The sequence below is a fragment of the Eutrema salsugineum genome, unplaced genomic scaffold (genome assembly GCF_000478725.1).
Source record: "Eutrema salsugineum unplaced genomic scaffold, Eutsalg1_0 scaffold_11, whole genome shotgun sequence".
NCBI classification, from domain to species: domain Eukaryota; kingdom Viridiplantae; phylum Streptophyta; class Magnoliopsida; order Brassicales; family Brassicaceae; genus Eutrema; species Eutrema salsugineum.
This window is the reverse complement of record NW_006256901.1, coordinates 1,383,702-1,520,149: the sequence shown is the minus strand read 5'-3', so window position 1 is coordinate 1,520,149 and position 136,448 is coordinate 1,383,702. Positions and strand designations below refer to the sequence as shown.

The 136,448-nt window shown below is 36.1% G+C and overlaps 18 protein-coding genes, 3 long non-coding RNA genes and 4 pseudogenes across 22 annotated transcripts; 16 read left to right on the top strand and 9 right to left on the bottom strand.

Annotated features, from left to right (window-relative positions):
- Positions 1-9,961: 9,961 nt before the first annotated feature.
- Positions 9,962-12,321, top strand: LOC18026256 (pentatricopeptide repeat-containing protein At2g17670). 2 transcript variants are annotated; one of them, XM_006409205.2, is made up of 2 exons: positions 9,962-11,436; positions 11,782-12,321. In XM_006409205.2, the coding sequence occupies exon 1, from the start codon at positions 10,045-10,047 to the stop codon at positions 11,431-11,433; it is 1,389 nt and encodes a 462-aa protein (XP_006409268.1). In that variant the 5' UTR covers positions 9,962-10,044; the 3' UTR covers positions 11,434-11,436; positions 11,782-12,321. The 2 variants fall into 2 exon arrangements, with proteins under 2 accessions (XP_006409268.1, XP_024016151.1); XM_024160383.1 differs by having other exon boundaries at positions 9,962-11,447.
- A 5,315-nt stretch (positions 12,322-17,636) lies between these two features.
- LOC18026255 lies at positions 17,637-18,521 on the top strand. Its single transcript, XM_006409204.1, has one exon. It carries the CDS (start codon positions 17,637-17,639, stop codon positions 18,519-18,521), a length of 885 nt encoding a protein of 294 aa, XP_006409267.1.
- Positions 18,522-18,729: 208 nt separating this feature from the next.
- On the bottom strand, positions 18,730-19,389 carry LOC18026254. The gene has a single exon (XM_006409203.2). It carries the CDS (start codon positions 19,387-19,389, stop codon positions 18,730-18,732), a length of 660 nt encoding a protein of 219 aa, XP_006409266.2.
- A 4,707-nt stretch (positions 19,390-24,096) lies between these two features.
- LOC18026253 (F-box protein At2g17690) lies at positions 24,097-25,269 on the top strand. Its single transcript, XM_006409202.1, has one exon. It carries the CDS (start codon positions 24,097-24,099, stop codon positions 25,267-25,269), a length of 1,173 nt encoding a protein of 390 aa, XP_006409265.1.
- A 3,334-nt stretch (positions 25,270-28,603) lies between these two features.
- On the top strand, positions 28,604-29,440 carry LOC112089926. Its single transcript, XM_024160793.1, has one exon. It carries the CDS (start codon positions 28,604-28,606, stop codon positions 29,438-29,440), a length of 837 nt encoding a protein of 278 aa, XP_024016561.1.
- A 5,666-nt stretch (positions 29,441-35,106) lies between these two features.
- LOC112089925 lies at positions 35,107-37,642 on the bottom strand. Its single transcript, XM_024160792.1, has 3 exons — positions 36,812-37,642; positions 35,906-36,373; positions 35,107-35,835 (listed from the first exon to the last, which is right to left on the bottom strand). Exons 1-3 carry the CDS (start codon positions 37,640-37,642, stop codon positions 35,107-35,109), a joined length of 2,028 nt encoding a protein of 675 aa, XP_024016560.1.
- A 1,855-nt stretch (positions 37,643-39,497) lies between these two features.
- LOC112089924 (F-box protein At2g17690-like) lies at positions 39,498-40,227 on the top strand. Its single transcript, XM_024160791.1, has 2 exons — positions 39,498-39,512; positions 39,829-40,227. The coding sequence occupies exons 1-2, from the start codon at positions 39,498-39,500 to the stop codon at positions 40,225-40,227; spliced, it is 414 nt and encodes a 137-aa protein (XP_024016559.1).
- Positions 40,228-42,039: 1,812 nt separating this feature from the next.
- On the top strand, positions 42,040-42,618 carry LOC112089923. The gene has a single exon (XM_024160790.1). The coding sequence runs from the start codon at positions 42,040-42,042 to the stop codon at positions 42,616-42,618; it is 579 nt and encodes a 192-aa protein (XP_024016558.1).
- Positions 42,619-62,529: 19,911 nt separating this feature from the next.
- LOC112089922 lies at positions 62,530-63,078 on the bottom strand. The gene has a single exon (XM_024160789.1). The coding sequence runs from the start codon at positions 63,076-63,078 to the stop codon at positions 62,530-62,532; it is 549 nt and encodes a 182-aa protein (XP_024016557.1).
- A 737-nt stretch (positions 63,079-63,815) lies between these two features.
- LOC18026251 lies at positions 63,816-64,857 on the top strand (annotated as a pseudogene).
- A 2,417-nt stretch (positions 64,858-67,274) lies between these two features.
- Positions 67,275-68,861, top strand: LOC18026250 (F-box protein At2g17690). Its single transcript, XM_006409199.2, has one exon. It carries the CDS (start codon positions 67,369-67,371, stop codon positions 68,650-68,652), a length of 1,284 nt encoding a protein of 427 aa, XP_006409262.1. The 5' UTR covers positions 67,275-67,368; the 3' UTR covers positions 68,653-68,861.
- Positions 68,862-69,423: 562 nt separating this feature from the next.
- Positions 69,424-70,613, bottom strand: LOC18026249 (UPF0548 protein At2g17695). Its single transcript, XM_006409198.2, has 3 exons — positions 70,375-70,613; positions 70,087-70,263; positions 69,424-70,007 (listed from the first exon to the last, which is right to left on the bottom strand). Exons 1-3 carry the CDS (start codon positions 70,431-70,433, stop codon positions 69,623-69,625), a joined length of 621 nt encoding a protein of 206 aa, XP_006409261.1. The 5' UTR covers positions 70,434-70,613; the 3' UTR covers positions 69,424-69,622.
- A 204-nt stretch (positions 70,614-70,817) lies between these two features.
- On the bottom strand, positions 70,818-75,094 carry LOC18026205 (serine/threonine-protein kinase STY8). Its single transcript, XM_006409197.2, has 16 exons — positions 74,715-75,094; positions 74,208-74,322; positions 74,039-74,106; positions 73,838-73,948; positions 73,641-73,695; positions 73,412-73,522; positions 73,225-73,275; positions 72,885-73,057; positions 72,688-72,795; positions 72,311-72,384; positions 72,050-72,225; positions 71,828-71,923; positions 71,565-71,645; positions 71,423-71,476; positions 71,208-71,342; positions 70,818-71,122 (listed from the first exon to the last, which is right to left on the bottom strand). The coding sequence occupies exons 1-16, from the start codon at positions 74,915-74,917 to the stop codon at positions 71,048-71,050; spliced, it is 1,686 nt and encodes a 561-aa protein (XP_006409260.2). The 5' UTR covers positions 74,918-75,094; the 3' UTR covers positions 70,818-71,047.
- A 1,595-nt stretch (positions 75,095-76,689) lies between these two features.
- LOC18026204 (serine/arginine-rich splicing factor SR45a) lies at positions 76,690-78,909 on the bottom strand. Its single transcript, XM_006409196.2, has 8 exons — positions 78,838-78,909; positions 78,713-78,732; positions 78,170-78,310; positions 78,046-78,069; positions 77,868-77,967; positions 77,639-77,788; positions 77,128-77,197; positions 76,690-77,049 (listed from the first exon to the last, which is right to left on the bottom strand). Exons 1-8 carry the CDS (start codon positions 78,838-78,840, stop codon positions 76,850-76,852), a joined length of 708 nt encoding a protein of 235 aa, XP_006409259.1. The 5' UTR covers positions 78,841-78,909; the 3' UTR covers positions 76,690-76,849.
- Positions 78,910-79,392: 483 nt separating this feature from the next.
- LOC18026203 (peptide methionine sulfoxide reductase MsrB) lies at positions 79,393-80,606 on the top strand. The gene has a single exon (XM_024160729.1). The coding sequence runs from the start codon at positions 79,788-79,790 to the stop codon at positions 80,169-80,171; it is 384 nt and encodes a 127-aa protein (XP_024016497.1). The 5' UTR covers positions 79,393-79,787; the 3' UTR covers positions 80,172-80,606.
- Positions 80,607-80,778: 172 nt separating this feature from the next.
- On the top strand, positions 80,779-81,917 carry LOC18026202. Its single transcript, XM_024160728.1, has 3 exons — positions 80,779-81,158; positions 81,322-81,401; positions 81,513-81,917. Exons 1-3 carry the CDS (start codon positions 80,916-80,918, stop codon positions 81,661-81,663), a joined length of 474 nt encoding a protein of 157 aa, XP_024016496.1. The 5' UTR covers positions 80,779-80,915; the 3' UTR covers positions 81,664-81,917.
- Positions 81,918-82,889: 972 nt separating this feature from the next.
- Positions 82,890-85,411, top strand: LOC18026201 (prolyl 4-hydroxylase 5). The gene is made up of 8 exons (XM_006409191.2): positions 82,890-83,256; positions 83,353-83,437; positions 84,037-84,134; positions 84,224-84,321; positions 84,471-84,600; positions 84,697-84,884; positions 84,983-85,082; positions 85,183-85,411. The coding sequence occupies exons 1-7, from the start codon at positions 83,057-83,059 to the stop codon at positions 85,054-85,056; spliced, it is 873 nt and encodes a 290-aa protein (XP_006409254.1). The 5' UTR covers positions 82,890-83,056; the 3' UTR covers positions 85,057-85,082; positions 85,183-85,411.
- A 9,182-nt stretch (positions 85,412-94,593) lies between these two features.
- LOC18026200 (NEP1-interacting protein 2) lies at positions 94,594-96,336 on the top strand. The gene is made up of 5 exons (XM_006409190.2): positions 94,594-95,046; positions 95,245-95,423; positions 95,518-95,601; positions 95,682-95,834; positions 95,938-96,336. The coding sequence occupies exons 1-5, from the start codon at positions 94,890-94,892 to the stop codon at positions 96,058-96,060; spliced, it is 696 nt and encodes a 231-aa protein (XP_006409253.1). The 5' UTR covers positions 94,594-94,889; the 3' UTR covers positions 96,061-96,336.
- A 2,576-nt stretch (positions 96,337-98,912) lies between these two features.
- Positions 98,913-102,255, top strand: LOC18026199 (annotated as a pseudogene).
- A 1,196-nt stretch (positions 102,256-103,451) lies between these two features.
- LOC18026198 (root meristem growth factor 2) lies at positions 103,452-105,311 on the top strand. Its single transcript, XM_006409188.2, has 4 exons — positions 103,452-103,527; positions 103,790-103,812; positions 104,898-104,906; positions 105,102-105,311. Exons 1-4 carry the CDS (start codon positions 103,452-103,454, stop codon positions 105,309-105,311), a joined length of 318 nt encoding a protein of 105 aa, XP_006409251.2.
- Positions 105,312-105,735: 424 nt separating this feature from the next.
- Positions 105,736-127,819, bottom strand: LOC112089889 (annotated as a pseudogene).
- On the bottom strand, positions 106,847-108,505 carry LOC112089890. Its single transcript, XR_002901303.1, has 5 exons — positions 108,441-108,505; positions 108,226-108,352; positions 107,864-108,151; positions 107,567-107,779; positions 106,847-107,152 (listed from the first exon to the last, which is right to left on the bottom strand). It is a non-coding gene; the product is annotated as an uncharacterized LOC112089890 (long non-coding RNA).
- Positions 112,899-113,458, bottom strand: LOC112089891. The gene is made up of 3 exons (XR_002901304.1): positions 113,419-113,458; positions 113,156-113,246; positions 112,899-112,974 (listed from the first exon to the last, which is right to left on the bottom strand). It is a non-coding gene; the product is annotated as an uncharacterized LOC112089891 (long non-coding RNA).
- LOC112090129 lies at positions 124,403-124,503 on the top strand (annotated as a pseudogene).
- An 809-nt stretch (positions 127,820-128,628) lies between the features above and the next one.
- On the top strand, positions 128,629-129,265 carry LOC112089977. The gene is made up of 3 exons (XR_002901337.1): positions 128,629-128,816; positions 128,891-128,961; positions 129,052-129,265. It is a non-coding gene; the product is annotated as an uncharacterized LOC112089977 (long non-coding RNA).
- Positions 129,266-136,448: the final 7,183 nt, after the last annotated feature.

Below are 136,448 nucleotides of genomic sequence, written 5' to 3'. Positions count from 1 at the left end.
TTCAAAAAAATAAAAAGAACAAAAATGTTGAAAATCAGAAAGGAGAACAAAAACGAAACTACAAACTATGATATACAAAAATTAATAATGAGTCTATTAAAAAATAAAAAGACAAATATGATGAATTAACTGTTTAAAAAATAAAATTATGTGCAACACGTAAATTATAAATAAATCTAGAAGTTAATAGAAATATATATATATATATATATACACATAGAAATATTAATAGAAGTTAATAAAACAATAATTAAGAGAAATTTGTTGTTATATAAAAACACTAATAATGATAACTAACAGAAAACAATGTGTTTTTTTATAAAATAATATATAAAATATATAAAAACACAAATATAAAATAAAATCCATGCGAAGCGCGGACTCAACCCTAGTTGCAATAATTGAAGAAGCTCAGCATTATTTAAGAGTGGCGAAGGTCGGCATTATAAAGATACAGGTTGGATTTTTTTTTTATTAAAAAAAAAGGAGAAGGTACGGCACTAAGAAAGAAGAAGAAGATCTGGTTTTGAGAAGAAGGTCGATTTAGTTAAAGGAAGAAGAAGGTCGATATTATTAAATAAAAAGACTGAAATTATTTTAAAGAAAGAAGGAAGGAATATAGGAGGAGAAGGATGATGAGTAAGTGCAGCATAATTAAAAGGTGTCGGTGGAGTTTAATGGGTTTAATGGGTTTAGTGAGAATTAATTCAGCCCAACTTTAGAAATAAAAAAGAAAGGGGAAAAGAGATATTGTCAAAAGTGGTTGCGGCATAATTAAGGAGATGTGAAGAAATAAAAAAGGAGGATGGTCGCCCAAATTAAACCGAACTCAACTAAAGTTTGGTTCACATAGTTGAGTTGACCGAACTTAATTATAGGAGCAGGTTTTTGCGGAGAATAAGGGAGAAAATATATATAAAAAAAAAAGACGAACTAAAAAAAAAGTAGAGAGAGAAAATTCTAGAGAGAAGGTAGAGCTTTATACCTTAAGTGATGGAGAAGAAACGAAGAAATGAGAGTGAAGAAGAGTATTTATAAAGGATTGAGGTTCGTTAGAAAGCCTGTACTAGTTGAAGTCTATACAAGAAAGCGATCTAAAGATGGAAATTACGCCAAAAGTTTTTTCCCACCAAGTTATCTCCGGTCTCAATCCGAACTGAGCTAAAAAGTCCATGAATTTCGCCAAACTCATAAATATCAAGGAAGAAAAATGTTAAATCCCATATCGAGAAGGAAAAGGAAAGTTTTTCTCGAACCGCCTTAGAATTCGTATAAATAGGGGAGGACTTCATTCATTCGAGGCATCCGCAAATCAAGAGCAGAGAGAGACCTTCGAAGAACTTTGAGATCGTCAATTTTATTTCAAGTTCTCCTTTTGCTAACGAGGTCGTCGAAACTACGACGACCTTAATTTAAGTTGTATTTTTCTGAACTATCTTCTAATAAAACGAGACTTTTGATTCAAATATTACTGTTTTACCCCTTAGTGTGATATTATATATCAACAACCTTGAGGACAAAGTAGGGCTTTTTGGGGCAAGTAATGGGTTTTCAACGAAGGTTCACGTCATGTTTTTTGTTAAAAAAAAATTACGAACTTTTTGAAACAGATTTTCGGATTATGTGTATCTGTTTTATTCGATGGGTTGCCAATTTAAAAAGAGAAGATAAACAACACCAAAGGAAGAATGAAATAAAAACATTTATGCAACACAAGCTATCCTTTGTAGTGAGGATAAAATCAAGAAAATACGCTACTACATACACTCGTTACTGTCATAAATTGATATTCTGAACTGATTTGGGTTGTCGTGACTATCTCCTCAGATATAGCAATCTATCAAAAATGTATTCCTCAACAGATTGACAAAATGCCCGACAGATATTCAAGAACCAAATATTGGTCTGAAATTTTCCTCGGAAAACGTAGTCACTTTTTTCTGACGAATCTCCAAATGAAAATTGCTGGAAAACGTTTGATAGATTCACTTATTCCCACCAAAAATATTTTCAACAGATTTCCAAATGATATAAATATTTTTATTAAAAAAATTTGATAACAAAATGATACATATTTATATAAAAAAAAACAAAAAAATACATAAGAAACTATCTCAATTTAATAAAATAAGTATAATTTTCACTTATTCTTTTATGTTTAAGAAATGGGATAAAATTTCAAAAGATTTTTGGTTTTTTATCCATTCAAAAAATGGTATAAAGGGAATAACTTAAAATTGTTTATTTAAATTCTTATTCATTCTGACATGTTAGTTTAGAAATTAGAATCTAATGGATGTATTTTCACCATCATCACAACACCTATATGATGTCATAAACAAATGGTTTGGTGACCGAAAAAGTTTTTCCGAGACACATTACCCAAAAATTCCCAAAAATGTTTCAGATCTACTTTTTACAAATTAAAACCCTTTCTTTTTACCTAAAATAACTAACTCCTCCCTGAAGTCCCCAAAGCTTCACCAGAAACCACCATGCCTCCTCATGCTTTCCCCACCAGAATGCTCTTACCCTCTTTGACGAGTACTCCCTTGGTTACTGGCTCTTTGTTCACTCCCATCCAGACCTCTTTCAACCTTCTAGCTCTGTGCTAAGCTGGGTTTCTTTAAGTCCAACACCTCTTATCTCACGGCAAGCTACTTCCATAATCTCTTCCTCTGAACTCTAGCTTAATGCTAAGCCTGGTTTATTCTACAAGACAAAGCTCAGACCTACCAATGTGGATTTCTACTTCCGTCTCGACCATTTTGCTCTTACCACATGACCCTCTCAGCTCGTTTTTGACCAAGACTAAAGATTCTCCCTGTTGGGAAGAAATTCCAAACCGAGCTCATATCTTCCCGTCCAAGGTTGCATCACCGTTCGACCGCCACGAATGGAAAATCATCTGTCACTACTCTCTAAAGAACCTTGCTTCCAGAAAGATCAAGATTGGTGTTATTTCTCATCTAGCTCTGTGCTAAGTGTTAACTGAACTTTGTCTCTTAAAAGTCTTACTTCTCTTCGACGTTAACATACCTTCTGGACCGGTTTTCAAAAAAGGAGAAGTCAAAGGAAGAACAGCTACCTGGAAGAAGATGAAGATGATATCATTGATTTCCTCATGTTGATAACTTTCACCTTATCGCCAGATTCAACAGAAGTTTGGTCGGAAGAATGTTCAACCAAGATATCAGGAGTACCAATGCTTTGATAGCCTTCATGCCTAGGCCAAATATCTGGGATGTTGAAGGCAGGGTTCATGGCATAGATCTGGGGAACTCCAGATTTCAGTTTGACTTTGATTCTGAAGCAGATCTGCAGAAGGTACTCAACAAAAGGCCTTGCCATTTTAACAAATGGTCTTTTTCTCTCGAGCGCTGGATCCCTCATGTAGGAGAAACTTTCCCGAGCAACATGATCTTCTGGGTCAGAATTTCGGGTGTCCCAACACACTTTTGAATGGAGGAGACTTTAGGGCTATCGGTAAAAGATTGGGAGAGGTGAAGGCTGTAGATGCTAGAGCAGCTCGGGTACAAGTCTCGATCATGCTGATGAACCTCTAAAGTTCACTGCCAGATCTAGACTAAATTCTGGGGAAGTAGTAAAGGTGGAAATGAAGTATGAGAGGCTTAACAGATGGTGTCTCACCTGCAAATATATTTCCCATGATGAGAGAACCTGCCCCCTCCTTACTGAAGATCAAAGAAGAAAGAAGATGCTTGAAAGGGAAGCTGAGAGAAATCAGGCACAAGCTTTTCGTGATGACCAAATCAGAGATCATGACATCCTCCACCTTCATAGACAAGCTGGACAGATATCGATACCTGTTTGAGAAAGAGCTCCTGTCTTTCAGCCGATTGAAGAGATCCGCAAAGCTCCATCATCGTCTATGGATGAAAGAACATAGGTGTAGAGAGAGAGAAGGGATACTTGTGGTCCTAATACTATAAGAGCTAATGGAAGAAGGAAAGAAAGTGTTTGGAACCGCATTGAGAAACCCAGGATTACCAATCTGAAGCCCCGTAGATATGAGCGTCGATACGATCCAGATGAGGAGCTAAATTCCCGTTTCAAAGATCCTCTTTCTCAAACTGAAAATGTCTCAGAAAAGAAGATACGAGGAGTCGTTTGTGGCAAGCAAAAGAAAGGGCGAAAAGGATAAGGAGAAAGACCCCATACCTCTCAAGGACTCATGCAGTGACAAACCGGTTGCAAAGCTCCCTGCTAAATCAAATCAATCATTCGATTCGCAAAACAGGGTACTTCATCACCCTAGCATCTTCGAAGCAGACTATTCAAACTTAATCTCCTCAGCAAATCTTCTAATCTGAATCGTGGACTAAATACTGAGATTTGAGAGTCTTCAGAAGCGGGTAGCTCAGCAAAAAAGTCCATTTCCTTTGATCTTGTCATCCCAGGAGAAAATGTACCTGATTTAACTTTGACCCAGAACCAAAGTCAAATCGCTAGCTACATCCCATCCCAACCTCTTTCGACTAAAAGCTGGTATGAGCAAACTCTAGAAGAAGAAGAGAATGACACATCAGATCCAATGGAAGAAGATCGCTCCCTTCCTATCGTAACTTGAACTCTGCCTGAGGCTTTCGATGTCGTGGAGACTGAATTCCACAGGAATCTCCAAATCACTGAAGATAAGCTTATGAAAGAAGAAACTCAAGCAGATCCCGATTTTGTGGTGTCATCGAATACTGTCGAAAAAAATAATAGAGGATGATGAATGGATGGATGATGCTGACTTATACGATGATGGAGAATTGGAAGAATTATTGAAGTGTGATGATCTGCTCGGAGATGATCAAGGGCAAGAGGTAAAAGAGGTGGTGGATTCGGGCTTGGGACTGCATGATCAAAATGACTCCTCGAAACAAAGAGCCTCATGGTGGAGAAGCCCCCCGAAGTCGGATTTCATCCAGAAACCAAGCGTGGTTGACGCAAAAGTTGGTCTTTGGGAAGATACACAAGATCCCAAAGTCGCCGGCTAATATTGGTGTGTCGCTGAAAAAAGGAGCTTTGCCATGGGCCGGATCTCTCCAAAAAATTAGGGTAAAGGAAAGGCATCTAACTCAGGCCCAAACCCATCTGATGAAAAAAATGAGAGGCCCAAAGGTGAAAAGCCTCCAAAGGGCCAAAAGCCAAAAGGCCCATCTTCTTCTGGTTTGGGTGGAACCCAGAAACCAGCGAACCACCCCAAATGAATGTGATTGGTTGGAACTGTCAAGGCGTGGGAGCCGACCTGACGAAGGATTACCTTGAAGAACTCCTTCATTGTTTTTTTGCCTCGTTTTTTATTTTTATCGGAAACTAAGAACAATCGGATACTTATGCAAGATATGCAAATGTATTTTGGCTATGACCATGTCTGTACCGTTGAACCGAGAGGTCGAAGCGGCGGTTCAGGTCTTTTTTAATATGGATGAACCTACAGTCTCTATTATCTATTCTGATGAGCATTTGATTGATGCTGAAACAAGTCTAGACAGACATAAAAAATTTATGACTTTCGTCTATGGTATTCCGGTCGTAAAAAACCAAGATAAGGTTTGGGAACACCTGACAAGGATGAGATTAACCAGAAAAGAAGCCTGGTTTATGATAGAAGACTTTAATAAAATAACCGGAAATCACGAGAAGCGAGGGGGCCAGAGGAGGTCTGAACTTTCTTTTATTCTATTCCAGACTATGATAGATAATTGTAGAATGCTTGATTTTCCATACAAGGGTAATTCTTTCTCTTGGGTGGGAAGAAGACGGTCAGGTAAAGTAAAATGCTGCCTAGATATAGTCCTTGGAAATGAAGAATGGCTATCTAAATTTTCCCACACTTCTGTGGAATACATGAAACTTTGGGGATCAGATCATCGTCCCGTCCTAACTATGATAAAGATGGACAACAAAAAAAGGAAATTTTTTTTTCGATTGATAAAAAATGGATCGGAAAGCCAGGTTTTAAAGAGAAAGTCGTTGCTGGGAGGGGCACTTTTGATGAAATCTCACGTTGAGAATTTCATCAAAAAATAGTTCAATGTCGGAAAAACATCTCTGTTTGGAAGAAATCTCTTCCGACTAACTCTAAAAAGATGATTAAAGAATTAAAGAATCAAATGGACATAGCCCAAGATGACGACAATACCACGCTAGAAGAGACAGAAGAGATCAGGAGGAAGCTCTATGCCACACTTCGAGAAGAAGAAATTTTTTGGCAATAGATAAGTCGAGAAAAATGGCATAAATACAGGGATAAAAATACAATATTCTTCCATGGCCTCACTAATCAAAGGAGAGCCCAAAACTGCACTGTCTCCCTTACAGATAGTAACAGACACTTGGTAGAAAATCCAAAAGGAATTGAAAGGGTGGCCTCACAGTACTTTCAAGATCTCTTCTCCTCGTCTCAACCCTCAGCCCCGGAAGATTCACTCCGGTTCATTACCCGAGAAAGTCTCAGATAACTCAAACCAACTTCTTCTGAAGGATCTATCGGGGAGAAGTAGGAGAAGCTTTGTTCGATATTAATCCGGACAAAGCCCCAGGCCTGATATAATGACGAGTTAATTCTATCAAAAATTTTGGCCCTATATCCACCAAGACACAGTAAAACTGGTGAAAGACATCTTTGTATCGGGATCTTTTGAACCTAGATTAAATAAGACTTATATTTTTCTAATCCCAAAAAAAAAAGCAAAACCTAGAGCAATGGCGGAATTTCAGTCGATCAGCCTGTGTAACGTGAGTTACCTGATCATCTCCAAACTGTTGTGTAAACGTCTCAAAAAGACTTTACCAAACCTGATTTCTGAAACTCAGTCGGCCTTCATGGCTACGTGTCTTATTACAGATAACATTTTGTTGACACAAGAAAATTTTCATAACCTCCGCACCAACTCCGTTTGTAGAGAAAATTTCATGGCCATCAAGACAGACATGAGTAAAGCATATGATCGGGTAGAATGTAGTTTCCTTGAATCCCTTATGATCAAGCTAGGATTCTTTGAGAGATGGGTCAGACCCTTGATGTTCTGCATTTCCTCGGTCTCATACCAAGTCCTTATAAATGGCAAACCGAAGGGAAAAATCATTACATCGAGAGGATTGCGGCAAGGAGATCCGCTCTCTACCTTTTTTTTTTTTTGTGCACTGAGGCTCTTATCTCACTACTCAATGGAGCAGAGGAGGAAAAATGTATTTCTGGGCTGAAAGTAGCTCAAGCGAGTCCACCGGTTTCACACCTTCTTTTTGCTGATGATAGTCTCTTCTTCTGTAGAGCAGATATCCAACAGGGAGCCGAGGTTTTCAAGATTATTACTACATATGGATCAGCCTTGGGAAAACAACTTAACCTGGGCAAATCATCCATTATGTTTGGGAATATAGTGGACCCGTATTTAAAACAAGGTATCAAGAATGCCGTCGGAATATCATCGGAGGGCGGCATGGGTATGTATCTGGGTCTTCCAGAACAAATTTGTGGATCAAAGAAAAAAGTATTCTCTTACGTCCATGACCGCTTGAGTAACTGAGTCAATAATTGGTCTGCAAGACTTCTTGCCAAAGGTGGAAAAGAAATTCAAATAAAATAGGTTGCACAGGCCGTTCCTATGTATGTCATGTCATGCTTTTTATTACTCCAAGGAGTGACTGACAAACTGCAGAGTGCCATTGCCAATTTTTTGTGGAGCTCAAAGCAGAACAGCAGCATGATACATTGGATTGCCTGCGATAAAATTTGCATTCCCCAGGATATGGGAGGACTTGGATTTAGAGATTTAAAAGACTTTAGCTTAGCCCTTCTAGCTAAGCAGCTATGCAGACTTATTCAGTACCCCTCATCTCTCTTGGCTCGGATTCAGAGATGCAGATATTATCGACAATCTGATCCTTTAGAGGACCGGAACGTCTATTCATCATTTTATGGGTGGCGAAGTATTATGGCCGCAAAACCACTCCTAAAGATGGACTTGAGGAAGACGATTGGATTGGCTCTTAACACGAGAGTTTGGAGCGAACCGTGGATTCTGGATCTTAATGCTCGGCCACCAAGAGCCGCCCCGCAGATCAGATTCCGGGATCCGGGATTATTGGTATACTCTTTCATCCGGCAAGATAAGAAACAATGGGACGCTCACCTACTTAGAGAACTTTTCCAACCTGAGGATGTCTATCTCATCCTTGGTGTTGAGACCCAGTCGTACTCGTACCTTAGATGGATATGCATAGAATCATTCCAAATCGGGATTTTATTCGGTTAAATCGGGATATGATCTGATTAGAAGGACAAAGCTACAATGGAAAGCTAGAGCGATGAGGGAACCGAGTATCACGGTCCTTCAAAGACATGTTTTGGAAAGTCCGTACACCTGAAAAGATGAAACACTTTATGTGGCAATCTTTATCAAGGTGCGTTGCTGCATGCCAGAACCTCACCTACCGACATATGGGCTCTAACAAATGTTGTCCTTGCTGTGGGGATTCTAAGGAGTCTATAAACCATCTACTGTTTTTATGTCCCCCGGCCTTACAACACTGGGCGTTATCGGACTTTCCGTCTCTTCCGGGTTTCTTCCCGAGAAGCCTCTCGGCTCTTCACGCCAAGATAGATTGCTTCCTATGGGCTATGTCATGCATGAGAGAATGACAGATGATTTCGGTGCATTTTCAGACCGATTTGTTTGGACCTTGTGAGCATGTCTGAATCTCCAAAAGATTGGCCGTCTTTTATGACAGAGTTGGAATCCTTCCGTATCCTTCGCGAGAACTTCTTAGAGTTCACTTTATCTTATATTCAGAGAAGTCTAAATGTTCGGACAGATAATTTTGCAAAATGAACTTAAATAAAAGGAGTTATTTTTTTTTAAATTGAACATACCGAATCGGTTAAGGATGGTCACATACTACTTTTATGATGGATTAAATGTGATTATAATAAATTTAAAAAAAATTAATGTATTTATGATCGATGTCCAGTTGCAGCCATTTTGTTTTGAAACGGGTTTGATATTGTAGATAACTAGGAGAGAATGCGCGGATCTTGTTTTAATTTATATTTTAAATAAATACATTTTTAGAATTTGTTTTGAATTATATTTTTACCATCATTTTTCGTTTAAAATATTTATATTTTCTTCGATTTCTTCTAGATGATACACTATTTGTAATCTCTTTGACATGAGTTGTGCCAAATAATCCGATTTTTCTCCTACGGTAATAAGAGACTAAAGATCTACTATTTAAATTCATGTATAAAAACGTCATATCTCATAGAAAAATATCATTTTGAGTTTTTTTGGTTATATATATTTTATTGATTCCATTTTTATTTTTTTTTTTAAAAAACTTTGTATGACATTTTGATGTATCTACTCTTTGTTTTTACTATTACTTTTTAATAATTTTTATTTTTATAATAGTTTATTGAATATTTAGTCTTATAATTTTATTAGTAAGAGTTTTATATAGGATTATTTAAAACTTTTTAACTTATTCAGTCTCATTATTTTTTTTCCTTTACATTAAAATTTAATTATATTTTTAGTTTGAAAATGTAGTTTAAATCACTTGGAAAAAGGAAATAGAATGGTGGATTTAAAAAATCCTGTATTATATAATATTTTTAAGTTTTAATATATTTAAAATAAATTTAAATTTTATTTATTTAAATAATTTTGTTCATATACATATTAATATTTATTAATGTGTTTTAATGGTTTTTTTTAAATGTGATTAATAAATATTTTTCTTTAAATGTAATTAATTATTTATTTCATTAAAATTTTTAATGGACAAGTGGCGCTCTCTCATAATAAGCAGCTGGAGAAAATTGGCCAAGTTTTATATATAAAAAGATATTTTTGAGTCGATATATTGTTCAAAGGCCCAATAGGCCCAATGCTCACATACGCAGTGGAGCGCGAGTGTGACTGTGTGAGCGCGACTACGATTCTCGCCTTCTCTCTCCCATTTGATACCGAGACGCAAAACCTCTGCTAAAACCCTAAAACATTCCGGCGATCGGCGAAGAGAAAAATGGGGAAAATTCCGTCGTCGTTTCGCTCTATGACGTCAACGCATTTGGTAAAGAAACCCACTTCATGTCCTTTAGCGCCGCCGCGGGATCCTCGCAACCGAATCGCCAGGAGAGAATCCGTCAAAATCTCCCATCATACTGATCAAGTCTCTCGCGAGCCCTTGAGGAATCCTTTCAAGACCCCCGATCTATCTGATGCCAAATCCCTCTTTAATTCGATCGCCGCCACTTCGAGAATCCCTCTCGATCTCAAGTTTCACAACTCCGTTCTCCAATCCTACGCCTCGATCGCCGCCGTCGACGATACGGTGAAATTGTTTCTACACATCCTGAAATCTCAGCCTGGTTTCTCGCCGGAGCATTCTACTTTCCACATATTGCTCTCACACGCTTGCAGAGCTCCTGATTCGTCTCTTTCGAATGTTCATCTAGTTCTAAACCTCATGGTGAACAATGGTGTTGCGCCTAATCAGGTAACAACCGATATCGCTGTCCGGTCTCTTTGCGAATCGGGTCGGATCAGTGAAGCCATGGATTTGATCAAGGAGCTCTCGAAGAATCACTCGCCTCCAGATACATATACTTATAACTTTCTTCTTAAGCATTTGTGCAAGTGCGGATCTTTGGATGTTGTTTATGAATTCATCGATGAGATGAAGGAGACTTTTGAGGTGAAGCCAGACCTTGTTAGCTACACTATCTTGATTGATAATGTCTGCAATTCCAAGAATCTGAGGGAAGCAATGAGATTAGTTAGTGCCTTAGGTGATGCTGGGTTTAAGCCTGATTGCTTCCTCTATAACACCATTATGAAAGGTTTTTGCACACTGAGCAAAGGGAGTGAGGCGATTATTGTCTATAAGAAGATGAAGGAAGAAGGTGTTGAGCCGGATCGTATTACTTACAACACTTTGATATTTGGATTGTCGAAATCCGGGAGAGTTGAGGAAGCTAGGAAGTATTTGCAAACCATGGTTGAAGCGGGTTATGAGCCAGATGCTGTCACTTACACGTCGCTGATGAATGGAATGTGTAGAAAAGGCGCAAGTTTAGGTGCGTTGAGTTTGTTGGAAGAGATGGAAGCAAGAGGGTGTGCTCCAAATGCTTGCACTTATAATACTTTGCTTTATGGATTGTGCAAGGCAAGGTTGATGGACAAAGGGATTGAGTTATATGGGTTGATGAAATCTAACGGCGTAAAGCTTGAGAGTTCTGCTTATGCCACGCTCGTGAGGGGTCTGGTAAGAAGTGGAAAGGTCGCCGAGGCTTATGAAGTTTTTGATTATGCAGTTGATAGCAAGAGTTTGACAGATGTCTCTGCATACACTACACTTGAAGCTACCTTGAAATGGCTGAAAAAGGCGAAGGAACAAGGATTGGCTGTCTAAGCGGTATTCTCTAGGTTGAAACTTGTCGAGTTTCATCTTTTCGCAAGTCCTGTCTCTTTTTGAAGTTTGCATTGCTCCAAAGGGACGAATTTTATACGTTATGTGAAAATGAACAGTTAATCCTTATTAAACCAGCAGATATTTTTTGACACTAGGTGGTTTAACTTTGTTGGTAATATTCATGTGACATGAGATATCTAAAAGGGTTCCTTTACTAGAAGTATTGATTACATTCAGCGAAATATCTTGCTGTTGTTTTTTGCCTTTAGTGTCATGTACTCTGTTCTGACGAGCTATTGTGAATGCCATGATTGGTTATTGATCTTGCCTGCGATTGTTGCTTGACAGATCAAGCAAATAATATTTGCTTTGACAGTTAGGCACACCGGTACGAGATAATCAGCCAGAGTATCAGAAGAGATCTGTTCGAGTGAGGGATTGAGTTATATGTGTTGATGAAATCGGGCGGTGTAAAGCTTGAGACTGCTGCTTATGCCACGCTTGTGAAGGCTCTGGTTAGAAGTGGAAAGGTCGTGGAGGCTTATGAAGTTTTTGATTATGCAGTTAATAGCAAGAGTTTGAGAGATGCTTCTGCTTATTGTACACTTGAAACCACCTTGAAATGGCTGAAAAAAAATCGGAAGACTGTCTAAGTGAGATTTGCTAGCTTGAGCTTTATCGAAGAATATCCTGTGTTCTTTGGAATTGCTCAAAGGAATGAATTTGATGCTGAACAGTTAATCCTTAAGGGAACAAGCATTCATCAATCATTAGTGACAATAGTTTTTTTAACTATATATGTTGGTAATATTTTTGTGAGCTGACATCTCTAAAGTGTGTGATTCTTGCCTTTAGTGTCATGTAAACTGTTTCTTGTAAGCAATTTTGAATGCCATGATTGGTTTTAGATCTTGCATTGAGAGATCAAGCAAATTATATTTGCTTTGACAATTTACTCCCACCGGTTAGCGGTAAATCAAACATATTATCTGAATAAAGATTGTCTAATAGTTTCTTTTATGTTCTGTTTTAACACTGAGCAGCCAAGTGCAGAGTATTGTCAATTTTTCAGTTGAGTTACAAACCAAATCATTGAGGAGACAATAAAACAGAGGACAACGTTGGTAAGAAGATTTACAAAAAAGAAGACAAGTGGTCAAACATTCTGATATTAATCTTTTTTTTTTTGTTTTTCTGACTAAACTTTCAATCATTTGGTGAATCTTTCATTTGTAATTGTCTCCCTCTTCTGTCATGTTTCATTATATATTGTATATTGCTGCAACATTTGTTTCCTTGTCTTCCCTACTAAACAATAGAACGCTACGGAAAAATAGACACATGAGGAAGAAATATACGTAGCACGAGGTCCACGAATACAAGATTCTTTTACTCTTATTGTAAACGCCTAGATTTTTGAATCTACAATAGCCTATAGCTTTTTATTGGACTAGATCATTCATTATATCTCTTAGTATATCTCTACGAGCTGTCATGTTTTGTTCTAATACTTCAAACAGATCTTTTTATGCCAGCGATGAAGAAGAGACAACACTGGAGACAATATTAAGAAAAATAAAGGAGCTTGACGTTGCCGGATTCGTGACCACAGAGAGATAACTTATTAAACACATTGGTGCAAATATCCTCATCATTTTGAAGAAATTTAACATCATGTGTTATCCCACATCAAAAATGTAAACTGACCAATACTAATATAAAGAACATGGGTTCATTTGTAATATGTTTGAATTGAAAGTTCGCGAAACTTCACGATATTAGTGCCATAGTTTATAGTAAATCCAAATTATTACCAATTCCAACAAAAAATAATGATTCGAGATGAACAAGGTAAAAGTGTAATTATCTCAAGAAAATATATTAAGATTTTAAAACAGGAGTATGGAGAAAAACTATGAGTCTCTTCATTACTATTAACACTTGTTTTAAAATTAAAATCCTAGAATTCCTCCTATTATCTCATGCATTAGAAGGATTAACATAAGGATACTGAAAGTAAACGAGCAGAAAGTTGATAACTTCCTAAATTTCTATGATGCAATTTAATCTTCATTCCTATGTACAAGATTTAGCATAATGTGCGTATCGGTCGATATGATATCATATTGGTAATTTTTTTCTTTAATTAAAACTGGTAATTATAAAAATCTTCCATTTGTGTACGATAATGATCCTCGTGATAAGCACAGCTCAACAAAACCCTTTGTTGGTTCGGTCCTAAGATAACTAATTGGCTAGTCCGGGTACGTTTAGACCCCAAAATAAACTTATGTAATGCCATTGCCAACGTCCACTCGTCCCACCTACATATTATTCTATTAAATGTGGAGAAAATGGTAGGAGAAGAAAAACAAAGCGGGAGATTATTCTTCTTTTTGATTAATGTTTAAACATCTCTGTCTTTGGTTCAACCTCCTTAATGTTATAAAACACTTATCCATCATATATTACTCTGTTTAATGCAACTTTATCTCCAAAGCCGCCCACATTATATGATTAAATAATTCTAAAATAATTTAATCTGCATGACTTAGCTTCTGTAATTTTTGGTCTTTGTATATCCAGCTTCTGGCAGCATATACTCGTATAAGAGTACCAAATAAGTTACTTTAATTAGATAATGCACAAAGTTTATGTACTTTTGCTATATTACCGTGAGAATTGTTTTACTGATGAAAAATAGTTTTGGAAATATGTTTTTTCATAGGTAACAAACTGATCTTCAACAAGAAATTAATATTTAACTTCAAAGATATCATTAACAAAAATAAAATTTTGAGGCTATTGATTTGTAAATCATTTTCTCTTCTATTCCAAATTGTTTACTTTAGGGAACATACCTGACATGGTGCTACATGCAAGAAATACTCTTAGGAAATAATGTTTTGGATATCTATACCTTATACAATGTACGTAACATTGAAATTTCTTTGGATGCATCATGCATGCAATAATTGGTGACTGCGTATATTCCAGAAACTATTATAAGGTTTTTATATAATTTTACACACATGCCCATCCAAAGGTCTTTTTTTTATGCTAAAAAGATTAGGCTGATTAACAAGCTTCCAGAGGTTTTTTTCTTTCTTATATCAGATTATAAAATCCAAAAGGAATGTATTCTCTGTTCTTATTCTAGCACATACTCTTTCTAAGCCAAACAAATGAATGGAACCATAAGGCTGATCTACAAGCCTCTACGAGTCATAATCTTTCTAGCAAGTTTAATATGTGTGTAAAAAAATCTTGATATATATTTTGTAATTAAATTATGTAGACTTACAACTTGAAGTCGAATAGGTTAATCAAGATTGTCCAAAAAGATAAATCAAGATTTTCGACGGTGCAAAATCACAAAGTATGCCACTGTTTTGTTGCCGGGGTAGTTGACTTGTTTCGGCACTAGAAAACTCAAGATATAGCACAAAATTTTTGGTTTTGAGATTTGGAGTCAAACTTTTTATTGTAGTTTTATATAAGTTTTAAAATATATTAATCAAAAGTTAGTTAATCTGTTGCAACTAAAGCCAAATTTGACAGAATTAGTTTGATGATTCTTTAATTGACAAAATAAATTAATAGATATTTTATTATTAAAAGCATACCATTTTTTTAGCCAATTTGATATCAATTCACTTTACTATTATACCAATTAATTTCTTAATTAAAAGCCTCGAAGTCCTGCTATTTTTTATTTTTTTGGAATTCTCATGCATTAGAAAGATTAGCATGGGGATACTGTCATACTGAACGCAAACGAGCAGACAATTGATAACTTCCTAGATTACTATATTCTACAATTTAATCTCCATTGTTATGCAAAAGCTTTAGCATAGTGTGCGTATCGGTCGATTATGTTGGTAATATTAATTTTCTTGTTAGTTAAACTTGGTGATTGTAATATTGCATTTGTGTACGATACTGACCCACGTGATAAGCACACCTTAACAAAACCCTTGTTAAGGTACGTTTAGACCCTAAACCCTTCATTTTTCAATGATATTTACATTCTAGCAAGTAGCAACAACACAAACTCTTGTTTGGTACGTTTAGACCCAAAAATAAAAAAATAAACGAGCTTTAATTTTATTTTAGAAACTCTTTATTTAGTTGTTTATGTTAGGGTTGTCCTTTATGTTATGCCATTACCAACGTCCACTCTTCCCAACTACATATTATTTTAATTACTGTGGAGAAAATGGTTGGAGAAGAAAAATAAAATGGGAGACTATTCCTCTATTTGATAAATATTAACACACCTGTCTTTGGTTAATGCCAAAAAAATACTTATCCATCATATATGACTCTGCTGAATTTGTAACTTCACCTCCTCCAAAGATGATTCCAACTCTACCCTCAAAGGCCTGCACAAATCATGTGATTTAATAATTCTACAATAATTTAATCTGCATGACTTCAGTAATTTTTGGTCTTTGTATATTTTCAGCCGTCGGCAGCTTATCTCAGAATACAAGATTACCAAATATGTTACTTAAACTAAAAATGCACTTAGTTCTACTGATGAAAAGTAGTTATGGAAGTATGAGATAACAAATTGATCACCAACAAGAAAATAAACAAATGTTTAACCTAGCTCAAAGGCAATGTTGACAAAAATAAAACTTCAAAGCAATCATTGATTCGTAAATGAATTTCTATTCTCTTCCAAATTAGAATTGTTTAGTTGTTCAGCACTTTTAGTTTCGAAACTACTTTAGGGAACGCACCTAACATCGCACCACAAGAAATACTCTTAGGAAAAAAAGTTTTTGGAGATCTATGCCTTGGAAAATGTTACGTAACATAATTGGAATTTCTTTGGATGCATGCAATAATTGGTGACTGCGTATAAGATTGTGCGACCTACAAAAGTGACGCTCATAAATGACAATATAATTAAATCTTTTATAACAATTGACCTAAGACATGACCATAAACAAAGAAAAATTAGTTCTTTAAAAACAAAAACTTCTGATCGGATAATTTGTAGAAACTAGGAAAAAATTGAACATCGGTTATTTGAAAACCTTTGAAAAGAACTAATTTTCTTAAATTTTGCTAATTTTTACATTAGTCAAACTCGAAACAACGAAACTTTATTATCTTAGTTTATCGAATATTAGTTTATGAGATTTTATTGTAGTTATATATGAATCAAAAATCATTAGGTGCAGGTGCACCTCCCCTTTTGTTAACTACAAAAATATTACAAAAGACGAAAACAAAATTTTTGACATTTTTCCACCTATTTTTTTGATATTTTCGTCTTCCATAAATTTACATTTGCAAACCATTCTGCATTAGTATATCATTATGTAATTGTAGTACCATTTTTCTATTCCTTTGATCTATGACTATTATTAATCACACTGATAACATCATCTTTTTATTTTGTTGAAATGTAAAATTTATTAACAATAAATGAAAATTATCTACAGAAATTGCTCAAGACCATGAACCGGTTTGGCCAAAAATCAGATCACAAAGCAAGAAAATGAAACATCATCATCATTTCTACGGATACAGTAAGGTGATTTCTAATTATTTATATCGATACTTTGCTGGAGCTTGTGAGTTGTGCCAAACCCAGCACATGAAACAAAAATATATATACACGTTGCGGTGTTTATTTTTTTCTTTCAATACAAAGAAATCATCAGCAAAAGATTCGACTTTCGAGTCTATTCCACGTGTCATAACCTAAGATGTTTGAGGCCAATCAAATTAAAATACTTTATATTACTTTATGTTAAACTAAAGGAGAACGTAACAGGTAAACCTAGGGAGAATGACGGGGTATAATATGGTTGAGGAAGATCTGCATTTCTTCACCTACCCAGACAATTTATAGACCGTTGATATTATTTTAATTCACAAAAATAGACTAGACCATTAATTATGTGGCATAACCGGAAGCACAACAAACGATGACTCATCAACTCTGTGGCCAAACTATTACGCATAATTTGACAATAGAATTTATGTAAACAAACATGACAACTCATCACACTTTTGGCCATAATTAAAATAAGAAAAAGATTCTTATTATTGTTGAAGTTTCGTTGGTCGACGTAACACATATACGGTAAAAACTCCCTATGATATAAATAGAGCTCGTTGAATAAAATCAGTATAGATAAACAAAGCTCAACGGAAAAAAATAAAAACAAAACAAAACAAATATGGCGATGATGATCATCAAGAATCATGTAAGATCGATAAGTTTACCTTCAAGATCTCATCCTAGCACAGCAGCGATCGAGGAATCGCTCGACAAGCTTCTTATCACTATGAACACGAAGACGATGGCGTCATCATCTGAATCGGTTTACTCCGGTTTAAAAGGGCTGGAGGATCTGTACGACTGTACGGAGGATTTATTGAAGATGGGTCCGACACAAAGTGTGTTATCGTTTAATGACGAGAGAAAGAAGATTCAGAGAGAGTTTATGGAGGAAATGCTTGATGGTTCATTGAGGCTAATGGATATATGCAACGTCTCGAGAGATCTTATTGTTGAGACTCATGAGCACGTACTTGTTCTTCAGTCTCGTGCTAGGAGAAGGAAAGATGTCGATTACTCGGGCTATGTGGGTTTTAGGAAGAACATGAGGAAAGAAGTGAAGAAGCTTCTTGGATCATTGAAGAACATTAATGTAGGGTTAGCGATGAGAGAACGTGATCATGATCAAGACGGGGATGTTCAATTTTTAGCCGTGATTCACACTATGAGACGTGTCGTTTCGATGACCGTTTCGGTCTTGAAGTCTTTCTTGGAGTTCTTGTCGGGACGACAAAACGGGAAGGACATAAGGAGCAAGTTGGCTATGGTACTCATCATGAACAAGAAGTTTCATGATCACGATTTGATCGTCAAGAATGAGTTAAAGAGTGTAGATTCAGCGATTTCTGGAGATTCTTGCTCTCAAGAAGATCTTCATAAAAAGCTTGAGGACCTCGAGGTATTGATTGGAAGGTTTGATCAAAGTCTAGAAGGATTGTTTCGAGGGTTGATCAGAACACGGGCCTCGCTTCTCAACATAATATCTCAACAGATGTATATGTAATATTGTAATCTTCATAGGCATTTTATTTTAGAGGATTTGTCGGAGGGATACATAATATTATACTAATATAAAATTTGGTAAACATTAGTTTAGGGTTTTGGCTTAATCCTCCTTTTCATCCTCTTCATCTTCATCTTCTGGTGGTGACATGTTGAGATCAAACTTTGGAATAGATTCCGATCCAGCTTCCTCTTCTTTTTCCATCGGATCAACATTCAAATATCCCTAATCCCCCGATGCCAAAACCAAGCGCCCCACCAGCTGAAGAAACAGAAGCAGAAACGACCACACCAAATCCTTCCTCAGTCGAATTGAATGTGGGCGAAGGAAGGAAGCTTTGATAACCATGGTCCTTGTGCGCCGCCCTTAAGTGGCCAAAGACAGCCTTCCAAGAAATAAAGTCTCTCCGACATATGTTACATTTAGGAGGACCTTGAGGCGGTGCATGCAATTGAGAAGTTCCTTTCTTCTTTGCTTTCTTAGCTGGCTCCTCTTCTCCTGCCGAACCGATGGCTGTAGAACCGGAGGCTCCAGCCGCATCATCCAATTCATCCATCCTAGAACGACGACCTAACTTTGTGTTTTTGGTATTTTCGCCAATCGCATCGACCGTTTGCTCCATCTCTCCCTTTGAAACATTGACCTTTTGCTCCATCTCTCCCTTTGAAACATCGACTTCTTCGGCGGCTGCCATAACCAACTCAGCCGCAACGACGACATTGTGGAGGCCTGCTTCCTCCATATTAAGGCGTTCACTAACATTCAGTGCGGGAAGGGCGCATAAGATTTCACCAATTTCTCCTTCTTCAACGCACCAAAGATAGCCATTGTCGTCAGATCTTTCATTGATCTCTTCCTCGGTAACCATTTTTGTTTTCTCAGAATTACTCATATTTTTTTCCTTGTTGAGAGTAATCTAAAATACTTTTATTATATAGAAAAAAATCGATGTCATTTCATTGATTGACCAAGTGTCAAATGTTCTGCATTGATTTTTAAAAAATACCTTATAATAAGATTCTTCCCATAAATCTCCTTTTGAATAGATATTACTTTATGAATTACTGCTCTATTCAACGTTTTATTTGGTTTCTTTAAAAGGTTAAGACCAACAAACACATCGATTCGTAGCAATAAGAATGAATGGTGAACCATATATGTCTATACGAATTATTAGAAAGAAACTACTTGCTATACATTCAAAAGCCATGTCTGTACGAAGTCAAAACATAAACCGATAAACACAAACCCGAGTGTTTTTGTAACATCCCTATCCCAGACTTCCTAAGAAAACCGGAGAAATCAGGCATGTTAGGTTGGCCATCTAACCGCATTCGGTCAGACGCCTGATTTGGTCCAGATAGTGAGCCTCAGGTCTGCCAGGATCGAAAACGCCCAGGTAACAATCAACAACATAGACTTAAACTGATCTTTCACCTACACCTGATAAGACAAGGGAAGAGGAGAGGTGAGTAATGGGGATTACTCAGTGAGAACCAGACCAGCCTCCCTTCTCACTCATTTATTTCCAACCACCATGTCAAGAATAAATTCAACAAGCAACACACAAGCATCCTAGCGATGCACAAACAACTAGCAAGCAATTGTGATGTCTCCAACCTTGCCAAGTCACACAGACAGGCACTGCCAGGTCACATAGATAGGCTCTACATCGCCAGGTCACAAAGACATGCACCAGGTCACACAGACAGGTTCAACATTGCCAGGTCACACAGACAGACTTCCAGTCATATAGACTCCGGAAGGATCGGCGTACCTTCCCCCACCGTTGAACTACCGCTTTGGTCACACAGACAGCAATAGCCCAGCAAACAAGTCCATACCTCGGCACATCACCACCGAGATAAACACCTGATCTAGCTACACTACCAATCACTAACCACACATCAGGGTGAACAATCAAATATGCTGGTTCTTCCTCTAATGAGATCCTATATCATTTCATTAGATTTACACATGGATATAGCTAGATGCACAAGGAAACATCCTATGCTCATCAGATCTAGACCTCACACACTAGAAGAAGACAAATGAATAAAAGGAAGACCCTAGATCTAATCCTCACCTTAGCAACAAAGCAGATCTGGACATCTGACACGGACACAGCGATATCTCCTGGCACAGATCTTTGATTCAGATGAACTCGGTCTTCTGGGGGTAGAAGGAATCATCAAAGAGTAAGACCGAAAAGGAGAAAACACTTTATTACGTCAACACTAGTTCCTCCCCATTAGCCACGCCAACTAAAAGAAAAATAAAACAAACCTCTACGAATCTAGAAAATATACGAGAGTGAATGAGTGAGAGTTATCATTGAAAGTTGAAACTGATCAATACTAGTACTAGTAACGTGCCTTCCTAGTATCTTGAAATAATTTTTGACAGAAATACTAGGTTAACATTTCTCTGATACCTTGTCAAGAAACCTAGTTTGGTGTAAAGATCTTTTTATTCATTCTGTTAAGTTTTGTTTTATATACACAATAGATAACCTAATTACAAAGCTGTAAAATGCAAGTTACATAAGTAGTTAACTATTTACATATTTAGGCCACATCTCTCTTAACAGTTGATTGTCCTTGCTTGAGTACGTCCTCATCTCCAGCTTGCTTGTTTTCATACTACAATATATATATATATATATATATATATATATATTTATCAACTTCACATTTTGTTCTGAGAATCTCATGTCGTAAGGGGTTTTACTCGGACCACACTACGAAGTTTACCTAGCTCATTCATTATATGTTGAAGCATTTCTATGATTTCCTTAAAGACTGATCTTTTTTTAGGGTTTTAATGTCATCATGCATCTCTCTAGAAGTACCTGATTTACCGTGAGGTGTAAGAATACACGTAACTAGACGTGTGAGTGTGTTGAGTTTCCTAACTTTGATCTATTCCTCTCGTTTACCCATCTCTGCACTATGTGGGCTATTCGAGAAGCAAAATTTTGATGGAGGATAACTATTAATTGGGACTTGATGACATCATAGCATGGAAAGAGAAAAGAATGAGCCAAAACCTTACATTGCAAAGTGACATTACAAAATTTCATGTAATTATATTTGTAACAAGACATTATTTAGTTTTGAATGAAATTATTTTATAAATACATTTTTTCTCTCTTTCAAGAGTTCGAGAAGGAAGAATGTACTTCTAAGAAATTTAAATTCGAAAATAAATAATGTCATTTGTTAAAATTTTGTAAGTTAACACCATAAATCTATCAAAAAATATAATATATACATATTGTTTTTTTAAAAAAAAAAACTTATAGTTAAAGAAATCATTACTGTCACATAGACTGTCATAAGAAAATCATTAAAAAGTGTCTACATTGTGGCTTTGGTCCTCATCATGAACAAGAAGTTTCATGATCACAATTTGATCGTCAAGAATGAGTTAAAAAGTGTAGATTCAGCGATTTTTGGAGATTCTTGCTCTCAGGAGGATCTTCATAAGAAGGTTGAGGACCTCGAGGTATGAATTGGAAGGTTTGATAAAAGTCTAGAAGGATCTTCATAGGCATTTTATTTTAAAGGTTTGCCGGAGGGATACATATTATACATATATAAAATTTTGTAAACACTAGTTTTTTTTCTTTCTACAGCTGTAAACACTAGTTTAATTGATTATATATAGACATATTTTATCAAAGATATAACAATTTGCGGTCACATGTTTTGGTATCATTTGGTGATGATATTATGCATTTGAATCACCGAGTGTGTCAAACAAAATTCACCGAATGTGTCCAGTGAAAGTAATTTTCCCGAATACAAAAATGATTTACTTACATTTTCTAGTAATGTATATCTTCGTAAGTCAACAATTATCAAAAACTAAATTGTTCTTGGTTCTTATTCTATTACAATACTGGATCCAGAAACCAGTATTTGCTTCTGCTTTTGGATGCAATACTGTTAGTTTAGAAAATTCCATTTTAATATTTGTGTTTGGATCTTATATGGATGCAAAATTATTCGTATAACAAAAAAAACTTGATATATTTTATACAAAACTATGATATTGTGTTTATGTAGACTTACAACTTCAACTGGAAATAGAAAAATCAAAATTTGCGATGAAATTGCAGAATCATATATTAATTATGTTACATAATACTTCAAGTGAACAGGAATCCACACAGAAGAAAACAAATTCGAGCTCTTAGCAACCTAAATCAATGAATTTGACACTTCACAAATTGTATCATTATAAGTTTTGTTTTAGTATATTGATTAGAAAGAGAAAATTATTGTGTGTACTAATAAAGAATAATGTAAAACTTTTACTAATTTTTGTAATTTATGTAAAATATGTGAAAATAACATTATTTGTAAAACAAAAGAAGCAAAGTTAAGGATAAAATTTATCACAAACTTAATTAATAACAATAATTATATTACATACAAAAATATATAATAAAATTAACCAACAAAATAATGGTAATTTGGTAGTGGATAAACAATATTACAAAATCTATGGATAATCCTAAAAATATTATGAGTTTTGGGACTACCATACTAGTACATAATATTATTATTTTTTAAAAAAATTTTAAAAAAGATTTTTTATAGACGGTTTTTTGGGTACATAAGGATATGATTTTTCTTTTTAATCCCAACAACATTTCTACAAAAATTTATATGGCCGGAAAGGAAAAAATAATAATAAAAAAGAATTAGAAGAGAAAAGAATAGAATTGTATTCAATTAATTAAAATAATATCATTATTATGTAGTATTTAATTTTGTAGTCTTCTGTTCACATTAATAGCACATAATTCCTCTAAAATATTTTTTTTAAATAGTATAGCTAATATGGCAAAATCAGAACTTTTTTTTTTCAAAAGTAATGTAGTGAGAGACTGAAAGAGTGTTTACATAAAATCTTTTTATTTGGTCAAAGTTTACATAAAATCTAAAATACTTATATTATATGGAAATAAATCGATGTCATTTCATTGATTTAAATATTTTGTTAAAATAGTATAACCAATATGGAAAAATAATAACTTTTTTTTCAAAATTAGTGTAGTGAGAAACTGAGAAAGTGTTTATATAAAATCTTTTTATTTGGTCAAAGTTTACATAAAATCTAAAATACTTTTACTATATGGAAAAAAATCGATGTCATTTCATTGATTAAAATATTTTATTAAAATAGTATATCCAATATGGCAAAATCATAATTTTTTTTTTCAAAAGTAGTGTAGTGAGAGACTGAGAGAGTGTTTACATAAAATCTTTTTATTTGGTCAAAGTTTACATAAAATCTAAAATATTTTTAATATATAGAAAAAAATCGATGTCATTTCATTGATTTTATTAAGTGTCAAATACTCTGCATTGATTTTAAATAAATAACCTATAATTCTTCCCATAAATCTTCTTTTGAATAGATATTATCTTATCAATTGCTGCTTTATTCAACGTTTTATTTAGTTGCTCTAAAAAGTCAAGACAAACATATACATCGACTCATAGCTATAAAGAATGATAGCGTTTTGCTTTTGAAAAATTTTGAAACAAAGAGAATGAACAAAATGATTGATTGGTCTATGTTACCGAAGGAGCTACTCTTGATGATTGCCATCCGTTTGTATTCTGTCCTCGAGCTCCTCCACTTCCGTAGCACCTGTACATCTTGGCGCTCCTCCATTTCTGTTGCTGATGACAATCCTTTCCCAAGCCGCCCTCTCATCCACCTCAACCCCCTCATCGCAACTGTGGTTATTAAACCACCTAGAAAGAAACAACTCTACGGCCTCAACTACAGGGAGTTTCTATCACACACCTCCTTTTTCCGAGTCTCCTCCTCAAACCAGGGGTGGCTGATCAAATGCGACACAGCGGGGCTCACTTATGGGACATTTCGTTGTCTTCTCAACCCTCTTTCGCGCCTCCCCTTGCATCATTGGTGCCAAAATATCGACCTTACCAAATTCAAAGTTCTTGAGATTCAACCAGCCTATACTGTTCAAAACTGGCTAAAGAAGAACCAAGATTTTGGGTTCAAAAGATTGGTCCTTACGGGAAAACATCCACTTCTCGGAGTCTGCTGCGACGGGAAGATCAGGTACTGGAACGGAGTAATTTGGACCAGAATCAAAGACCAAGTGGCTCTATTCTGCGACATTATAGTCCAGAGAGGGCTAGCCTACGCCTTGGATTCCAATGGGATTGTTTGGTGGATTAGTTCATCTCTCGACATCTACAGGTATGGACCTTCACTCGATGAAAACATCACTGATGACTCTTGTAGAGACTTAACCTTAGTGGAGTGTTGTGAAGAGTTTTACATTGTGGATCGTCTCCTTGAAGATAATCTTCAGAAAATAAAAGTTAGGTCAGTGAATCGTCAAAGTTATCCTCCAAGTTACAAAGTGATACACGATGATGTTGGGATCACGAGATGCGAGTTATCAGAAAGAAACTATTATACCAAAATGGTTGGTTTCAAGGTTTACAAGGTGGATGAAGAATTGGAGAAATGGGTACAAGTTAAGTCTTTGGGAGACAATGCGCTTGTGATGGCTACTGATACTTGTTTCTCGGTTTTGACTCATGAATTCAACGGATGTCTGCCCAACTCTATTTACTTCTCTGATGAGGACGAATATGAGATTAATGTGTTCAAGCTAGACGATGGTAGTATTATGACAATGTCGGGATATTCACAGGATTGTTTCCAAATGTTTGTTCCTAGCTTTCATTGAATCTTGTTTAGTGTCAAAGCTATTTTCTTTATATTAAGAATACCTATCATTATCTAATAAAACCGTACCTTTCATCTTCTTTTTTGGTATATCAAACAAAAAAATGCAACATGTCTATTTGTTGGTATCGTGTTGAGGCATTAAGATGTTTTAGGCACTGCATCAGATGAATGATGAGCCATGTCTGTACGAATTATTAGAAAGAAACTACTTGCTATATATCCCAAAGCCAAGTCTGTACAAAGTCAAAACATAAAACGATAAACACAAACCCAAGTGTTTTGGTAACCGAGGATTGATTTGATTTTGGGATGATTAAAGATAAATGGTTCAAGCAGTTATGTATTGTATATTTGTATGATGAAGCAGACAAAAGAAGTCATTATAGTATTTCAGTATTTGAGTTGGGCTAATACATGCCTGAACACGATCTTGGTCTTGGTCTAGCTCAAGCAGGATGTGCATGCATGTAACAGACATTAATTAATGGAAAATATGTAACATCCAAAACAATTAATATGTGCTCATAAAATGTAGTACTATTTCTTGACTTGATTAAGATCAAAATGATTTAGTCAAATGAATGCGCAACTCTTTTAAACTTCATTTTCGTAAAAAAAAATGTGTGTGTGTGTGGTGGGGGGGGGGGGGGGTTCTAATGTAGAAAGGAATCGTCAAAAAATGTGACTAAAAGGAGAAAATACTCTCTTAGGTTAAAATTACGCCCTCCCCCATTAGCCACGCCAACTAAAAGAAAAATAAAACAAACAGCTGTACAAGTCTAGAATATGTAAGAGTCTGAATGAGTGAGAGTTATCAATTATCATCATTGAAAGTTGAAACTGATCAGAACTAGTAACATGGCTTTCTTAGTGCTTGAAAGAAATTTCAACAGAGGCCTTCTTAGTGCTTGAAAGAAATTTCAACAGAAACTAGATTAACATTTCTCTGATACCATGTCAAGAAATCTAGTTTGGTGTAGAGACTTTTATTATTCATTAAATGTTAAAGCTTTGCTTCATATACACAATATATGACCTAATTACAAAGATTTAAATTGCAAATACATAAGTAATGAACTAATTACATAATTTGGCCACTTCTCTCTTAATAATTGCTTGTCCTTAATTAATTGCCTGAGTACGTCCTCATCTCCAGCTTGCTTGTTTTCATACTACAATATATCTATATAAATATATATATATATATATATATATTATAATCTCCAACTTCACATTTGTTGTGAGAATCTCGTGTCGTAAGGGGTTTTTACTCGCACCACACTACGAAGTTTACCTAGCTCATTCATTATCTGTGGAAGCATTTCTTTCCTCAAATATTGATCATTGTTTAGGGTTTTGATGCCATCATGCATCTCTCTAGAAGTACCGGATTTACCGTGAGGTGTAAGAATACACGTAATTAGACGTGTGAGTGTGTTGACTTTTCCAGCCCTGATTTAACGCTCTCTCGTTTATCCATCTCTTCACTATGTGGCTATTCGAGAAGCCAAATTTTGATAGAGGATAACTTCTAGTTGGGACTTGTTGACATCATAGCATAGAGAGAGAAAGGATAAGCCAAAACCTGACATTGCTAATAAGTGACAATACAAAACCTGAAACTATATCTATAACGTGAAATTATTTAGTTTCGAATATAATTTTCTTATAAATACATTATTTCTCTCTTTCAAGAATTTCAAGAAGGAAAAATGTACTAAGAAATTTAAATTCGATTTCGTATTGAGCTAATGTCGTATTGAGCCGATTTCGAAATGAAAATTTCATGTTACATCCTTTTAAAATAAAAAATAAACGTGCAAATAACTTAGTTACTATTCAAAATTAGAAAATCGAGAATAGCCATAGAGATATTGTGCATTTATCATAAATACATGTTTGAGTCGGTTTCACCCCAAACGGATAAAACCATCTCAAAATGACTAAGTATAGAAGAAAACTAATTTGGCCGAGCTGTCCACCAAATATGGGCCGAGCTGTCCCACAAAACAAGTGGGCCGAGCCGCGCTCACCAAGACGAGTGGACCGAGCCGCGCACAAGAGGAATGGACCGAGCTGTGAACGGGCCGAGTCGTAAGGAGGAAGTAAATGGGCCGAGCTGTGCAAGATAGCGAAGGGACCGAGCTGTGCGAGAAAGCAAATGGGCCGCGAGCCGCATAAGAAGGGGAATGAGCCGAGCCGATTTTGGGCCGAACCAAGGCTTTGAAAGACAGAAGCCCATAAGAAAGCCCTAAGCGAAGTATTATGACGGTGGCCGCACGAAACGATAAGGAAATGTTCCGAAAATCTCTTCCGAGATTCTCGGCTAAGCGGTTCAAGAAATTAGTATAAATAGGATATCTCTGCGATTCATTAAGTAATTTTTTGCAACCCTAAGCAATAAAGACTAAACACTTTCACGGCAATAAAAACCTTCTTTCGATCTTACTGTTCTTGCGATAAACCCTAGATGTTTCCGATCCCTTAAGTTTTCCTTAGCAAATTTTTGGTTGTGCGAGTTTTGGCTCACACAATTTGGCGCCGTCTCAGGGGACTCGAAACTTTCTTACTCTAAATTGACGAGACTTTAAGATCCGAAGAACATGGCGAGCAACACCCTCGACGATAACAACAACAACAACGATAACGGCGCGGAGAAGGACACTCCAGCATCAGGCAAAACGACGGCGACGACCGAAACCCAAGAGGAGATGCGAAACATGATGGCTGCGTTGAAGAAGAAGATCGATGAGCAGGACAAAAGAAACGAGGCGATTACAGAGAGGCTCGACGCGATGGCGGCCGAGCAACGACACCCAACTTGGAGAGCCGGAATCTCCGACCCAATAGGTGGAATCCGCAGACGCTTCGATTTCTCAACACCTGCAGAGGCCTCGGGAAGCGGCGCAAGAAATCCCTTGGCTCCGCCAATGTTTCGTCCTCTCGGCAAACAGACTCCCGCGGCAACCCGAGTCAACATGACCGAGCCGCCCCCACTCCGTCGGAACTCAAGGCGACGAGCCGGCGAAGAGGAGAATGACGCGATCGACCTGGACGCCCAACAGAACGATGGAACCACGAACTCGCAACAAAACGGCTCGGCTCGGCGAATAAGCCAAGAAGAGCTCGCCTCGGCACTAAACGGCGTCCGGACTGACGAAATCACCGACCAGGCTTGCGGCGACAACCCAATTGAGGAAGAAGAAAACCTCCAATGGATCGAGCAGGCGGAACGCAAATATGAGCCGAGGAGAGAGGAGCGGGAGCGACTCCCCGAATCGAAGGGAATGACTCACGCACAAACCCTCGAAATCAAAGAGCTGCGAGTATCAATGGCTCGGACAGTAGCCGAGATACGGGCCATGAAGTCTCAAGTGCATAACGCGACGAGTGCATCGCCCGAGATCGATCGGATGCTTGAAAAAACCCAGAGAACACCATTCACGGCGAGAATCACAGAGGCTAGGATTCCCGAGCCGGGGAAGGTGAGAATCCCATTTTACGAAGGAACGACCGATCCGAAAGCGCACATCACAGTGTTCCGGATAGCAATGGGACGAGCTTTCACGAAAAACACTGCCAAACTGACCGAGCGGGAAGTAGATGCCGGTTATTGTTTACTCTTCATGGAACATCTCAAGGGAGCCGCGCTCGAGTGGTTTTCAAGGCAGGAGCGTAATTCAATCGGCAGTTTCCAACAGCTCTCTGCTTTGTTCCTTAAACAATACTCGATGTTTATGGACAGAGGAACTTCTGATGCCGACTTGTGGACGCTATCCCAAGGACCGAATGAACCGCTTCGGAATTACATGGCAAGGTTCAAGGCGGTCGTATCCAAAATAGAAGGAATAAGCGACAAGGCTGCACTCGAAGCTCTGAAACGATCTTTAGGGTACAAATCCGAATTTCAACGGGAAATGGAACTCAACACACCACAAACGATTCAAGATACCTTGCATCGGTCATCAGACTTCGTCGTAAACGAGGAAGAGATGAAGAATCTGGACGAGCAGTACGAAGCAACGAAAGCAGCAATCCGAAGCTCGATTTTGGCGCGCCCTTCGAAGAAAGGCAATCCATCAAACAACGCAACAACGCAGAGCTCGGACGAACCTAGAAGCGGAGGTGCCCACAACTACCAAGTAGGCACTGGACGCGGAAGAGGATAGCCGCGCAACAAACACCTGGGTAAGAAAGCCCACCAACTATGACGAAAAGGCATTCTGCGAGTATCATCAGACCTACGGGCATTCAACGGCACAATGCCGAACCCTAGGAGCAAAACTCGCAGCTAAGATGGCGGCGGGAGAGCTCCAGAACGCGGTTAACCTCAAAGACCTCGTCTCTAATGAACCAAAAGAAGGAGCCGAGCTGAGTGGCGCGGCAGAACCCGCAAATCCTCCCCAACGAGGCGTTAACTCCAAACGCGACAGGAGAGGCGAACCCGAAGAGCGACCTGAGCCGAGGCAAAGGATCAACATGATCAAGGGTGGATCTCAATATTACCAAGACATGGTGTCCTCCATCAAAGCTTACCAGCGGCGAGCCGAAGCTAAGGAAAATTGGACAGAACCGACCGATCTCCCGAACACAGTGATCTCCTTCGCCGAGGAGGAAACAGCAGGAATCGATAGACCACACAATGATCCACTGGTGATCGAATTGACGATCAGGGATCACGATGTACCGAGGGTGCTCATCGATACTGGGAGCTCGGTAAACGTCATTTTCAGGGAAACGCTCAGAAGGATGGGAATCGATCTCTCCGAGGTGACGGCAATCCCCAAACCCCTAACCGGATTTTCAGGAGAAACAACGATGACCATGGGAACAATTAGGCTCCCTGTGGTAGCTGGCAGAGTCACTAAGATCGTCGAATTCTGCGTCACCGATCACCCAGTAATCTACAATGTATTATGGGAACTCCATGGATCAACGGGATGAGGGCGGTCTCTTCCACCTATCATCTCTGCCTCAAATTCCCGACTCCAGCAGGCATCAAAACGATCTGGGGAAATCAGAAGGAGTCGCGAATATGCTGCTTAGCGGAGCACAAGCTGAGGAATCCTGTCACCGACGCACGAGCAGACATAGATCGCAAAAAGATGAAGACAGACCGAGAGCCTGCGAACGACCTCTCGAAACTCTTATAGCAATTACAGATCGCGGAGAGCCGCCAAAACGCGCGCCGAGCCGGTATGTGATGCAGTGGACTCGGTGTACATAGACGAAGCGCGTCCAGAACGATGCGTTGAAATCGGAGCAAAACTAGAAGAACCTCTGAGAAGCAAACTTCTTTCTCTCCTCAAAGAGAACATCAACATTTTTGCCTGGACAGCAGAAGATATGTCGGGATAAGCATCAACATGACCTGTCACGAGCTGAATGTGGATCCAACCTTCAAACCAATCAAGCAGAAAAGAAGGAAGCTCATACCCGAACGAGCTAAAGCAGTTAACGACGAAGTGGAGAGATTGCTCAAAGTAGGATCAATCGCTGAGGCCAAATATCTAGACTGGCTCGCGAATCCAGTGGTTGTAAAGAAGAAGAACGGCAAGTGGCGGATCTGTGTAGATTTCACTGATCTCAACAAGGTGTGCCCAAAAGACAGTTTTTCCGTGTCGCACATCGACCGGCTCGTCGAAGCCACTGCGGGAAATAGGCTGTTAACATTTATGGACGCGTTCTCTGGCTACAACCAAATCCTGATGCATCCCAATGATCGGGAAAAAACGGCATTCATAACTGATCGCGGGATATACTGCTACAAAGTCATGCCGTTCGGGCTCAAGAACGCAGAACCAACATATCAACGGCTCGTCAATAAAATGTTCGCGGCTCAGCTCGGAAAAACCATGGAGGTATACATCGATGATATGTTAGTCAAATCACTCGAAGAGAAAGAACATATCACGCATCTACGAGAATGCTTCGAGCAGTTGAACGAACACAACATGAAGCTAAACCCGGCAAAGTGTAGGTTCGCGGTTACTTCAAGAGAGTTTCTCGGCTATCTGGTAACTCACCGAGGCATTGAAGCGAATCCCAAGCAGATCAAAGCATTGATCGAGATGACCTCACCAAGGACGAAGCGAGAAGTGCAAAAGCTTACAGGAAGGGTCGCAGCGCTAAACAGATTTATTTCCTGTTCCACCGACAAGTGCCTGCCTTTCTACGACACTCTTCGGGAAAATAAGAAATTCGAGTGGGACGAGCGATGCGAAGCAGCTTTCCATGAATTGAAGAGTTATCTGGCGAGCCCGCCGATCTTGGCAAAACCAGTTGAAGGAAAGCCTCTCTTCCTCTAGATCGCCGTATCTGCTACAACTGCGAGTGGGGTGCTTATCAGAGAAGAAAGGTCCAAGCAAAAACTCATCTTCTACGTTAGCCAGACACTGACCGACGCCGAGGCCCGCTACCCCCAGATCGAGAAAGTCGCCCTAGCCGTCGTAGTTTCGGTTCGCAAACTGCGTCCATATTTTAAATCACATTCGATTGTTGTGCTCGTTACACTTCTGCTGCGCTCGATCCTACACAGCCCGAGCCAATCCGGTCGGCTCGCCAAGTGGGTCATAGAGCTGAGCGAGTACAACATAGAGTATCGGAACAGGTCGTCTGCAAAGTCACATGTGCTTGCAGATTTTCTCATCGAACTCCCAGCCGATGCAACGAACGAGCCGATCCCAGACGAAGTATGGATGCTGCACGTCGACGGCTCGTCATCTAAACACGGCTCAGAAATAGGAATCCGCCTCACCTCTCCCACAAGAGAGATATTGGAGCAGTCTTTTTGCCTAAACATCCACGCCTCGAACAATGAAGGAGAATACGAAGCACTGATAAGAATCTTTAGCGATTCACAGCTCGTAGCATGTCAATTCAACGGAGAATACAAGGCGAAGGATGGACGAATGGGAGCTTACCTCAAGGTGGTCCGAGAGTTGGAGCTGAAGTTCGACAAGTTCGAGCTCACTTGAATACGCCGAGGAGAAAACACCTCGGCTGACGCCTTGGCAGCACTTGCTTCGACCTCAGACCCGGATTTCCGACGGACGATTGCAGTTGAATTCATCGAACGTCCTAGCATCGAAGAGGTAGAAGGAGTTCGATGATAAATCCTCTTGAACAAGAACCAGAGAACGACGAAGCCATCGCTATGAACGAAGACGCCTCACCAGCCGAGCTGGAGTACGGCTGCGACAAAGAATGGCTCGGAGCCATCCGAGTATATATCGCCGATGGAGAAGTGCCAACCGACAAGTGGGAAGCCCTTAAATTAAAAGCTCAGGCCGCGCGGTATGTCCTCGTCGACGGCGAGGTGTTTAAATGGAGATTTTCAGGATCTCTCATGACATGCGTCGAAAGACCGGAGGCAAGAAAGATCATGCACGGAGTGCACAGCGGCGCGTGCGGAAACCATTCTAGCGGAAGGTCGCTCGCGATCAAGATAAAACGGCACGGTTACTTCTGGCCTATGATGGTTAAGGACTGCGAGAAATTTACGGCGAAGTGCGAGAAGTGTCAACGGCACGCTCCAACAATTCAGCTGCTGTCATCAATTTCGTCACCTTATCCTTTCATGAGATGTTCGATGGACATAGTCGGACCTCTACATCGATCGAAGCAGAAGCGCTTTCTGCTCGTCCTCACGGATTATTTTTCCAAGTGGGTCGAGGCCGATTCCTACGCAAGCATAAAGGATGTCCAAGTCAAACACTTCGTCTGGAAAAATATCATCTGCAGACACGGGGTCTCCTACGAGATAGTCACCGATAACGGATCCCAGTTCATCTTGACGCGCTTTGAAGCTTTCTGCGAGAAATGGAAAATCCGTTTGAGCAAATCTACGCCAAGGTACCCTCAAGGGAACGGACAAGCCAAAGCAGCCAACAAGACAATCCTAGACGGCCTAAAGAAGAGGCTCGACGCAAAGAAAGGACGATGGGCAGACGAATTCGAAGGAGTCCTTTGGTCGCATCGAACAACTCCACGCCGAGCCACCGGAAAAACTCTATTCGCTCTAGTCTATGGAGAGGAATGCGTAATTCCCCCCGAGGTGGATTTCCCAGGTATTTGACGAAGACTCCTCCCAGGACAGGAGGGCTTGAACCACTTGATGATTCTGGATGAGCTCGATCTAGTCAACGAAAGGCGCGACCAGGATTTAATCCGAATCCAGAACTATCAACAAGCAACGGCGAGATACTACAACAAAAATGTTCGTAGTCAAAGATTCAAAGAAGGAGAGCTCGTCCTTCGAAAGGTTTTCCAAAACACTGCCGAGAAGAATGCAGGAAAGCTCGGAGCAAACTGGGAAGGTCCTTACAAGATTACAAAAGTAGTTCGCCCAGGAGTCTACGAACTCGCGACGGTAGCTGACGAAGCGATTCCAAGATCATGGAATCAATGCACCTGAAGAAATATTATCACTAAGGCTACAACACGGTCAACATGAACTACAGGACGGCTTGATCCCTGCAAAGGGTACGTAGGCAGCCCGTCCTCGGACGGGTTCAGCTGTCCCCCCTTCTAAAAGGGGGGGGGAGTGGGTACGTATACACATACCTTCATTTAACTCTACAATTTTAGCTCGTCTACCATCTCTAGGAACATTTCCACTTTGGCCAATTTTCAGTTCATTTTAAATCATCTACTTATTTCATGTTCACCTCGGAATTCTAGTTCGTTCATTGTCGCTTCGGCTAGTTTCTCATTCTTTTTAAATTAGCAACTTATTTCATGTTTGCCTCGGATTTTTAATTCGTTCACTCATCATTTCGGCGAAATATCATATCACTTCGACAAGTTATCATGACTTGATCGCCTCGGACCTTTACTTGTCCTTAGTTTCAGTCCGGCAAACTAAGTCTCCAAACGCCTCGTCTCGTTGCTGGCCACAACGGGACAACAAATACAAATTTCTCTAAACGGACTTTTACCACTTTTCCTAGGACGAGGGTGCAAGTTACATCCTTTACGGATAAAAATCAAGCGCACTATACAAATTTCAGACCAAAAACGTATCGGTCGCCACAGTTTACTATCGCACACGAGATTATAAGTCGAGACTACATCGCTTTCTCTAAAACCAAAGTGAACTCTAAAAACCCGCAAAACGTACTCACCTTCTCGGGAATGCCGGTCTATAGTCATATTCCAAAGAGAATAAAATATCCTCTTGAACTTTTGCCTCGTCGACGAGAAAACACATAACTTACTTGAAAAATACTTCGGCGTTAGTCGGAAAATTCTTTCTCAAAACAATATAAAACAGCTCACTGAGGACCTCTCTCAGTGGTAGAATGGACAAATCCCATTAAGAGTCCCGAAATCACCTTTGGTTAATAAAAATGAAACGCCTCGTCGTTTACGCGGCTCGGCATCATATAACGAAAACGTCTCATCGTTAAACACGGCTCGGCGTTTCCAATGAAAGATGCCTCGACTTTATCGCTTAACACACCTCAGTGTCAACTAAAATGGAGACGCTCCACAAATCAACTCCCAGCTCGGGATCTAGACTTAAACAGAATTCTTAGCCCGGTCTTATATCGATCTATCGAAAACAGTTCGGCCAGGAAAACAGTCGAGATCATTCTCGACACAGCTCGATAAGCCAATCAACGACAACTCTTTCCAAACAAACAGTTTTCGTAAAAAATTTCATAGGTCGTCAAGGATAAACATATCAAATCCAAAAACGGCTAAGGAAAAGAGAATATAACCAAAAGCAAAATCAACAGTAAAGTGGATAAAGCCATCCAGGCATCGGTTACACAAGAAGTTCGAGAAACGGATAACATATGAGACGAAAGATAGGGGAAAACAGAGAGGATCAAGCCGCGGACTTTGTTTCATGCTCGGCAAGGAGGTTCGAGAGGGCTGGCGTACCTGCATTCGATCCGGTCGGATCTACGACGCCCAAGTTAGCCGCTGTCCCTTCGAGCGGCTCGTTACCAAGGCTGGTGTCTACCGAGTCCGGCGGTACGGGCGAGAAGACCAGCTCACCTCGAATCTCGGAGGCAATGTGCTCATACGCCTCGTCGTCGGCGTACTCGGTCTCCCAGCTCTTTAGCTTCGCCTCTTCATCATCGAGCGTTGGGGCGTCCGGTTTCTTCAGGTCGGCAATCATCGCAAGGTTGCCCTTGATTTGCCCCAGCTTGTTCTCGTCGGTTTTGGCCTTCTCGAGCTTGGCCAAACCTTCCTCTACCTTGGCGATGCGCTCCAGAAACTTAGCCGTCAGCTCTCGCCTCACTTCCTTTTTCGCACGCTTGACCTTGGCGTTAAACAAGGCATCCTTGGCCTCGATACGCCTTTTGAGCAACGCCACCTCGGTGCTTTTGGCTCTCCTAGCCTCCTCGAGGCGAATGACCAAGGCAGAGACCTTGTCAACATCGGCGCGGAGAACTATCTTCTCCTTTTCCAGCCTCGACAGCCTGGTCATCGCCTTGTCCAGCTTCTCCTTCGCCGCCGCGGTCTCGTTCCGACCCTCGTCCAAGCAACGCACAACCTTAGACAGGTCCGCCTCGTATTCAGCCATCAGCTCGTTGATGGCTGCTACAAACTGCAAGGAATAATGCGCGTTAAACACTTGGTGAGAATTCGATAAAATAAGGAGAGCAAACAGAATATACCTTGGTACCGCGCTGTGCCATCGCGCCGTACGACATCGGTCTCCTCAGCTTCTCAGGAGGAGGAAGACACTTGTTCGCATTATTAACACATGCAAACATTATTGCCGAGGCGTCAGGGTCATCGACAACCAGTTTGCGTGTAGCGGGATCACCGGGAGCCTGCTTGCGCTTCTTCTTGGACGGCTCGTCCTTTTGGACAGCAACACCCTTCCCCTTATCAGCAGCCGAACGTTTTCGGCTAGAATCAGGCTTCTGTACAACCAAAGTCGGGGGCCTCGATGACTTCGGAAGAGCCAGAATAGCTGAGTTTGGAGGAGTTTTACTCCGCGCCGCAGAGTCATCTTTGGGCGCCTCAGGAATAATCTCGCCTGGTTCCACCTCGGGCGCTGTTTCATTCCCGGCCGCCTCGGCAACGTTTGTCTCCGCGGCTCGGATCGTGCCTTCACCTTCATGGCTCGGCGGATCGTTCTGAGGGACAGCCTTGGCCTCTGTTCAAGCCGCCTCGGCGGCTCGTCTCGCAGCTTCCTCTTCTTCACGCCTTTTCTTGTTTCTAAGGGTAATGATCACCATTTTTTCCCTTGTGTCTAGCAAAGAATTTGAAGAAGAAGAGCTAACAGAAACTCCGGCAAGAATGGCTCGTGCTCTTTCCACTCTCTCGAATGAAAAATGCTTCCTCCAATTAACTCTCCGAGCCGAAAGAGAATCTCAAACAACAAAGAGGTCGTCGGGAATCGGGGGAACAATGTTCCGAACTGCAAAAACAACACGGGAACAATCAGCTCGGTAAGGAAAGTATATACAATAAATAGTTCCGAGCCGAGGCAAAGCTTCAGATCGGCTACCAAGTGGTCCCCAAGCGGTTTTTGTTTTGTGAACGTAGTCCTCGGCAACTGACGCCTCGTTTACCAAGACGTAGAAAAAGTGCTCGGTCCATAACTGATCTTTGCTTGGAAAACCGCCTATAATCCGGCGATTGGACTTGTTGGAAATATAGAATCTATCTCCCTTCAGAGCTTTCCTGATTTCCAGCAAGTTTAGCAGGTGATTCAGTTCAATATCAAGCCCGCATTCAAAGCTTCGAACCAAAATACCAATCATGTGCCGCAGACCCCTCGGCATGATCTGCCCGATTGAGATCCCATGTTTCCAGAGGTATTCAAGGATAACTCCGGGGATCGGGAACCAGAGAAAGCAAAGCTCGAAGAACGCCTCGTATAGAGTGAAGTGATTCTCAAGAGGTTTGTCGGCTCGATCATTCTTCTCTGAGACGACAAATTCCACCGCCTCGGATATCCTGAAACGATATCTCAACGCCTCAAATGAGTCAGGGGAGGAGAGCGTAGAGCCGGGCGGGTCAGGTTTTTGTCTTTTCACTCGTTTCCCTCGCCCAGATGTAGAGGCACCTCGGGACGCCATGAGACGTTCTAATGCACGCTTCGCCTCGAACAAATCAAAGGGAAATGCTTCATCCTCGGCTTTCACTGCGGCATGATTAACCTCTTCGTCGAGAGCGGGATCCTGAGGGCGGCTCGTCGAAACCGACAGCTCGTCATCTGGAGAGCGAGCGCCTGACGGATCGGAGCGATTTGACGCCTCGTCACCTTCAGATTCACGGTTGGAAGGGCTCGGCAAGATATGTGCCTCGGAAGATCCTGTAACACCTCCCACCTCAGCATCTACACGGCTCGGTTCGTAGTTAAAAAGTGAATCCAATGAGTCGTCGGAACGGTTCGACATGATTTACAGCTTATACGGGAATTACAATATTACGCGGCGGACTTCCGTCGGAAAAAGATCTGGAGCGGCGAGACCTCGGAACCCTAGCCGGAAAATAAATAAACTAGAGAGAGAAAGAAGATAGAAGGGATAGCTACCTTTTAGTGAAAACGAGTGGATCTGAAGATTATGAGAAGGAATGGAGGAGCTCACCTATTTATAGGATAACCGAAGCGCGTGAAATCCGCGTGGACCTCGGGATGACGCAAAAGTGTTCAAAAAGGGGCGCGTGAGATCCGCGGCGAATGCATAACTTTTCGGCGCGTCCGCCAACACTCAAGATGTCTTGGAAAGAACTAACAGTCACTCTGTCCAGGTAAACCGAGCCCACGACACAGCTATGGTTATCCGAGAATGTCTCAAACTGCGTGAACCGAGCCGTGCTTTGTCGATACGGCTCGACGATTTCATAAGAACATCTCGTCGTTATCATTGGCACGAAACGGCTCGGTAACTTTCTCTGAAAACGCCTCGTCGTTATCTTGAAACACGGCTTGGCATTACTGACGTAAAACGCCTCGCCGTTATCATTAACACGAAACGGCTCGGTAACTTTCTTTGAAAACGCCTCGTCATTAACAAAACGACTCGACATTATCTTTTTCTTGAAACGCCTCGTCGTTAACAAAACGGCTCGGCATTATCTTTATCTTGAAACGCCTCGTCCTTAACAAAACGGCTCGACATTATCTTTTTCTTGAAACGCCTCGTCGATAAACATAGCTCGACATTTTCCCTCAAACAGCCTCGCCAGCTCGCTATTATGCCTCGTCGAAGAACGGCTCGATACTTTTATTCCCAAAACGCCTCACCTGGGATCGTTTCGCAACGGCCTAATTCGATGGTTTATCCCATGTCCAGGAGCAAGGAACCTCGTCACTCTCGTCTCCGAAACTGACGAGCTGGGGGGCTAACTTTTGGGCTCAGTTTCACCTCAAGCGGATAAAACCATCTCAAAATTATTAAGTATAGAAGAAAACCAATTTGGCCGAGCTGCCCACCAAATATGGGCCGAGCTGTCCCACAAAACAAGTGGGCCGAGCCGCGCTCACCAAGACGAGTGGACCGAGCCGCGCACGAGAGGAATGGGCCGAGCTGTGAACGGGCCGAGTCGTAAGGAGGAAGTAAATGGGCCGAGCTGTGCAAGATAGCGAAGGGACCGAGCTGTGCGAGAAAGCAAATGGGCCGAGCAGCATAAGAAGGGGAATGAGCCGAGCCGATTTTGGGCCGAACCAAGGCTTTGAAAGACGGAAGCCCATAAGAAAGCCCTAAGCGAAGTATTATGACGGTGGCCGCACGAAGCGATAAGGAAATGTTCCGAAAATCTCTCCTGAGATTCTCAGCTAAGCGGTTCAAGAAATTAGTATAAATAGGATATCTCTGCGATTCATTATGTAACTTTTTGCAATCCTAAGCAATAAAGACTAAACACTTTCACGGCAATAAAAACCTTCTTTCGATCTTACTGTTCTTGCGATAAACCCTAGAAGTTTTCGATCCCTTAAGTTTTCCTTAGCAAATTTTTGGTTGTGCGAGTTTTGGCTCACACAATACATTCTTACTTCTATTCTCTCCAACTCGCCTATCTAAGATCATGCATATTCTTTTTTTTTTTGGTCAGAGATTATGCATGTTCTTAAGTTTCTCTCTATAGATCCTAAAAGGCTAATCTGGATTGATTTGGGGTAGGTGGTGGGTTTTTGTCCTTAAATCGTCTAGGTTGTGGTTCGATTTCGATTTCCATGAGAGAAGTAATCAAAGTTGTTCATCTAATCTAAATTAAAGTTATTTCAGTTTTGTCTCTTTCTCTGAAATTATGGATCTGAGATTGGTAAAAAGATTGTTGATGATGGAGATCTAGATGAGTTACGTCAAAGAAATGTTAATTTGAAAGTTAACAATCAACAATTTCATTATCTATTAAATAAATATATAGATATATATATATTTAAATATTAATATGATCCAACAAAATATTTTAACATATCAAAATCTGTTATTATTGGTTATTGAACCAAAAATAGCAATTTAGAGGTGTCAAAAAATGCAAAAACTTTTTTTTATAGAATGCAAAAACTTATCACGCTAACAAAGTATGTAGTTTAATAATAAATTATATAATTGTATAACTTATATGTTAACGAAAGAAGAATGATAAGAGAGAAATTATATATGGGGATCGTCTCCTTGAAGAGAAACCACGAGAGAGATTCAACTTGGATGGTCATGTTCCTCCTGTTGGTTGTTTTGCCTATGTGTTACATGACAACGTTGAGAACGTGATATGTCACCCATCAGATCTCGAATCCCCGGATTTGAACAGTCCCATAACGGTCGGTTTCAAGGTTTACGGGATACATGAGGAATTGGGGAAATGGGTAGAGGTTAACTCAGTGGGAGACAATGCGTTTCTGGTGGCTACAGACTATGGTTTCTCCGTTTTGGCTAATGAGTTCTACGGTTGCTTGGGAAATTCTATATACTTCACCAATAAAGAATGTGAGATTCAGGTGTTCAAGCTAGTGATGGTAGTATCACAAGAATAACGACACCTGAGCAGAGTTGTTTCCAAATGTTTCTTCCTAGCTTTCCCGGCCCTGGATCGTGTTCAACAAGTATTCATCTTTAGAATATGTATAATGAATTAAGATTATAACTACATTCAGTGCCTATGCATGTGTGGGTTTTGTTTTTGATTTGCATATGTTATGCGGTTATTAAACCTTTGCATTATTCATCTTTAATTAATGTTTGATGGTTCGTTGAGGCTAATGGATATATGCAACGTCTCGAGAGATCTTATTGTTGAGACTCATGAGCACGTTTTTGTTCTTCAGTCTCATTTTAGGAGAAGGAAAGAGTAATTGGGCTATGTGGGGTTTAAAAGAACATGAGGAAAGAAGTGAAGAAGCTTCTTGTGGATCCTTGAAGAACGTTAATGTAGGGTTAGCGATGAGAGGTCTTGATCGTGATTATGTTGGAATCCAATATTAATAAACATTTGAACTTGTAATATTAAGTTTGTGTGTGAATAAGAAATGAAGTTTAATAAACAAATGTGCCTTATAAATTCATTTGAGATTTGGGTTTGAACCTATGGAAATGAAATGTTCCTATTGGCTATAACTAAAAGTGGAAGTTTAGTGGAAGTGTATTTGTCTCACATTGCTCAGCAAGGAGAAAAATCTCTTGTATATATATGACCTTCTCACAATAAGGGTCAACAGCATGTGGAAGTAAAATGGCATTATGCAAAAACACCTATGCGCGCCGCCGTCGCCGGTGCCGGTGTCGGGCTCGTTGCTCGTTGCATTTTTTAGTTAGCTCTTAGGACTCTTGAGCTCTTGGGCTCTTGGGCTCTATATAGCTGGGTGTTGGTCGTGTGCTTCTTAGTTCCTGCGAAATTGGAAATAAAAGATTGCGTCCAGATAATAACGGAAGATTTTCAAATCTTTTTACTTGCAGGAAAAGGAGAATATCTTGCGAATATTCCTTTTCGCCAAAGCATATTCCTTGCGGATCAAGCTGAACCTTCTAATATAAATAGACGTCCTCTTCTCTCATTCTACATCATCGAATTCTCGAATACACCAAACACACATCAAATAATTCTTTCCAGCAAATCCTTCACGTCTTAATATCGTAAGTGTCTCGAGAGCTATAGCGTAGTATAATTTTCAGTTTACAGATTCTATTACGGGTGTTGCGTAATAGTCTCATCACAGTTGTATCCTGGGATTCAAAAATTGCACCATATGGTCACACATTACCGGCGATTTATTGAGTTAAGGAAAGAGATCATATCTCGACTCCGTGTTTTCGTCTGTTTTCAATCGGTTTTCTAACTCTCGTTTTAATCTCTTACCTTAACATATCGTTTATAATATTGTTATATTCTATTCGTGATTTCAATCGGATTTTTCGCGATCCTACAATCATAACTCAATAAATCCGCTTTCTGCTTATCGCTTGAATCGGATTAAATATTGCGAAACAGTTTTTATAAACGGTTTTGGAAAAAATGAGTTTTTAAAAATTGATCTACAAAGTGTCTGCGAAAGTTTCTTAGCTATTTCGTAGAACTTTTGATCTATTAAAGACGAATCTTCTTAAACGGTTTATGCAGCAGTCATAGACAGGTCCGCAAAACGTGTTAGGGTTTAAGAACGTCTTCAAAAGACGATTCTGGGAACACCTATTTTCGAGTTCTAAGAATACCTATTGGTAATATCTGTGGAAACTCAAAGCGAATCTTTTTCGGAAAAACGTTGTTCATAGCGACTAAAACGTTTTAATCGCTGATCTGAATCTTGGTTCTCAATACTAACTTTGGTTATTTTCTGTGAACAGATTCAACTATGACTAACGGTGATGTCAACATGACTACCAATAGAAGCTCGGGTGAAGTCAGGATGCCAGCGTCGGTAACCGCGGGACTTCAGCCCGACAAGTTCGATGGTTCGAACTTCAAGCAATGGCAAGAAAGGATGCACTTCTTTCTGTCGTCAATGCAGCTGAGCAAGTACCTCACAGAGGATCCCCCAAAGGTGCCAGAAGGAAACAAAGATGCTACGATTCTGGCTACTGTTGAAGCGTGGAAACACTTAGACTTCCTATGCAAAGGGCACATCAAAAATCGCCTGGTGGACCAGCTGTTCGATGTGTACAGCGAGGTTAAAACTTCCAAAGAACTTTGGGATGCTTTGGAAAAGAAGTACAAGTCGTACAACGTCGGCTCTGGAAAATTCGCTACAGCAAAACTCCTCAAGTTTCAGATGGTGGATTCTCGTCCCATCATGCCACAAGTGCACGAGCTGGAACTAATCATTCAAGAGATTAGGACTGAAGAAATGAAGCTATGTGAGACATTCACGGTGAACTGCTTCATTGAGAAGTTACCTCCAAGTTGGGCAGACTTCCAGAACTATCTTGCTTAAAAGCAAAAGGCCCTGTCTCTGGCAAATCTGATCTTCAGATTGCAGAATGAGTCACTAAAACGTGACAGAGTTGGAAAAAAAAGATGGTCAGATCATGACCCATGATGCAAACGTGGCTGAGTACAGGAAAAAGGGCAAAGGCAAACCATCCAACAAAGTTGTGCCTAACAAGTTTCCTCCACGAAACAACACTAGCTTCAAGAAGCAAGGTCAAGCACCCATGAAGAACAAGTTCAATGGGAAGTGCAACTACTGCAACAACATAAATCTTCAGAGTGTCGCCGAAAGGCTAAGTCTGAGAACAACCAAGCTCACTTGACTGAAGCAGACCTGTGTGCAATGGTTACCGAGGCTAACTTGGTGGAAGAGAACCCCAAGGCGTGGTGGTATGACACAAGTGCTACCACACACATCTGTATTGACAGAGAGATGTTCAGTACCTATCAGAGGTGCAAGACTGATGATCAACTGAAGATGGGAAACATCTCCCAATCCAAGATTGAAGGTATTGGAAAAGTTATGTTGAAGATGACTTCAGGCATGGAGGTTACTCTCAACAACGTGAAGCATGTTCCAGACATGAGGAAGAACCTGATCTCTAGTACTCTAATGAGAAAGCATGGTTTTGCAACCAACTTTGAGTCTGATCAGCTAATACTTAGGAAGAATGGTGTTTTCATAGGAAAAGGTTATGTTAAGTCAGGATTGATCAAAATGTCTGTAATGACAATCCTGAATAAAAACAAAGTTGTACTTGATTCCAAAGATTTAATTAATAAGAATCCAGTTGCTTATGTGGTTGAGTCTTCTAATATTTGGCATGAACGTTTAGGACATGTTAATTATAAGTCAATTCAAAGACTGATGAATTTGAACATGATTCCAAAATGAAAAATTAGCAAAGACAAATGTGAAATTTGTGTCCAAGCAAAGCTCACAAAAACACCATCACCTCATGTTGAAAGAACTACCGAACCTCTTGGACAAATCCACACTGTTCTGTGCGATTTAAAATATCTACCATCAAGAGGTGGTAAAAAGTATTTTGTGACTTTCATTGATGATTGTACAAGGTACAGCTACGTGTACCTGCTGCGTAGTAAAGATGAAATCTTGGACAAATTTAAAGAGTACAAACTCGAAGTTGAAAAGCAACTGGTAAAGACCATCAAAATGGTCAGAAGTGATAGGGTGGAGAATATGATGGACCTTTCAATGAGTTTTGCCAGATAAACGGATTTATCCATCAAACTACAGCCCCCTATTCACCTGAATCCAACGGAGTTGCGGAAACAAAGAACCGAACTCTGAAGGAGATAATGAATGCAATGTTGCAGGAATCTGGGACACCCAAGAATCTGTGGGGGGGGGGGGGAAGCACTGCTCACCACAAATTATATCCTCAACAAAATACTTCATAAGGTAACTGGCAAAACACCGTATGAACTTTGGAAAGGTAATGTACCTTCGTACAAATACCTGAAACTGTGGGGGTGCTTAGCAAAAGTCACAGTGCCACCTCCAAAGAAGGTCACGATTGGACCTAAGACTGTGGACTGCATCTTCATCGGATATGCTCACAATAGTAGTGCTTATCGATTTCTGGTATATAAGTCAGATGTATCAGATGTCCAAGTGAATACTATCATGGAATCAAGGAATGCTTCTTTCTTTGAACACATATTTCCATATAGTGATAAGCAAACTACTAAACGCGCTCGTGAAGAAAGAGATGCCACTACTTTTGTAAATGAGATGGTATGCCACTACTTTTGTAAATGAGATGGAAGTAGAACAGGTTGAAGATGAACCTAGACGAAGCAAAAGAGCTCGTACGGAAAAATATTTTGGTGAAGATTTCATGATGGTTTTTCTTGTCGAGAATGAACCGAGATCTTACACAGAAGCCATGTCTACACCAGAAGCACCTTATTGGAAGGATGCTGTCAATAGTGAGATGAGTTCTATAATGCAGAATCATACCTATGAGATAACTGACTTACCTCAAGGGTTCAAAGCACTAGGGTGTAAATGGATCTTCAAGACCAAGTTGAAAGCTGATGGTTCTATAGATAAGTACAAGGCACGCCTTGTGGTGAAGGATTCAGACAAAAAGAAGGTCAGATTTCTTTGACACCTATTCTCCAGTTACGAGAATAACTTCGATCAGAATATTGATTGGTGTAGCAGCCTTGCGAGGCTTGGAAATCCATCAGATGGATGTTAAAACTGCCTTTCTAAATGGAGATTTAGAAGAAGAGATATACATGAGACAACCCGAAGGGTTCGAGGTTAAGGTTCAAGAACACAAAGTGTGTAGACTCGTGAAAATCATTGTATGGACTGAAACAAGCTCCAAAACAATGGCACGAAAAGTTTGACAATGTGATGATGTCAAATGGTTTCAGCATTAATGAATGTGATAAATGCATCTACTATAAATGTACTCCAAACGGATACATCTTACTATGTCTGTATGTGGATGACATGTTGATTATTGGCAGTAACAAAGATATCATTCAACAAACCAAGAACATGCTCAATGGAAAATTTGACATGAAAGACATGGGAAATGCGGATGTCATTCTTGGAATTAAGATCATTTGGACTTCAGATAGAATTACTCTGTCTCGATATCACTATGCTGAAAAGATCCTAGAGAGGTTTAAGACCTACTCGAATGGAACCGAAAAAACTCCAATGGATATGCAAGCTCACCTAACCAAAAACACAGGTGAACCAGTATCACAGGTGGAGTATGCACGGGTAATTGGAAGTCTGATGTACTTGACCAATTGTACAAGACCCGATCTAGCGCATGCGGTAAACGTGTCAAGTCGCTACACAAGTAATCCAGGTCATACTCATTGGAAAGCAATAACTAGAGTGTTGAACTATTTGCGATACACTAAGAGTTATGGGCTGCACTTTGGTAAAGAACCAGCAGTGTTAGAAGGGTACAGTGATGCCAATTGGATTTCAGATTCTAGAAATTTCAAATCTACAAGTGGACATGTCTTTACACTCGCTGGAGCAGCAGTATCCTGGAAATCTTCCAAACAGACACTCCTGGCCCGATAAACCATAGAGTCAGAGTTCATAGCTTTAGACAAAGCAGCCGAAGAAGCAGAGTGGCTTCAGAACTTCCTGGATGACATCCCGATGTGGGAAAAACCAGTGCCAGCATTACGTGTACACTATGATAGTCAATTGGCTATTTTTGGGCACTGAATAATCTGTATAATGGCAAGTCTCGTCACATACGAAGACGACATAAGACCATTAGGCATCTGATCTCAAGTGGTGTACTCACAGTTGATTACATCAAGTCAGCGGAAAATTTAGCAGATCAGTTCACCAAAAGCTTGCCGCGAGATCAAATTATTAAATCATCTAAGGGAATGGGCTTAATGCCTATCACAATAGAGGATGTTTGATGGAAACCTCACCTACGCGATTGGAGATCCCAAGAGGTTGGTTCAAAGGGACAACTAAATCAAGCATAATCTGAGAAAAGCACTGAAAAATGCTCAATTTCCATGATGATAAACAGTGCTTCCTGTAATTATGTAAGGTTAAGTTTTATGGCTTTTAATGAGATAAGACCATAGCCTTCATATACATGTATATAGAGTATAACAGGATACTTTCTGTGTATGTGACAGGTACTTGGCAATCACCTAATGAGTGTGAAATAAGGCCGTTTCTACGAGAACGAAGACAAGGCTATACTCTCCAATTTCACTCATGATAAACCAGGCACGTTCAAGGCCACAATTAACATAATAGAGAACTGAATGCTACGAGAAGATGAAGCTGAGTTGTATCTGTTGATTTGATTTACACCAAAATCTGGGCGGTTCAAGACATCATGTTCACTTCCTGGAGAGTAAATCCGGCAGATATTAACAATGAGTGGTTCAAGGCTGAAAAACGTTACTTCCTCAGACACAGTTAGTTTTCGCTTATACTCTCGAAAAGTCTGTCTGTCGAGTTTGTAGTCTAGTTTGAGTCTAGTCTGCATAGTCAATCGAGTCTGCATATGTATAGAGTCATTTCTATTCATGTGGGGGATTGTTGGAAGCCAATATTAATAAGCATTTGGACTTGTAATATTGAGTTTGTGTGTGAATAAGAAATGAAGTTTAATAAGCAAATAAGCCTTATAAATTCATTTGAGATTTGGGTTTGAGCCTATGGAAATGAAATGTTCCTATTGGCTATAACTAAAAGTGGAAGTTTAGTAGAAGTGTATTTGTCCCACATTGCTCACCAAGGAGAAAAATCTCTTGTATATATACGCGCGCCGCCGCCGCTGTCGCCGGTGCCGGTGCCGGGCTCGGGCTCGGGCTCGTTGCTCGTTGATCATATCTCGACTCCGTGTTTTCGTCTGTTTTCAATCGGTTTTCTAACTCTCGTTTTAATCTCTTACCTTAACATATCGTTTATAATATTGCTATTTTTTATTCGTGATTTCAATCGGATTTTTCGCGGTCCTACAGATTAAGACGGCGATGTTCATTTGGCCGTGATTCACGCTATGAGACGTGTTTTTTCAATGACCATTTCGATCGTGAAGTCGTTCTTGGAGTTCTTGTCGGGAAGATAAAACGGGAACGAAATTAGGAGCAAGTTAGCTTTGGTCCTCATCATGAACAGAAGTTTCATGATCACAATTTGATCGTCAAAAGTGTGTTAAAGAGTGTAGATTCAGTGATTTCTGGAGATTCTTGCTCTCAAGAGAATCTTCATAAGAAGCTTGAGGACCTCGAGTATGGATTGAAAGGTTTGATAAAAGTCTAGAAGGATTGTTTGGAGGGTTGATCAGAACACGGGCCTCGCTTCTCAACATAATCTCTCAACAGATGTATATGTAATATTGTAATCTTCATGGCATTTTATTTTATAGGATTTGCCGGAGGGATACATAATATTATACAAATATAAAATTTTGTAACACTAGATTTTTTCGTTCTATAAATGTAAACATTAGTTTAACTGATTATATATAAACATATTTTAGACCACCTCCAATGGTAAAATTTTAAAAGGAGATTACTAAAATTAAAATATTAATATTTAATTATAATTTAATTACTTGATTTAATTTTTGTCTTAGTTAAAAAGAATAAACCAATCAATAGTTGACATGTGTAGAGCTTTATGAGAGAGGAGTTCTAATATAAGAGTTTTTAGAACCTTTCTGATGATCTCTCTTATTTTTTCATTCTTTTTATTTAATTTATAGTTAAGAGCTTCTTTTTAAACCTTCCATTGGAGGTGTTCTTATCAAAGATATACAAATCTTGCGATCACATGGTTTTTGGTATCATTTAGTGATGATATTATGCATTTGAATCACCGAATATGACAAACAAAAATCACCAAATGTTTCCAGTGTTTTTCCGAATACAAAAGTGTTTTAGTTACTCACATTTTCTAGTAATGTTTGTATATTTCCGTACGTATGTCGACAATTATTGAAAACTAAATGGCTCTTGGTATTTATTTTATTTTAATATTGGATCCATAAACCAGTATTTGTTCTTCTTTTGGATGCAATACTGTCAATGTTGTTTGTTTAACCAATTTAAGTTAATATTTGTGTTTGAATACGCAAAATTATTAATATATAAAATAAATTTTGATATATTATATACAAAATTGTGATATTGTGTTTATATAGACCTGCAACTTCAAATGGAAATAGAGAAATCAAAATTTGCGATAGAATTGCAGAATCATGTATTAATTATGTTACATAGTACTCCACTTTTTTTTATACAAGTGAACGGGTATCCATACAGAGGAAAAACATTTCAAGCTGCAACTTAAATCAATGAATTTGATGCTCTGCAAATAGTATCAGGTTAAGTTTTTTTCTTTCTTTCACAAAAGGTATTATTTTGTATTTTCAATACAAAAAAATTCAACAAAAAATATAATTTTAACTTTGCCGTAATAGTACATTGATTAGAATAGAAAGAGAAATTTGTTGTGTAAATTAATAAATAATTAGATTCTACCCTATGCATCCACACGAGTATTTTTGGTTTTATCAAATTTCATAATAGAATTTGTGTTTTTTGTATAAATATAATTATTTTTTTAGATATTATTCTTCTAATTTCTTTCTGTAGATTTATTTTTTTTTAACTTCAGATTTAATTTTTATAGTATTAAAGATGACCGCAATTATAATTTTAATCTAAAAAGAATTGTGATTATAAAAATATAATTCTAACAGTCGTTCATATTAATCTGAAAAGAAACTGTGATTATAAAACTTAATTCTAATACGTCCGTTCATATTACCGTATAATGTATATGTTTATTAAAAGTTTGATATAACATGTTTTTTGGCATAGAATGTATTATATAGATTTCATAAATTTTAATCCATAATGAGAACATGCGATAATTTTTAATTATTTTTATGTTCTCTATTTTATATAAAAAATATATTTTGGTATACTTGTATGATTCAAAAATTAATGAGTTTAGTAACCCAAATTTTTTGACCAGTTTTTTATATGTATGTTTAGTTCTATATTTTATTAAAAAAATGTTCTTAATACCTAAATTATTCATTAGATTCATACCCATCATTTAATTATTAATTTGCGAATAAAGCATGATCGTAAATATTTTATATGATCAACATAAATATCATCTTATTTACATCATTATAAATATTTTATATTTCAAATATGACTATTATATTTTATATGTGAGTTAATTTTTTTTTTCAAAAAAGATTTGTATTCTTAAGACAGTTTTTTAATAGTTTAGATATTATTTAAATTAGAATATTTAAATTAAATCTAAATTAAGATAATTTGTAAAGATAATAAATAATTTTTGTAATTTTTGGTAGATAATCTAATCTATATTTAAGGAAATCCAAAATAAACTAAATTTATATTTGAATTTCAGATTTAAATTTTATATATAAAATAAAATAATTATTTTATTAATATTTGATTGAATTAACTTGTTTGGCAACATAAATTGTATCTATCCTGAAAAAAGGATAGACTTAAATGTACTTTTTCTGTTTGGACACAAAAAGTATTTCTCTTTTAATAGAATATACTAGATTCTAACCATGTGCTCGTGCACGGATTTTTTTTTTAATCAAATTTTGTAATATTACTAGTTTTGTGTTTAGATATAATTTTTTGTTGATTTAGTTTTTCTAAAATCAAAAATTTTATTATCATGATTTAATAGTATAGATTTGTATATTAGTAAAATAAGAGTATGAGTTACTTAAGTATATATCACTGTAATATTAATTGTAGACTTTGTAATTATGTAGAATCTATTATATTAAAATATAAACACTTTTAGTGTCTGTATCTAAACAGTTTAAATTATTTTTGAAATTTTTGTTGAGTAACAGTTTTAATATTAATCCAGTTTGGTATAATCTTAATTAAAAATGCATTTTATTTTATATTAATATTTAATTATAAAAAAATATATTATTTTAGATAAATAAAGATTTCCTTAAATATAGGTTACATTCAATTTATAATTCAAAACTATTCAAAAATTTGTAATTAAATTTAATTCTGAAAAATTATATAATAACTTAGGAGAGGAAGAAGAAGAAAGAAAAAATGAAAAATGAGCTGTTAAAAAAAAATGATGTTTTGATGTCGAGAAGAGAGAAGGAAACAAATGTGAGAAAGACTTTTTTATTTTTCTTTCGCTTCACCCTTTTACAATTTTGGAAAAATCAATTATTTGTTTATTAAAATAACAAAAAGGATAAAAAACGTGTAAAAGTATAAGAAAGTGGTATGTTGTAAAAAATGATATATTCTGTAATTAAAACTCAAAAAGTGATATGGAGTGTAATCAACTCATATTTTAAGCATCTAGTTTATATTTTCTAACTTTTTTAGAAAGTCAATTTAATTTAACAATTAATTTATTTTATCTTTGTTGATTTATTTTTGTTTTTGTTAACTTATTTTTTGCCTTTGTTGATTTATTTTTTTTGTTTTCGTTGACTTATTTTGTCTTCTTGGATTTCTTTTTTCTTCGTTAATTTATTTTTTATTCACTAATTTATTTTGTCTTCGTTGAATGATTTTATCCTCCTTGACTTATTTTGTTTTTTTGACTTATTTTGTATTCTTTGATTTATTTTATCTTCGCTGATTTATTTTATCTTCGTTAACTTGTTTTATTTGTTTTATTTATTTTGTCTTCGTTGATTTATTTTTTTTCATTGATTTATTTTGTCTTCGTTGACTTATTTTGTCTTTGATAACTTATTTTTTCTTTATTGGTTTATTTTATTTTTGTTGATCTATTTAGTTTCTTCATTGACGTATTTTGTTTTTGTTGATTTATTTTTATTTTTGTTGACATATTTTGTCTTAGTTGACTTATTTTTAACATTATTGAGTTATTTTGTCTTCATTGACTTATTTTGTCTTCCTTGATTTATTTTGTTGTGGTTAAATTAAACTCTGAAAAAGTCATCAAAATATAAGCTAAGTGCTTTAAAAAATAACCAATCAAAAGCATAAATAACGTGATTTTTCAGTTTCCTCAAAAATATAAGCTTAGATTTTCTTAAATATAATTTAGATTTAATTTAAAATTAAGATTTAATTTAAAATTTTGAATTTATAATATTTTCATTACAGCACATATGATAAACAAATATGTTATTGTATTTTTTATTTATAATCAATAAGTCTAAAATTTTACATATTCAAAATTTATATTATTTAGTAATATGATGGGGTGGGTCAGAATTATATTTTTATAATTTTGGTCTTATGCGGGTTATTTTGTCAAAATATGCAAGATAATAAGTTAATTTAAGGCAACTAAAAAGACAGGTTTTAACTCATTTTAACACTCATATATATATACCATAAGAAACGGAAGTAGATCATATAAAAAACAGAAATAAAATAAAAATAAAATTATGAACATAAAAGAAACATAAATAAAATAAAATTATAAATATATATACAGATTATTTAGTATAATGGACGGTTAAACCAGCCACTTAAACATAAATTTAAATATAAACATAAATGTAAACTGTAATATAATCAAGAGAAAATATTTTTATTACATAAAAGTAAAGACGGTTAAACCAGCCATAGTACAAGTTTGGAAAAAACTTACTTATTGGAGATCGTAACAATGTAGAAGATTACAGGACCTAGAGAATATGGTAGAGAAAGAGAATGAAAGAGAGGGATGAGAAATGGATAATGAAAACTTGGGGATTGATAACACCGTATTTTGACCACTTTTATGGATCGTTTTGAAATACTTTTTCTATGTTTTTAATTGCTTTCAAGTACTTTTATTACGTTTTTCTAGTATTTGTAGTTTCAAGACTCTTTTCAGGTAACTTAGGGAAAAGCTTAACAAAATGGATAGAAAACCAGATTTCAGCTCAGAGTCAAACCGTCAGAAGTTCACCCCTGATTGAAGGCCTTCTCACCGTCTGATCCAGCTCAAATTTGGAGATCTTAAAGATGGAAGTATCAGCTTTCCAGCACACTTTACAGCTTGGCAATCCAACGGTTCAATCAAAAGATACGTGAAGAGCAAGATGTCCCGTAAACCAGCCGGCGAGCGTTTCCACCCGCGGCCAACAGACCAATCCCCGCGGTCACAACCGCCGCGGCCGCGGCCAGCCACTCATTTCCCGCGGTCGCACTCATCCCGACCGCGGCCAGCCAACTCCAAGCCCGAAGGCCTATTTCTGAAGCCTGTATCATTTTCCCAGCCTCAATTCCGGAACCCTAGACACCAGAGAGTATTGGAGACTATAAATACATGTCATTTAGGTCGTTTTTAAGAGAGAAGAAGAGAGACGAAATACTTTACAGAAATTTTATTTTAAGCTTTGTTTTTAGGTTTTAGGGAGAGAGAGATTTGTCTCTTGAACCCTTGTTCTTTCTTTTTCAATTTCAGTTTCTATTCTACTTTTTAATACTATGTTTTTGATTTCGTTCATTATGTCTGAGTAGTTTTACTGTTGGGATTAAGGGATTTTCGATGGGGATATATATGTTCGATGAGGATTCCATGAGCTTTTGAGCCGAATCTTAGAACTTTTTCTTCTGAATTCGTTTTTACTGCATGAGAGTAGCGTCATGAACTACAATCTGATCCAGATGCTTGGTGACACGAAAGTATTCATCCGGTGTCAGATCTAGTTTGGGAGAGCAAAACAAACATAGGAGTGGAAACCTACCTATGGGCGATTTGTGAATTCTGACGAGTCTTAAACATAATGCATCTCTTCTTTTCCAAGGCCAGAGTGGAAACCTACAGGTCAGGGTTGAGAGAGATAGTTGTCTATATCACGACAGTGGCGTATTCATACGTCCGTGACTCCAGTTCGAAAAGTTTAAGCTAAGATCTTATCAAATTTACTCTCTAGCAATGTTTTGAATTGTTCGTACCCCTGAGAAAACTTCCCTGAAGCCCAGCACTTTCTTCCTTATAGATTCACACCGTTTTTATTTCAAGCTTTAGTTCCATATTCTCATTCCTTTTTAATCGATTTTCATTTAAGCAATTAGATTAGTCGTTTTTCTCGTTTTTACCTGTTTTCGTTAAGTTTAGTTATTAGGTCATTTAATTCCCATATTTTCTCCTTAAGATTCGTTTTTACATTTTAAACACATTACCAAAACCCTCACAAAACATTCCTGGTTCTAGACTTCCTTACTTTATATTTCTTTCGAAGGCTTTTGCAGAAAAGATCCTTCTTCCCTGTGGATTCGATCCCTAAGTATTACAATCGATCAGCTGTGCACTTGCGGCTATTGATTTCATTTAGGGTAAAACTTGACAACCCTCAACACACAACACCACCATCAGGGATTACAACTAAACACACACTCCTTTATATAGGAGTTTTACAAGAGTTCAAATGATAAAAATAATAATAAAACATAAAATAGTGGTAGAGAATGGATAAATCCACTCACAAAAGCTTATCTCCAATTTGCAAAAGATTGTCTCCAATTTCAAAGTGGTGTCACGTCTGCGGAAATCAACACCGAGAAATGCGGTCTTCAATGTGCGGTGTTGTCGTATTTCGTCATTGTGGATCGTATCAAAATATTCGTCTTTATGATATCTTCGTAACAATGATTTTTTCGAGATTTGTACTTTGATGGCGAGAAATCATACTCCACTGTTTCCAAAAATTTCTTCATCAACATCCGGGATATTAGATTCTGATCCGCTTCCCGAAGTTTATGAAATAGAGTCTGAGATTGAAGGCATGAATTGTAAGGAGATTGCCTTAATTTCTTCTTCAGATTTAGCAGCTGCTAGCATCGATAACATTTTGGATTTTTGTGCCAAGAAAGAGGTTGTTTCCGGTGTTTGGTTTTTATTTGGTGCTTGGATAAGGGCGATGGAGGAGTTGGAATTTTGGATTTTTATCCATTCTAGAATGTTGGACGGATAAAGTTTTGAGGGAATTTTAAATTTATCCCACCATTTTACCCTGAACTTTCTCCTAATGATTGGAATCGGATCAGGGGAAAACTCGAGAGTCTAAGAAAGCCCAAGGAAAATGAAATTTAGAGTGAAAAAAGGGCTAATGGGGGAAATTTCTTTTCATTTTCTGATGGAATGAAGTTTGTTTTGAAGATTTGAAAAGACTTTTGAATGTTAGGCTTGAAAATTTCGGTAACAGAACCAAAATAGTTCCACCATGGAATGAACCAATAAAGAGATTTGGATAAATCACAAGTGGTATCAAAAAAGATTAACCATGTGTGTTTACGTTTTGGAGATTGGATTAAAAAGGAATTGTACCAAGCCTGACAATAGTCCCAGTAGTTGAAAGAGACATTGAAACAAGAGAGATCTTTTAGATTTTTTGGAAAATTTAGATTTTCATTAAGATCGTATTCTCAATCGCTTGGAGCAATGACCTTATGAATTTTAAAAGTGGAATAAGCAGGATCAGTGTGGTTTTCATTGAGATAAAAATGTTTAAAGGACACTGATTCTGTTATTTCCAAAATTGTTTGAAAGAATAACACAGTTTTATCTGTATTATGAGGTTTGAAAAATCTGTTTTTCCCAAAATATTTTTCGACTGTTGAAAATGGGTCGTTGCTGACCAAAAATCCTTTTTCAATATTTATAATGGTTTGGTAAATAGTTTTTTCAAAAATTTCAGAAGGTGAGTTTTGTGGAAACTCCTTCAGAATAATTTGTGAATTATTCGAAGGTTTTGAAATCATTTTAGAGGTCAGGTTTTCATGTGAAATTATTTTTGAAGGGACCTCAGAGGATTTTAAAACATTTTTCGAAGAGGGGGTTTTAGAAGAATCACCCTTCTCCTGTTTGGAAAAACTTAGCTCGAAGGCTTTTTGTAACTGTAGAATTTGATCTATGATTTTCTCTAGAGTTTAAAGAGAATCAGAATGTTCTTCTTTTTTCACATTCTTTTTTGTAATGGAGATCCAGGGTTCTGTTTTTATCTGTGGAGATGTGTTTGGGGGTAAGGTTTTTTCTGGGATTGGTTCCAGGGATATGCTTTTTCCTTTATCAATCTTCCTCGGATGCATCGTACATGTTTTGAAGAAATTCCCTTGTCAAGAAATCTGGAACAGAGTTTGAATCTCCTTTAATATATTCTATATCAAAATCAAAAATACTTAAAATTGCTTGCCATCGTGCAAAAATTTGTTTTGAGGCAAGGTTTTTAACATCTTTTTGTAAAACATCTTTAGCGCTTTTGCAATCGATACGTAATTAAAAAAATTTATTCAAGAGATCACTTTGAAATTTTTGTATACATAGTACTATACTTAAAATCTCTTTTTTAATAGTAGAATAGTTTCTTTGGGTATCATTCCAATGCGAAGATGTAAATTGTATTATACTTTCTCGACCATCTATGTTCTTTTGTTTAAGAATACCACCATATCCTACATCTGATGCATCTGTTTCTACAATCTTTTCTAAATCTGGATCCGCTATATGCAGACAAGGGATTTCAAGAACCTGCTTTTTAATTTTTTGTACTAGTGCAGTATGCTCTTTTGTCCAAGGAACTGGGTTTTTTTTTAGACGACTATGTAATGGTTTTGCTATCCTATTAATGTTAGAACAGAAATCTAATACATAATTAAGACTACCAAGGAACCTTTGTAACTGGGTTTTATCTAAAATTTTATCTGGAAATTTGTTTGCAAATTCTAAAGATCTTTCTATCGGGGTTATCATACCTTGCGATATGTAATGCCCTAGAAATCGTTTGGAATAAAGACATTTTTGTTTTTGAAACAACAAGACCATTTTTTCTTGCAACATAATAAAATGTCTTCAAATGTTTAAAATGTTCATCAAGAGAATTTGAAAATATTAAAATATCATCAATGTAAACAATACAAAATTTTGAATATTCAGAAAATATGTCACTCATGATTCTTTGAAATTCCGAAGGTGCATTTTTTAAACCAAATGGCATTACATTCCACTGGTATTGACCAAAAGGAACCGTAAATGTTGTTTTATAGCGATCTGTTTCAGAGATTTGAATTTTCCAAAATCCTGATTTAAGATCAAATTTTGAAAATATGTGGGCAGAATAAAGCTTTTGAAGTAAATCTTTTTTATTTGGTATTGGATATCTAATCCATTTTAATGCGGTATTTAAAGGTTTGTAATTTATTACTAACCTAGGAGTGCCTCTCTCAATTTCAGAATTTTTATTCACATAAAAAGCAGCACATGACCAAGGAGATCTTGATTTTGAAATTAAGCCTTTGTTTAAAAGATCAGAAATTTCTTTTCTACAATGTTTTTCTAATTCAGAGTTCATTTGTATAGGACGAGCCTTAGTGGGAATTTCTTTTTCATTGAAATTTCCCTCGTATGGCAAATCAACAATGTGTTGTTTGCGATTCCAAAAGGCTGTAGGTAATTCTGAACAAATTTCCTTTTCGAAAAGTTTTTCAAGATTTAAAATTTTGTCTTTTACTTCTTTCGTATCCAAAGCCTTCTTTGTTTTTTGTAGTAAAAATTCAGATTTTAAATTTTCCAAATGGAATGTTTTACTATATATTAAAGAATTTAAGAAATTCTCTTGTATTAAGCAAGCTTTTATTAAATTTAGACTTCGCTTTTAGGTGATTCAAGAAATTGGAAAGACAGTTTTTTGTTTTGGGTTTTAAAAGAAATTGAATCATCCATAACTTTGTATGGTGTGATTAAATTTATGAAGGGAGTTCCTAATATAACATTCTGATATATATCATCTGTTAAGACGAATGCAGTCTTGATGAATATATTATCTTTTAAAACTGAAACTTCTGCTTTAGATGTTATGCGGAGTTTGGAATTATTAGCAGCAGATAATTTTTCTCGTGTTTATAGATCAAAACATTTTGGGACAAGCCCAGACTTGATGCAATTAAGATCAGCGCCTGTATCAAACAGAGCGATCGTATCAATTTTGTAATTTTCAGAAAAAACAAGTGTGATTTTTATTTTATATTTTCGGGAAGTGATTTCTCTTAAAACACAGAGGAAATCTTTAGGGGCAGAGTCTAGAGACTGTATTTGTTCTTTGAGACTGATATCATCTTCTATGTTATCTAGGTTATCATTGTCTTGTTCATCAGAACTAGAATCATGATTCCCTTTGATAGAAGATATAATTGAGTGAAAATACTCAGAATCCTTTTTTGTTTTTCTCTAAGAGTTTTGAGATCATTTTTTACCTCTTTTATTTCCATCCTAAGATCTTGAATTGTTGTTTTAGAACTATCTTTCTTTCTTTTGTTAAGGATTGTGGTTAGATCATACTATGATTTTGAAGATGTTGGATTATGAGGCTTTGATGTGTTTTCAGAGATTTTTATTTCTTTTTCGTTAAGGGAAGAAAGGATTGTTTCTAAAAATTTTTGTTTGGTCTGAGGATTTGAAATGGAATTCAAGATTTCAATCTGAAATTCTTGATCTTTTGTAAGTACATTTATTTTATTTTCATCGGATTCAGAGCCGGATGATGAGTTTTTTAGCATCAACTTGTAGGGCTTTTTCAGAAGATAATGATGAATCAGAACCATTACTCGATGATGATAAATGATCTAGCAAGAGATTTGATATTTTACTCGAAAGTTCTTCTCCAAGGCCGAGTTCTTGGATTTTTCTGTTAAAACGGCAGAATTTTGAAGTGTGACCTTTTTTATTACATTTGAAGCAAGTGAGATTTTTGTAGAATGGCTTAGAGTTTGTTATTTCTTTTGGAGTAAATCTCTTACGAGGTTTTTGCCAGGAATTTTCGTGAGATTTATGATTTCTATAGGTTTTAGAGTATTTTCTAGGCTTATTTTTAGAGTAGTAAGAATTACTGCAATCTTCTATGCAGGACTTACTATTTTTGCTGGGATCAATTTCGAATTGTCTACAAAATGAGCCTAATTCTACTTTTGTTCTTTTGAGTTCCCATTTAAGATGTTTCTAGAGTTTTAGATCTTGACAGATCTTGAGACCTTCTTGTTGAACAATACTGATCAATTCTCCATAAGTGAAATCATCATAATCAATTATTTGAGTTCCTGTGGAATCTCTAATTTTATTTCTAACTTTTTCTCCTAGAAGGGTTGGAAGTCCTGCGAGGAATTTTCTTTCCAAAAAGGTTGGTTTGAATCTTGGCGGAGTAGAACCCTAATAAGGAAAGTGTTTTTGTACCATTGGAAATCACTAAGCCTTTTGCATTTAAGGTTTGAAAGGAGTTCAGCGTTCTTATCCTTAAGTACTGAGGGATCTCCTATAAAATGCAAGGTTATGACTATAACTATGGTGGCTACAGCATCTTGTTGGGGATTTCCAAAATTATCTAGTATGGGCACGTTATCCTCATCCGTTTTGACGGCATCTAGAATTTATGAGCGTTGCTGATTGTTTAGGTAGTTATCCCACCATCCTTTAAGCTGGCCTGAAAATCCAGCAGTTAGGAGCTCAGCTACGGTTCTATCTTCATTTCCTACTTGAGTTCTATAGGCGTTTGCGGCCATAGTCATCTTTTGGAGGAAATTTAAGATATTGTACTCAGATATTCCATCGATATTCCAGTCATAAACTGAAGATGAATTGAACCTAGATTGTTCTATTGTCTGGATTTGACCTAAGTCAGGGGCAGAGATTATTTGATGATCTTGATGGTTTTCTCGACCAAGACGGTTAATCTCAGGGGTTGAATTTTGCTCAGAGGTTTCACTAGAATAGGATTCATTTGCTAGAGTATTTATCTGGGCTTTAGAAGTAGGAGTATCGGGAATATCAGATTCCTGAGGCGTGCTATTTTCTCCTATGTCTATCTTACTTAGTTGGCTTTGAAGAGCACGAATGAATTCTTTATTCGTCTCTTGGTAGATTTTGACACTAGAGCTTGAAATTTGGAAAGGTTTGAATATGGGTTTTTTTTTGTTTTCTTTTCAGAGGTAGAATCTATTGAAGTGATATGTTGATTTTGAATCGATTTTTCGATTCTATCAAGCTGTTTGCCTATCGTTCCAAGATTCGTATTTGAAAAATTATTTTGGACAATGATATTTTTGATATTAGTCTTATCATCATCTTGGGGACGTTTAAAAGGAATCGCTTCAATTGGTGTTCCCAATAATTCAAGCTTGATTCCCTCTTGAGGGGGTGATTGGAATGGATAATTTTTCCATTGGCAAGGGTTTCCCATTCAGGGGTTTTATTGCGAGTGGTGATAGGATTCGCAGTTTTAGAAAAAGGAAAATTGATACTATTTTTGAATGCATAGTATTCAAACCAATTGAAAAATAAAATTTGTACTTTATGTTTATAGAGATATTTGTAAAACTCTTCTGGATTAAATTTCTATTCTTTAAAAAGTTTTTGAAAAACCAAAGTCTTTTTTGGGTGTTATTTTTAGAGTAGAATTCATCACGTAAAAACTCTTTATCGATTTGAAAATCTTTTTCTAAAACATTTAACTCATTTATCATATTATCTGTAACCGCTGAGAAAGTAGGACTTGTTGGCTCCGATTTTGGAGAAAAGTCATTATGTTGAAAACTACTTTCTGCTTTGTAAACAGGTTTTGGGATTTGTGTTCGAAAATCAACATTTCTTAAAACAGAATTTGGAATATCAGAAGTTGAAAACCGTGGTTGGAATTTTGGACAATTTTCCATTCTGGAAAAATCTTGTGCTAATTGTGAAACTCTTCCTAGATCAATAGTTTCTGGAAGAGAAGAAGATTCACATGTGTAATCATCTATCGTTTTATGATGATTTCGTATGAAAGAAAGTTTTACCTTTCCATCATGAAATTGTTCAATATGTTTTAAACGTGTATTTGGCTCTAAAGATTCATTAGGTATTGTAGGTTTTGGTTGGACAACTCCTTCAAGAACCCATTCATCAGGAAGATTTATTTCTTTCCATTGAATAGATTTTGGAATTACGGAGTTGGATCTCGAAAGATCTGTTTGTAGTAAGAGGGTTTCACCCTTTTTACTCGAAATTTTTACTTTTGAAGAGAAAGCACTCATCATGGCTTTATAATGAACTCTAAAAATTATAGCAATTGGAATAGATCCTGCGATCATTTCATAATTGTGAGTTTTAACTTGTAAAACTAGAGATTTTAAGATATTTTTATCTTTTAAAGATACTGTAAAATTTGGATAACAATCAAATGAAACTGGACCAGTACACAAACTTGATTCAATAGAGCTTAATAATGAATCTTCAAATATTTTAAATCTTGTATCTCGTAAAATAGCTAAAATAGAAGTGTTTAATCCTTCTTTTGAAAGTGGTTTAATTCCAACTTGAACTAAACTAATATGTATATATTTAAAACCGTTTTCTCTATGTCTTTTTAGAGCTTTTTCAGAAAACAAATGGATTGTTTCAAAAGATTTTGTAAGTTGTATATCTCGTTCTTCAGTTTTAATTGAGTAATCAGTTCTTAGAAAATTTAATTTTGAGATTTGATAAATTTGTTCTTTATGAACTTTTGGAATTTCCCAATTATCAATTGAACCTTGGAAATCATCTATAGTTGTTTCATGACTAATGATGATGCCTTTTGAGTTTCTAAGAGACTTACTATCAGACCTAGAAGAAGACGTAGACTCGGACCTGTTTGATGTTGATCTTTTAAATAAACTCATTTTTAGTATATTAAGAAAAATGTTTTATGACTACTTACAATCCTGTCTAGTAACAAATGGGACTTACAACCATTTCTTAAACTGGCTAAAACACTGAGGAGACTTAAAGTTTTTTCCCAAAAACTAACAATTATATTTAATAAAAGATCACAAAAAACTTAGACTTAAGACTTATATATATATATATATATATATATATATATGTGTGTGTGTGTGAATTTATTGTGTGGTAATTTAAATTCGCATAGTAACACAATTTACAATTAATTTTACATTGATATATACTTAAAAAACTTATAATCTTATTTTATTAATATATAACATATGGTAATGTCATGTATGTACTATAAAAATATGATAATAAAATTACTGATTTTATAAAAATTAAATCTACAAACAAATTATATCCAAACACAAAATATTTATATTACAAAATTGGATTAAAACAAAATTCTCGTGCGAGTGCATGAGTGAAAAAATGTTTTACAACCACAGTCTTTTCCATATTAATATAATGGTTGGATTAGAATTATGTTTTTATAATCGTAGTCATAATAATACTTAAAAATAAATCTAAACAACAATTATATCTAAATACAAAAATAAATTGTTGTTACTTATTAGAAAAAATATATCTATAAAGAAAACACAAACTATAATACATAATTTGATTAATAGAAAAAATCTCGTGTGAATACACAAAGTAAAATCTAGTTTAGATTAGAATACAAACAATCTATATACATATTAGTGTTAAAATGGGCTAACCAGTCCATTTAATTACTTCATATCATTTTCATATCTTAAATGTTTTGACAAACGTAAATAACCCACATAGGACTACAATTATAAAAATATTTAAATTTTTGGAATAAAATATAAATACAAAATAAAATAAAAATAAAATAGTAAAATATACTTTTAATTAATATTACACTAAACTGGGTAAATGCTAAATTTATTTCCAAAAATATTTTTTTTTTAATAAATATTGAGTGTTTGGAAACAAAAACTAAAAGTGATTTTTTCAATAGTAGAGATACTACGGATGAAGAAAAAAACGCAGCACCCAAAGAAAAAAGATCAGAGAGTTTTTATCAAGGAGAATCAAAAATATAAATTCAAAAAATTAATTTGGTCTATATTCATTTACTTTTTAATATAAACAAAAATCTCTGAAAATCTTTGTTGAGATATTTTATCCTAAATTTGGAATTATATTTATGTATATATTTATTTTTGTAAAAACAAAATGGGATAATGTTTAAACTACTTCCAAACAGAATTTTAAAAAATATTTAGGAGTGTTTGGAAGCAAGCACTAAAAATGCTTCTGTTTTAATAGAATAGATAATGTAGAACTTTTATAATTTTTTATAATATATATAAAATATGAGAAAATAACATTATTTTTGAAACAAAAGAAGCATAGTTAAGATAACGGTAATGGTAGTGGGTAAACAATTACGATATCCAGATAATTTTTTAAAAATATTAGGATTTTTGGGAACTACCCTATCAGTACATAGTATAATTAGTTTTTAAGAATTTTTTAGAGACTGTTTTTAGGTACATAGGGTAGAGTTTTTTTACGCACAACAACATTTTTATAAACATATATGATTGTAAAGGATAAAATGATAAAATGATAAGAAGAGAGAACTGGAAGAGAAAAAGTATATAATTGTTGTCAACTAATTAAAATAATATCATTATTATGCATTTAATTTTATAGTCTTCTGTTCACATTCATAGCATTTAATCCTTCTTCATCTTCATCTTCCGGTGGTGACATGTTGAGATCAAACTTTAGAATAGATCTCGATCCAGCTTCCTCTTCTTTTTCCATTGGATCAACATTCAAATCAATCACCAATCCCCAATTCTTCTTTGCTTTCTTCACCGGCCCTTCTTCTCTTGCCGAACCGATGGCTGTAGAACCAGAGGCTCCAGCCGCGTCATCCAATTCATCCATCCTGGGCCGACGATCTAGCTTTGTGTTTTTGGTATTTTCGCCAATCGCATCAACTGTTTGCTCCATCTTTCCCTTTGAAACAACGGCTTCTTCGGAGGCAGCAATAACCAACTCAGCCGCAACGACGGCATTGTGGAGGCCTGCTTCCTCCATATTAAGACGTTCACTAACATTCAGTGCGGGAAGTGCGCAAACGAGTTCACCAATTTTTCCTTCTTCAACGTTCGAAAGATAGCCACTGTTGTCAGAACTTCCATTGATCTCTTCCTCGGTAGCTATTTTTGTTTTCTCGTGATTACTCATATTTTTTGCTTTGTTGAGAGTAATCTAAAATACTTTTATTATATGGAAAAAAATCGATGTTATTTCATTGCTTTTACCAAGTGCTAAATGCTCTGTATTGATTTTTTTAAAATGTCCTATAATAAAATTTTTCTCAATAATTTTTTTTAAATAGATATTTACCTTATGAATTCCTTTTCTATTCAAAGTTTTATTTGGTTTCTCTAAAAGGTTAAGACCAACAAACACATCGATTCGTAGCAATAAGAATGATAGCGTTTTGCTTCTTTCTTTTTTACGGAAATTTTATACTTTATTAACTTGAAATCATAAGGTCTGAATACAAAACATTAGTTAGCCAAGGAGGCGAATAAATACAATCAGAATACAATGGAATATGTGAAGGACATTTCTTAGCTAACAAATGAGCTGCTTCATTGGAATGTCTTTTGACATAAGCTAAAGAGTGATGACGAAATGAACGCGCCATAGATTAATGTCTTCAATCAAATTCATCTCTTTTGGTTTGCAAAATATAAACCAGGACCTTGCTGTCTCCTTCAAAACACATTGAGTCCAGACCAAGATGTATTGTCTCCTGATAGTGTTTTGCTTCTTATGTGTGAATAAAATGATTGATTGGTCTATGTTACCGAAGGAGCTACTCTTGATGATTGTCCTCTGTTTGTATTCTATCCTCGAACTCCTCCATTTCTGTAGCACATGTACATCTTGGCGCTCCTCGATTTCTGTTGGTGATGAGTGATGACAATCCTTTCCCAAGCCGCCCTATCATCCACCTAAACCCCCTCGTCGTAACTTTGGTTATTAGACCACCTAGAAAGAAACAACTCTACGGCCTCAACTGCAGGAAATTTCTATCACACACCTCCTTTTTCCAAGTCTCCTCCTCAAACAAGGGGTGGCTGATCAAATGCAACACAGCGGGACTCACTTATGGGACATTTCGTTGTCTTCTCAACCCTCTTTAGCGCCTCTCCTTGCGTCAGTGGTGTGAAAATATTGACCTTACCAAATTCAAAGTTCTTGAGATTCAACTAGCCTATACTGTTCAAAACTGGCTAAAGAAGAAACAAACTTTTGGGTTCAAAAGATTGGTTCTAACGACTTCTTGGAGTCTGCTGTGACGAGAAGATCAGGTACTGGAACGCAGTAATCTGGACCAGAATCAAAGACCAAGTTGCTCGATTCTGCGACATTATAGTCCAAAGAGGGCTAGCCTACGCCTTGGATTCGAATGGGATTGTTTGGTGGATTAGTTCATCTCTCGACATCTACAGGTATGGACCTTCACTCGATGAAAACATCACTGATGACTCTTGTAGAGACTTAACCTTAGTGGAGTGTTGTGAAGAGTTTTACATTGTGGATCGTCTCCTTGAAGATAATCTTCAGAAAATAAAAGTTAGGTCAGTGAATCGTCAAAGTTATCCTCCAAGTTACAAAGTGATACACGATGATGTTGGGATCACGAGATGCGAGTTATCAGAAAGAAACTATTATACCAAAATGGTTGGTTTCAAGGTTTACAAGGTGGATGAAGAATTGGAGAAATGGGTACAAGTTAAGTCTTTGGGAGACAATGCGCTTGTGATGGCTACTGATACTTGTTTCTCGGTTTTGACTCATGAATTCAACGGATGTCTGCCCAACTCTATTTACTTCTCTGATGAGGACGAATATGAGATTAATGTGTTCAAGCTAGACGATGGTAGTATTATGACAATGTCGGGATATTCACAGGATTGTTTCCAAATGTTTGTTCCTAGCTTTCATTGAATCTTGTTTAGTGTCAAAGCTATTTTCTTTATATTAAGAATACCTATCATTATCTAATAAAACCGTACCTTTCATCTTCTTTTTTGGTATATCAAACAAAAAATATATATGCAACATGCATGTCTATTTATTACTTGCTATATATCCCATGTCTGTACGAAGTCAAAACATAAACTGATAAACACAAACCCAATGTTTTGGTAGTCAAGAATTGAGGATTGATTTGATTTTGAGATGGTTAAAGATAAATGGTTCGGGAAGTTATGTATTGTATGATGAAGCACAAAGAAGAATTCATTACAGTATTTCGATATTTGAGTTGGGCTAATACGTGCCTGAATACGAGTTTGGTCTTGGTCTAGCTCAAGCAGGATGTGCATGTGACAAACATTAATTAATGGAAAATATGTAACATCACAAAAATTAATGTGTGCTCATAAAAAGTATTATTAAGATTAAAATGATTTAGATCAAATGAATACACAACTCTTTTAAACTTCATTTTTCGTAAAAGAAAAAAATGTGAGGGTTTTCTAATGTAGAAGGAATCGTCAATGAGTAAGACTAAAAGGAGAAAACACTCTCTTACGTCAACACTAGTTCCTCCCCATTAGCCACGCCAACTAAAAGAAAAATAAAACAAATCTCTACGAATCTAGAAAATGTAACAGAGTGAATGAGTGAGAGTTATCATTGAAAGTTGAAACTGATCAGAACTAGTAACGTGGCTTGAAAGAAACTTCAACAGAATTACTAGGTTAACATTTCTCTGATACCTTGTCAAGAAACTTAGTTTGGTGTAAAGATTTTTTTATTCATTAAATGTTAAGCTTTGTTTTATATACACAATAGATGACCTAATTACAAAGATGTAAATTGCAAGTTACATAAGTAGTTAACTAATTACATAATTAGGCCACATATCTCTTAATTGTTGATTGTCCTTGCCTGAGTACATCCTCATCTCCAACTTGCTTGTTTTCATACTACAATATATATATTTATTAACTTCACATTTTGTTCTGAGAATCTCGTGTCGTAAGGGGTTTTTACTCGGACCACACTCCGAAGTTTACCTAGCTCATTCATTATATGTTGAAGCATTTCTATTATTTCCTCAAAGACTGATCTTTGTTTAGGGTTTAATTTCATCATGCATCTCTCTAGAAGTACCTGATTTACCGTGAGGTGTAAGAATACACGTAACTAGACGTGTGATTGTGTTGAGTTTCCCAACTTTGATCTAATCCTCTCTCGTTTATACATTTCTTCACTATGTGGGCTATTCGAGAAGCCAAATTTTGATGGAGAATAACTATTAGTTGGGACTTGTTGACATCATAGCTTGGAAAGAGAAAAGAATGAGCCAAAACCTAACATTGCAAAGTGACATTACAAAACCTGCATGTAATTATATTTGTAACAAGACATTATTTAGTTTTGAGTTAAATTATTTTATAAATACATTTTTTCTCTCTTTCCAGAATTTCAAGAAGGAAGAATGTAGTTCTAGGAAATTTCAATTTGAAAATAAATAATGTCATGATGTTACATCTTTTGTTAAAATTGTGTAACTAACACCATAAATCTATCAAAAATAATACATAGATATTGTTTTTTAAAAAAACTTAAATTTAAAAATCATAACTGTCACATACAAAATTCATTAAAAATAAATGCTGTCGCAAAAAAATTATTAAAAAGTGTGGACATTTTGAATCAAAAAAAATGGAAACAAATCTTTTTTTAGGAAACAATTATTTTTTATTTTAGAAATAAATTTTTTAAGACCATCTGCAAGATCTCTCACATAGTTTTTTACAATTAAAATAAATAATAATAATAATAAAACTATTTTGATCACAAATTTTTTAGAATCAGTTTTCGAATGAGAGACTCTCGAAAAATTCTTAAGAACTCTTTCTATGAGACATATGTCTCTTCATGAGTGGTGAATATTTTATTTATATAACTTGAATTTTCTATGATTTATAAAGTCAAATAAATTATTTATATATAAATTTTTTATAAATTTTAAAATAAAATTATTTATTCAAAAAGTTTTATTATGCATATGTTTAAATTATATATTAAAATATTATTTAATAAACACTTGTTAAAATTAAAAAATAATAAATTATTAGTGTTTTGGTTTAAAAAAATTAATATGAAATATTAGGAAAACGATTTTGAAATTTAGACAGATAAAAAATTATAAAAATTATATATAATTATTAGTAATTAGTATTATATAGATGAGAGACTCATTGAGTTTCTCACCAATAGAGGTAAAAAATTAACAGAAACTTTTTAAACTAAATTTTTTAAAAAGTAATAATATTATATTGATGAGAGACTAGTCTTTTACCAATGCAGACTAAATTTTTTGTTGAACTAGTGAAGTAGGCAAAGCATGCATTTGTGTCAGCATTAAATTGTATCCTCATCAACTTCTTTCTTTCAATTCAATGCCTTTGGAAGTGTAAACGTTAGGATCGAGAGAGAGCAGAGATGGTTGACTGGTCTCAGTTACCGGAGAGACTCCTCTTCATGATCGCCGTCCGATTGTGCTCCGTCGTGGACCTCTTCCGTTTTCGCAGCATCTGCAGATCTTGGCGCTCCTCCGTTTCTGGCAACGAAGATCCTTTTCCGAGACGCCCTCTCATCGAGCTTGACCCACTCGTCGCCAAATTTTCTATCGACCAAGCCGGAAACGAACAGATCTCCGGTCTCGATCGCGGCGCGTTCCTCTCACGCGCCGCCTTCTTCCGCGTAGCTCTGTCCTCATCGTCGTCATCGTCGAGCAAGAGCTGGTTGATTAAATCCGACACGGACCTCAGATCGGGGAGACTCCGTCTCCTAAACCCTCTTTCGCGCAAACTGCTTCCTCGTAACTTCCATAGCCTCGATCTGTTGCAGTTCACCGTCTCGGAGATACAAGAATCCTACGCGATCGGAGACTTTCGAACTAGGAAAACATTTCCAGGCTTCAAAAGAGTGGTTCTTGTCTCTGTCCCAGGAGGAGATCCTCGGATTGTCGGAATCGGCTTGGATGGGAAAATAAGGTACTGGAACGGAGAAATCTGGACCAGAGTCGTAGTCGGTGGTGGTGATGATGAAATGGGTAAATTCTACGACATTACAGTTCACAAAGGGCTAACTTACGCCTTGGATTCCAAAGGGGTTGTTTGGAGGATCAGCTCATCTCTTAGCTTCTTAAAGTTTGGACCTTTACTCGACGAAAGCATCATCACTAATAATAGCTGTTGCAGAGACAAGAGCTTTGTGGAATGTTGCGGAGAGCTTTACATAGTGGATCGTCTCCTGGAAGAGAAACCACGAGAGAGATTCAACTTGGATGGTCATGTTCCTCACGTTCGTTGTTTTGCCTATGTGTTACACGACGATGTTGAGAACGTGATATGTCACCGATCAGATCTCGAATCCACAGATTTGAACAGCCCCAAAACGGTCGGTTTTAAGGTTTACAAGATGGATGAGGAATTGGGGAAATGGGTAGAGGTTAATTCTTTGGGAGACAATGCGTTTCTGGTGGCTACTGACTGTGGTTTCTCGGTTTTGGCTAATGAGTTCTATGGTTGCTTGGAAAATTCTATATACTTCACCGATAAGGAATGTGAGATTCTGGTCTTCAAGCTAGATGATGGTAGTATCACAAGAATAACGACACCTGAGCAGAGTTGTTTCCAAGTGTTTCTTCCTAGCTTTCCCGGCCATGGATCGTGTTCAGCAAGTATCCATCTTTATAACATGGATAGTGCATTAGGAATTTAAGATAACTACATGCAGTGGCTATGCATGTGTGGGTTTTGTTTTGTGCATTTGCATATGTTATGCGGTTATTAGAACTTTGCATTATGCAGCTTTAGTTAATGGAGTTTTGTTATTAGACCTTTGCAGCTCTTAGGTTAAAATGCATTTTCTTTATTAATAAAAGAAACAGTATGTGACTACTTGGTATGTCAGTGTTGTGATTCTTGGTCCTACACAATCTTCTCTATATGGTTTACAAATTGGTTTTCAATGAAGATAAGGTGCAATATTTCATGAGTTTAGTCGACAACAAACTATATTGTCTCATTTGGAATAGATTCTCACAAATGCTAACATTTGCAGCTTGCAAGCGATCTATTTACCGCAACCGTTTACATTATAGGAAAAGAATTCAAGAATTTAATAGATCATGTTTTTAAGAAAAAGGTTAGATAAATACCAAAATTGAATAACTAATGTTTTCTGCAAAGAAAGAATCACTAAACTCTTGGTTGAGATTGTTGTGAGGGTGGTTTGAGTAAGAGAGTCACTCATTAACCTAGCTCTATAATGCATCTGGTAATCTCTCATTTTGGTAATGGCAATAAAGACAGATTCCATTCATTAATCTACATTTTCAAGGACTAGAAGACTATCCTGTAACCTAAGCTCAAAATTGATTCAGGAGACAATGCTTTTGTGATGGCTAGCGATGGCTGTTTCTCGGTTCTAGTATCTACTTTGCCGACAGGGAACATGAGATTTAGGTATTCAAGGTAGATAATGGTAGTATCACAAGAAACACGAGAGTTGAGCAGAGTTGTTTACAAATGTTTCTTCCTAGCTTTCTCTGAATCTTGTTTATCTCAAAGCTACATACTTTAAGAGTACAATTCATCTGAATAAAAAGCTTACATTTCATCTTCATTTTGTTCGGTATAGACAAATCGAATACAACAGAAGATGCAACCATGTTTTACTGTAAATGTCTTCATGATGAATCATTGAGATGTTTCGAGACTGCATCAGAGGAATGATGAGCAAAGTGCTTCTGCCTTAGCTTCACGTAAGGATATCCAAGGAAGGACAAGAAATGAGCAGGCTTTGACAAGGAAGTTATCTCATACCATACTTTACCATCACCATCAAGCTCTATCGAGAACCTTTCTTCTCCAGCTAGTAAATGTCCCTGAAGAGTCCCGCTCCCGAAACCGAAATGTGCAGGGCCTTTTCTAGATTTCCGGCTTTCATCGACATAAACCACTTGCAGAGGAAGCATCACCCATGGAAGAACTTCTTTCACACAGATGCAGAACTTCTTACCGGTTTCAACAGGAGTTGTGGGATCAACAAATGCCCAATTCATACCAAAATGCCTGCAATTTTTCGTTAATTTGAACAATTAGAAACAAGAACCGATTCATTGTCATGGTGTTGAATTCAGCAAAACATTACTTCCAATTCTGGAGAGCTTTTTTCCCCTTCTCGAAACTCTCTTTACCAGAACCCACTAAAACCCGAGAATGATTGATCAAGAATCCATCTTTATCGACTTCTGAATCCTCCTTTAGCTTAGCTATTGACCTAGACGAAGCTCCTTGGTACTTGTTGACATAATTGAACGTTCCTGCTCTGAATTTTACAAATCACACACACCATTCATACACTCAAGAGAGAGTTTTCTACTGCAAGGTTTATCTTTTTTTTTGTTTGTTGTTGCAAATTTATGATTTTGATTCTTACTTGTTGATCACTTGTTGCTGTTGCTCCGTAGATGGACGGCCCCAGCTCAAGAACACCATCTCTTCCACAAGGAATGATACAGACCCACAATCACCAGAAACTAAAAGAGCGAGAACCAGTTGTTTTTGAAGGTAGTAAATTAAAAGGCCATACTTTGAGATATTGAAAATTCGAAATTGGGAGTGATAAGAGACGTGAAGAGAGAAGAAACTGTATGCTTCACAAATCTGAGTCGTGTGTTATCGAAGCTCTGAGTTTTTCGGTTTCATCGTTTGTATGCATAGCGAACGGCACGGTGTTCGACAATGAATATCTCAAACGACGAGAAAGCTGTAAAGCCAAGTGTTTTTTTTTTTTTTTTTTCATTTCTATAATGATCATCAAAGCTTTATCCCTTGTTCTTGTGAAAATTCCAAGATTCGAAAGTATGTAACATCCAAAAAACAATGCTGCTCTCATAGAAATACGCAAACTTTCTTTTTCATAAAAGGAAAAAGTGTGGAGGGATTCTATGTCGAAAAGAATCATCAAAGAGTAGGACTAAAAACGAGAAAAAAAATACTCCCTAAGGTCAAAACTAAGGTCCTCCACACCAAAATGACAAAAACTGTACATGTCTAGAAAATGTAAGGAGAATGCGATTGAGTGAGTTTATCGTTGAAGATGATCAGAACTAGTAACGAGGCTTTCTGAAGGCTTGAAAGAAACTAACACACTGTTTGTCCTCGCTCGGGTCTTCTTCTGGAACCTGCTTGTTTTCACCACATCTTGCTCTGAGAAAATCTCGCCTCGTGTAAGGGGTTTTTACTCGGATCACATTACACGACGTTTACCTCATTCATTATCTGTTCAAGCATTTCTATGATTTCCTCAAAGATTGGTCTTTGATTTGGGTCTTGCTGCCAGCATCTCTCCAGAAGTCCCTTAACTTTTGGGTGCGTCTTCTTTGGAATTTTCGGTCGAAGCCCCTGGAGAAAAGGAAATTCAGCTTACTTAGCCTCTTTAGGAAGAGAAAAACTTTGAATGCAAAGTTCATTAAAATACATACCTTCTGCACAACACCAACAGCCGCTTGTAGTGGAGTCAAGAAAGCATAAGGGATCTGTTTTCATTTACAAAATGCACGCTACACATCAGTATATTTGATTAGCGTGAAAGATCCCGAGAAAGAATTGTAAGCAGATTCTTACATCACCAGTCAATAGTTCCCATAGTACTATCGCATAACTGAACACATCTGCTTTGTGACTGTAAGGCTTGTGCTCAATGACCTGGGTTTCGGAAGTATATTGTCAAAGTAAGAAAGTGCGAGATTAAACAAAGGAGAGAGCCAGGACACCACCATCGACTGATGCAGTAAGTTGCGTAGATACGAAAAGGTTTTTTTTCACACCAAACACGTAAAGCCAGATATCCATCGGTAAAGCAAGTCAGACCAAACACGTAAATATACCTCTGGAGCCATCCATCGGTAAGTCCCTGTTTCAGCTGTCATGACCCCTGATTCAATCTGCACTCTTGCAACTCCGAAATCAGCAACCTTGACAAGCTGCGCAAAATTACACCTTAGAGAGTCTGTTGCTTCCAGTAGAAATAAAACAAGTTCGCAGAGATAGAATGTAAAGACATGTTTGTTGACTAAACTAAGAGTAGTCAGAGAGAGAACAAAACGTACTCCATGTTCATCCATAAGAAGATTTGCAGTCTTAAGGTCCCTGTGAATGATATTGTTTTGATGCAGATAGCACATTCCTTTTGCAACATCAAGTGCAACTCTAAGCAAAGTTTGAAGTTTGAAAGCGCATTTCTGTTTGTGAAGAAAATCGTAAATGCTCCCCCGAGCCATAAACTCTGACACGAAGATACAACTCATTAACTCAAATGACGTGTTTTTTTTTTTTTTTACGACTCAAATTTGTATCTACTGAGAGCTTACCAGTAACAATACAGAGGGTTGGAGATTTTGTGCATGCACCCAAAAATTGAACGATGTTTTTATGTCGGACTTTCCTACAGACAGTAATAATATCAGTCACAAACTGACACTGACAATAATGAAGCCTGCATGATGGTTACTTTATACAGCATATGAAGGTTTTAAAAAAAAATCAAAAATCACTACAACTTGCAAAACGTATGAAAAGGACTATCAAAATTCAAGCCTGCCCTGAATATAAAAGTAAGTGGAAAAAGGGGGTCACTCAGGCATGTTTTCTGTACATAAACTATGACTTGGATTTTGGAAGGGAATATCAACGTCAGTTACTATGGGAATATGTATTCAACAGGATGATGAGAAATAATTGCACCGACCTCATGATAAAAACTTCTTGAGAAAATTCTCTAAGCATCTCTGTGTTTACACGCTCAGGCTTGAGAAATTTGATAGCTACTTCCTGACTGCAATAAGTGCCTTTATGCCTGCACAGCCAACAAAAACAAATTATTATAACTTTCAAACAAAAAAACTTGCAGCTATTTAAAACAAGCTTACAGAACAATAAACTCACAGATCCCCATATGAACCAGATGCCACTTTCTTTTCAATTTTCAGCTGTTTCACGTCAAGTTCCCACTCGTCGGTTCCATCCGTGGGTATTTCAATGCAGGCGGGTATCAGCTCGTTGCTTGATTTGTCATGCTCAAAGAAAGCAATAGATCTTTGTCTTGAACCAGGTTGATCCTGTATAACATAGCCAAATATAGACGGGCAGATGTCAAACGTTGGAAGGAAAATATTGCAACAACAAATAGGTATGCCATTTTCTAAAGATGTATTATTGCAGCCTCCATATTCAGTTTGAGAACCAACGCATCTCTCATCTCATGAACATAAGATATGGAAACTACCTTAAGCTTCAGTATCTCCTTGCCCAATGCATCTTTTAGATCATCTGTTTCCTATAAATTCAAAGTGCACAAATTTTCTCAACTAGTTTAGTGATAACAAGAGATAAAAGTTATAGGTACTCAAGATCTCGCTAAGGCATTCACTAAGCAACAAAGAGCAGGATGCTTCAAAAAGCTAAGATTATACCTCCTGGGACCAACCATCAACAACAAAAACATCCAAAGAAAAACCATCCGCAGTAGAGAAAGCATGAGCCTCTTGAATATTCAATCCAAGCTCACTAAGCAGGGAAGTAAGCTGAAACAGAAAAACAATTTCTCAAACTAACTCTCACGAAAACAATGGAAGAAAACCCTCTGCAATCCGCATGAAAGTCTGTAACGAAGCAGCGAAACTGTGGCAAAGTATTACCAACCTGACTAAGGAGTTTAGGCTTATCAATGGTTGAAAATGTGATCTCGTGCATCGGTCTGCAAAATAGGCAACAAACCCAACAAAAGTTTTATAATCAAGCAAGAGCCTACAATTACGTTCTAAAAAGTATACGCAAAGTCGCAAACATGATGAACATAAACATAATTCAGAGAAACACAGCTTAAGAAGAAACCTCACCGAGTAGTCAATGTTGCATTAATAGCACTATCAACATCTTCAACAATTTTATTTCCCTGAGTAATAGCCTCAAAATTTGGAGATGAACCAAAAGTTGGAGGTGCAAGAATCCTTTAAACAAGAAGAAAGCGAAAAATTCAAAAGAAACTACAATGATGAAAAATGGTTTAAGGTCGATCTCAGTTTGACAGAAGTCCTTACCCCTGCCCTGAGCTCTGAGCATCTTCTTCCAACGCAGGGTCAGAGTCAGCAGAAATTCTGGGAGAAACCTGCAAGAAAGAGTGCAAGAGAAACCAATTAACACACCAAAGCAAAAGAAACCTAGAAACTTTGTGTATCACTACCTAAACGCTAGAATTGCTTTTACTACCTGAACACTACGAACTTCAAATACAGGCCTAGTTGCAGGATCTTCCGCTAATTTGAGCAATCTCTGATGCGTGAGAACATCTTCTGCCCTCTCAACTTTAACATCGAGAGCATATCTGGAAAATAACAGTAACATGCAACGAAATACCAAAACAATGAAGTGGGAGAGAAAGATACTAACAAACCAAAGAAACTCCATTCAGTTGATAGTTTTTGGGTCAAGACACGTGTTAAGAAGCGGAAAAGATTATCAGTTTTTTTCGTCAACAACATACTCATTTCAAAATTAGTCAAAGAGAGAAAGAGAAAAAGATCAGTCGCTTTCGATGAACATATACAAAACCTTAGAAAGAAATTGAATACTCTTAAGCAAAAACAAACAGAAGATAAAAAGAGGTTTGCAAGATTCTGGAAGATACTACGCCCGAAAACAAAACCCTTATCCTAAAATCCAAAGATAGACGAAAACCCTAGCCGAATCAATGTACAAGAACATTTGATTACCGACCGAGCAGGAAGACGATTGAAATGTTGCCAGAGTTGATCCTCGAAATCAGGAAGAGTAGCTTCTTCGTAATTCGATTCTTGGAGTCGCTGTAAAATCTCACTGTAGACATCAAGTTTCATCCGGTAATGCCTAGGGTTTTCTAGGGACGGCGTAGCGACGACGGCTCTGCTGCCGCAACTCTCCGACTCGTCTGTGATCACCATGGATACCGAATTGGGAAACGAAAAACCTCTCAAAATCCGATACGCGATCTAGAAAATTGATGCGAGCTATTAAGAATGAGAAAGATTTGAGAGAGAGAAAATCTTCAGAGATTCTTATAAACGCGAAACAGAAAAGGATTAGAGAGATTAAAGAGAGAAATCGAGAGAGAAAAAGAGGGATCCTTGGGCTTAGAGTGAGGAGAGAAACGTTACGGTGTGTTACACGTCGGGAACAGCCACGTCATTATGTAGGGACCACTTTTGTGTGGGTCACAATACGCCCACTTATTTTCGTTTTTTTTTTTTCCTTTAAGTGGATACTGGATAGTGGTACCTTTTTTAAAATTAGAGAACCAAAATAAAATAAAAATAGAGATGAACCAAATGATGTATTTTATATTTTATAGCTCAAATGATGTATTTTATATTCAGAAATCATATGCAAAGTCGCATTTGAGTATCTAAATTTAAAAAGATTTTACTAGATTTGTAAAAGAATTAGTATAAAAGATTGTCCTAGTCACTTCAATGATTTTTAAAGAAGTGGTTGAAACTAAATAAACTTTTTTAATTTACTATTGTAAATTCAAGGTTCAATATGTCAACTATACCAACTGTTCATCATAATACAAACTGACCATTCTTGTATCACTTTTGCGGAAGTGATTCGGTCATCCCAACTATTTGGAGCTCAAATATTGAATCTTTTTATCTATTCAAATAGTTAAATAAACTAAATAGTGTCTACATAAACTACACTGTCTAGAACCAATTCTTTAGTTCGAAAATAGTCTATTGAAAACGTTAAATATACTATTTAGTGCCCATTTCTTTTGTTTATTATTTGTATATTCATTAATATGCAATACAATTATACTTCAGAATAATGGTGCTAATGAATCTAAATTATTGCACTATAGAAAAATTTCTACATAGTATTCCAAAAAAATACTTAAGAGGAAAGTTAGAACTGAAATACCTTTAAAGAAAAATTTTAAAATCTGTTTAAACCAGTACACACATTGGATCCAAGCCCTGATATGCAGTGTATAGCACTTCTAACTTTGTCAATTTTTTTTTTTTTTGAATTATAACTTTGTCAATTTTATATCTAACAAACCAATTTCATCTTAAAGAAAAAAAAATCTGAGTAAATGTTATGGACTTTACAGAACAGCCCTCATATCATAAAATAAAACCTAAATCTAGTGACACTAGAGCCGGAGTTAGTCGCTCTGTCCGATAAGACATGTTTTCCACCAAATATATATAATGTTCGTTGTCATCTTCTAATTCTAAAATAACACTCTAAACGAATTAGATTGTCAACGGTATCGACATCATTAATAATTAAAAAAAAAATCGAAAACAATTACTTATGGTTCATTAATGATAGCCTAGTAATTGTGATTAAGTAATCAAGAAGCAAGTATAAAAATGAGATCCTAGGAATTATTCTGAAGGAATATGCCGACATTGACATATACATTATCTATATAAACAAATACACGTGCGTGTGTATATATCATAAAATGTCGATACGTATAATGCGATTCAATCTAAGTTAGAGTGACTTGTTTAGATGTTTTCTTTTATCGTTCTTGTCGGTTCTATCTCTTGTGTTTTTGATAGCAAAATTTTTTTGGTTCTGGCTGTGACATGTACGAGCTCTTTTGTAGTAGTCAAAAACAACTACGTAGAACTCTTGGTCCCAATCAATACGCTTTGTTGAAATCAACACACAGGATTAACTAAAACACAGACAAACAAACATATAAAATAATGTTTAAAGTCCTTTTTTTTTTTTGTCAAGCGTACAAATCCAAACCCACAACACAAAAGAAATAAGGACAAAACATCCGAGAGAGCAAGAACCTTTTTTTGTTGTTGCTAATTCTAGCAATGTTCAATTACAAGACCAGATAAAATAGCTCACCTTGAACCACGGTAGTGTCTCCTCCTGTCTGGACTTCCTTCAGGAGAGTAAGACCGATCTCTCCTCGACCTTTCTCGACGAGGAGGAGGTGAATAATCACGCCTTCCTCTCAACGGAGACCGTCTTGGTGACCTACGGTGTCCATAATCATCACGCCCATAGTGTCTTCCACGGTCACGATCACGATCACGACCACCTGAAAAGAGTTATTAGTCATGTGTTTAAAAGCATTCATACATCCCCTAATTAGAAAAGTTTTGACACCAGCTTTTACCATAATCCCTGTCGCTTTTCAAGCCAAGATAGTGCCCTGGAGTAGGAGTTCTTGGGCGTTTTCTCCGCGACTGTAGAAAAGAGTATCAAAGTATATGAACCAATAAGCAATGGAGACAGATTCAACAAAGAAAAAACAGAGTATGTTCAAGAAACAAAATATATATCCGACCAGGTGCACTATTGTCGAAATGAAAAAACTAAGATGAATGAATGCTAACCAATGAGTATGCAAAAAAAAAAAAGCTAGAAATACCATGAAAACCCTTCATTAAAAGTTGTTGTTAATGTCCATTGATTAGTTGAGAGTTGAGGTTGTATAGATGTTGTGCAATATTTGATTTAGTTGAACATGATCATTTGAAAAAGCTGTTTAAGCTTGTGCCACTTTAAGGATGATGACCTCGTCATCTTTTGGTTGCTGACGCAATACATTTTCTGAATAGCCATAACAATAATGATATCAAACTCATAGTATCTCGACACCAAGATTCAATAGTAAGAAATTTTACCCTTTCAACAGTTATGTATCGGCCCTCCAGAACAGACTGGTTTAGGTACTTAATACAACGGTCAGCATCCTCATAGCTATCCATTGTAACAAAGGCAAAACCACGAGACACACGAGTGCGTGGCTCCACCACAAGAAAGCAAGACGCAACCTGCGAAAAACCAACTCATTAAAAAAGGTTCAAAGACCAAATATGAGTAAGGAGGATCAAGCTTTGGTCAATATTTTACCTTTCCCTCCTTGGAGAAATGGGTTTCAAGCTCCCTCTCAGTAACCCTTGTGGATAAGCCAGTCACATAAAGAGTATTTCCAGGGTTTTCGGTTTCAGCTCTGCTAACCAAAAATACATTCAGTTAACAGATAACCAATTACAGGTACTTTGGTGAAGAGAGAAAAGTAATGACTAACCTTCCACGGCTTCTCGACCTCGACCTGGAAAGGATAGGTCACCAACGTAAGATTAGCATGCGAGCATATACAGAGTGTTCTTAATGAAATGCTAAGAACTGCAAAAGTAAACAAAACAACTAACTTTCCTCGGCTTCTTGATCTTGATCTAGGCCTTGGGACGGACCTTGACCTTGACCTAGACCTAGGTCTGGACCAGGATCTTGATCTTGATCTGGACCGAGACCTAGACAGTTCTTTCCGAGGTGAAGGAGATCTCGAATCCCTGAAGCAGAAAACAAGCACAAACTTTGAATCCTACCTTGACTTTATCTTAAGTTTACACCTTAAATCTAGACATTAGTTAACTCTAACATCTCTCGTCAAACGAGCTCATCATTTCTATGATGTGAAGGAATCAGCCAAATATCAGTAAGCCTCAACAACATAAGAAACACAGCTACACAATCCAAAATCCATTCTCTATAATCCAAAATCAGGGCCTTAAACAAAGTATTATATTCACAAATGATTCAGAGATCCGATAAAGGGCTATGAGATTATAAGGCACTCAAAATGTCAACGCACAAAAATCAAGAGAAATCTAACAATACGTCAAGCGAATTATACAGACAAACGATTTTGCACAATAGCAATGAAATTCGAAGTGACAGAAATTGAAATCTACCTTATTCTCGGAGAATTCGCCTGCCGAACAAAATATACAAAACAAAATTCCAGAAATTAGTTAAGTGACCCAGAAATATCAAACAGGATCAAGCTGGAGGAAGGAAACAAAAGATGAGCCCTTACCATTTCGAAAGAGACGAGAGACTTGCGACAGAGACGGAGAGAATTAGGGCTTTACTGTCAGAAACAACAAGAAAAAGATTAATTACGTGGTAATTGCTTTATATACAGATCGGAGTATAGTCCGATGTGGCAAGACTCATTTTCATTATTGTACACCCATGTGGAGATATATATTTATTACTTACCCTTATTTGATGATTTCTCTCCGATGGACGTTTCACTAAAATCTGATATCTCAACAAGAACTGGTATTTTTTTTGATAAAGTTTGAAATAGTTAAGAAGAGCAAGAACTGGTATTCATTTAATGAAAACTAAATACACTCAGATTATGTTCACAAACTAAAAACACACTCAGAAAATTAAATATCAAAATACTCTATGGGTCCACCTATACTGAAAGTTTGAAGAATTTTCAAAAATATTAACAATGTTAGAACAAAATACAAAACAAAAAAAAAAACAAAAAGTTGTGTTTCTTCGACATTACGACTTAACAAGACAACAATAACACATACAGTATTTCGATTGGCAAAGGCCTTGAATGTATCGCTTTTCTTATATCTCAACTTTTTCCTAAGCCATCCCCGCCATTAGTCTCATAAAAACAACTCCTCTGTACAGTTTAAATTCCAGCTTAAATGTTACACTTCAAACCAAAAAAATTAAAAGTAAATGTTTAGCTTAAGCTAAAATCTAAGTTTACAAAAATAAAAGTGAGCAAAAACACACACAAATTAAAATCATATTTGTAACAACAACAAAATTACGGAAGGCCCACACATTTAAATATAAGCCCATTATTTACTAGCCCATGAGCCCAATATGCCAGCGGCCGAGATCCGAGTCAGTTCCGACGGCGCTGACCGAAGAAACGCGTCTCTGGAGACGAAGAAGAAGAAAAAAACACGATAGACGAGAGGAGATTTGGAGAAATCAGCATTACAGAAAATGGCGTGCACGACCTACAGTTGCAAGGAATGCGAATCGGATCTGAATCTGAACCCTAACGATTTGTTCCCTCCTGATTTCTACTTCGAAGCCGGGAACAAAGGAACCGTCTCCTTCGCCGGCGTAGACGCCGAGAAATTCAGATTCGAGAAAGAGGACAAGATCATGCCATTTTTCGAAACCCTAAATTACTGGGGAATCCAACGGAAACGGACCAAGATCAAGTGCAATAGCTGCGGCCACCTCATCGGCTACATCTACGACGATGGTCCGCCGCTCACCGGCGGTATCGGCCAGTACGGGTTCGGTCCGAGTCAGGTTGTTCCTCGTGCTCCTCGGTATCGATTCAAAACCAAGGCGCTTCGAGTCTCGTCCCAGACCTAAAAACAGCTACTTGAACCAGAGGTTTTTTTTTTTGAAACGTACTTGAACCAGAGGTTTTAAGCTTTACATATGAATTAAGATATACTACACATGTATATAATCAAGTTTGTGGTTAACTTGGATTTGTGATCATATTTGTTTTGTTTGCGTTCGATGTGAATCATATGGTTGCTCAATTGTTCAAATTTAGAATGAATTATGAATCTTTTTCATCTTCTCTTCACTATTCAGTTGAATTTTCGTACGAGGAACTTAAAGCTTGAATTTTTTTTTTCTCTCTTTCTCGGCTTAAAGTATAAGTGAAGAACAGAACGAGAACTAATAGTTAATTAATGGAGAACGTCATAATGAGAATGGCCTTTCGGTGATAGTGATTGCGATGGCCATTCATGATTCAACGGCTGTGATTGAAAGATGTACCATTTGGTGCTTCAAGGCCATATATTTTGCATTATCCTTACATTACCTAATTGCTTACTTTATTATTGAATGAAGATTAGAAGTTACATCTACCTGTCTTTTTCTTCCACAGTTCAAGCTTAAAGTTTGTCTTAACGTACAAGATAATTGGAAGAGTAGACGTAGACTTTGATAATTGGTTTGGTAGACTCTTAAGAATCTCAGGTGTATCTCTTTAGTTTGAAGGTTAGATTCAGAATCTGTAGATTCAGTAGCTTTGTGTCCTCTTTGTGCGATCTTTCTGTTGTATATATACAGTTTCAAAAGTGTTTTGGTTGGTGTGGTATGAATATGAAGAAGCAGATCATGGATGAGTCTGAGAAATTATGTTTCAAGAAGTCATTGATGCCGCGGCCTCCTCCTCCATCGCTTCCTCCATCTCCAGGATATGGATCAAGAAAGATCGAAGGAGACAGCATAACCAATAAACAGATCAAGAAGTTCTGGAGGCAGAAGCAAATCATTGAAGAGGAACATCTCTTTGCTGCTATTAAGTCTGCAGCTCGCGTCAGAGCTCGTAATCTCTCTGTATGTCCTTTTAGTTTTAACAATTCTTGAGTGGTTTGTTAGATCATTAAAGAGGATCAACTGATGTTTCTTGTATAAAAGTTTCTATGGTAACTTGGGGGAGATTCTTAAGATCAAACCAATCGATGAATCTCGTGGTTCTGATGTCGATATCTATTTGCAGGATGAGGACTACAAACGCTATGAAGAAAGCTTGGACATGGAGGACTCGGAAACCGAAGTTCATGAAGGGATAAAAGACTGGTCTCTGTTTAATTTCACATCCATATAATCTTACACCTTTACATATCTCTTGAACCAGCCTAAAACAAGAACTATCTGGTTTTTTAAATGTTGATGTGTATCCTGTATCAGGTGGACGAAGAGCAAGTACGCATACTTGAACCAGCCGGCTCTTGGATCTGCAGATTCACTGAAGAGAAAGAAGTTTTCCTCTTATGTGCCAAACTGTTTCACATTCAAGCCTTGCATTCCTCTCTATGCAACGTCGCTCAATGTCTTTTAAACTACGAGCAAAATCCCTGCAACATCAATTGTTTTGTAAAATATATATTTTTATGTGCGTGTGTCTATGTCTGTGTATATACATGTGTTACCAGTTTATGTTAATGGATCTGGACTTTGGTGTGTGGTTGTTGGTTTGTAACTGTTTAATAAAATTCAATCTTACTATGGAACATTAATTTCTTCTTGTTCCATAGATGATAAGGTTATTGTACTTTGGTGTTGTTATAATAAAATTAATACATCTCAGAAGAATAATTAATCTCTAACTATCTCAAATTGAGTATATTACTGATTGTCATCCCCGGATGTAGTTAAAGACTTCTGACTTATGAGTAGATTGCGACCAAAACAATATTATCTCGATCAGTTAAACAATATTAAAGGCTATTGTTTGGCAGGAAAATATTGAATTCATTTGGGATGTATGTAATGGATTTGTATTTTCTTAAAAGTGTATATATGTTGATAAGAATTGGATTAGTTGTCTCTTCTTGACAATTATAAGACTTGTAATAAACAAATAAACATAAAGAAGTGACCAAATCATGTTTTCGTTATGTCGAACATGTTCTTACCACAACTCAATCTATAGTCAAACAAATAAATATACATTGGAAACATATATATATATATATGTATGCATATATTAATTTGATTTATACAAATGGTCCAAGACTTACAAAAATGGTGAGAGATCCATTGTTTTCTAATATTGACTTATTATCTTAATAGGTATTTAGATTTATCCTCTTTAATTCTTCTTACATAATACCTAACTGTTTGACATCTTCCAAAGTTACTCCTAAAAATAATATTCATATTAGGAAATTATATTCATAAAAGAAATAATATTCATATACAGTATCATTTAAGTGATCATATACAAATGTTCCTTAATTAAAGAATCAACAAAATTTGCAATTAGAGTCTCTTTTCACTTCAAACAACTCCATTTCGTAATGCTAAATATGGAGAAATATGTCTCTTTGTTCAAAAAAAAAAAAAGAGAAATATGTCTAGACAATGAGCGTAGTTAAAATCTTGGATAATTTAGTAGTCGATTAAATTATGTCGCACAATTCGACAAAACAAACGGGGTGAAATTCAACTAGTAAAAAGTATCACGGATAAAACCAGAAAAAGAAGAAAATTAAAGACTGAGTCGGAATTCTAAAAGTCAAAGCCACCTTCCTAGTGTCTGTATCCATCTAACTATCTACCAAATACGCGAGGACGAAGACAAACAACGAAGAGAATCAATCTCACAATAATTTTATAAATAAACTCCAAATCCACTAGATTGTAAAGCTTCTCTGTAACTTCTCTTCTTCAATGTTGTCTTCTAGATCTTGAGTGAGAGAAAATTTACAGAACAAAATCAAAATCAATCCATGGCGCCCAAATCGAAGAACCTTCGTTATCAACCGCGAAAATCTTCATCGCGATCGACTCAAGCCTTCACGGTGCTCATCCTTCTGCTCGTAGTGATTCTGATTCTTCTCGGTCTCGGGATCTTGTCACTTCCCAATGCGAACAGGAACTCTTCGAAGCCGAACGATTTGACCAACATTGTACGGAAGAGCGGAGAGAGGTTAGGGTTAACGATTTGGGTTTTCTCTTCTTATTTTTGTTTGAAATTTGAATTGATTTTCTAAATCGATTCATGGGTTTTTGAAAATTTTCTTAGTTATGGAGATGAGGAAGGGAACAACGAGCGTTGGGTTGAAGTGATTTCTTGGGAGCCTAGAGCTGTTGTGTACCACAATTTCCTGGTAATTTCGTGTTTTTTCTCTGATAATTTTGCTTGATTAGAACTCAGATTGCTTCTGCATGCGTTTTCATGGAGTTCTTCTTTCTTGTCTGACAAGATAAGGATATTTGAGCTTTTTGTTGCTATGTTTTGATTGATCAAGTTGACTTTGTTCCATTGAAGAGTGTTGTGTAGAAATGGCTTATGGAGAGGAAAGACATGTTTCTCAATGACAAACTAAGAACTTGTTTACGCTAATAATTTGATTGATCGAGCTGGCTTTGTTAGCCTATAGAGTTTACATTTAGATCTTCAATCATCTATTGAAGAATGTTGAGTAAAAATAGCTTATGGTTGGAATTAGAGATTATTGCTAGATTTTGATAGATCGAGTTGACTTTGTTTTGCCCTAGAGCTTTGTTTTGCCCTAGAGCTTTGTTTGAATTTTCACTTGAAGAACATTGGAAATGCTAAATGAGAGGAAGGAAAGCACTTTTTTCCCTCATTTACCCAAGAGAAAAATTGGAAATGTGGTTTTAGAGATTTTTGTTTGTAATTGAGTTGTTCAATTGGAATTTCTGAGATGTGATCTTTGGCTTCTTTTCATTGCTGTTTCTCTAGACCAATGAAGAATGTGAGCACCTGATCAGCCTCGCCAAACCGAGCATGGTTAAGTCAACCGTGGTTGATGAGAAAACCGGTGGGAGCAAAGATAGCAGGTTTGAATCCACTCTTTCCTTTCGCCCTTCTAGTTCACACGTGAGAAGGTTTGTTGTTTGGTAATTTCGCGAATACGGTCCCTGTGCAGAGTAAGGACGAGCTCAGGAACTTTTCTTAGAAGAGGACATGACGAAGTTGTCGAGACGATTGAGAAAAGGATTTCAGATTTCACCTTCATTCCTGTTGGTAAGTGCCATTTTCCTTTGGTTATCCAATACCTTGATGCGCAGAAGGAAGTGTTGAAACATCTTAAGATCACCAGTTGCAGACACTCTTGATATCTTGTTCCTTTCGAAAACTATTAGTGAGTTTGTGGATCGCTCTTTTGTTTGTAGAAAATGGAGAAGGCCTTCAAGTTCTTCACTACCAAGTTGGGCAGAAGTATGAGCCTCACTATGACTATTTCTTAGATGAATTCAACACCAAGAACGGAGGACAGCGAATAGCTACTGTACTTATGTACCTGTAAGTATCTTAAAAGAAAAATCTCATACATCTCTTTTTCACTCAGAGAAATTTCATAATCTGTTTCTTCTTTCTTTTTGCAAACCATGCTTCTAGCTCGGATGTTGATGATGGTGGCGAGACTGTGTTCCCGGCAGCAAAAGGAAACATTAGTGCAGTCCCGTGGTGGAACGAGCTGTCAAAATGTGGCAAAGAAGGGCTCTCTGTTCTACCAAAGAAGCGAGATGCTTTACTTTTCTGGAACATGAGACCTGATGCTTCTCTAGACCCGTCGAGTTTGCACGGTGAAGATAATTCAACAACCAAAAACTCTCTTTTTGCTTTCACCGATAATACTTATATTCAATCTCTAAATTTCAATATCCTCTGGTTTGATTTTCAGGTGGATGTCCAGTGGTGAAAGGAAACAAATGGTCTTCCACGAAATGGTTCCATGTCCACGAGTTCAAGGTTTAAGAAAAAGAAAGTTCAAATTTGAGGAGGTAAATCTATCAACTCTTGAACTATCTATTAATTACATCTTCAAGATTGCATCAAGTCATTATCTTCAACCTCAAATTCCCTTTTTATCTATCTTTGTAGGTTTTCCCGACAGACCAAATTTGTGTTGATACAGTTAAAACAGATGTATTGTTGTACGTCCCTTTTGAAGTGAGAGAGATCCTTAGGAAATTGGAGGCTGTTTTTTTTGTTTCATGAGGGATATTTGAACTTTTTCTACTTTACTTATTAAACTATTTGAACCTTTTGTAACTTTACATGTTCAGTCTGAGTTTTATAACTTTGATAATTTAATACAACCATGCATTTTCTATTTACATTCGGCGCTAATATGCCTTTCTTATGCAAATTATTACAGAATTTAACACGTCCAGTTTTTGGAACTGGAGTATCAGTGTCTTTTGTATAACCAACATTTTTTTATAACTCTAAGAAAGGGTCTTTTGTATTTATATCCTTATCAAATAAGCAGTGTAAGCTCTTTAATTCCGACTTTCAGAGTTAAAGCGGGCACGAACAGATGTCTCCTCTTTCGTGAACACACGTACATTACGACATGACACTATAGACACAAACAAAACCATTCTTATCTCTACTGATTCTTTATTCTATTTTTCCTTTGATATTGACTATTTTAGTAGCTGTGAGTTTGTGATGTCTGTATGGGGCCGTTATGGTCCCAATGGCCTTGGAATTTGATTAAATACAAAAACAATCTCGATGAAAATATCTTTGTGCCGATATTTGTAGATATATCGTATACGTGTATGTATAATTATATTCCAGAATCGCGTAGGTAGTTATTAGTATCCGTATACGTATAGTTATATTCAAGAATCGTGTATTTAGTAGTAGGGAGCCCATATGTTACATACTTGCATGTAGTAGTATTGTAGTCGAAATAAAATAATACCTTGGAGATAGCCAGTTATAGACACCTCCTTTTTCCTGAGTCCTGACACTGAATTCAAATAAAATACGTATTAAATGTCATGTGCATAGAAGATGTGTTAGTCTTACAAAGTTACTCGATCCATTCTTGTTCAGTTTTGAAGATCGATCATTTATACTTTTGTTTTGAATTGATATACATCTAGATTTTAGTCTTTTTATCATTTCGTGGTTAGCAATTGAATTTATAATTAATGAAGAATGTTAATTAGGACTAACACTTAATTTATAATCTATGTATGCAATTATATATAGTTTAATTTTCAATGTACAGTATTTTCTTTTAAAAAAATTATTATCTATGTATGCATTTATAAATACAGTAATTTAAGCTAGGATGTACACAACAAAATTACAAAAGAGAGCAATAGTCATTAACTCAACTGAAAATATATATAATGTGAAGTATAGAGACTAATACTAGCAGTTGAATAAAAATATCATATAACATGCGTTGCTTTTGAATTTGGAGGAATCTACGGATCTCAGCCTAGAATATAATCATAAAATAACAAAAGATCAAATATGTGAGTGTGTATACAAAGTATTGTGTTCTTCTAATTATAGACGTACATATTTTGTTCAAAAAAAATATATAGATGTACATATATGTTTGTGTTGACTTCCTCGTGCATAACACAAAAGCACGAGACTTGTTTGGTTTCAGAATGATTCCTCGTGCGTATTTATCTTATTAATCAATAAATGAGATTTGTCCTAAAGAAAACATATATTGAATAAAACTAACTCGAAACTCAATTTCAGTTAGCTGTCATATTAAAATTGTTTCAACCTGATCATATCTGATCTAAATGATGTTTTGACTTACAAATCTTCATTTAGAGATAACTCATATTTCATAGAACCACCAAATCTTCTGTTTAAAAAATTGGCTGCTGAAGAAAACTCGTAATCCAAACAGAAAGTCAAAGATTTTTTTTATAAAAGAAGTTAAAAAAAAGTATATACGTCCTAATCCTAAATAAACAAAACCATAAGTTTAGACACTAATATTGTCGGAAGCCATTTCCTCCACTGGGAAGAAGGGTCGGTTATACAACATGGTTATGCAACATGGTTATGCAACATGGTTATACAACATGATGAAATCAGCTGCAACATGAATCATATTTTTAATCTCCAAGTGCATGACTGAAACTGGCTTCTCTATATGCCGGCAGTTGAGCGTGGTGGTGTTCTAGTTGAGCGTGGTGGTGTTCTAGTTGAACGTGGTGGTGTTCTGAATATTCTTAGTCATATGTCAAAGTAGTGAATGATGGTTTGGTGTGATGTTATTTTGAATTTTGAATTTATTTTTCCTAACTATCCAAATATATGATAATTTATTAACAGTGAACCGAAGTATTCTATTACGAATAATACACAAATCTTACCAATTTTTGGCAACTACTACTATTTTTTTTGTTTTAAAGTAAACAAAAGCCATAGTAATTGCTTTTATGTGATTTTCTTAACAATTTTTTGTTTTGAGAAATTCTGGTATCATCAAAATTCGTAAGCTTTTATACAATTTGTTTTCATTAAGTATTGGAATCTGTTTAGCCAAAGTTATATAAACTTTTGTTTGTTTGACAGCAACCTAATTCTATGATCAACTTAAGGGCATGCTTATTATAGTTGTTATATAAATATCGTTGTGGTTAAACAGGTATATCTAATCAAATGACTATTTTTCTTTAACTAGTGGATTGAAACCAGTGAACTCAATTAATTTTTCAATAATCTTTTAATATGATGCATGTCATCCATAATTCCTTTTTATATAACTAGGGTTTGCTCCGTGCTACGCGCGGATTATGTTTCTATAGATTTTGTTAATTTAGTTTTAAAATATGTCATTTTTACTAATAAATGATAGCAACTTTTAAATTTTTAAAAACAATCCTATTAATTCGAATGCTTTAAATGTGAAATATCACTTTAGTAGATTTAAACCCTATATATTGTAAACCCAAACCTTTATTTACAAAATTAGAAGTAGACTTTAGAAGAGAAAATGTTACAATAAAATAACTTAACTATTTTCAAATGTTAAAATTGTTTTCACTACCTGTATTAATCAATATGAAAGAGTGAAACAACCAATTAAACCAAATTACTCATAGCTTTGATATCTAGGGAATGTATAATATTGTCTGTTTGAAGATTTGAAATTTCAAAACAAAATTTGAACTTTATATGCTTTAAGTTTAAGTAGATTTTCTCTTATCTATACTATATTAATACAGTTGAGACAATATTTATTTTAAAATTTAACATATAGTTTTAAACAGATTTAATATATTTACAATAACCAACAAATCAACAACTAATACAGAAAAACCAAACGTATCCACCATCAAAATAAACGCCTCATCTTCAACTTACACCATCCGCTCCAAAAGCTAGAGCTTCGACATTTTTCTATAAAAATTAAAACGATATCTTAATTACATTATTGACATTATTAGCACTAAGATATATAGAAGAGTGTTCAACCGTCAAGTATTGTATATCTTAGTAGGAAAATTTTGATCTTGAAACAAAGCTTACAAAAAATTATGTAAATGCAAAAAAGTTGGGCAGTTACCATTTTTTTATATTACTTACATCAATCTTAATCAGGAAGACCAACTAGTGTACTACACTGTTTTTATAGCATCTTAACTTCAATTCTTTTGACTCCTATTTATGCCTGCATAACCATATGAATACTACACTGTTTTATAGCATCTTTTTTTTTTTATAGCATCTTAGCTTCAATTCTTTTGACTCCTATTTGTGCCTGCATAACCATATGAATATGAACTTCAATTAACTTTCCAAATGCCAAAGCATAATTAATGTATTTATAAGAGAATGTGGTTTCTCTTAGAGAATACCCGATCTCTCATCTCTTACTTATGATTTTTTTATTATCCTTATAAATCGTAATAATAGCTCACTAAGTGTTCTTGCACTTAACTTTTGACCATCAAATTTGTTATGAACTCTAGCCATATCCTCTAATTTTGAATCTCTCTACTCCTATCACACCATCAGCTAACTCCATCATTTTCCATCTTCACTTGGACCCCGAAAAATTTCTTATTTGTCTTTTCTAAGCTTAAGACCTCACTGATTTTGATATATCCTTACCGCTTCTCAACTTATCTTTACCGCTTCTCAACTTATCAGCTACAGTTTCCAATGATTTTTCACTTTTTATATTCACCATTAACCATCAATCTATCATTCTGCTATCTCTGTGGTAATTCATAGCAGCTTTATCTTTATTAAACATCTTCAGATAGCTTGCTTTTTTCTTTTCCGTCCAAGTTGTATAATCACCACACCTACCATATGAACTTCATGTTTCTGTTTCCTCTATATTTCTCAGAAGCCATATACTGAGATCAAATACTAAATAGTGACCATGTTTGAATCTGTATTAAATACTAAATGTTTCTGTATTCTAACATTTTGTGAGGATTTAGCAAAGCAAAGATCTATCAAGAAGTATATATGATTGGTATCAGTTTTTTTTTGTAGATTTAACTGAACAAAGTTCTTGTTGTTCGTTTTACAAAGATTTTCTTTGACAATGATGAGTATGTTATCAATTTTCCCATTTGTAGCATATTATTATACGTTAAGACATCAATAGATTCAAACCACTTCAAGGTTGATTTCTAGCTCATTTAAAATGATGGATGACCATATCTTTACAACTCATTTCACACAACATATATTCTACTCGAACCACTTTTACCCCTTTCTTATGGATTTGCCTACCAGCCAAAACATGTTCCATAAGGTAATTTAATTATGTCTTAGGTTAGAGAAATACCATGTTTTAGCCCATGGAGCTCTGAGGGCGAGCTGGTGAAAGGTGAAAGGTTAAGCACTCGCCATCAGTTTTCTCTATGCGAGACTCTCTCTGTGAACCTCACGACAGTTACTTTGATAGTTGGAATCTTGTGTACCTTCAAATCATCGATAACAGTTCCAATCAAGACAGGAATCTAATATTCCTATAGTATCGAAACACAAAAAACGCATTCAGAACTCATAGCGTAGACTAAATATGGTCTTAGATAAGAGAAATCCAATCAAATATTAGAAGGCTAAATATTGCAGACTAAGTTTAGATAAACTGTAACGACTTTAGTTCACATATTGGAAAACTGATTCTAAAGAAATGGAAGAGACTCAAGGACTAATTCAACATATAAGGTACAGAGAGTGAGGCACAGACTCATGAATTTCACGATCCAAAATATAGAAAGTGTTGTGTTGTTGTTGACTTTGCTCATGAAAAGCCTCTTCAATATCAACCGGTAAAGCTGCAAAATTTCAAAACGAAATTCCAAATCTCATATTCAGTACGATTCACCCAAATGAGAAATTCTTTGATAGAACCATTAAAAAAAGAGCGTAAAGTACATAGATTGCTTACACCGGAATCGACATGATTCAAGAAGACGTGGCGGTGGATTTTTGGTTGAGGATTTGAGCCAGAGGATGCCATGACTGTGAACGTATACGTTGTGTAAGCAGATTTTGTGACTTGTATTTTGGGGTTGAGCAAGTTCTATATAAAGAGGATGGAGAGATGGTGGCGATGTGGGAGTTATTACTTATTAGAAGGGTTGATGCTTGAGATTCCACATAGTGGGTATTTATAACAATAGAATGTGGGATGAGATGGAGTTTGTGGGGTGATTAAGTTTGAAGTTCATTTGTAACGGAAGATACCTTTTATTGAGCTATGATTTTTGTTTCAGATGTATTGGAGAGAGGGAAGAAGAATAGTTTCAGAATTTTAGGTCAGAAAAGTAGCGATGAAAGTGATGAATTGATCTTTGATTTGAGTTTTCTATGTGGGCTGGACTTCAAATGTGGGCTTTTAAAATTGGGCCTTTATCGATTCGTCTTCCGTGATCGTGTGTAATTTGTTAGACATTGGACTTATTTTTAGGGCATGAGTTGTAAAAGTTTTGTAAAGTTGCAGATAAATCGTTTAATAAGGTGGAAGTAATTTGGCATTATAAGAGGTTGTGATTGGCTGATTATTTTCCTGATTAAATTGGCTGATCTTTTAATGGTTTTGTTTTGAATCTATATATGTCGTATTTCAAAAATGTGTTATTTTATCAAACACTTATAAATTAATATACTCAAACTACCTAAAATTTTTACAAATTAATCAAATGCCACTTTTTAAACATAGTATTGACATGATGATAAAATATTATACATTCACTTCTTTAAATCTAAAAGAAAAAAATATTTTTTCATCATTTTCACTTTTATTTCAATTATATATGTGTTATTTTATAAAAATAAAAATAAAATTTAATTTTTTCTGCTCTTTTTTAACAATACAAAATTTTGTTTTGATTTATTAATTTAAAAAACAAACTAATAAATAAAATATTTACTTTGAGATTAACAACTTTAGTTTTGAAACCAAAATAATAGTTGAATATGATATGAATAAAATCACATAAATATGTGAATTTAATATATTTTTTTGTCAATAAATAAATTTTCAATGATTATACATCATCTCTTCTAATAAGAATGAAAATTTTTTTTCATCATGTTCATTTTTATTCTTGTTATATATGTTTTTTTCAATCTTATTTATATATTTTAATGATTTTTGTATGATTATATTCAGTTTCATTATATTTATTTTCACTTTTTCTAATTATAATTAAGTAGGCAAAACCGATACAATTTAATACATACAAATATAGAAAAACAACTAACAAATTGAAAAACTAAAAACTAAAAATTTCTATTAATCTATTGCAATTCCAAATCGAATATACAAAATGTAGTTTTTTCGTTTATTTTCGCATAATATATTACATGAGGTTATGTGAAAACATGTTTTGCATATGTAATAAGAATTTAGATGAATATAAATCTTAGATATTATTATTTAAAATTTTACGTGAAAAGCTTTAAAATCAAGTAACTTAATCTTGTATAAGTATGATATATTTTTTTTATTATAGATAACAAATTAAATTTGTAACTTAAACAGTGATATTGAAGATTTTAATATCATGTTGTTTTTTGTTAATAAAAATTTCTTTAGTTTTTAATTAATTTTCTTAACAATAATATTAGAATTGGGAAACGTTTTTTTAATTTACAATTTTGATATATACGGATAAAATTGAATTTTTAAATGCTGATGTGGATGCTTTGAAAATAATATAGCTTTAACTGTTATTAATAATAGAAAATTTTGTTAACAATACTATTTTAAATTTTTTTCTATAAATATATTTTTTGTTCACGATATAATAATAAAATTTGGAATTTTTTTAATTTTAAATATTGATGTGGACCAATAAAATTGAATTTTTAAATCTTATGTGGACACTTTTAGAGACATATAACTTTAACTTTTATTAGTAATAGATTTAGAAATCAAAGTTGGAAGATCCCACACGAGGTCCCTTGCGGCAAGTGATTTGATCTCTCATCCTTGTTTTGAAACTTACCAAATGTATTCAGATATTGTTTGGTCAGCTAATTGTTACCTTTGTGGTTCAGGTTGGGTTGTTAAATTCTTATTAGATGCCATGTTATTCAAAAAATCTTCTTCGGATACCTCAGTCTCCTTCGCCTTAGTGACGGAGCCTCTTATTCTATTTTCAGTGCTTTATTTCTTAAAAGTGTCAAGTATCAATCACTACATGTTTCTCGGATTGCTTGAAATTTATCATTCTTCTCAAATTCAATGATCAAGCTTTAGAGATTTTATGGTCTCTTTTTCAATATTAAAGCAGCTTATAGTGGCTTTGTTTATATCTCCTTTGATCATATTCTTTGTAATTTAGCTAATATTTAAAAAATAGTTTAGTCAAATTTGTTCTTTTATGTTGTAATAACTCATTCTTTAGTGAAACTTAGCTCTATATTTTTGTTTTTTTTAATTGAAATGGTTGCACACAAAAGAAAAAAAAACTTAAAATTTATTATAGTATGTGACAAAATTTTTATTGCTAATATAAGAGCACTAAATATTAGTGTATACATCTAATTTAAATTCAATATTTTCCTATTTTCCTACTTTAATATTGAAAATAATATAGTTTTAACTGTTATTAAGAATTTTAATTAACAATTTTTCTTATATTGTTTTGTATTAACAATGTAATTAATTAATTTAGATTTTTTTAAATTTAATTATTGATGTAGACTTAATAAAATTGACCTTTTAAATCTTATGTGGATGTCATTAGATGCATATAGATTCAACTTTTATTTTTCTATAAATATAATTTTTGTTAACAATAGATTTAAAAAAAAATAATTTTAAATATTGATAATAGAATTGAACTTTTAAATCCTATGTGGATATTCTTAGAGACATATAACTTTAAATTTTCTTAGTAATAGGATTTAGAAGCCTCCTTAATTTGAGGCTTACTGAATGTATTCAGATGCTGCTTGGTCAGCTAATTGTTATATTTGTGGTTAAAGTTAGGTTGTTAAAACCCCATCATATGCCATGTTATTTCAAAAATCTTCATTGGATACCTCAATCTCCTTCGTCTTCGTGATTAAAATTCTTTCGCTATTTTATGTGCTTCGTTTTTCAAAAGTGTCGAGTATCAGTCACTTGACATGTTTCTTGGATTGTTTGAAATTTATCATTCTTCTCAAATTTGGTGGCCAAGCTTTGGAGATTTTACGGTCTCTTTTTCAATATTAAAGCGTTTTGTAGTGGCTTTGTTTATATCTCCTTTCATTATATTTTTTGTAATTTAGCTAATAGTTAAACATATAGTTTAGTCAAATCGGTTCTTTTATGCTGTAATGACTCATTTTTTAGTGAAACTTAACTTTTTTTTTATATGGTTGCAGACACAGGAAAATAAATTTCAAAATTGTTATATGTGACAAAAAATTGGATGCTAATGTAAGAGTCTCTAAATATGTTCATACATCTTATTTAAATTTAAATATTTCCTATTTAAATATTTTTTATTTTATTATTATTATATATAATTTATTTATCTTTAATAATTTTTTAAAAACAATAATAGAATTTGTAAACTTTTTAATTTTCAATGTTGAGGTGGACTAATAAAAAAATTATGCAAAATTTCTTTATTTAACAATAATATTAGAATTTGTAAACTTTCTTAATTTGCATATTCAATAATAATATTAGAATTTGGAAATTTTTTTAATTTTATTATTCAACAATAATATTAGAATTTGTAAATTTTTCTTATTTTTGAATGTTGATGTGGACCAATATAATTGAAATTTTAAATTCTATGTGGACACATTTAGAAAGTTCAACTTTTATTAGTATAAAATTTATAAAATTGTTAGCTTGATTTAACCATACTAATATGAAGGTATATTATGTATAATGCAAATTGCAAACTGCAAATGGATAGTTAAGAACAATTAACGATCTTTAATATTCAAAAAAGCCTTTGCCAAAATAAAAATGAAGTAAATAAAGATAGTTCCTCCTGCCCCGTGAACTGTTCTCTCTATCTCTGACTCCTGCTTAAGAAAATGAAAGCTTGAGACTTTTTTGTTTTTGTTTTAGCAGTGACTGTGACAGATTTAAAACCCTAGATTTTTCCTTCACCTACAACAATGGGAAACAAATTCTGGCCATGAAAGCTAAATACCCAGATCCTTAAATGCAAGTAGCGCGACGTCGCATCCTCTCTCTTAACAATTAAGCAAATCCTTCCTCTTCTTCTTCTTCTCTCTCTCTCTCTATCTCTTTCTTCTATATAAGCTTCCCTTGGACCTCTGCTTTTACCGAAAATCATTTCGTTCACGGATTGAGGATTTAGGAAAACATGGCGTCTTATAGATTCCAATCTGGGGTTTGTCCTCTTTCTTCAAGCCCTTCTCTTGGGGATTACGTCGAACGGATTAAAGACGCTTGTAATTTCCTCGTCTCTGCTGTTCTGGGTACCATCATCTCCGCGATCTTGACTTTCTTCTTCGCGCTAGGTTCGGCTTTCGTTTTTAGAACTCGATTCAATCGATTATGGATCCGATTCAATCTCCCAATAGTTGTTGCGCTGCCGATTTTTCTTATCTTTGATTAGATTGATTTGATCGTTTGATAGACTTTTGCTTATATGATTGTTTTAGCGCAAAATCTGCAACCTTGGAGCTGAGAAAGCTGATTCCTTTTTCAATGTTCAGTGGGCACATTGCTAGGTGCACTTACAGGAGCTTTGATAGGCCAAGAAACCGAGAGTGGTTTCATCAGAGGAGCAGCGATTGGAGCCATTTCGGGAGCTGTTTTCTCTATCGAGGTCTTTGAATCATCGCTCGATCTCTGGAAATCCGATGAGTCAGGTTTCGGATGCCTTCTCTACTTGGTGAGCAGCAACACTTGCAATGAAAGTACGAAATTCGATTGATTGAACTTTGAATGATTTAGTGATGTTTTCTCTTGTGAAATTCTTTGTGTAGATTGATGTCATTGTTAGTCTTCTAAGCGGGAGACTCGTACGGGAACGCATAGGTCCTGCAATGCTAAGTGCAGTGCAAAGTCAGGTATGTTTTTTGCATACTAAAGTTTCAGAATTGGCACTACTTTCTGTATTTGTTACTGATTCTTTTGGTCTCATGATCAGATGGGAGCTTTGGATGCACCTTTTGATGATCTCTCAAGCCTCTTCGAGACAGGAGGCTCAAAAGGATTGACAGGAGACCTGGTTGAGAAAATCCCAAAGATGACAATCACTGGCAACAACAACACAGATGCTTCCTGTTCTGTCTGTCTTCAGGTTTGTTTCTACCATCATTTTGCTTCGTTTTAGTGTAATTATATCGAATCACACAGATCTAACTGAAAGTTTCTTTTCTCCTTCCTGATGTGTGATATTGCAGGATTTCCAGCTTGGTGAAATAGTAAGAAGCTTGCCTCATTGTCATCACATGTTTCACTTACCTTGTATCGACAATTGGCTCCTCAGGCATGGTTCTTGTCCAATGTGTAGACGTGACCTTTAAATTCACTCTCTCTCGCTCTGCATCGTCCGTCTCTCATAATGCAGTACAGATACTTCTACACAGCTCTAAGCTTAAGAGTCTGGTCCTCTTCTTAACTTTCATGTAAATTACACTTCTTTTTCTCTTTTGCTTTTTACAATTACCATTTTACATCCCTCAGAGTTTACTACTAGCAATCTAATTTACCGCACGACGTATCTTCTTAATGTTATGTTTAGTCAGCAGATGTATACAAGAACACAGTAAAAAACATGTTTTTTCCTTGCTCTTTTTTTTTTTTTTTTTTTTTTTTTTTTTCTGGCATATGTTGTTGTTGTTCCATTGAAGCCAGAAACTAGATGGTTGGGTTTTGTTTTGAGGTCTTGAAACCAGAGACACAAAGTCACGGAACCAAATCCATCCATCAAACGATGATACTAGATTCTTGTCTGGAATTTACCAAACTAAGTACCTTTTTATTTAAAGCACTCTTTATTGTGATTTGCTAGTTACCTAATAATATCGAAGATCAGTTTTTGTGTGTGTGAAGTAACAACACTTGTAACGGTTTAAGTCGTTGTCCATCAACGAATTGCAATATCAAATCGTAATTAATATGACTTATACTAAATTATGGCCTCTATTCTTCCTAGTGCCTTAAACACTCTCTATCACGGTTTCTCATCTTGACGTCCCCAAAAAGCAACAAATTTTCCCGACCTCACAAAAAAAAGAAGAAGCCAACACCTAGTTTCTGGCTTCAATGGAACACAAGTTACACAACATCCACCAGAACAAAGACAAAGGAAAAACTCGTTCTTTTCCCATTAGCACAAAAAAACAACAAAGTTTCCCAAACAAAAAGAATCTTGCTTAAGTTCAAAAATTTGATGGACTCTACTCGGACGTTCGAATAGGATCTAGCGCTTAACTATTGATCTAACAAGCAAAAGTCTCAAAATTTAGTTGATCAGTTTTTTTCTTTAGAACCTTTTGTTTTTCTTGGTCTGCATTTGAAACCACAAACTGAAGTTTCTACGAACTCAAGTTTTACAGAAACTCTTGTGGAAACAAACTGTTAGAAAATGACCAAATCATGTTTACCAAAACAAAGCGTTTTGTAGCGGTTTGTAGCGGTTCGATTGGATTTTGTTTCGGTTTGGTTCACCCTAAAGGGCTAAACCCTAAACCTTGAGCTGCTCTCTTACTACACTCTCCGTCTATCGCGGTTCGCGCTTCGCCGGTAAATTTCAAATTCTGTTTTTCCCTCCCTCCGAATCAGTGGCGGAGCCACTTACAAGTTATTGGGGTCATTGGCCTCCAGTGGATTTTTAAAAATTAGAACAACTTATTAAAGCCCAGTTTTAATGCCCCCATTGATTAAATTATATATGCCCCCATTCTCTTATTTATTAAATCCAAACTAATAAAATTGGATTTTTAAGCCCTTAAGCCCAATCAACAAACAAACACAAGCTTGAAGCTACTAATAGAAACAAAAAAACGTGATTGATAAAAAATGAAGAATCCCACATCGACATCTAGTGAAACAAATTCTAAAAAAGGCTGCATATATATAGTTTATTTTATTTTAGCAACATCAGTAATTTTTTTGGGCTTAAAAGTTAAAACATAAAAGCCTACGTTTGAAGAGCTTCTGCTAAATCAAACGGAACTCGGGTAGATCAAACATTGCTTTGGTTTGATTTGGCCCACCGATTTAATTATCGGTTCACAGAGTTTTAATTGGTTTTTTTGGATTTTTAAAGTTTTTAAAAATCCGATTTTAGTAGCTAATTTAGATCGGATTGTTAGCTGGTTTTTAATTAAGCTGATTTAACCAACCGATCTAATCTGAGTTTTAAACATCACTGCAAAAATAGCATACTATGAATCAATTAGTAAGTCTTATATATTTGTTTAATTATTTATTTTAGTTAATTTTTTAACTTAATTTAAATTAGTAACACAATTGTTTTTTTTCTCAGTTGATGGAAAAGTTTTTGAAAAGAAAATCTGCCTCAACATCTGAGACTGAGAGTAATTTGGATGATTTTTCATGGGATCCTGCTAAACGGAAAAAGATTTTGAAATATCATCCAAATAAAAGAGATGAGGTAAGACGCAAATATCTTGATAGAGGTCTTTGTAAGCCTTATGGTCATAATTTTCCAAAAAAAATGATAGGAAAATCATTAAGAAGATTTAATCCAGCTTGGTTTGATCAATATGCTTACTGGCTTGGTTTAATCCAGCTTGGTTTGATCAGTATGCAATTTGACATCTACATTGACAATGTAAAAGAGGATAAACGATTTAGCAATTTGAAAAGTCTTGGAGATCTTTCGCATCTGATGGTGGAAACACAGAAACATCTTGCACATCCTCTTGTTTACAGATTATTGAAATTGGTGTTGACTTTACCAGTTGCTACAGCAACAGTTGAGAGATGTTTTTCTGCAATGAAGTTTGTGAAAACAACTTCTCGCAATCGAATTGGAGATCAATTTTTAAGCGATTGTCTTGTTTATTTTATTGAGAAAGAGTTGTTTGAATCAGTTACAAATGAAACAGTAATGAAGAGATTTCAAACCATGGCTCAACGTAAAGTATGCTTGTAAGGTGGTTTTAATAACATTTATAAACTATTTTTATTTTTATATATGATTTTTTGAATATTTATTTATTTAATTTTTTATATTTAAATATTTATGCCTTGAGCTGCTCTCGTACTACACTCTCCCTCTATCGCGGTTCGCGCTTCGCCAGTAAATTTCAAATTCTGTTTTGCCCTCCCTCCCATGTCCGAATACAGGCGGAGTTTCACGGCGGTAGTAAGAAATTCCCGGTTTCAGCCTAATCTCGTGATCTATATGAGGTTCCTCCTCCAATCCATTTCTAGTAAGTTTGCTCAATTTCTATCGTAATATGTGTATGTCTCTGTGACTGGAAAGAAAGATCAAGTTGTCAATATCCGAACTTGATTTGTGGGTTTCTCTCTTCTTGAAATGCCAATGCTTGATTTTGATTTTAATCGACTAAAACAGGGAAGAATCTTGGTCTGATTCGAGCTCTAAGTCGAAGGTACTTCGTGGCATCAGCAGAGGAATATGCAAAGAGGAATTACGCCAACAATCTGTGTGATTATTACGGAGTTATCAATTCCATCACTGCGCAGCGCAGGTTCTTTCGCTTAAGCTTCTCTTAATACACTTTTACTAATGTTTTGAAGTAATTTCGATCAAACCAATGTGTTGAAGTTTTTTTTTTTCTTGCATTTGTCCATGTAAAGTATGATATACTGATTTAGTGTTTTGGTTAGGTATTATCTACTGAGGGATGTGTATGATGACATGATGCTAGACGGTGAGCAGCCCAATATAGATTTATTCTACTCATTAGTTGTTGGAGTAATGAAAGGTGCTCGATTGCAAGATGCATTCTTCTTCCATCAAGAGATGAAGTCCATGGGAATTGTTCCTGATGTATGTCAAAATCTCAAATGAACTATGTTCCCATGATAAGTTAGATGATTAGGCTCTAGTTTGTAGGTCTCAGTTTTGAGAGTTTATCAAAAAATGGTCCCATATATGTCTTGTATTGATCAGGTGTTCGGTTTTTACTTGTAGGTTAATGTGTACAACTTTTTGATTTCTACATGTGGTAAATGCAAGAACGCAAACGAAGCTATCCGAGTATGTTAACTTCCACTTGTTTCATCTACATCTCTTTGCTAAGTTCATATTACAAAACATTGCTTTTTCTCTTATGAAAAGGTCTATGAAGAGATGAAGACATACGGAGTCGAACGAAATACGCAGACCCATGTTTGTCTACTCGATGCGTGCGCTGCAGCTGGACATTTAGTATGTGTGTAGGTAACTACTTCTATAATCTATTCAGTGCCCACAAGCCAAAACTAAGTCCTTTCACCATTTTGTCTCTCTTATGATTAAATCTTATGTATGATCTCAATCTTTTTTTTTGTATCTTATATGTTTTCATGATAAACAGTAATTCTAGAGCAAATGATTTGACTACTTGTGATGCTGGTCTAAACCAGTTCTGCTATGCTGGACCTTATAACTGCACACTTAAATAAGTTACCTCGATCAGATAATCTTTCTACTGAGGTAATCTCTTTGTGCATTTCCTTCTTCTTCTTTTTTTTTTTTTTTTTTGCTCCTCAAGGTATGCTTTCTGATGATATCTTCCTTTTATTTTAAACAGATTCTTGAGCTAGTTAAGAAGTCAAAGCATTTGACTTTAGTTGATTCATTGGAACAAAGTGAGGGAAATATGATGGTTAATGTTCTTGAAGAAGAACTGTACAATCTTCCAACCGCAGAGTATGTCCACATGAAAAAGTTTTTGCAGAGGGACTTAACCGTGTATCACGTAGCATTCAATGCTCTCGCTGATCTCAAGGACGTAAAAGTAAGCAGTTTCCCGTAGATCTAAACTCCTAAACTACTGAACTCTTGATTTGTGCGAGATGGTCTGTTCCGAGAGTGCAAGCAGAGCATTTTCCAGGCTGATCTCTTTTCTGAAATGTGATTAGCAATTCTGCCATGGCAGGCAATGGAAGCTCTTCTAGAGATGCTTAAGAACGAGGGTAAAGAAGCCGACACATATATTGTCACACAAATTATGAGGTACAATACAACAACCCTTGAATTATGCTTATAGCCTCTATATTTAAGCATCATGTTGCATGAATGTTGGCTAAAGTCTGTACCTTTACTGCATTACTCACCAAAAGGCCGAGTGACTCAAATGGTAAAAAAGTTATATACTGAGAAATTTATACTGCAGTTTTTCATTTTCAAGTGTACAGTACTAATGTACCGGAGTGATTTATGTGTATGAAAACTTTTCATTGATCATCAAGCATGAATATCTTAGGTGCTATCCACACTCTGGTGACCTTGAAAATGGCTACAAATGCTTTCAGGATTATTTAAGGGGAGGCGGATTACCTGCCATGGACCTCTATACGGTAACTACAGTCTTGTCTCAAGGTTATTTAAGTTCAATATTTATAAGAGCTAACTTTAATCTTTTCTGTGCATTGAGTGCTAATCGACAATTTCAATCAAACTACTTTCACCTAACTTCCAGACTTAAAACAATATGTGCCTATATATCACTGAAAACCCATCAAAATGATGTAATCTTATATTAATCCTACAATTGAATGCGTTGATGCTTCTCTTCTCTGCAAATATTCGCTGACAATGTGTTTCTTTTCATTTTTTTTCTTCAGACACTTGTAGAGGGGGCTATGACCGGATACACCCCTAAAGGAATGCAAGTTGCTCAAGATACTTTGGTAATAACCATTGCTAACATCTTGAAACTGTCCTTTTCTTCGCTCTTAGCCACGAGTTCTAGAGTTCTCACCAACTATTTGTGATGGAAAAAGTACCAGAAAGTTCAAGAAACGAGTTTATAGACTCTTGCCAAATGTTGTTACCCTCATGCTTACTTGACTAATGGCAGATCCAAATACATGCCTCCCGTTTTTTCTTGGATCCAAAAATTGGAAGCTGTCTACTATTTAAAGCCGCTGGTGAAAAGGTAAGATCTCGAAAAACCTTGCAATTTCTTGCTAATATAGAAATGGTTAGCAAGCCAAAAACAAACCATAATAACGTTTATTTTTTTTTTTTGGCTTTCCTTGTCGATGTCATTAAATTCTCATAAGGATATATAAAGCTCATCTGTTACACAGGCACTAAGATTCAGTTAGTAAGATAGTAAGAGGCAAGAATGAGTAACAAAGCTCTAGGTTTCTGGTTTGTTCTTTAGAATTATTTGTTATAACGTTATATTGAGTAACGAAGCAAAATCACTTGTGAATCCTAACACGTTGATTTGGCAGACGGGAGGTTATGCAGTTGCCAATTTGATATGGGACTTGATGCAGACTCGGAAGATTGTACCTACACTTCCCGCGGTTAATGCTTGCTACAATGGTTTGAAAGTAAGCTTTTTTTGTTCCATATTGAATAAGCTCGGTTCATAAATCGATTGCTGAATTAGTTCTTGATAAGGTTTGATTTAATGGGAATCGCCAGGAACGTGAAATAACAGAGGATGATCCGAGGCTGATGCTAGTGACGCGTATATATACTAACTTGCGGCTTAAGGAAGGGATTGGGTCTACCTTGAGCCTTAAGGAGAAGATGCATTTTGATTGAAGGTTTCAGTAGCTTAAGGAGAAGATGCTTTTTCTTCCATGTTTTTTTGTTTATGCTTCTGATGAAATATCTTTGTAATATTTGCATTGAAATGAGATCTCAGAAGAAATTGCTTTATATCTGGCTTTCTTGTGACTGGTATAAGTTTGGTTAGGTTGTTCAAGGTTTCTAGTGTCCAGTTTCAGTTTGATGGACGAATTAAACGAACTAACGGTTTTGAATAATTCTCTTAACATCTTGTGATAACTTTCTCAAATCATATCCTTTAAAAATACGAAGCTCTAATCATTTTTAGAAAAGCATAGATTAGAACAAAACAGAAAAAAAGAAATCAGTATTAAATTATCCATTTTGGACATCCATATCTCATTCAAGCCAACTCCGATCTTTTGATATGCCAATATACTATGTTATAATTCTCATGGCCATCATGCCCAAAATCAGATCATGAATTTCTTTGTCTGAAAAATCTAACGGAAAAGTGGTTAAAACCACTTGGTCAAAAAAGATTTTAAACCGAGAAAGAGAGCAATAGCAAAAAACAAAAAATAAACTCATGAAAATGTTCTTTTGGTTAATTATCTCATGGATCATCCAAACGCATTCTTTTCAGTCGGTAAGATTTGACTGAAACCTGCAACTCTTGCTCTTCTTAATTGTTGCTGACAACGGAGTGAACAATGAGCAACAATATATTGTTTATAAGCATGTTCTGACGACTAAAAACATTAGCACAATCATCCAAATAGAAAATTAAAAACGACATGGTATTTGTATATGTAGTATTTTGTTCATCTTCTATTTCCTTTTGACACCAGTATTTTGTTTATCTTTTTCAATAAATAAAAAATATAATCAAATAAAAAAAACAAAAATTCAAGGAAGATGAGACAAATACTAAATAGTGGAGTGTCTAGAGAGAAATATAAAAAATTTAGTCTTGTGTAAAAAATAACTCTCTTATTAATGCTTAGGAAAATTAACTCAAAACCTAAACACCACAAAGCTCATATGTGATGTCACAAACTCGACATCCATATATATAATAAAATAACTTTTCTTTTCCTAATTGTATTAGATAATTCCTAAACAAACTAGAAAATGTATAATTAGGATGACTTAGGATGCAACTCTGCAAGCAATGTTGAAGCTTATCCAACAATAACTCAGTTCTGAGAAAATTTTCGTAGCTAGGAGAAGAAAAAAGAGATGGCCATCACTTCAACCTTTCTGTTTTTGTTGGTCCTTCTTTTGTTTTGCCTCTCCTGTGGATATTCCCTTCATGGTTTATCTCTTTTTAACTTCGCTTTTCTCTATTATAAACTGTTCAAAATTTTAATGTCATGAATATTCGAGATAATTAACTCACGATTTTATGAACTATACGTAATAAACTTGCATTATGCATGACTTATTAGAATGACAGTCAAAAAAATTATGAACTATTTCTTATATTTTCCATTTTGCATGAAATACGATGCATGCATGATTTGATATTTTTGTTTGCAGTAGAAGGCAGCAAATATATGTCATATTTATTTTATCAGGAAATGAAAAGTCAGGTGTTGATGTGATTTCTATTGGGCTTTTCTAAGCCCATGTCCAACTTCCCAATTAGTATGATATTGTCCGCTTTGGACCCAACTAGTAAAACCCGCATGGATTTGTTTTTGGGTTCCTTCCCAAAAGGCATCATCCTAATTGTAGTTGGACATTACTTATATACTATATCATATTGGTCTAATTTTCCGATGTGGGACTTTGGATTGATTCTCAACAATCTCCCCCTCAAGCCAAAGACCCTATAACTCTTGATCTCCAACTTCCAGCGATATCTTGTACCGTCTTGTACTTTTTAATCGCAAGGTCACCTTGAGGGTTTCTTTCTCACAACAAACATTCAGTCCAATCCAATTTATCCAGATCCATTTTTCTTAATCTGAGTTTTGCTACCATTTATTGGGTTTTTCTAAGCCCATGTCCAACTTCTCAATTAGTATGATATTGTCCGTTTTGGGTCCAACTGGCAAAGTCCGCACGAATTTGTTTTTGGGCTCCTTCCCAAAAGGCCTCATCCTAATTGGAGTTGGACATTACTTATATACTATATCATATTGGTCTAATCTTCCGATGTGGGACTTTGGATTGATTCCCAACAATCTCCCTCTCAAGCCAAAGACCCTATAACTCTTGATCTCTAACCTAGAGCGATAGTTAGTACCATCTTGTACTTCTTAATCGCAAGGTCACCTTGAGGGTTTCTTTCTCACAACGAACATTCAGTCCAATCCAATTTATCCAGGTCCATTTTTCTTAACCTGAGCTCTGATACCATTTATTGGGCTTTTCTAAGCTCATGTCCAACTTCCCAATTAGTATGATATTGTCCGCGTTGGGCCCAACGGGCAAAGTTCGCACAGATTTGTTTTTGGGCTCCTTCCCAAAAAGCTTCATCCTAATTGGAGTTGGACATTACTTATATACTATATCATATTAGTCTAATCTTCCGATGTGAGACTTTGGATTGATTCCCAACAATTTCAAATGCAAAGGTATACATGTCCCAAATGTTTACTTTTATGTTTTTTTGAGTTGTGAATAATAATACATAAGAACGAAAATTCAATATATAATGGTAACTCTTGTCTCTTGTAGTTCTCATCTGTTAGTTGGTCAAAAAAAAAAAAAAATGACTTCCACATGACGCGTAAAACTGCGATATTCACATAACGTTTACATTTCTCATATAGATTAGCTACTTTGAATTCCGACCTAACTTTTTTCTCAACTCATGAATATGACTCGAGTAGTGCGTAGTGTAAAATCAAAGAATGTTTGATGATGAACCATGTAAAGCAGGTGACGAAGCATGTTGATGATGATGTTGCAATGAAGAAGGTGCAAGTTCGAGGAAGAAATGTAGAAGAGTTTAGTAAGGAAACGAATAAGATGAAGACGAATTCGAAGAAGCTAACAAAGAAAGAGACAAGTGTTGAGGAAGAGGACGATCTCGTTGCCTACACTACTGATTATTGGAAACCAAGGCACCATCCTCCCAAGAACAACTGACCAAACTAATCTTATTTATATAAAGACTCGACAAAAAATATGCTCCTAATTTAATATTAAATGAAATCCAATATAGAAGATATTTAATAAAAAATAATACATATACATGGGTAATTGTGAGCATTGTGTTTGTAATATCGTTATATATTACCGCAAATACGGTTTCATATCGTCATTGGTCGATGTTGTCGAATTCCATAAATTGCCACTATATATATAAAACGCACGTATAGTAAATGATCGAATGAATATTTATAGAATATGTTTGTGACTTCTTACCAAGTTTTGTTGTAGTTTTTTCTCTATACATTGCATTGTATGATACTCCTTACATCAAAGTTACATCATGCGACAGTTTCTCTACTTGGAAGTGTGTTCTCCAGCTAGCAGATACGATGAGAGAAGAGACCAAACTTTTGCTGACTTACTGATCAGGCAACAAACCCCATTTGATTGTCTTGGCGAGTGCATCTGCTGACTTGATCATCACTATGCAGATGTCTAAGTCAGGCAAAATACCCTGAGATAATTAACATTAGACGGAAGAAGAATTTAGCCATGTTTGCTAGTTGTCTCCTACACAGACGATTGATCACCACATTGTAATCCTTGACAGAAACATCGAATCCTCGGTCACTACCAAAAAAATGATTATTGTTACAATTTTTTATGTAACAATAGATATATATATATATATATATTTCGTCACAGATTTTTTATTGTGATTAAAATATTACAGTTTACAAAATATCACAGTAAAATCGTCACAATCTCATATCCATTACAAAAACGTAACAACAGTTTGTGATGAATAAGAATAGTAATAATTCGTAACATTTTATTACGATCTTGAAATAGTTACAAAAACGAAACTAATTGTGACGAATAAAAATGGTAACAATTTGTAACATTTTGTGACAATTTTAACAGTTACAAAAACAACACAATTCATGTCAAAAAATACTGTTACAATTACGCAATAAATTGTGACAAAAAATTATCACATATTTGTAACAAATTATTACTATATTTAAGTCACAAAATCATTATAAATTGTGACCAAAATAGTTTCTCAACACCCGTTATAATTAGTGACTAAATTAAAGTCACAAAATATCATAATTTAGTGACTAATATTATCACAATTATGCCACAGGTTGTGACAAAAAAATAATCACATAATTTTCACAAATTGTATTTGTATTATAACGTTTTTTTGTTTATTATCACAAAATTATAAAATATTTCTAATTCAATTATTGCTATATTTTTATATAATAAATAATATACAATACAACATTAAAAAAAATATAATAAGCAATTGATAATATTAATTAACCATCCACCATCCGAAACAAACTTACACAAACCAACTTAAAAGAAAAAGTAGTCCTAATAAACAAAGTTACACAAACGAAACTTAAAAGAAATTAGTCTTAACAGAATATGAAAAAAACAATCCTAAAGATAAGTAGAAACAACTTGATAAAAAACAGACTAAACATTACTAAAAAGATTAAACATTACGTGACTTGCTTGGTAGTGGAAGTGGTGGAGTGAATTTGCTTGGTAGTAGAAGTGGTGAAATTTGCTCTATGCATTCTGATTTGCAAGAGACTGAAGAATTTTTTCAATAGTTTCAAGCCTTTTCTGAATTTGCTGGTTTTCTTCATGGCTCTGTTTGAGTTCAGCTTCCAAGTCCTACATCCGAGTTATCATCCCTGTTTCTTCAAAGTCTGTGTTTGATTTGGAGAAGCTTCAACAAATGGTAAAACTCCACTTAGTGCTCCAAGTCCAAAGATGTGGTTTTGTTGAAAAGACCTAGGAGCATATGCAGCAGCCTAGAATAGAAAACAAAAAAATAAATGATAAAAAACTACTTTAGTCATCTGATACAAGCACTAGATATACTCACAACATGGAAACTAAAGAATTATCGAACCAACGACCTAAACCACAACAAAGTCATTAATTTCTTTTTTTTTTTAAGCATTTCTTAATCAAGCCAAATAAAACCAAATACACGCCTAACTAAAAAACTTATCAAACCAACGACCTAAAACCACAACAGTCATTAATCTCTTTTTTTTTTAAGCATTCCTTAATCAAGCCAAATAAAACCAAATACACGCCTAACTAAAGACAACCACACTAATCAAGCCAAAAGAATTTGTGATTCCACCTGCTTCAATTACGCTGAACACAAACACATTTTCAAAAGAAGTTCCAAAATTGTATAACTTTAAAAATATTACCTTGACATAAATTTCATTTTATTCAGTTTGGCCAAGACTTTCAGCAGTCACATTCTCTTCACCGGCAGCTACAAGTTGTTCAAGTCGCTCTTGTATATACTTCTCATAAACTTCTTCAACCATTTTTGCTCGCTGATCAACATAAGTCCCATCAGGCTTTTGATGCACTTTCTTCATCACAGCAATAAATGAATAGTCTTCATTGTTTGCTTCCTGTAATCAAAAAGATAAAACAATGTGAAACAATTAAAAACAATAGTCAAAACTCAAAATTAGCATAAAATAATTTTTCATTACCAAAAGATCTTGAAGTTTGGCGCAGGATCTTGAACCACCAAGGTGAGAATGTGGGCCTAGACCATTTCGATCAGACATTCTAGAAGCTCGCGCCTTCTCACTGTTTGCTTTTGCTTTTGGTGTTGCCCAAGGAGCTAGCATAACAGTCCAATACTCAAGCAGAATCCAATCTGGTTTTTCACCTAGATTCTTTGCATGACTTATCATTCATCTGAGCCGATAAGCAGCAAGCTTATTAAACTCCCTTTCAACTTGATCATTGATGTTATTATGCCAGTTAAATTTTCTCTACAAAAAAAAATGAGTTAGTTTGAAAATGATTTATTCCTACAAAAAACAAGTGAAAGGAAAACAAAAAATACCTTAAACATTTCAAACCATGTTTGTTTATAGAAGGGTGGCACTCTTTTCCAAGAGTACCATGGTCTTCTAAAACAACTTTGAATGATCTCCTTCACAGCTGTTGATACTTGAGTGTGGTGTCCAAACCTGGTTAATTGAAATAGATTAACTAGTTGCTACTTTATGAAACTGTATTCTATATTAGATATCTGTAAGAGAATTTCTGAATACATACCATTTAGCGCCATTTTGGCGACTAGGATGGAGTAAAGGCAAAGTTGTCCGATCCACTTCTTCCATACCTACACAATAAAAACATGAGTAAAAAACAGATTCAAGAGAAGGTATACAAATTCAACTCTAGATTAACTTCTAAAAATCCAGAATTAGTAGATTTGAAGAATTACCTTCAAATGAAATCTCAGAACTGAAACACAACAAGTCACTTCAATGAAAAAGAAGAGTCGTCGAAACTGAAAGAAAAGAACAAAGTGCTTCAATTTAAAAGGAAGGGAGCGGTTTTCATAGAGAGTGGAGGAGATCACTACAAGAAAGATCGACTTTTACGTCGGCAGATATCGACGTAAATTCGACGTAATGTGCCTTTTACGTCGAATTACCGAAGAATGAAAAATCGTCGTAAAACAATCGTCGTAAAATAGAAATCATCGTAAAATTGCCAACACAAGAAAATCGTCGTAACATCGTCGGAAACTATTCGTCGTAAACACGACGTAAATATTCCAACGAAAGTACGACGAAATAGTTTTCTCATAACACCGACGTAAAATCGATGTAAAATTACATCGATTTAACAACGATTAGAAGACGATCTATTTCGCATAAGGGAAATAATTTTTTTATAGGTCGATGTAAATTCGTCGTAAAAGTTTGACGTAGATTCGACGTAAAATAAGTCGACGTTAATTCGTCGTAAAATATTTGACGTTAAGTCGACATAAAATTACGACGAATTTACGTCGACTTAGAAATTAATTAAATAATTCGATTTAAATTTAATTATTAAAATTTTAAAATAATCAAATAAATGAAAATTAAATTAAAAAACATTATAATTTAAAATTTAAATTCGAAAATAATTTATAAATTAAAAACAAATTATTTTTTACAAAAGAAAACCTAATCTACAATGTTATTTCATAATCGTCGAGGTTGAGATCGACGTCTCGAGGAGGCTCTCTGTCATGGCCGTCCGTCGCTGCTGGACCGTCGTTTCCCGTCTGCACTACCGGATCCGAAGTCTGACCCTGCGTCTGACCCTGCGTCTGCTGGTCAGATGGTCCACCGGAATTACCCGCAATAATCCCGCGAAATCTCCGTTGCCTCTCTCGGATTGCAGTGGCCAACTGCGGAACCGCTGCTGCTATGATGTCGAAAAAACCGTTGATTTCGGTGAGCTCCTGCTTCTGGGTCAGTTGCTCATGCTGTAGACTGGTGATTTCAGTGTTGGCCGTAGCAAGCTCCTGACGAAGTTGACTCGGATCCTCCTGCGTGCGGAATCCGGAAGCCGAGGCGGCGGGACAATCTCTAATAGAGTCCATCCCTAAGGTTCGACCCTTCTTCTTTGGAGCAACCTACAAATGAAAATAAAAACGTTAATTAGATCATATATATACAGATAATTAAGTACTAAATATAATAAATTTTAAAAAATTTGAAATCGATCATATACCTCCTCAAAGATCTGGTCTTGCTCAGCGACGGTCAACGGTACTTGGATAGTACCGTCAGGTGTGGCCTGGGTTTCTCGAAGAAAGCAGGTGGAAATATTTTCTCTAAATTGCACAACAATATTGGAATATTTGTAGACAGTTGTGCAACTACATCTGCTGATAATGTCCTTGTACTTAGATCACGAAAGAAAGCTCCAATGCCTCCTAGTGCCTCATGGACATGTCCCGGTAGGAGTTCAGCAAACGCAAAAGGAAGTAACCGTTGCATAAACACATGACAATCATGACTTTTCATCCTTGAAAACTTTTGTCCTTTATCCACAGATTTAGCCAGATTAGATACATACCCATCAAGAAATTTCACGGCTGATGATACCCAATTAAACAATGCTGTTTTTTGTTCAGCATCCAACCGAAATACAGGAATTGGTGCTTTCCCATTACTCACCATATGCAACTCAATTCTGTTACATATATCGGGCAAGTCCATCCGTGATTTAACGTTGTCTTTGGTTCTTCCTTGGACGTTCAAAACAGTATGCATGATGTTATCGAAAAAATTCTTCTCAATGTGCATAACATCAAGATTATGTCTCAGCAAATGATCTTTCCAGTATGGCAGATCCCAAAATATATTTTTCTTGTGCCAATTATGATGAACCCCATATCCTTCAGGCATATTCGCTGGAGTGTGCCAATTTCCTCATCGGGGGACCGTTTCAAGATTACCCCAATGATCTATTTGCGCTTCAAGATCTACCCCAGTTAGGTACACTGGTGGAGGGAGACGAACCTATTTGCTCTTTATAAACAAACGCCTGTTTCTTCTATATTGATGGTTTGGTGGTAAAAACCGACGGTGGCAATCAAACCAACAGGTTTTCCGACCATGTTTAAGCTGAAATGCATCAGTCCTATCAATACAATAAGGACATGATAACCTCCCATGCGTTGTCCAACCTGATAGCATTCTGTATGCCGGGAAATCGCTTATTGTCCACATAAGCACCGCTCGCAACGTAAATTTTTTACCATTCGAACAGTCATATGTTCGTACTCCAACATGCCACAACTGGTTTAACTCATGTATGAGTGGTTGCAAAAACACATCAAGGGCCCGCTTCGGGTGATTTGGACCAGAGACTAATATACTTAGAAACAAAAACTCCCTTTGCAAGCACATATCTGGAGGAAGGTTATATGGCGTAAGAATCACAGGCCATAATGAATATTGCCTACCGGACATACCAAATGGATTAAACCCGTCAGTGCAAAGACCAAGATAAATATTTCGCTTAGACCTAGCAAAGTCTGGATGTACGGTGTTAAAATGTTTCCAAGATTTCCCGTCAGACGGGTGAGTCATTTTGCCATCTGTTTGTGAATGTTCTGCATGCCATCTCATCGACGCAGCTGTCCGTTCAGATTGATATAGTCTTTTTAACCTATCAATGATAGGAAGATACCACATTCGTTGGTAAGGAATCTTCTTACGCCCAACAATTTGCGGTCTATATCTTGGTTTTTGGCAGAAACGACATTCTTCAAGCTTCTCATCATCTCTCCAAAAAAGCATACAATTATCAACACAAACATCAATCATCTCAGAAGGCAATCCAAGACTAAAAACCAGCTTCTGAATTTCATAATACGTTTCAGCAGCCAAATTATCATCTGGCAAATACTCTTTAATAAGATCTGCCTAATCGTTCATGCAAACTTCAGATAGATTGTGATCAGTTTTTATTGTCATCATCCGAGCTGCCAATGATAATTTTGATAAACCTTCCCTACATCCCTCGTAAAGAGGCTGTTTTGCTGCGTTTAACATATCATAAAAACGTTTCGCATCTGCATTGGGCTCCTCAACAGTATCAGCATGTGTTTCATGAAATGCATCAGTAACCATTTCATGCATCCTATCATGATCTTCACCCTGAACTTGACTACTTTGATAATCATTTGACGCTTCAAAATCCCCATGTTCTTGATGATTACTACTACTCCGTGCAGCCATCTGACCACTATTTTGACCATATCCCTCTCCATGCTGATACCAAATAAAGTATTGGGGCATGAACCTTCTATTCAATAAATGCTGCTAGACAGTGTCAATAGGACTATGTTTCCTATTTTTGCATTTCACACAAGGACAATACATTTTGCCGCTTTCAATTACAGTTTGCATAAGACCGGCCTGGTACATGAATATTTCCAATCCGTTTTTGAAGTCTTCAGTCAACGATCCATCACCATTTTTGGGCGTATACATCCACTTTCGTAGATCGTATATAGACATTTCAAAAACAAATAAGTGACTTTTTGTTTTTGAAATTTGATATAAATTTCAACTACTAAAAATTTTACTTAAACATTCAAAGACTCAAAAATTTGTGTCTTTATACGTTTTTTTTGGGTTGATGGAATAATGAGAGAAGAAAGGGTATATATAGATTTTTTGTTTGGTTACCAACATATTGCCATTAAATATTTACATCGAATTTACGTCGAAATAAAATTTACATTATATTTACATCGATATTACGTCAATTGCAATATAGAGGCCAATTCATCGTATTATCGACGTAAATTTTACGACAATGTTACGACGAAATAAATTTTGTTCTTTATTTGTCGTAATGTCGTCGTAAAATTACGACGATTTTACGACAGTATTATTTTACGTCGAAATTACGACGAAATATTTTGACGTCGTACATTCGACGTAACTGAGTCGTAAATTTACGACGACTATAAATCGACGTAAAGAATTCGTTGGAAAAGCCCCTCTTTCTTGTAGTGGATGGATAGAAATTTTTTAGCGCTTCTCTATTAGTGGGAAATTTTTGGCAACGTGGTTAAAGAAAGTTGAGGACATGAAATAAAAATTAGGGTAAAATTAATAACATTTCATTATTTATAAATAGCTAGAGTTAACCTAATCTAAATCATGAGACTATATAATAAAATAACTATCTATAGTGGGTAAAGGTCCAATGGAATTAAATGAGCAGGTGTATAAATTGAAAACTTATCTTCTTATATTCTTTAGATAGTTTTGAATGGGTCGAAAACCTGTAAATGAACAAGTTTGGATGTATGATCATACTAAAAGAGTTATAAATAGGTTCGGATCTATATATGAAAAAATGCAGAAGTGAAGGATTGAAGATAAAGTGAGAGTATTTTAGTGAAGGATCTATTGGATCAACTCAGTTTAAAGATGCTGAAGCTTAAATAGTGTTTGTATACTTACCATTCAAGAGGATTTCTCTTCCACGAGCTAAATCAATCTTGACGTTGGTAACAGCGATATCTTTTTCTTTCAATGTTAAGCTAGTATGCTTCTGTTAAATGAAAACTGATCAGTATAGCAATGGGACTGCAACATATTTTTCCTCTTATTTAGCTAAGTGAGTAACCATTTAGAGATGATCATTTCGATAGTAAAACGTAAATTGCTGACTAATTGTTAACCGGAAAATGAAATTGCGAAGAACACAAGGGATTGTCATTTACCATATCACCAGGTAAGTTACCGAATCCAGCCACAATAAAACTGTGGAACATAAAGTCAAAGTTAAAAATGCATGTATGAACTCAAAGCTTCTATTTAAGAAAGAAACAAAAACAAGAAGACAAAAGAGAACAGGGATGGAAAAGAGAATCATACGTCTCCCTTTAGGGTTCCAGCGAAGAGTGTTATAAGGACCTTCGCCAAGTTCCATCAAAGGTTTGCACTTCTTGTCAAAGATTGTCACACAAGCAGGCATAACTGAAGTCACACTTAAGGAAAAACAAAATTTAAAGAAACAATTACCAGAAGCAACATATAGATGCGAATAAACTCATACAGATAAGTCGTTATAACAGAGTTGAAAAAGAATACAGCCATATACAACGGCAAACTCTGAACCCGAGAAGGACCACTGAACATCATGAACTGGTCCTTCTTTACCTGTAAAAGCAGCAAAGAGCCAATACTTTCAAAAATCACAAGAGCGAATACCTAAAAGCTTAGGACGTACGTAATGGAACTAGGCCTTCGTGTGTGCATCTGCTGTAAGGTAGTGTAGCTTTGTTTCCCCATTATAACTTTGGTTGGTCTTGTCAACATCTGATTGTACAACCACTAAGAGTCCAGTGGAACCATGATTCCAACTAAACTGCACAGAGGAACATCGGAAGAAGCTACGTCGAGCAAGTGGCTGACTCTGTGAATCTTTCCCACATTCAAATATCTGGACACTGCCTGGACTCCCCTATACATGTAGGTATCAAGATGTAAGAATAGCTTATGCATAGAAGAAATAATTACACAAATGACGGTGTGCAGCTTATAAAATGATAGTAAAAAACATTTTGAGCTAGAAGGCAGTAACAAAACTAAACAGATCACGGAAAAGTTGTTTTACTATTAATTAAAACAGGCTATGATAGCCCAAGCGATGAAAATGCACATTTACTTCTGGAAAAAACACAACAACATGGAAAGCTCAAATGCCGCTATGATCCGAGATGTTATTCCTTTTGAGAAATCTATCGGGTCAAAGATTACGAACCTGAGAACTTTAGCTTCTGCAAGTTGTTCATCTGGATATAGTTCAATGTATCGACCATTGGCAACAATATCATACAAGAAACGTTTCTCTGTGTTGCTCTGCAAATTATGAAAGAAGGTAAAAAATATTTAAAAAAACATAAGTAGTTGTTCAGTTCGACAAGAAAAGAGAACATGCCTGTTTAAGAACTTACGTTTAGCTGTGAAAATTCAGTACTAGCTAGGATCATATCCTGTCAAGTAAACATTTAGGTAAATAAACAGCAAAGAGGGCTAGGAAGCAAGAAATATTAGATTGGATTTGTAAAGACTAAAAGACTGAAACCAGTAACTCAGTTTCTCATTTTTAGACTACGGGCCATTTAACAGAAGCAAAAGAGTCTTAAGAAAGGAAACTACCTTCACTTTTTTCACCATTTGAGCATCAATATCAATGTGATGCGTATCCACCATATGGTCAATCATTTTTACAGACATTAACTCATGAGACCTGCATATAAAAATTGCCATATAAAGAGCTGCAGAGAATAATAATCCAGAGAGCCAATGTATAAAAATTAAGGCAAAATTCTAATATCATATCAAATAACACCATGGCATTGATCTTTTCAAGGGATGTGCAACATACCACTGACAGTCACTAATGAGAGACGAAGACCCCAAGTGATCATCGGCTTTGACCATAGCACTACTATCATAAACTAATGGAAAGAAACAAGTGAGAAAGAGAGAGAGAATAGATATGGAACAGAGAGAACGATAATGGTTAGTGTTAATACCTTTACTTTAGCCAGTTCGACAGAGATCAGCGCGAGTTAATAAATTGGGGACAACCAGAGAAACCCATGTTCTTGAAAGAACTTGAGCAATGATGATAGGATGCTTCAGTTTAGCAAGAACAGGAGCAGCTGCATCTAATTGCATCAGATCAAAAAATTGGAGCATCAATAACGAAGCTACACAATTAAGGTATAAATTCGATCTACAAATCCGAAATCGGAGAGATCAAGAGTTAATTCAAGCAATCTTAGACCTAAATTCGACTAAGCTGATAGCAAATTATACAAACCCAGATCGAGATTTAAATACCTCGTGGTTAAGCTTGCATGCAGTGGCCACACCAAGGAGCTTAGAAATCGACAAAGATACAGTCAAAAGTGGAAAGCGCCGAGTCGAAATTGGAATCGGTGAGCAGAGAGTGAAACTGATCAATTCATTCTGTGACTAAGGAATTTTGTCACATTTTCGTATGAAAATCATCACAAAATTGTGACATAACAATTAGTCACAATTTTTCCGTAACAATATTTGCTTTTTTTGTAGTGTGTCTAGCAGCTGAAGAAAGAGCATCACTGCCATTTCAGGATCACCCTTCACACAATGTGCCTTGATCAGTTTGGTATACGAAAATTTTGATAAACTAACCTCCCGCTCCTGAAGCCAATAAAGAAACCTGTCAGCTTTCTTTATGTAAACGTAGAAACAAAGGCCGTCAATTAGAATATTATAAGTGGCAGGCGTAGGATCAAGATTTTGAGATATCATTTCTTCAAATAACTCAAATGCTCCGGACAAATCTTTAACCCTGCATAGAGACTGAATCATAGTATTCTAAGTGATCTGATCTGGAGTTATACCTTCAGAAGCCATGTCCCTGCGTACCTGGTTATTTTGTTCGAGCTTCCGGCCTATGCATATTCCTTTCATAAGCACCGAGTATGTGAAATTGGTTGGTGTGATTCCTTTTGCTTTCATTTCCAAGCGCAACTCATTTACGCTATCGGTATGTCCACAGTCTGCATATGCATTCATCAGAGTTGTATAACTCACAACGCTTGGAACCAATCCATATAAGATGATGACATCCAAGATTTTTCTAGCTTGAGCTATCTTCCGGGTCTTGCAATACCCGTAAATCAAAGAATTGAAAGTCGAAACATTAGGAGTTATCCCACTCTCAATCACTACCCTGAATAGCTCTAACGCCTCCTCAATGCAACCATACTTTGCATACCCGTCAATTACGATGTTGTACAGAATAATATCCAGAGTGTAGCCAGTTAAAATCAGAGAATCCAGAAGCGCTCTTGCCTCGAGTAGCATCCCTTTCTGACATAAACCAAGCAACATTGCACCAAGTGTCCAAGAATTTGGAAGAATTATTTTGGAACGCATCTCGTCGAAAAGCCAAACAGCAATATCAAACTCTCCTAATCTGCAGAGGCCATGAATCACAATAGGATATGCCACGAGATCAGGTTAATAACGATAAAGCTTCATCGATACGTTGAGCATTACACTGCAGGGGATGATACTGTTCAACTCAAATTCCCTTCGACAACATTTCTTTCAGCAATCTTAAACCCTTTTCGATGTTTCCTAACTGACAATGCGCACATAGTAGTATTGCGTATGTGATAACATCAGGACTCAAACCATTATCCAGCATTCCTTGAATAACCTCCGAAACCCAAGTGATCATGCCAAGAAGATGAAAACCTTCCGCAAGAATATTGTATGTGACCGTATCAGGTTCCACTCCATGCTGATTATTACCATCAGCAAATTCTAAAGCTTCTTCGATAGAACCAGCTAAACAGAGTCCGTTGATGAGTATATTGTGACTATATACACGAGGAACCAATCCACATTTCAAAACTGTACAGAACAATGACTTGGCCATACCTACAAAACCTAATTTACAGTAAGTTGCCATGATACTATTGAAAGAAACTACAGAGGGGTGATGCGTGTCAACTGCGTGAGGGAACAAGTTTTACCCTTCATAAAAACAAATGAAAGCCGCAAGTGCACAGCTAATCAGTTGTAGTATTTAGGGATCGAATCCACAGAGATTTGTGTGCCTGGTATTCTTCTACCGTTTCTAACTTTATGTCTAGACTAGATTGGTTTTAGAGGTTGGTTGTTTGTCACGGATTAAACTAAAACAAAAGAAAGCAAATAAATCTATCTTAAAGAGCAAGTAGAAAAATCGAATGGAAAGCAAATAAAGCAAACAAAATATCGAACTAAAGCAAATGAAATGCAGATCTAAATAAGCAAGTAAAAATCGATTGATTTGTAAACTATGGCTAAAAACGCTGAGCTTTTGGGAACTCTACAGGGATCATAATCGGTTTTAACACTAGGGATTATAGATTGGGATTGACGGATATCGAAATATAGGGTTCTAGAGCTAGAGTACGGCGGTATGACTATGTCACTATCGTGATCATAACCAACTGCTTCTCGCAACCCTGACCAGTAGGTTTCCACTCTGGCCCTGGAAGGGAGAGAACGCAAGAGCTGCACAAGACTCGTCAGTACTCACGATCTCGCCGCAGGTAGGTTTCCACTCCTACGGAGATCGCCTGTTTCATTTTATGTCTGATACTTAATGAAAACTTTCGCAACACTAACTATCTAGATCAGATACTAGGTGATCAATCAAACATACATGCCATAAGAACGAGAATAAACAGAGAAAAAAGTTAAAATCCCAGATCTATAAACCTAGATGTCTTAATCGATTATGAGAGCCCCTTTCGGAAACCCTAAGCCCAACTCGGGATCTACTCAGACATGGCTGAGGTCGACATCATCATTGGTTTTAATAAAAGTAATCAAAAACAGTAAAGAAAAGAGATGAAAGAAAGCTTTATTGAAAAACTCAGAGTTGAACAATCTTCTCTAAAAATCGCATGAAACGGCTAAAAGAAAAGAGTTTTTGTAAAAGTATGAAGGTTCTCTCTAAAAACGATCATGGTCGCTAGGGTTCCGGAATTGAGGCTGAGAAATGACTTTGGGCTTCAGAAATATGGGCTTTTAATCGGAGTTGGCCGGCCGCGGTCGGGAGTAACGTGACTGTGGGAAATAGGTGGTTGGCCGTGGTCAGGAAGCTTGTGACCGTGGGAAATAGGCTGGTGGCCGCGGTCACGTGACTTGCTGGCCGTCTTCGAGTGTCTCCGGGGCAAATGGAATATCTTGAGAACCAACCGTTGGAATGTCTCCAAACCAAGTGCATTTGAAAGCTGGTTGATTCTTCTATAAATTTTCCAATTTTGAGGGTGATCAGACGGTGAAAAGGTTTTCGTCTCTCCATAGTTCTGACGGTCTGCATTTATCCAAAAGAGTTTTTTTGTTCCAATTTATGCCTCTTTATCCCAAATTACCTGAAAAGTCTTTTTAAATCCGAAAACATAAAAATCATTTGAAAACCTTTGAAAATGGAGTAAAAACACCTGTAAAAAATATTAAGGTGATCCATAAAAATGGTCAAAATTCGGTGTTATCAACTCCCCCAGACTTAGTCTTTTGTTTGTCCTCAAACAAAACAAAGGCCAAATCTCGGTGAGAGGTTTGAAAACGCAGAAACTAAACAAAATCTCATAGACCAAGCGTCTAGACCTATATCAATCATTATGCATCAATCGGGAATAACCTAGAAAATTCTCACTAGCAATACGGGCATAACTAGTTCGTTAATCCGTCATGCGAAAATCTATTGCACTTAGATCTAACTTCCAGTCAACTAGCTCTTAACATTTATTAAAAATTTCGGTGGTTCTCATCAAAGAAAGGTTAAGCAAGGCAATCTAGGCTAAGTGTGAAAAGGATTATTCTAGGGGTAAGGCTTAAAGTGTTTACGGGTTACCTGAAAATCTGGAGGATGCAAGATATTATGCAAAACCGCAAGAGATACTGAAGCTGTTGGTATCCACAGTTTTCTGTCACTTTCTTCTTGCCATAGATTCCTGGTGTTCTTCCTCAGGTTCTCTCCTAACTCTCCCAGACTTAGGTTTTTGTAAATTTTTCAAAACCATAGCTCTTCAAAATGAATAGTGGTTGCTTCTTGCTCCAAAAATTTCGACAATCTAGGATTCATTAGGCTTTTTGTTTCCCTCTCTTTCATTTTTTTTTTTTTTTTGGAAGAGGTTACACCTTTAGATATAGAGTCATAGAGAGCACGAAATTACCAATTCCATTCAGTCTTCCTTGTGAGTGACTGAAAACTGCGTCGCTCCTCTTCTCTCCGACGTTTTTGCACATATCTGCTGATATAAACTAAAGAGAGAATACATGAGGATTGAAAACAAGGGTTTTGGGTTTAGGGTATGGTACCAGATAAAGATGAACTGTCCAACTAGGACGACAAAGAGTGGTAAAAATGAGGGTAAAAGACGTCCTAGATGTATATCTCGATGCCTGCCTAAAATCAATGATGAGAAAATTAGATATCAATATTAAGGTCAAATAAAATGAGCTAGTATATCCTGTCAGAAAGAATCTCCATGAATAGAAGTCCTCTGGTGGGAGTTTGTAGTGCAAGTACTCTAGCTACCGCCTAGTCTAGTGCTAACCACAAATGAGCTATCCTGCGTAGTGTAGAAGCGTGCAAGTCTAAATCATCATAGTTTTGTGTCAAGCATTCCTGAAAATACTTAAGGTCGAATAGGTTGCATATTAAAAATTAAAAAGTACTTGAAATTTTGAAAGCAAAAGCAAGAAAATGATTAGTACAGATAGACAGCCTCCCCCAGACTTAAATCACATTGTCCCCAGTGTGAAAAAGTTGGTGAGAAGATGGTGAATAAAAGCGGAAATAAAATAAGATAGAAGAAAAGAAAATGATGATAGAACCGTGATGGCTGTCAAATGACAGTGAAGTGCTGATCAATCACTCATCCTCCGATGTGTCTGCTTTGAACTAGTGCTGCTCTTGTAGGAAAGTGACAACACGCTCAAAGCGTCGTCCTTGTCTCTCAACTCTGCGCTCCAGATCAGAATGTGTGTGTGACGATGTCGATGATGAACTGTGGCCGATCGAAACAGATGGCTGAAAGTGAGCACGGGCTGCAGCTGCATCGCGCTTTGTCTTGGCCACTATGTATTGGCCGATGGTGAATGGTAGACGAGGCACAGATGGCAGAAACTCATCGGGTTCCAGAGTCCATCGCGGACGTCCTCCGTTACAAAATCTCGAGACTGATGCTGAAGGTAAGCAGACTCGGTGCTCCTCGGTGCCAGTGCAATACTTGTAGCCAAACATGTATGGATCGAAAGCGGCACGAGAGATAGTGTGATCGCGAGAGAGATAGAGTATGTCATAACAGACATCAGGAAGGGGATCATTAGATGAGAAGTCGAATCCTACAGCTTGTAGTATCGCTGTAATAGCGCTCCCGTTAGCTAGAGTAGCGTCCTCACAACCATGTAAATCATGCTTCACCTTCACCATGTTCTGTGCTATGATCCAAGCAAAGCAGGCAAGTCGTGAGTCGTCCATAAATGGCATCTGAAGTGTAATGAGCTCGGTCTTCAAAACACATCCCATGTTTGCTCTAGAGAAAATCATGTGTGCTAAGAGTTTGTGCACAACTCTCACTGCAGGATGAGTAAAAAGGGCTGACTTGGATCTTCCGCTATCATAGACGCCATGACCCATCTCTCTCCATAGGTCAAAATCGGGTTCTTCTTCAAGGTGAATGCCATCGGTGTATGGAAGCTTAAGAGTTTCACAAAGTGAAGAAATGGTGAGCGAGTATGTCTGTCCGCGGATAGAGAATGACAAGATGCCGTCAGATGCTCTAGGGTTCCTCCTCTTCGTGTGGTGGAGTGTGACAGTTGCTAAGAACTCGCGGACTAGATCGGGATAAGTTGGAAGGTTCATCTCCATGTAGGGTCTCAGCTTAAGTGCATCGATGTACCAGATTACATCTTCTCTAATTCCAAGCATCTCTAGTGCATGATAATCAATGCAGGGCGTCAGTTTGATGTTCAGCTTCTTGAAATGTCTTGCATAGTCCACTCTCGGATTGGTCTCTTCCCAACATATCGAATCTGTGGTGGCTCGGAAATCGCTCGTGTTTCTCTTGATGCTGGAGCAGTCTCATCACGTAGTTTCTTATTCTCGGTCTGGCTTGGTTCAGCATATACTCTCCAAGTGTACTATCATCGGGAATGTCCTCAGAGCTGTCACCAGTGCGACAGCTTCTTCGGGATCTGTTTTGTTCCATTTTTCCTACAAGACGAGATGATTCTTGGAAAAAGAGTAAATATGGATGCTGATTTTAACACATTAGCGATCAGTTATACTAATCATAGTATCAAGAGATTAGCTAAAACCACAAGCAAGCATAATTGACATTGAATCGAAGAAATTAAATAGTTCATGACCAGATTCGGATTTTGATGTTCTCAACATAGAAATCTTCTAAAAATCGGTATAAGTGAGCAATTTCTATGTCAAATCTATAGGTTACCTAATACTAATCACTAATCACACAAGACTAAACCAAATTCATCAATTTTGCTGTTCCAAATTCGATTTTTATAAAGCATGTAGAATCCAAATTTCAAAAATCTCAATTTCTCTTAAGCTAGGTGTTAAAATCGATTTTCAAATAACCAAAAGGATAATCTATTGTTCTTAAGCTATTTCCACCATCAATAAACCAAGATTTGGGCTTTTTAAGAAAACCCTAAATTCCAAAATCAATTAAAAATGACGAGTTTGAGCTTCATACCTTGCTGGAAAGGGAGATTTGATGATAGATTTGAAATCAGCTTTGAAAAATAGTGAGGTTTGGACCAAAAATTTCTTAAAAAGCTTAAGAATTGAAAAAAATGTTCTATCTCCTAAATCTCCAAGTCTTTTGGAAGAGAAGAGAAAAAGGAGGTTTTGATCCAAAAAGTGCGTTTCTTTTCTTTAAAAAACGTTTTTGTAGCAAAAACAGGAAATTTATGGGAATTCAAAAGCTTACGGGAACTTACCTTTCTTGTCTTGTACGCAACATGGGGTTTAAAACTTACGGAAAACCTTAACGAGCTTTTCCGGGAATGTTCCAGGAATCACCGGGAAATCACCGGGAGTCACCGGGAACTTTTCAAAAGCAGCGGAAGTCCGAGTTCGCGTCTCAGCGACCAACGGCCGCGGTCAGGAGACGCGCGACCACGGTAATCACAAGCTCGGCCGCGGTCACATTCACGGTGCTGCGGTCGACGATGCTTTGGCCGCGGGTTGGTTGGTTGGATGCTGCGGCCTTCGTCAACGAGCAGCTAAAAACCTCTCCTTTTTTCTCGGTTTTTCTATTTTTCTGATTTTTTTTTGTTTTTGTTTTATAATAATACCTGAAACTTAAAAGGGAAAGAAAATATAAATTATAAAAAGAAAACTAAAAGAAAGAGTACCTAAATGGGTTGCCTCCCATTAAGCGCTTTTGTTTTAAGTCGTTTAGCTCGACGTAGGCCTGAAAAATCAGGCTGATTTGAATGGCACTCCACTTTGATGTGCTTTTATCATTTCCGGTCGCTGGAGGTTTAACTTCTTCCCCTTGATGAGCCGTCTTCTTTCCTTTACCCTTCTTTCGGACTTTAACGTTGTTTAAAACCGTTTTTGTGTTTTCGATCAACTCCTGGATTTGGTCCTCACTAATCTCTGTTGCATCCGGTGGAATGATGATCTTGATCTTTGCAAAAGCTTTCGGCTTCTCCTTTTCTTTCTCTTTTGGCCGGTTTCCTTTGCTTGGAAAATCATCGAGGGCAGTCGGATAAAATCTTCGGCGATCCACATTGAGGAAGACAGCATGCTGGTTCAATTACTGCTCCTACAGTAGTTAGAAATGGTCTCTCGAATATGAGTCGTCTCTCCTTGTCTTGATCCATTTCCAGAACTTGGAAATCTGCTGGAACAATCTTGTCCCCTACTAGAACTTGTAGATCATGAATCGCCCCTTCAGTATCTTTTTGAGATGAATCTCCAAAGATAACCTTGACCGTCGATGTCCTTAAGGTTTTTATGCCCAATATTTCGGCAGATGTCTTTGACATGATGTTGACATTGGCTCCGGAATCGCATAGACACTCTATGAACTTGATTCCTGAAATAAAACAGTGGAAAACAAAACGTCTCGGATCGTCGGCTTTTGTAAGCCTTTGAAACGGTGAACATTGAGGTACCTTGAATGGTGGTTGCTTGGCATCAACATCCTTGTAAAGTGGTACAAAAATTGGGGTTTCTTCATTTTTCCATCGGCTCTGGCTTCTTCTTCGGGCAGCGTGGTTATGGGATTGCAAAATCTCTTGGGGTTATCTTCAACTCTTCCGGGAAGAGCTCCACTTTGCCTCTTCATAGAGTCGGCTGTTTGGGCAACTTGTACATCTAGCTTTTTGACGTGCGAAGAAAAAGCTTCAAACTTCCCATTCAGGTCATTGTACATGCAGTCAACCTTCACATTCATGTCTTTAGATGCTTTTTCGTTTGTCATAACAAGCTGTTGGATGGACTGTTCAAGTCTTCTGATTTGCGAGGCTAGCTGGTTCGTTGTGACTCCTTGCTGTTGTACAAATTGATTGTTAAAACCATTACCTTGATAGTTATATGGCTATCGCGGTTGATAAGCTCCTGTCCCTCCGAAATTTCCACCTTAGAACTTGTTTTGGAAGGATTTTTGCTGTGGAGGGTAGTACTGATCTTGAGGATTATCCACATTTGGATTGCGGTAAGAGAGATTGTTGTAGTTTGGATTCCGGAAGTTGTTGTTGAAGCCATTGTTGAAGCGATTTGGATATGGTGCTTGTGCCCCTACATAGTTCACTTCTTCTTCTTGAAAGGCTGGATTAGTGTGATCGATATCACTAGGTCCTTCGTCTTCTGCGCCATTGTTGGTCTCACAAGCATGGATTGGGCGATTGTTGCTTTTCAAAAGCTGGCTCATCATGTTCTTCAACTCGGTTATCTCCTTGTTATCTGCTCCGGTTTGCTTTGTCGAGCGATCGTATTCAGGACAATCATTGCTATTGGCTTGAGCCAAATTCTCGATGAGGGCTCTTCCTTTTGCTATCGTCTTTTGTCCAAAATCTCCATTGCTGATTGTATCAAGCGAAAGTTTGTATTTTGGTTGCAAACCTCGGTAAAATGTGCTCAGCAGGCTTGATCCAGAAAATCCATGGTGAGGGCAATCACGTTCATACTCCTTAAAACGTTTTCAGGCTTCATAGAAAGGTTTAGTCGGTCTTTGCTGAAAACTTGAGATCTTGGTTCTCAACAAGTTCAACCTTGATTTAGTATATAAGTTGTTCAGGAAAGCAGTTTTACATTCTTCCCAATTAGTAATCGATCCTGCAGGCAAATATTTCAACCAACGGTGAGCTTTGTCTGCTAATGAAAAAAGGAACAACTTACAATTTAAATAGTCTGCTGGAACTTGGTTTGTTCTCATCATGCTGCAGATTTCTTCAAAGAGCTCGATATGGTCCATTGGATGTTCAAAAGGAACTCCATAGAATTGGTTTTGTTTCACCAATGAGATGATTTGAGGCTTGACTTCAAACTCATTCCGTTCGGAAATGGTACTTAAAATGCGGATCGGTTCTGAAAATTTTGAGTAGGTGCATCGAAATCAGCCATGCGATGGTTCCTGGCCTGTCTTTGTTGTTGATTTGCTGGCTGAACAGGGCGGTTAACGCGTCCATTCTGCTGCATCCCCTGGTGGTCACCATCGGCTGCATTGATAGGTGCATCACGGTCTTCGCGTTCTTCTCTCTTGCGGTTTTGATGGTTTCTTGGAGGAACCTCATCTTCTTCTCCATCTTGTCGAGCATGATCACCTTCTCTGTGATCGTTCTCTTCATTTTCTCCATGTTTGGACCCATCTTGGTCCATATTTAAAGCTCGGTTAACAGGATCTCCAGGCTGGTCGTCGTTGACCATTCCTTGCGTTCATCTAAGTCTTCGAAGTTCTCTTTCGTGTTTGTCTATCTCGTCTAGAATTGGAATGTTTTCTACAGATCTGTGCCTGGTATTCATGCAATTCAGAGAAAAAAAAGGGAAAGATAATTCAGAAAATTTTAAGAAAGAACTAGAGATCAGGTGTCTAGAACAGAAATTAGAACAAGAAAAATAGCAAAGGCAGCGAAACAAATCCCCGACAACGGCGCCAAAAACTTGATGCGTGTCATCTGCGTGAAGGAACAAGTTTTACCCTTAATAAAAACAAATGAAAACCGCAAGTGCACAGCTAATCAGTTGTAATATTTAGGAATCGAATCCACAGAGATTTGTGTGCCTGGTATTCTTCTACCGTTTCTAACTTTATGTCTAGACTAGATTGGTTTTAGAGGTTGGTTGTTTGTCATGGATTAAACTAAAACAAAAGAAAGCAAATAAATCTATCCTAAAGAGCAAGTAGAAAAATCGAATGGAGAGCAAATGAAGCAAGCAAAATATCCAACTAAAGCAAATGAAATGCAGATCTTAATAAGCAAGTAAAAATCGATTGGTTTGTAAACTATGGCTAAAAACGCTGAGCTTTTGGGAACTCTACAGGGATCATAATCGGTTTTAACACTAGGGATTATAGATTGGGATTGACGGATATCGAAATATAGGGTTCTAGAGCTAGAGTACGGCAGTATGACTACGTCACTGTCGTGATCATAACCAACTGTTTCTCGCAACCCTGACCAGTAGGTTTCCACTCTGGCCCTGGAAGGGAGAGAACGCAAGAGCTGCACAAGACTCGCCAGTACTCACGATCTCGCCGCAGGTAGGTTTCCACTCCTACGGAGATCGCCTGTTTCATTTTATGTCTGATACTTAATGAAAACTTTCGCAACACTAACTATCTAGATCAGATACTAGGTGATCAATCAAGCATACATGCAATAAGAACGAGAATAAACAAAGAAAAAAATTTAAAATCCCAGATCTATAAACCTAGATGTTTTAATCGATTATGAGAGCCCCTTTCGGGAACCCTAAGCCCAACTCGGGATCTACTCAGACATGGCTGAGGTCGACATCATTATTGGTTTTAATAAAAATAATCAAAAACAGTAAAGAAAAGAGATGAAAGAAAGCTTCTCTATTGAAGAACTCAGAGTTGAACAATCTTCTCTAAAAATCGCATAAAACGGCTAAAGGAAAAGGGTTTCTGTAAAAGTATGAAGGTTCTCTCTAAAAACGACCTAAATGACAAGTATTTATAGTCTTCAGTACTCCATGGTCTCTAGGGTTCCAGAATTTAGTCTGAGAAATGATTTTGTGCTTCAGAAATATGGGCTTTTAATCAGAATTGGCCGGCCGCGGTCAGGAGTAACGTGACTGTGGGAAATAGGTGGTTGGCCGCGGTCGGGAAGCTTGTGACCGTGGGAAATAGGCTGGTGGCCGTGGTCGCGTGACTTGCTGGTCGTCTTCGAGTATCTCCAGGGCAAATGGAATATCTTGAGATTCAACCGTTGGAATGTCTCCAAACCAAGTGAATTTGAAAGCTGATTGATTCTTCTATAAGTTGTCCAATTTTGAGGGTGATCAGACGGTGAAAAGGTCTTCGTCTCTCCATGAGAATTCTGACGGTCTGCATTTATCCAAAATAGTTTTTTATTCCAATTTATGCTCTTTATCCCAAATTACCTGAAAAGTCTTTTAAAATCTAAAAATATAGAAATCCTTTGAAAACCTTTGAAAATAGAGTAAAAACACCTGTTAAAGACATTAAAAGGATCCATAAAAAGGGTTAAAATCCGGAGTTATCAAAGGGCCACTATCCTTCCACTCTGAAGTTTGGAGGAAAAAAGCTGCATCTTTTAGCTTTTGTTGCCTACACAACCCATCTACAACTGTTGAGTATGTGTACTCGTTCTTAGCATCAATATTATTGTACACATCCCACATCTTATCTGTTTCTCTGAATTTATACAAAATAGTGTTGTATGCTTGTGTCGACACACTCAAGTTCAGGGTGAGAAAATTTCTACATTAAAAAAAACTATAAAAGCTCCTTTATTTTTCTCTATTAATCCGCACCAACTTCAGCCAAAGCTCTATGCTTGCAGTAACATTGAATATCATAACGATTTTCTCTATATACTTCCCACCGAAATTGAAAGCAATACAAAAAGAGTGGACTTGCCTTCTTCTTGGAGCATTTGTTCTAGAATCACTTGAAGCTCTTTGAAGCGTCTTTGACCAGCTAAAATATGTGCAACCAACAATGTGGACAAACTCGAATGGCAAAACCCATAAACATCTTTCAGCTCTTTGAAAAACCAAACAGAAAGATCTGGGCTTTCAGAAATCAATTCATCCATGATCTCTTCGACATGAAACTGCCTCAAATCCGAAACCAAGCCTCGAAAGTGATGCCCGTGGAGAAACTCTCGGAACCCTTTCTTCTTCATCGTAAATAGAATCTCCTGATAGAAGTAATCTTCGTGATGGGACGTGGAATTGGTAGGGGAAAGCGGCTCATCGTCGAGCTTCGTGACGGAGAAGGAGGATTTAGTGAGTAAGAGGGAAGAGAAAGGAGAGAGTACACGGGACACTTTTCTCGAATTGAATGCAATCCATCTACAGATCATGGAATTTGGGAATTAGGGTTTCTCAATTGGGGAACTCCGGGAGATTCCCTTTTCGTCTCCAGAGAAAATTAAGCAAATTTGAAAGATGGGTTGAGAATTGAGGCTGTCGGAGAGATAATTTGGTTTTCCCGGCAAGTTTGAAGAAAAGACTGAGAGAAAAACGGTTTATGACTCCTTGTTTTGGGTTTATGATTTAAACCTAATACTGGTTTTTTAACTAACCGAATCAAAAATTATCCGTATCTGTTTCGCTTCCATTTTCTTGCCGGTTTAAAAACATCAACCCGTCCTGGTCGAATTAACTATCACTTTACTGTAGTATAATAGCAAAATTGGCTTTTTCAAGCTGGAACTTTCAGAAAATGTTAAATATATACTTAAAATTATGTACGGTGCTTTAACATACTCAATCTATAATTCATTCTTAATCTTCTTTTTTATGGTACAAACCAACTTCTTAGTAAACGCTGTTAACTTTTCTTTGAACCAGGCCAACGTGTATGCCACATAAGGACGGCGTTGTATTGGATTTTCTCAGTTTTAAAAAAAAAAACAAAATGATTTCGTTTTCCGTAGTTAAAGCATGTTCGACGCATTACCAGCTGTCATAACCGCAGATGTCGCCGGAGACGCCAACGGTTACATCTATGTGAGGAAGAATTGTTCTTGTCATCAGCACGACACCTCATCAATACGTAACAAAAACGACATTCACAATCAGACAAAATCGTGGCTACGTCTACGATGCTGTGGTTTCTGCTTATTTTGGTCTTGCGTTTCCACCGAAGAATACTAGAGAAGCTCGTCACGTCTCGGTGGTATCTGTGCAGCGTCTCCGTGGATGCTCGAGTGGTCTCTGGAACTACTTTATGAGCTATGTGGCCATCTATGGAGACAGTGTTCAATCGCTCTCGAGTCGATTTGGTGTTAGTATGGAGAATCTCGAATCTTGATAATATCTCAACCGGAGATGTTAATTACAGTCCGCTTGATTCCGGTAAAGAATCTTCAATTTTGAGAAATTAGGGGTTTAAGATAACAATTTGATGTCTTGGTTTTGTTGTTGTCAAGTACCTGGAGAGCCTTATGAGACGAAGAAGATAAACCCTCCTGCACCTTCTCCTACGCCTACAATATCTCAGGTTTTGATTTATGTTGTCTTTTTGTTCTTAATCTGAATCTCAAGTTTCTATTTTTAGTGTGAAGCTCACATTTTTATATGTGTTTTCCAGTTTTGGAAAAGCTGATCAGGTGAATCACACTGCCAAGAGTTGTCATGTGCCTTATATATGGATTGTTGGTGGTCTTGGAGTCGTGCTTGTGTTTCTTGTGATGTGCATACTTGTATGTATCTGTCTGAGATCATCTTGAAGGCAGTACCCCACTGTCTTGGATAATGAAGAATCAGATTGCACTTGACGCATCAAGGTGGTTAGAATATATTCATGAACATACTAAACCCCATTATGTTCATACAGATATCAAGATGAGCAATATTTTGCTCGATGAGGCATTCAGGGCTAAGGTCTGAGTCCCCTCAACTTATGAAACCTATTACATGTTATGATTCTTATATTGGGCTTTTCTAAGCTCATGTCCAACTCCCCAATTAGTATGATATTGTCCGCTTTGGGCCCAACTGGTAAAGCCCGCACGGATTTGGTTTTGGGCTCCTTCTCAAAAGGCCTCATACTAATTGGAGTTAGACATTACTTATATACTAGACCATATTGGTCTAAACTTCCGATGTGGGACTTTGGATTGATCCCCAACAATCTCCCTCTCAAGCCAAAGATCCTATAACTCTTGATCTCCAACCTACAGCGATACTTAGTATCATCTTGTACTTCTTAATCGCAAGGTCACCTTGAGGGTTTCTCTCCCACACCGAACATTCAGTCCAATCTCACTTCTCCAGGTCCATTTATTGGGCTTTTCTAAGCTCATGTCCAACTCCCCAATTAGTATGATATTGTCCACTTTGGGCCCAACTGGTAAAGCCCGCACAGATTTGGTTTTGGGCTCCTTCCCAAAAGGCCTCATACTAATTGGAGTTAGACATTACTTATATACTAGACCATATTAGTCTAAACTTCCGATGTGGAACTTTGGATTGATTCCCAACATCTTATACAGGACACTTAAGTTGGTCTTATCTTTGCATGTGTCTAGATATCGGATTTTGGACTTACAACACTTGTTGAGAAACTTGCTCGCGACTTTAGCATTTTTTCAAGTTAGATTTTTTATCTATTTATATTTAGCAAACGACAACCTTTTAAATCAATTTTCCAATTATCCAAAAAACATAGTTTCATATTTTTTTTCTGAAACCGAAGAAGCCCAAAACGATGTCATTTCTTACGTGGACAACACGTAGACAAGATTTGACAGAGCACTTAACAGCGTCTGGTTAATAATTGTTTTACGCACAAAACAAAGATTAAGGATGAATTTTACATATTAATATAGATTGAGTATGTTAAAGCACCGTACATAAGTTTATGTATCGATTTAACATTTTCCAAAAGTCGGAGCCTGAAAAATCCAGTTTTCCTAGTATAATAATATGTACACTGAATAATTTTGTTTTTCTTGTAATCAAATACACAGTTATATATACACATCGATTTACACTTTGTTTACATGCATAACATTCAGTTAACTAATTAGACAAATTATACATACGTAGAGAAAGATGAGAGTTCTTTGTCTGAAACAGGCGAGACGTTGATTTCTCTTAAAAATCACCATGCAGCAGGCAAAACTAGAAGCTAAGAATATATTTACCACCATAACTAGGTATCTGTCCGCGGCGCGCGGACACAATCAACATACAAATCTTATTATAATTTGATTTTAGAAATTCTTGTAATATAATCATCACATTTTTATATTCAATAATTGAGACTAAAATATTGTATAAACATAAATCATAAAAATACTAAATATCTATTATTATTATTTTAAATCGATTAATATCAATCATATATTAGATTATTTAAAATCGTATGTACCTATTAAGTAATATTATAATAAACAACTACCAAATATAATTAGTAATAATAATAAAGAATAATTAAATTGTAGATGAAAAATATAATTAAAAGAAATATCAAAAGAAATAATAAGATCCAACACGCAAGCTTTAAGTTATATAAATATTTATACAAAGAAATTAAGAGAACACTACTCCATTAAGTATTGTTATATATATTTGGTTTAGGAGTGCTTTTTTATCCTTGTTCCGACTTGTGTCTAAAATGTGCTCCACCTCTCCCGAATCCTGGAAGTATAAGAGACATATACTTATTGTAAGGTTGTTGTATATACAAAATTCTCCAATTATCATTTTCACATTACTTACTTTCTCTTAAAAATCAGGGCATCATCAGTGTTAGGATCAAGGAGAAGACAGGAAAAACCAATTGCTTCATGTGAATGGATAGTTATTTCATCTACACGCATAAAATGATTTATAGGAAATATACATGCAATAGAAAACATATATGGGACAAAATGAAAATAATAATGACATATGCTTGATTATCCATATCTTCTTTTTTATTTACACTCCAATCGGTTAAAACAGAAACCGCAAAAGGACCAGTGAATTCTTTGGTTATTTCTTCGATATCAGCGGCACATTCTCCGTATGCGATACATTTCAACTTCACATCCCTTTGATTTAAACAATTTAAATTACAAACTTTGTTACCAAGACATAGTGATCGTGAGAGAAAATATAACTTACTCGAGATCTGTGATGGTGAAAGTTATTTTCTGAACAATCTCTCCATCAGAGTTATTTTCTGTTTCAATGTTGCTAACATTTTCCATCACACCAATGAGTTCTACAAATCAATTATGAGAGAAAATTTTATCATAAATGAACTTCATATATTTTTTTTTCTACATATGTACAAATTTATAGATGAAAACACTAAAACGAATATTATAAGTTAATTTTACCAACATGATACAACTGAGCGTAAGAAACTTTGTATATCTCACTAAAAGGGACAAATTTCATAAAGGGATCCATTGTCAATGGTCGTAGGCTTGAGACTTCTGTCTCAGTAGTGAGAACGATATGATAATTGTGTCTCGTTGTCATTTTCTCAATCTTCCATTCAAATGATATCAAGCCGAATTTATACAATTCAAACCACGGTCCTTCAGTCCCAACACGGTAAAAATATGGAAAGGCGAGGTTACCACATGAAGCATTAATTCTGCAATCCTATATACAATGAATTTTGAAAAGAGATCAAACAAACAATTAATATAGACAAAACAGTTATATATTCATATTAGATAATACTTACATTTTCGTCGACTAAAATGAAATTCATCCCTGGTAAGCCTTGTCAATCAGGTTTATTTCATCTTTTCAAAACTTTGACACGGATTTTCCAATCTCGTCTCGATGCATGTAACTCATCAACAAAGTTATATGTAGCCATGGGGATAATGTTTTGAAAAAATCAAAGAAATGGTTGGGAAGAAGGATCAGTAATTTAAACCGAAATTAGAATAAATTATTATTTATTAATAATTGCAAAACAGACTTGTAAATATCAAAAAATATGTCTAACAAAACTAATAATGCATATAGATTATCAATTTTGAATCTTTATACTCGGTCCAATCCATTAGACACCATCTGTATCCAGTCCATCTAATCTCTCCCTAATCTTGAAATTTTAATAACAAAAAACAGATATACATAAGGTTGGCAAATTACTGTTACGCAATTTAAACAGATATAAATATTGTTTTTTCTTCTTCATAAATCAATTTAGACAACACAGAGAAACATACTTACCTATTGTGCAAGGTTAAAATTTTAGCAATCGGTGAATCAGTGATAAAACGGGACACACCATCATCATCATGATCTTTGATAGACACATTCTCTAAAATATATATATTAGAATATTGTTACATTATATACTACGATTTTATAAATAACATATTGATATATCATCAGAAAACAAACATACCTCCGTCAATTGCTACACACCAATCGGTTAACACACATAGCAAAAGGACCTTCGTATTCTCTACACTTATCTCTTATTTCAGTTGCCAACTCACCGTGTGCAACACACTCAAGCATAAATTTCCTATATTTTGACAAACAATGTAGTTAAGAATTAGTTAGTTAGACTTCAAACATATAGTTTGAAATATACTTACTCGTCATCTATTATCTTAAATCGAATTGATGATAAAGTCGTTCCATCATCTCACAGCGTCTCCAAGATGCATAACGGTTTAAATTTATCCTTGATAGACACATTCTCTAAAATATATATATTAGAATATTGTACATTATATACTACGATTTTATAAATAACATATAGATATATCATCAGAAAACATACCCCCGTCAATTGCTACACACCAATCGGTTAACACACATATAGCAAAGGGACCTTCATATTCTCTACACTTATCTCTTATTTCAGTTGCCAACTCACCGTGTGCAACACACTCAAGCATAAATTTCCTATATTTTGACAAACAATGTAGTTAAGAATTAGTTAGTTAGACTTCAAACATATAGTTTGAGATATACTTACTCGTCATCTATTATCTTAAATCGAATTGATGATGAAGTCGTTCCATCCTGATCACAGCGTCTCCAAGATGCATAAAAGCTTTTAGCAATCTCACCGGATAATTCACAACTCAAATTAACACCATTAAATTAAAACATGTCACACATAATCAGCTAGACAGAACAAATAAACAATAATATACAGTTTAACAACACTCAGCAGACAGTACCGTTTATCCCTCAGACAGAATGTTACAGTTGAATATGCACCCCATTTTTCGGAATCATATACATCATTACATGGACTGCCATAGGAAGGAACAGGATGCTCTCCAGAGAGTAAACTACATCACGTCCCAGATCGACTTACATTTAAAACCCGACCTATCAAATCTTCATAAACAATAAAAACTAAACCATATTAACATCAACAACATAATAATAACAAAATTCAACATCTAAAACGAAAATAAACACACCAACTAAATAATCATCATCATGGGTACGATCCAATATCTTTTGAAAATCAACGAAGTCAAAATAAGCGTTTTCACTCCACGTGAAGTCTTGTCAATGATAGTTGATGGTAGGAATAATATTTTGTATCTATGAGAAATCAGTCTACAACTATCCTCACACTCGATAACAGAAAAACGACTGATAATAATCCAAATACCAACATCTATGCGAGACGCTGCGACATCGATCTCACCATCTCTAAAAGTGGCCTGAATTTTAACACTCTGTGAATAAAACAGTCAATTAGACATCAACACAATTTTATAATATTTTTCTCATAATATAATAAATACTTGTTCATCCGATAATATGAGCTCCAGGGAAGAATGTTTTAAAATTAGCATATGCACCCACGTCTGTAAAACCTTAACAAAGATAGTACAACCATCTTTGGAAGGTCTCCAACGGGACACACACCCTCCAAAACACATTGAATCAAGAGAAACTGTATAAGTACACACCAAATTCTGGTGTCCTGATATACTAATATTCTTTTCGATGAGTATATCATTTGGTTCGACATTTTGGTGATCCTCACTATCATCGTCACTCTCAGTCTCATCATCCAACATAACATCTTCATCATCATCCTCATCATCATCAGTCGAATCAGCATCGTCATCATCTTCATCTTCATCATTACCACTATCACCTTCCGAGTTATCACTTGAACCATCAGATCCTTCACAAGACTCACCGTCGTCAATAAAATCATCTTCAGAATTGTATTCATCTGTTTGGTCCATATCATCGGTATCATCGTGCGACTCGGCATCAGACCCCATGTAATCCTCAAAACCATAATCATCATCAGTACCACGGCCAGATAGCACCTCGGTATCATCATACTCATTATCTTCTGCATAGATAAACATATGAAAAAACAACGTAGTTAGAATTTAAAAATAAATATTAAAAAAGAGAAAAAATGGTGCTCAAAGCAAAAAACGAACCATTGAAACCATTAGATTTTTTATTTATAATCCAAGCCTTCCTCGCAAAATCCCAAAGAAAGGTCTTGTGACCATGATCGCTCGAATTAACATGATCAGAACCTAAATGCACAAAACGAACATCAGAACAAACATAAACACATATAAAAAATTTAATGTACATCATTTACAAAATTATATTACATGAAGAGCAGAAATACCTCATTTGATCAAAAACTTCTGATCAAGAATATATATATAATACGCAGAATCAAGATCTATATAAAAAATGAATACGTTCGTAGATTAATATATAGTAAAGATACGAAATTGTAAGATTAAGATACAACACTACGAAAGGTACAAAATTGTAAGATTAATATACAATACTTCGAACCTTCGATTAAAGGATTATATGTCCGCAAGGTCCACTCGTTGATAGCAAGATCCATAAGCAACTTGCATGGATAACCTAAAAATACAAAATAATTACTAATAAGTATTATAACTTGCATGAATAACCTAAAAAGGCACAACAACCTTTTTTGTGATATTGACGAAAACATATGGAGTTACGTAACAATAATCAGGTATCTTTTTTTGATCCATATCCTGGCGATATGAATTCAACATAGATCTTAACTCGCGAGCAGAAGCCTGGTTATCAAAACCTATGGACGAAAAAAATTTTAGAATCATTAAAAACGTAGAGAGCATATATATTATTATTAATTTGAGGAGAGCTAGATATATACCCGAAGCAGTAGACAAAACTTTCTAAGTAATCATGACTTTTGATGGATGATCAAAGCTGTACTTAGACGAATACATGGTTAGGTTTGCATGCAAATAGACAAACATGATGAATTTTTTCTAAAGAGATCCAAAAAGTTAATGCTATTATAAAAACCCTAGCAAAATAAACACGGAACTCTAACAGAGAAACTAAACTGTAAATTATGAGACGATTGTTTTAAAACACTCATATATATACGTGTAAACAACCTAGGGTTTATTTTTTTATGAAAAATACTAAAAGGTAATTCTTGTTCTATATACGATATTATCTTCCCATGAATTTTATAGTTATTAACTATAAAAAATGTAAAGATTCCATTCTAGATAATAACAAAGGAAGTTATAACATATTTCTATTTGCAAAATATTTAAAACACTCATATTTATACGTGTAAACAACCTAGGGTTTTGTTTTTTTATGAAAAATACTAAAAGGTAATTCTTGTTCTATATACGATATTATCTTCCCATGAATTTTATAGTTATTAACTATAAAAAATGTAAAAATTCTATTCTAGATAATAACAAAGGAAATTATGACATATTTCCGTTTGCAAAATATTTAGTAAATAAAAATTATTTCCAAACATTGAATTGTAACAAAAATCTAAAAATTAAAAAAAAATCTAACTCCATGACTCGAACCCGTGAGCTTTCGCTGAACGGACAAAGCACCTAACCAACACAGCTACCATCTCATTCAATGTAAATGATATATTGGAAAGTATGTATAATGTTTCTGTATTTCCACGTAGAGTAACCAATCACCAAAACCCTAGAACAAAACGTAAAAAAAAAATAGTAAATGAATATA

Bases quoted from the DNA above. Each gene is read 5' to 3' on its own strand.
- LOC18026256 (XM_006409205.2), top strand. From the start codon at position 10,045: ATGGGGAAAATTCCGTCGTCGTTTCGCTCTATGACGTCAACGCATTTG.
- LOC18026255 (XM_006409204.1), top strand. From the start codon at position 17,637: ATGGCGATGATGATCATCAAGAATCATGTAAGATCGATAAGTTTACCT.
- LOC18026254 (XM_006409203.2), bottom strand. From the start codon at position 19,389: ATGGTTACCGAGGAAGAGATCAATGAAAGATCTGACGACAATGGCTAT.
- LOC18026253 (XM_006409202.1), top strand. From the start codon at position 24,097: ATGATTGATTGGTCTATGTTACCGAAGGAGCTACTCTTGATGATTGCC.
- LOC112089926 (XM_024160793.1), top strand. From the start codon at position 28,604: ATGGCTCGGACAGTAGCCGAGATACGGGCCATGAAGTCTCAAGTGCAT.
- LOC112089925 (XM_024160792.1), bottom strand. From the start codon at position 37,642: ATGTCGAACCGTTCCGACGACTCATTGGATTCACTTTTTAACTACGAA. The intron at 36,374-36,811 runs GTAAACGAGGCG...GCTGTCCCTCAG, and splicing joins AGCACTTTTTCTACGTCTTG to AACGATCCGCCGAGCCATGA. The intron at 35,836-35,905 runs GTATATTCTGTT...TATTCCTTGCAG, and splicing joins TGGCACAGCGCGGTACCAAG to TTTGTAGCAGCCATCAACGA.
- LOC112089923 (XM_024160790.1), top strand. From the start codon at position 42,040: ATGACTAACGGTGATGTCAACATGACTACCAATAGAAGCTCGGGTGAA.
- LOC112089922 (XM_024160789.1), bottom strand. From the start codon at position 63,078: ATGAGTAATCACGAGAAAACAAAAATAGCTACCGAGGAAGAGATCAAT.
- LOC18026250 (XM_006409199.2), top strand. From the start codon at position 67,369: ATGGTTGACTGGTCTCAGTTACCGGAGAGACTCCTCTTCATGATCGCC.
- LOC18026249 (XM_006409198.2), bottom strand. From the start codon at position 70,433: ATGGTGTTCTTGAGCTGGGGCCGTCCATCTACGGAGCAACAGCAACAA. The intron at 70,264-70,374 runs GTAAGAATCAAA...TGTAAAATTCAG, and splicing joins CAGCAACAAGTGATCAACAA to AGCAGGAACGTTCAATTATG. The intron at 70,008-70,086 runs GTAATGTTTTGC...GAAAAATTGCAG, and splicing joins AAAGCTCTCCAGAATTGGAA to GCATTTTGGTATGAATTGGG.
- LOC18026205 (XM_006409197.2), bottom strand. From the start codon at position 74,917: ATGGTGATCACAGACGAGTCGGAGAGTTGCGGCAGCAGAGCCGTCGTC. The intron at 74,107-74,207 runs GTAGTAAAAGCA...TCTTTCTTGCAG, and splicing joins TTGAAGTTCGTAGTGTTCAG to GTTTCTCCCAGAATTTCTGC. The intron at 72,385-72,687 runs GTCGGTGCAATT...TACTGTCTGTAG, and splicing joins CAAGAAGTTTTTATCATGAG to GAAAGTCCGACATAAAAACA.
- LOC18026204 (XM_006409196.2), bottom strand. The intron at 77,968-78,045 runs GTTAGTCATTAC...TTTGGTTAGCAG, and splicing joins AGGTCGAGAAGCCGTGGAAG to AGCTGAAACCGAAAACCCTG. The intron at 77,050-77,127 runs GTAAAAGCTGGT...AACTCTTTTCAG, and splicing joins GAAAAGCGACAGGGATTATG to GTGGTCGTGATCGTGATCGT.
- LOC18026203 (XM_024160729.1), top strand. From the start codon at position 79,788: ATGGCGTGCACGACCTACAGTTGCAAGGAATGCGAATCGGATCTGAAT.
- LOC18026202 (XM_024160728.1), top strand. From the start codon at position 80,916: ATGAATATGAAGAAGCAGATCATGGATGAGTCTGAGAAATTATGTTTC. The intron at 81,159-81,321 runs GTATGTCCTTTT...ATCTATTTGCAG, and splicing joins TCAGAGCTCGTAATCTCTCT to GATGAGGACTACAAACGCTA. The intron at 81,402-81,512 runs GTCTCTGTTTAA...ATCCTGTATCAG, and splicing joins CATGAAGGGATAAAAGACTG to GTGGACGAAGAGCAAGTACG.
- LOC18026201 (XM_006409191.2), top strand. From the start codon at position 83,057: ATGGCGCCCAAATCGAAGAACCTTCGTTATCAACCGCGAAAATCTTCA. The intron at 84,135-84,223 runs GTTTGAATCCAC...GTCCCTGTGCAG, and splicing joins GGTGGGAGCAAAGATAGCAG to AGTAAGGACGAGCTCAGGAA. The intron at 84,322-84,470 runs GTAAGTGCCATT...TTTTGTTTGTAG, and splicing joins TTTCACCTTCATTCCTGTTG to AAAATGGAGAAGGCCTTCAA.
- LOC18026200 (XM_006409190.2), top strand. From the start codon at position 94,890: ATGGCGTCTTATAGATTCCAATCTGGGGTTTGTCCTCTTTCTTCAAGC. The intron at 95,424-95,517 runs GTGAGCAGCAAC...TTCTTTGTGTAG, and splicing joins TCGGATGCCTTCTCTACTTG to ATTGATGTCATTGTTAGTCT. The intron at 95,602-95,681 runs GTATGTTTTTTG...TCTCATGATCAG, and splicing joins TAAGTGCAGTGCAAAGTCAG to ATGGGAGCTTTGGATGCACC.
- LOC18026198 (XM_006409188.2), top strand. From the start codon at position 103,452: ATGGCCATCACTTCAACCTTTCTGTTTTTGTTGGTCCTTCTTTTGTTT. The intron at 103,528-103,789 runs GTTTATCTCTTT...TTATTTTATCAG, and splicing joins CTGTGGATATTCCCTTCATG to GAAATGAAAAGTCAGGTGTT.